The 144179-nt window shown below is 44.3% G+C and overlaps 2 protein-coding genes across 2 annotated transcripts; one reads left to right on the forward strand and one right to left on the reverse strand.

Moving 5' to 3' along the window:
- Positions 1–11893: 11893 nt before the first annotated feature.
- Positions 11894–85970, reverse strand: LOC144889725 (CD151 antigen-like). The gene is made up of 5 exons (XM_078770905.1): positions 85890–85970; positions 61162–61301; positions 59685–59876; positions 25571–25642; positions 11894–12185 (listed from the first exon to the last, which is right to left on the reverse strand). The coding sequence occupies exons 2-5, from the start codon at positions 61255–61257 to the stop codon at positions 12132–12134; spliced, it is 414 nt and encodes a 137-aa protein (XP_078627031.1). The 5' UTR covers positions 61258–61301; positions 85890–85970; the 3' UTR covers positions 11894–12131.
- Positions 85971–88203: 2233 nt separating this feature from the next.
- NDUFAF2 (NADH:ubiquinone oxidoreductase complex assembly factor 2) lies at positions 88204–111878 on the forward strand. The gene is made up of 6 exons (XM_068099451.2): positions 88204–88344; positions 95769–95818; positions 96146–96289; positions 96728–96820; positions 109264–109304; positions 109397–111878. The coding sequence occupies exons 3-6, from the start codon at positions 96157–96159 to the stop codon at positions 109559–109561; spliced, it is 432 nt and encodes a 143-aa protein (XP_067955552.2). The 5' UTR covers positions 88204–88344; positions 95769–95818; positions 96146–96156; the 3' UTR covers positions 109562–111878.
- Positions 111879–144179: the final 32301 nt, after the last annotated feature.

The following is a 144179-nucleotide window of genomic DNA, read 5'->3' on the forward strand; positions in this document are numbered from 1 at the left end:
TTTTTATCCAGCCCAGCGGCCCATTTTTTACCCAGCGGTCCCAGCCCACCGGGCATTGCCCAAATGCCCTATGGCCAGTCCGCCCATGGTTTTGGCGCATTCACAGGCCCAGCCATAACGGGGAGTGTGGTCACCGGTGTTGTGTGGATTCGTCTCTTCACCCCTTAGGACTGTTGTCTTTGACGGTTGTTCTTCGGAGTTTGGATTCGTATGACCATAGGACTCGTGTGAGCGGTAAGTGCGTCACTTTGTGTCGATTGATTCAGAGTTATTAAATTATCCCAGAGATCCGTGGGCTACAGGTGTGTTATTACTGTTCCGATTTATTTTATTTTTACCGGAACGAATGAGGTGAACCGTGTGTTCACTCTTAAAAGTCGCTCCTTTGTGTTCCTCGTCGGCAAAGATGGCGCCATTTTCGGTTGTTGAGTTAGAGGTCTGTGCGGGTTCGTAATGATTGTATAATTACCTTAATCAGATTGCGTAGGAATTGGCAAATCAACCGATAGTAATGTATGGATGCAGCACGGAGACGCATGTTTTAGCCACAATGACAGAAGTTGGATTATTGGCTGCAGTAGTTCGGAGCTATTGATCCTGGTACACACGTTAATGTCTCGTGGAGATCCCTGGTAACAACCTTGGTGATGCTGTATTACAGTTCGGTATGCTTGATGTTATTGGTTAAAGTATTACATGGCTATTATTGTTGATACACATGTTAGTGTATCAAAATATATTGCTTACCAAAGAGGTTAATTGTTATTAATCATTATTTACATGATTATTGTTCCTATTGTATTTACAGAATGTTGCTGCCCCTTTTTCTTATGTTGTGTTCCCTTCAAACCAAAACGTTCATTAAACTAGATGGTATTAATAGAATACTTACCCTGTGCAGTCAACTTGTTATCAGCCAACTCTTCTGTTTTTGAGCATTTTTTTGATCCAATATGGCTGCCAGACCACGTGATTGATGACATCATAAATTTATATTCTCTAATATAATGGAGCACAGATCACGCTCAATACATTTCAAACTGATCAGACTAAGCGTTGTCCCTGTCGAATTATGACGTCATAATTATGGCACCAATGACGTCATCATTAACAAGACATTCCCCATATGGAGTTCTTTACAATGAGCCACGTTTCAATTTTTTCCCATTGAGTGGTTTGGGAGATATAGAGGTGTAACGTTTCTCCAAGATGGCGTCCGTACCACGTGACCTATGACATCATAATTATGAATTAAAAAATTATACCGGCGGAGGCGCTTCTATGGTAACATTTCCTGTCAATCTAACCAAAGGTTACTGAGAAAATGAATTTTTTTAAATACAGACACCTACGACACACGGAACACGGCACACGTACGAAACTGAATGCTTAACCCTGCTTTTCGCTTCGCGAGCACAGGTAATGATTGGAATAAGTCCTCGGGTTGGTGTGCAACTTATAGCGGCTACATAAGGTTATACAGCTTTTTACTATTTCATCGCGAGTTATTCAATAGTTAGGTTTGGTTTTCATGCATTGTGTTTTACATTCGGTTTTGGTATTACATCTGGGTGAAAGGATGAATGTTTTTTGGCAAACTATTTGATTTCTGAACTAAATTTGCTGCGTATATCAAGGAAGCGGAAGATAAGGAAAAGTCACCTTTTAGTGAATGATATTTTGTTTTGTTTTAGGTCTTTGGTGTCATCTCGGCTGTATCTCAAACTTTCTTTTAACTATAAGAAAAACACGTAATAATTGTCATATCCCCCGTGGTTTTTATAATTTTGCTGTACGGCGTTACAGGCCACCAGTCGGCCATCTTTGGTCAGATTACAAAACAAAATCTTCTCCACATGCATACTCTCATGTATTATCTTTGTGCCAAGTTTGAACAAATGCGGTCCATGCATGTCCGAGAAATGGTTGGGGACATATTTAAGTCACAAAATGGCCGCCAGTCGGCCATCTTGGATTTGATATCGAAGGAAAATGACGTGCATATGTAAGTCATCATTCATTTATCCGTTTGCCAAGTTTGAACAAGATCGGTGAATGCATGTTCGAGAAATGGTTGAGGACGTGTTCAACATCGGGTTTTTTTTACAACTAAAATGGCCGCCAGTCATTCAACTGCACGGATGAACGGACGGACAGACGGGACCCAATCCATAAGTAGCTAATAATTGTGGGCTCTTTGCAAAACTCTTGTGTAGTTTTATTGCTGGAGTTTTTACAATTGATCTATAAATTGTGTTTCCCTCAATTTTTTTGTTCCAAATATGAAGTCTTTCTGAAAATTCTCTTTTATGAGTTATAAATACCAATATTTTGTTCGTGCTTGTCTGCATTTGTGGAAACGGCTCTTCATCTCAATAAAAAGGAATGAAACCTCAAAACTCTCTCTCTCTCTCTCAACCTCCATGAATAATTTCTCTCGCAGCTCCTTCATCCCAGAAACTCTCTGATCCACCTCTGTGCTCTTCCACATCACCTTTTACACATGGCTGCTCTAAGAATGCCCCATTTACAGAACCTTGTGCTCTCAGGGCAATGATACCTTGTCTCGATAGCAGTTTGGCATGGTTCATACCGGCTTCAGTGTTCAAATCCGCTTTCATCATTGTGGTTCGATTTTATCACTCGCAGCACTAAATTTTACATCACCCGTTGTGTGCTGGGCCATTTGAGTATCCTGTGTCGGAGTGGTGACCCTTCCAGGAATGGAAGGAAGGAGTGGTGACCCTTCCAGTGGAAAACTGTCTGAAGACGCAAATGGGGGGGGGGGGGGGGGGAGCTCCTCTTCTTCATCTTCTTATTCTACTTCTCATTCGTCTGGGACAGATCCAAAGTAATCATATAAAGATTAACAAATCCAAACTGGCTCAAAACTGGTAAGCTCCAAACCCTTAACAAAAACGACAAATTTAGGCCTTAACAAAATAATGAAATTAGACAACTTTACACACGTGTATAACTCTTTTAAAACAAGAATGTATAAAATAACCTCTTCTGGCAAACAGTGTGCAGATAAGGAAAAGCAATTTAAAAAAATACTGTGGCGGACACAAAAGCCCACTGGCGTGGTGACATCATTCCGCGCACCAAGTGGGCGGTGGCCACGCCCAAGGGGTAGGCGTGGCCTCATGATATACACCGGGCGGGCAGCCCAGAGCGCGCCAGTGTTACAGTGAGCTCCTGAAATAAAGACGCTTATAAGTTACCGCTTGTCCGCATCCTCCTTGCTCGCAAGCAGCGCGCGTAACGCCGCGCTTTACTGGTGACCCCCTTGACGTTGGATCTGCAACGGAGCGATCCTTCCACACGCGACGCCATTGCCATGGCCAACTTCATCAAACTTCCCGAATTTTGGGAGGCTCAGGCCGAAGTCTGGTTCGTCCAGGCCGAAGCCCAATTTCAGCTTCGGCGCCTCACCGGCGATGACACGCGCTATTGCCACGTCGTCGCCTCCCTCGGGCCCGGCACGGCCGCTCGAGTTGTGTCCGTCCTTCGCCACCCACCGGACGGCCACAAGTACGAGGCACTCAAGCGGCTACTCCTAGCCACGTTCGGCCTCACGGACGACGCATGGGCCGACCGCCTCCTGGATCTCCCCGAGCTCGGTGACACGCGCCCGTCGGTCCGAATGGACCATATGCTGTCACTGTTGGGCGACGAAGCCCCCGGTTCTCTATTCCGGGCGCTTTTCCGTCGCCAACTTCCAGCGCAGGTTCGCCTCGCGTTGGCCGGGACCGGGCTAACGGAACCCCGAGCATTGGCAGCCGAGGCGGACAAGTACTTCGCCGCTTCGGACACGCGGGCGAGAGTCGGCGTGGCCGTCACGGCCCTCGTGGCTGATGCTGCTGATGCTGCTGCTGATGCTGCTGATCCACAGCATCAGCTTATACAGCATACGCAGCATGCTGATACGCACCTCGTGACCGCCGCCATGCCCCGCCCACCGCCGCGGCGAAAACCGCCACCGCGGGGAAACCCGCCAACTCCACCGGCCTGGCGGAGCCAGCCGCGCTCCTCCAGCTCCACCACCTGGTGCTGGTTCCACGCCAAGTTCGGCCACGAAGCTCGGCAGTGTCATCCGCCATGCTCCTTCAACAGGTCGGGAAACGCCTGGGCCGGCGCTCAATAGTGGCGATGAGCGCCGGCCGTTCGAGCAGCCTGCTGTTCATAACGGACACCTTCTCCGGGTGCCGTTACCTGTGCGACACGGGAGCGCAGGTGAGTGTCGTTCCCGCCGGCACGTCAGACAAGCACGCCGTGGGTGGGGGCCCCGCGCTGCTTGCCGCGAACGGGACGCCCATCCGTACGTACGGAAAACGCTGCCTCTCTCTGCGGTTCGGAGGGCAGGTTTTCCGATGGACGTTCGTCACCGCCGACGTGCCCATGGCACTGCTTGGCGCGGACTTCCTGTGCGCTAATGGGCTCCTGGTCGACGTCAAGCGCAGACGTCTTGTACAGGCCGAGACGTTCAGCTCGCTCGCTTGTGCGTTGCACAGCTCAACGAGCGGCTTGCCAAGCGGCTTGCCGAACGGTTCGGTTCCGGCCACGTTGGTCTGTACGCTTCCGGCAGCGGACACATTCACCCGCCTCCTCGCCGGCCTCCCGGCCCTCACGCGGCCCACCTTCTCGGCGGGGGCCGTCAAGCACGGGGTGGCCCATCACATCCCCACCGTCGGGCCAGCGGTCTATGCCCGGGCACGCCGCCTCAAGCCGACGAAGCTGGCGGTGGCAAAAGCGGGGTTCGCTACCCTGGAGCGACTCGGCATCGTTCGGCGCTCAGAGAGCGCTTGGGCGTCGCCGCTGCACATCGTGCCGAAGCCCGGTGGGGGATGGCGACCGTGCGGGGACTATCGCCGTCTCAATGACGCCACGACTCCCGACCGCTACCCCGTCCCCCACATTCAGGACTTTTCCGCCCGTTTGGCGGGCATGTCCTTCTTCTCGAAGGTCGACCTCATACGCGGCTACCATCAGGTCCCCGTCAGGCCGGAGGACGTCCCGAAGACGGCGGTCATCACGCCATTCGGACTCTTCGAGTTCCTGCGCATGCCCTTCGGTCTGAAGAATGCGGCTCAGGCGTTCCAGCGACTGATGGACAGCGTCCTGCGTGACTTGGATTTTGTCTACGTCTACCTGGACGATATCCTCGTCGCCAGCGCGTCCCGCGAAGAGCACCTACGCCACCTCTGCACGCTCTTCGAACACCTGGGCCAGCATGGCCTGATTGTGAACCCCGCAAAGTGCCGGTTCGGCACCACCATAATCGATTTTCTGGGGGCACCGTGTCACCAGGCACGGAGCCGTCCCCCTGCCGGCCAAGGTGGAGGTGGTGAAGGGGTTTCCGCGCCCCCGCACGATCAGAGGGCTGCAGGAGTTCCTGGGCATGGTGAACTTTTACCATCGGTTCCTGCCCCGTATCGCCCAGCTCCTGCGCCGCCTGCACGAAGCTCTCCGAGGTAAGCCGGGCAAAGGCGACGTTACCTGGACCGAGCAGATGGACACGGCGTTCACGGGCGCGAAGCTCGCCGTGGCTAACGCCACCATGCTCGCGCACCCGGCGCCCGATGCACCGATCGCCCTCACCACCGATGCCTCGGACTACGCGGTGGGTGCGGTGCATGAGCAATGGGTGCGTGGAGCTTGGCAACCGCTGGCGTTCTTTAGCCGGCAGCTTCGCCCGCCCGAACGCCGTTACAGTACCTTCGACCGCGAGTTGCTCGGGCTTCACTTGGCGGTCAGGCACTTCCGCCATCTGCTCGAGGGCCGTGCGTTCACTGCCTTCGTCGACCACAAGCAGCTGATCTTCGCGATGGGCAAGGTCACCGAGCCGTGGTCGGCCCGGCAGCAGCGTCACCTCTCGGCCGTGTCCGAGTACACGACGGACATCCAGCACGTCACGGGGAAGGACAACCCGGTGGCGGATTGCCTTTCCCGGGCCGTCGCCCACGCAGTCCACCTCGGCATCGACTATGCCCGGATGGCAGCGGACCAGGCCGCTGACCCCGACGTCCAGGCCTTGCGGACCGCCGTCACGGGCCTCCGCGTCACCGAGGTGGCGTTCGACGGCGCGGGTGCGGCCCTCTTGTGCGACGTCTCCCTCGGGCATCCTCGCCCCATCGTGCCCGTGGGCTGGCAGCGCCAGGTGTTTGACGCCATCCACGGCCTGTCCCACCCGGGCGCGAGGGCCTCCCAAAGGCTGATCGCCGACAAGTTCGTCTGGCATGGCCTCCGGAAGGCCGTCCGTGGCTGGGCCAGGACATGCCTCGCGTGCCAGCGCGCCAAGGTGCACCGGCACACCCAGGCCCCGTTGGCCCCGTTCACGGTGCCGGAACGCCGGTTTGACCACGTCCACGTGGACCTGGTGGGACCTCTGCCCCCCTCGCGGGGTTTCACCTACGTCCTCACCATGGTGGACCGCACCACCCGGTGGCCGGAGGCCGTGCCCTTGGCGTCGACAACGGCGGCCGATGTCGCGCAGGCTTTCATCGCCACCTGGGTCGCCCGGTTCGGCGCCCCCTCAGACATCTCGTCCGACCGCGGCCCCCAGTTCACCTCGGAGCTCTGGGGGGCGGTCGCGCAGGGGCTCGGGGTCCGGCTGCACCGAACCACGGCCTACCACCCCCAGGCTAACGGCCTGTGTGAGCGATTTCACCGCTCATTGAAGGCCGCGCTCCGGGCCACCCTCCGCGACGGCGGCTGGGTCGACATGCTCGCCTGGGTCCTGCTGGGCCTCCGGACGGCGCCCAAGGAGGACCTGCGCGCATCCGCGGCGGAGTTGGTCTTCGGGCAACCGCTGCGGGTGCCGGGCGAGTTCCTCCCCGACTCCACGGCACCATGGTCCACGGCACAGCAGCGCTCCGCTCTGCAAGAGACCGCCCAGAGGTTCGCCCCGGTGCCAACGGCATGCCACGGGCACCCACCGACGCACGTCGCCCCGGAGCTTCGCACGGCGGAGTACGTCTTCGTCCGCCACGATGCCCACCGGACACCACTGCGGCCCCCGTACGACGGGCCTTTCCACGTGCTGGAGACCGGGGCGAAGCACTTCACCCTGGACATCGGCGGTACTCCTGACCGCGTTTCGGTAGACCGCCTCAAGCCGGCCCACCTCGACGTGGACCATCCACCGCCAGTGGCCCGACCCCCACGTCGGGGCCACCCCCCTGCGGGCGGACCCCCGGCACCGCCCAGCCCCACCGCCTCGCTGCCCCCCGGTCCTGCACCCATCCCAGGGGCAGCCAGGGGCATCCCACCTGGCATCCCTGCACCCCGGACGCCGCCGATCGCCAGGGGGCGCTTCGGCCGGGTCATTCATCTGCCCCGCAAACTGGCCCTCCAGGTGCGCGGGAATTCTGGGGGGGGCGCGTGTGGCAGACACAAAAGCCCACTGGCGTGGTGACATCATTCCGCGCACCAAGTGGGTGGTGGCCACGCCCGAGGGGTAGGCGTGGCGTCATGATATACACCGGGCGCGCAGCCCGGAGCGCGCCAGTGTTACAGTGAGCTCCTGAAATAAAGACGCTTATAAGTTACCGCTTGTCCGCTTCCTCCTTGCTCGCAAGCAGCGCACGTAACGCCGCGCTTTAATACCATTATTATAACAATATTTCAATTATTGTTACAGTAATCATAGACTTTCTTTATCTTCTTCTTTTTTTAATATTGGCTATTAGTATTGCTATAACGATTGTTCTTATTATTCTCATTATTCAGAGGTGGATCCAGGATTTTTTAAGGGCAGAGGGGGAAAGGTTTTAACCATGTCCATAGTGCTGGGCGAAGGGCGGGCGGGGGACGACTGATGGGGGCTGGTGCCCACTCACTCCTGGAATGAAAGCTTGGTGTCCACTGTCAAAGAAAAATATTTAGAAATAAAACATTTTTTTAACATAAGAAAAGTTTTCTTGAAAAAAAAAACCATAAAAACATTTTTCTTGTGGCCAGAATTTTTTTCTCATATTTGTCTTGTTTCAAGAAAACTCATTTTAAAGAAAATATCTTCTTAGGAAGGAAATTATTATTTTTGGCATTGTGTAAGTAGATGTAGAGGGTGTACTCATAGCATATGAAACGCCATGATTTTGCATCTTTATTCAAAACATCAGAATGACACAATTATAAAACCGGTCCGATTATGCAGAGGAAAGTCGAATGTTTTGCTTCCTTTTCTATTTTTGTCCAACGCCACTTCATCCCCCATAATGTTTTGGTCTGGTGCACTGTCTCCAAACAGGGGGGTGATGGGATCCTTCGTTTTTGGTGCTTACGTCAATGGGAATGACGACTTGGAAATGCTATACAAACAGTTTTTTATTTAGGGCATTGTGACGTCATCGTGGTTTTGATGAGACGCCAATGGTTTCAACACAGCACAGAAAATACCTTGGATTACCTTACCGACTCAGTGACAGGTCATCTCAAACCGTTTTGCCTTGAATAAGGCCTCCTCAACCACCATCAAGCCCAGACCCTTCACCCATGTGACTTCTTATTCCTTGAGGATCAACTCCTCAAGATGTCGACAATGTAAAAACAGCCATCCGGGTTTGCGCACACCATATACTTGACATGCTTAATCGAAATGGTGGTCATATTGAAGATGTCTTTTCATGAAACAAAACTTTAAACTTTACTCTGTGTAGTGTCGAATAGTAACAGTTTATGTTTGTGTCATGGTAGGTTATTAATAAATGTATAAACCATGGCATTTCACCTGGAACACCCAGTAGCTTAAATGTACCGTACTGTGGTTTCCCAAGTTTAAATTCTCATGATTTCAAGGTTTTATTCACCACATGATACGAAAATCTGAAATTTGGTGTCTGCCTGTCTGACCGCGATACATTCGGTCATTACTTATCCAATCTCAACCAAACTTGACAAGATGACTAAGGGTCACACGATGGAGGTTGTAGCGACTTCAAGTGTTCCCTTCCCCAAGGGGGTTTTCTGCCTTGGGGGAAATCCGTGTTGAGGTGTACATCAATGTTAAGATAGCTAATCGTGGCATTTTTCCAAAGCCACTTCTAATAACAAAAGTAATAACATTATTAATAATAGCACATAATTAATGTTATTACAAAACAATATTAATACTATTAATATGTCCTCTCCCCATGGGGAATAAACAGCTTATTGTGGCGTTTTGTGGGGGCAAGCCTACCACAAGTTTAAAAAAAAATACACACCACAAACACCTATGATTACCTTGAGAAACATTTAGTGTTGCTGTTTATTAATGTTAAAATGAAAGACATTTGGAGGAATCCCAACATCCTTGAGGAATTACATGCTTATCCATCCACTACGGAATAACGGACCAGAGCCTAGATCTACTGTAAACTATGTACCCCAGAGAGGATAACATAAGCCTCCCTGAAACTGTGAATAATTATAATATCCTGTCTTGGGCACCATCCCATTTTGGACAACCCTTCCCCTAAACTACATGATACCTGGCATTGGTAGCATGTCTTTATATGGTCACATAAAAAGATCCATGATGATACAAGTACCAATTAAGCAATTATATTTTGGATGATTATCATATGCTGTTGCATCGTTGGACCAAACCCGCTGATGGTGTGATGGCTGTAGCGGCCCCTCAGACAGATGTGGCGGCCCCTCGGATGGATGTGGCGGCCCCTCGGATGGATGTGGCGGCCCCTCGGACAGATGTGGCGGCCCCTCGGACAGATGTGGCGGCCCCTCGGACAGATTTGGCGGCCCCTCAGACGGATGTGGTGGCCCTTCGGACAGATGTGGCGGCCCCTCTGATGGATGTGGTGGCTCCTCGGATAGATCTGGTGGACCTTCGGACGGATGTGGCAGCCCCTCGGACGGATGTGGCGGCCCCTCGGATGGATGTGGCGGCCCCTCGGACGGATGTGGCGGCCCCTTGGATGGATGTGGCGGCCCCTCGGACAGATGTGGCGGCCCCTCAGACAGATGTGGCGGCCCCTCGGACATATGTGGCGGCCCCTCGGACGGATGTGGCAGACCATTGGACAGATGTGGCGGCCCCTCAGACGGATGTGGCAGCCCCTCGGATGGATGTGGCGGCCCCTCGGATGGATGTGGCGGCCCCTCGGATGGATGTGGCGGACCTTCGGATAGATCTGTTGGACCCTCAGATGGATGTCGTGACCCCTCAGGTGGATGTCGCAGCCCCTCAGATGGATGTCACGGCCCCTCAGACGGATGTGGCAGACCCTCGGACGGATACGGCAACCCCTCGGATGGATGCTTTCAAAAGGCAACTGGAAGCAAATGCCATTTGTAAATATTTGCTAAATTATGGTGAAGCAATATTTAAAACTGGAAACATGACCTTCAAAGGTTTTTTGGGCATCCAATGGACCACCCTTGAACCTCAAGCTTTCCACTACCCTTTTCCCCAAACCCAGAATCCACCTATATCCATCATTGTAGTTACTAGTTGAGAGAACATCTCTGTTGGCTGAGAACGGGTGTGCCTAACAGCATTACTCCTCCTATAAACCCTTCTTCTTCCCCCACGAAAAACTGGTTTTTTTTCACTTCCTCATCTGGACACCCCTGCACTCACCTCCATTCTCGCCAATTCCATCATCAATGAATCATTAGTTCATAAATTGATCACAACCGGAAAGATGGCCTAGCATGTGGTTCCCAGCAGTCGGGTATCAGAATTAATGTTTTACCTTTTCAGTCGAGATATAATGTCATAAAGTTGTGGGATGACTTATGCAAGTTATTTGAGAAAGAGCAATTCAATTTAAACAGATGACACATTTTATTACACTGCAAAAGTGAAAATCATTTTGTTCCGACAGAGCAAGCGATGTAATTTTTTTTAAATCTCATGTTATCTCTTACTGAAGGTTCACTCTTCCTAGAGATTCATAAGGTCGATGTGGCCAATGTAGACCATAAAGGGTCCTACAGTCAGTTTTAACAAGGAATTTCGAGCGTGCCTGTGTTCCAGATGTCAACACTAATACACACAGCAAATTCACCAATCATATCCAGGGGTGATAGGAAAATAACCTGGAACCAGGGAGCTCAACAGTAAGGGAATTGCTGGAGAGTGTCGTTTCTATATCCTCATGCGTCTTCCCTGAGGATTTCATGTGGAATTTTTGTGAATTCGTGGGTAGAGGAAATACTGTACAGCGGAATATGCGGATGAATGGATTTAAGCGAACACTGTGTCCAACTGCCACCTGGAGGAAAGGCTGCTCCTTGTAGTTATTAAACTGGTTGACACCCATAAATAAACTTTTATAAGGAATGATATGTAATAAATAGTAATAGTGTACCTATAGATAGAACAAGCAAAGTTAAAAATATATATTGCAGAATGAAGAGTTCTGACCTAAAGTATGGCGATGATCCAATGAGTCGTTTTTCAAAAACCTTGGAGTATTTCTCAAACCATTATTACTTAGTCGTGGAACACTACATGAAGCAAATTGACCGCAAACAACATGTGTACGGTGCATGAAACATTCAGGAAGAGATCAAACTCTCGATCCATTGCTTGATGCTGCAGTTTTAGGTACACCTCCTCAACCCTCAAAGCAGTCTCTTTAGGGTCAGACCCCTTCACCATCCCGAGGTCCAAGCTTTATGCACAAATAACATGTTTTAGGCACCTCCTCAACCCTCAAAGCACTCTCTTTAGGGTCAGGCACCTTCACCATCCCGAGGTCCACGCTTTATGCACAAATAACATGTTTTAGGTACCTCCTCAACCCTCAAAGCAGTCTCTTTAGGGTCAGGCCCCTTCACCATCCCGAGGCCCAAGCTTTATGCACAAATAACATGTTTTAGGTACACCTCCTCAACCCTCAAAGCAGTCTCTTTAGGGTCAAACTCCTTCACCATCCCGAGGTCCACGCTTTAGGCACAAATAACATGTTTTAGGTGCAATGATGTCCAAATTCACTGTAGGTAGTAGGAATTGTCACCAGCCATCGGAAACGCCAATGGAGCGCTGACTAAGGCACGACTTCGATTTCAGCAACTAGGATTCTTCATTTAGCTTTAACAGTGTGATGGAAGTTGCCAGTTTATGCTTTTTGCCAAATGAGCCAAACATCAATGAGGTTTCCTGCTAAAAATGACACCATTCAGGGATGAACTTGCAAAGGCTCAGAATAAGTTCTTAGGTTTGTGCTTGTCATCTGTAGAAGAGAAAACGGTAAGAAAAAAAAATTAACAATTCATAGGATATTCAGGATTCATTTATAGACATAACACATTAACAAGCCACTTGCCCCATTTTCCTATTGGATTCACATTCAATGGCCCATTTTCCCTCTTCCCTGCTCTCCACCTCGCTCCGTCGTCATCTCCCTCCCTTCTTTAATGACCCCATTTATTCCCAATTTTTTGTGGGGTCAGCTGTGGAAATTGTTTGGTCCAAATATTTCACCAACAAACTGGCCAGGCCTGAAGGTGGCAGGAATTTACATAAGTGTAGGCCCTATCTACCAGGCACCCTGATTTCCTACCAGCCGTATGCCAAAATCACTGCTCATTTAAGTTAAACTTAAATGGGACAACATCTGCAGAGTGCACTTTGTCTGTTGTCTAATGCACTTACTCTCATATTTTGGAGACTCACCTTTCCATTCATAAATATATAATTTTCATCAAAACCTGCTGATCCTGCTGATCCATCCTAGTCCAGGAGCCAGAATCTGCTCAAAATGGTTTCGTGCAACACCCACTACACAGTTGGTTTGTCACAGGTGATTGGGTAACATCTATAGAACAAATCCAGCCCTGATGTACAGTTGAATTGTGGCAGCAACAATAAATGGCAACCACTTTTCTATGAGGGGGGTGGTGTCCGAGGCGTAAATCTGAGATTTTGACGGATTTCATTTATTTATTTTTCTAAACTCTCACCTCTGGAGTCTGACCACGAAGAAGCAGACACCAGGCTTCTTCTGCAGGCTCACAATGCGTCATATGACCACCCACAGGTGATCGTGCAATCACCAGATACTGACGTTAGTCATATGCATACTGTTACGGATTCGTCACTTCCGTTGTTGTGGTTTGCATCCACTGTAAACATTGTTGGTTCCATGTACTATTATTGTTGTCGTTTAAGGGAAATAGAGATTACTATATTCAAAAGGTAAAAAAGTTAATGTTTTAAATGAAACGGGAACCGGACGACGACGAAGAGGAAGAGGAGGAAGAGAAGGCGGAGCGAGTGAGTTCAACAAGAAAGCCGAGCTGCTTTGAGGTCTGGAGCAAACGTTGTCGAACAAGGGTCACGAGTGAACTTTGGGTTTCCCGGGAAAGGGATTCCTGTGACAGAGTTGTTATCGCTGTGACAGATCAACCTGCGTGTCAGGTTTTGTGGTTGATTCTGAAGAGAATCATCGAAATGCCGTTACGCCACGAGAACGGGCCGTCGGCCATTTTTACCTCACGCAGGATTTGTGCTTCGCTCAAGGTTTTCCATCTCACTTCAACCATTTTCACCGCATTCAGACGTTAATCTGGTGTGTGTGTGTGTAACGTGGCTTTTGAGTGGGAAATCTGTGGTTCGCCGATTGGGAGCCGTGGAATGTCCATACCCGAGGGTGTGATTTCCCAGTCGCCTTGAGGGCACCTTGGCGCAGCTTCGGCAGCGTGACTGTGACTGTCATCCGAACGGGATTCTGGACTCGATTAGACATCGTTTTGACGATCACTGGAGCGGATCGACTTTGGCTTGATGCCGGAATAGAGACATTGGGAATGTTTTTGTTTCACTCACTTGGAGCACAGTGAGTTATATTGTACGAACTAAAGGTACCATCATAGGAAGTATATATTGGTTGTACAATTGATTACTATTGTTGTTGTACTGTTATTCTTGTGTGATCTTAATACAATACTTGTTTGTTGGTAACAATTGGTGTGGTTTCACCATTGATCTTTGACATACAGATTAACACATCTTTCTGCCATGACTCCTCTCAGGGCTCGGAGGTACACCGTGACCGGGGTTTGGGGAGGAGCACGTAACAGAAATTGGGGGCTCGTCTTTGTTGACAAAATTCCCCAACACTCGTCCAGGATAGAATTCCCCAACACTCTTCCGGGATAGAATTCCCTAACATTCCCAAAATTCCCACATTTGGAATTTTTCTAACATTCCCAAATTTTTCAAAAAAATTTGAAAATTGTTGTGTGAAGGTTAACAGGTGCTAACTAATAGTCACCATGGTGTTTGACGCAGAAAAGTTTGCGGCATCCCCTAATGAGGCACAGTTCCAAGCATTAAAAAGATCGGAACTCTTCATATTGGCCAAATATTTTAACTTGGAGGTCCGAGTTAATATGAAGAAAGCAGAGATGCAGACATTGGTGGTAGAATCTCTGGTGGGACAAGGAACATGGAAAGAGGTAGCCTTGGATTGGTTACCCGAGGAAAAAGAAAATGTGGAGCTCCGGAAAATGGAGATGCAACTACAGAGCCAGGAAAGGTTAAAAGCAGGGGAAAGGAAAGCAGAAAAGGAAAGAGCAGAACAGGAATGAGAACTCGAGGAAAGAAGAGCAGAGGAAAGAGCAGAGGAAAGAGCAGGGGAAAGGAGAGCTGAAAAGGAACTCGAGGAAAGAAGAGCAGAACAGGAACGAGAACTCGAGGAGAGAAGAGCAGAGGAAAGGTGAGCTGAAGAAGAAAGAAGAGCAGAGGAAAGAGCAGAGGAAAGGAGAGCCGAAAGGGAGTTAAAGGAACGGGACATGGAGTATCAGAAGGAACTTAAACTCAAGGAGCTGGAATTACTGGGGGAACGGAGAGAAGTAGTATCCATGCCGGCTAGTTCGACAACTAGTCAGAACACTTGGGATGTTGGTAGGCATGTGAGGCTGGTTCCACCCTTCAATGAAAAGGAGGTAGCCAAGTTCTTTTTACATTTTGAGAAGGTGGCTCAAATGCTAAAATGGCCTGTGGGGTCCTGGACTATGTTAGTGCAAAGTGTTCTGGTGGGTAAAGCTCAAGATATCTATTCGGCTTTACCGATTGACAAATGTGCAGATTATGAGATAGTGAAGAAAACCATCTCAAAGCCTATGAATTGGTCCCTGAAGCTTACCGGCAAAAATTCAGGAATGCCAGGAAGAGGGAGAGTGAGAACCATGTGGAGTTTGCCAGAATGAAGGAAACCATGTTTGATCGGTGGTGTGACTCGAAGGGGATTGGGAAAGACTTCAACCTGTTGCGACAATTGATCTTGGTGGAGGAATTCAAACAGTGTGTCCACGTGGACATTAAAGTACATCTGGATGAAAAGAAAGTACCAGAGCTGTAAGAGGCAGCAACAGTGGCAGATGACTATGCCTTGACACACAGGATGGGGTTCCACAAACCTAACTTCCCACCTAGAGTTAGCCAGGGGAGTTATGGTAAATCAGGGATGGAGAACAAATATTCATGGAGGCAGCCTTGTGATGACTATGGGGACAAATCTGATACCGCGACTTTTAGGGATCAGAAGACTACAGTTCCAAGACAGACTTATCTTCCGGGGGGCCCGAGGCAGACCACGAGTTTTTCCTCCGGGCCTACTTGCGCGTTTTGCAAGAAACCTGGGCATTTGATGTCCCAATGTTACGCCCTGAAAAGGAAAAATCAGGAGCGGAGTTAGACTAGTACAACTCCGAATGCATTGGCCAATGCGAGAAATCGTCCTTGGAGGACAGTGCCTTGTGAAGGTTCCCATGCCAAAGTTACGGCATCACAGAACGACCTTGTTCAAGAGGGTTACAAACCTTTTATTTCAGAGGGATTTGTGTCACTGGATGGAGACTTAACGAACCAGAGACCTGTTAGGGTATTGAGGGACAGAGGAGCACATCAATCTTTGATGCTTGAGGGCATTTTGCCATTGTCAGAGAAGACGGCAACTGGTGTTGGTGTCCTTTTACAGGGGGTTGGTGGCTATGTTAAAGCTCCACTTCATGTCATCCATTTGAAGTCTGATTTGGTGTTAGGACCGGTCACCGTAGGTTTACAAGCCACTCTTCCTGTAGAGGGAATCTCTTTTGTTATCGGGAATGATTTGGCCGGTGGTCGAGTTTCTGGTAATCCGATGTTTGTTGAAAAGCCTAGTATGGAAAATAACACCGCACAGTTAGAGCAGGAGATTCCGGGCATCTTTCCATCCTGTGCCACGACTCATGCTATGGGTAGGAAGCGCGCTGAAGAGAAGGAGAAGGTACTGACATCACGCTTTGCACAGGCACTTCTTGTCGAGTACCCCAAAACTAAGTGTCAGCACACACAAGTCATGGATGGAGGCAATGTTGGCAAGCTCTTTGTAGGTGGACTGAACTTTGACACACGTGAAGATGTTCTGGACTCTATCTTTGGCAAATATGGACCATTCTTGGAAGTGCTGCTGATAAAAGACAGGGAGACGCAAAAGTCGAGAGGGTTTGGCTTTGTCACGTTTGAAAACACAAAGGACGCCAAAGATGCAGAAAAGGATTTGAATGGCAAGGATTTGGATGGTCGGACCATAACAGTAGAGAAGGCAGGCCATGGGCGTCGAGGGGGCTACAGAGGAGGAAAACATGGAGGTAGTTTCAGGGGTGGCTATGGCTCCCGGGGTGGGAGTAGTAGTTTTGGTGGCGGCCGCAGTCGTGATTACTACGGAGGCTCCCAGCAGCAGCAGCGCAGTTTTGGCAACTCTCGATGGGATGACTATTACGGTGGTAGCCGAGATGGGGACCGCTACTCACGTGACGACAGCACCCGACTCTACAACCGTGATTATGATTTTTATGATCAAGAGAAGAGTTGGAAGCACTGAGTGCTCAGGAGCAGCCGAGCCAAGATTCCTACACGGATTAACCCGTGAACTCCACGTTCCTAAATGCGTCCATGCAGTGAATACTTCCAGGCCTAACAACCCAACCACCATGAAACCTGGCTCTCAGCTCGGACTCCTTCAAAAAGTGCTATAGATTTTCTTTGCTTTGCATTCACTGATCACAACCCCTTAACCTTCATTTAAAAAATGAAAAATAAAAATCAGAGGTTGATGAGATGGAGTTTGGCTTTGCAGGAGTTCAACTTGGAAATTGAGCATGTAAAGGGCAGGGACAATGTCGTTGCTGATGCTTTATCCAGAGTGAACTAACTTTGGAAATTCCTGTAGGTTGTTTGGAAGTGTTGTTGCTCTATTTTGGGGAATATTAATTATTGTTGTTCACGTGAATTGATCATTTGGGTGTGAGTTTTACTTTTGTTTGTTAAAAGAGTTTTTGCCTGCAAAGAAAGTTTTCACTATGTTCAAACTTTCTTTCTTGAGGGGGCGAAGTGTTACGGATTCGTCACTTCCTTCCGTTGTTGTGGTTTGCATCCACTGTAAACATTGTTGGTTCCATGTACTATTATTGTTGTCGTTTCAGGGAAATAGAGATTGCTATTTTCAAAAGGTAAAAAAGTTAATGTTTTAAATGAAACCGGACCCGGACGATGACGAAGAGGAAGAGGAAGAAGAGAAGGCGGAGCGAGTGAGTTCGACAAGAAAGCCGAGCTGCTTTGAGGTCTGGAGCAAACGTTGTCGAACAAGGGTCACGAGTGAACTTTGGGTTTCCCAGGAAAGGGATTCCTGCGACAGAGTTGTTATCGCTGTGACAGATCAACCTGCGTGTCAGGTTTTGCGGTTGATTCCGAAGAGAATCATCGAAGTGCCGTTACGCCACGAGAACGGGCCGTCGGCCATTTTTACCTCGTGCAGGATTTGCGCTTCGCTCAAGGTTTTTCATCTCGCTTCAATCATTTTCACCGCATTCAGACGTTAATCTGGTGTGTGTTTTTAACGTGGCTTTTGAGTGGGAAATCTGCGGTTCGCCGATTGGGAGCTGTGGAACGTCCATACCCGAGGGTGTGATTTCCCAGTCGCCTTGAGGGCACCTTTGCGCAGCTTTGGCAGCGTGACTGTGACTGCCATCCGAACGGGATTCTGGACTCGATTAGACATCGTTCTGACGATCACTGGAGCGGATCAACTTTGGCTTGATGCCAGAATAGAGACATTGGGAATGTTCTTGTTTCACTCACTTGGAGCACAGTGAGTTATATTGTACGAAACTGATGGTACCATCATAGGAAGTATATATTGGTTGTACAATTGATTACTATTGTTGTTGTCCTGTTATTCTTGTGTGATCTTAATACAATACTTGTTTGTTGGTAACAATTGGTGTGGTTTCACCATTGATTTTTGACATACAGATTAACACATCTTTCTGCCTTGACTCCTCTTGGGGCTCGGAGGTACACCGTGACCGGGGTTTGGGGAGGACCACGTAACAATACACATGTACGCCACAATGAGATGCCAAAAACTTTGGTTTCGTACTGGAATAAAGCAAAAGTTATGACACATACCAATCCACGAAATCGTCTTGGCCATTGGCCCAGAAGTATGCAAAGTACTCCCATCATTGCATGCACTAACAGGAAGTGACACGACGAGTGCCTTCAGTGGAATTGGTAAGAAGACAGCTTTGAGGAAACTTCAGGACGGTAAAGCCCACCAACAGAAAGTGTCAACTGGGAGATATTATCCCAACGACAGAGGATACTGTCCGTGCTTGTGAACGGTTCACATGCTCCCTGTACACATCAGCTCAGGCAGCAGGTGACACGGCGGACGAAATCAGATATTGGATGTTCTGCCAGAAAAGGCAGAAGAGTGAATGCCTTCCACCAACATCTGACAGTATTAGGCAACACATTTATCGAGCTATCAGTCATTCATCTGGAAGAAGTCATTGCTCCCCAACCAAGCATGACCAAAGCCAGATGGTCATGGATGAAACATCGAAGATGGAACTCTCCAGCCCACCCTCATGACCAAAGACCCTGCTCCAGTTGGACTAGTTGAGTTGACCGCGTGCAAGTGTAAAGTGTCTGCATGTCAACGCAGCCACGTATGTGCCTGCAAGAACAATAACATGCCATGCACAGAAGCCTGCACTTGCATGGGAGGTGAACAATGCAAAAACCCAAACAAAGAACCTACCACAAGCGACTCAGAAGATGATGATGAGGAAGATTAATGGTGACATTTTCGTGATTTTATACCACTTAGAGGATGATTCAGTAGCAAAATATGTTTATTTTAATAATACAACAAATAACAATTATATTGTTACAGACGTGGCTTAGATGTTAGTTTACCGAGCGGTTTTGGTATGACCACGTCTGTACAAGTTACCGATTATACTCGACGTTGACGAAGCCGCGCCACGCTGGCTCAATAAGAAAAAGAAGACACCCGGCTGGGTTATAAAATGACGACACCAGGGATACGGTTCTCAAGACCTCCGGAGGAGATTATATTCGTTACGGAAAAGGTTAGATTACAGGGGCTAGAGGTACAACATAGAAAGACAAGCACTTAGACACAATCTTATATTATTCCCCAACAGACGACAGGCAAACGGGACAACGGCTGACTCACACGGGGGTTGATGGAAAGGACAGGCGGGTAGCGATGGCTCCAGGTGCACCTGTGCTCAAAGGTTAGAATCGACCCGGTCCGGTCCAGAGATGCGGGGAGGTCTCGTCGCAGCGCTCAGAGGTGACGTTCTTTCTCAGGCGGGTTCTCTTCCTCTCAGCGGTCGTAGGCAAGGCAACGTTCTTTCTCCAGCTGGGGGCGCATCTCACGTCACATCCGGCGCGTGGCCGCGTATATCCGGCGGGGAGTGACACGCCCTCGGCTCGTTAGCTCCGCCTCGTGGAATCGGCACGTTGCTTCTCATTGGGTGCGTGCGGGGGGGTTTACCAGGCTCCGCCCTTGACGAGGAGCTGACAAGGAGCCGCTTCGTGGTAACCCCGTGGAGCGCATGGTCTGGAGCGCATCGTCTGGAGCGCATTGTCGATGGCGGCGAACCGAGCCGGTGGGAGGACGCACACTCCCCCCCGCGCAGCGCCGTGCCCCTCTGTTGTTGTAGACGGGGAAGAAGATGGGAGGAGGTATGGGAAAGGTCCTAAACTCACTACTGGTGCCATATAATCACATTCTGGTGCAACGAAGAGTCATAATTAATGGAAACGAGGCCTTAACTGACATAGACTAAGAATAACTAGGAAGATGTCCGAAAGTTGTCTACGTGTGGTGCGGTGGACCTGGGCACGACATTTAAAGGGGGGAATAAGGGGAAGGTCGGCTCTACTGATTGTTATTTACATGCAATGGGACTAGGGAATGGGGGATTGGGGAAAGTTGGGGAGTATTGGAGAAAATAGGGGAATATTTACAAGCGGATATGGAGGCCAAATTCCATATTCGCAACAATATGTTAACATTGTAATGTTCAGTGAATGACTATGGTTATGATACGCAGCCAGATTTGACCTGGTGAGATATTTTTGCTGAGATTACTTGTGGACTTTTGGTCATAACAGGAATGGGGTTGATGATTTAAGGGGAAATGAAATCTATATTTTTCTGACTTTACTTAAGGATTGTCCAATTTTGTTTCTTGAAAAGATCATAAAGATATATCATATTACAACCATAACCGCATTTGAACAACATAAAGATGATATTGCGTAAGTACAGTCGAAAAGCAAAAACTACATATTTCAGCGATTTTGTGTGTTTTGGGTATAATACAAGGTATAATAATAATAAAAAAATTTAAATCATACTTGAACAGCAAAACGAAAATCCCCTCATACTTCCCACTATCCTTTTAATTATAATGTCGAAGAATCCCTATTGGAAGAGCTGAAAAAACAAAAATACAAAAAAAAAATCGTCAATTTCGAGCTTTACGCTACCCCTTAATAGAAAAGTGGCTGCCATTTATTGTTGCTGCCACAATTTAACTGTACATCAGGGCTGGATTTGTTCTACAGATGTATCCCAAGCACCCTGAAATGACAAACCAACTGTGTAGTGGGTGTTGCACGAAACTCATTTTCTAGGCCTCTCTTGAAAACTGGCTCCTGGACTATCCGAAAGATCTGCTTATCCAGTTCCCAAAGAAAACTGCAGCATCCATCATTATCCATCCATATCGTCCTCTTGTCCCTACTATTTTCTCTTCCAGAAAGCTCTTTCTTACCCTCATCACATTTTCCTGTTTATCATTGCTCTCGATGTTGTATAACTCTATTGAATCAGAACTTGAGGATTCCTACAATAAGATCATCATCTGACACACATTTAGAAATAGCTGGACTGGCAGAAGGGGAACTACTCGTGGTACAATTGAACTTCAACAATGACCTCAGCGATGCTCCGGAAACCCATATTTTCCTATTCACAGATGACTCCACCTTGCATAACATATAATTCCACATCTGAACAACAGTCCAACAACAGTAGCTTCCCTCTCTGCTCATCTGGGAAGGATCAGATACTGGTCAAACACTTTGAACACGTCTTTTGATATGGGCACGTCACATTCTCACCCAGTCTCTCTGAAAGGATCGTCAAACTATACCTGCACCATATACCATCTACAAATGGAAGAACGTCAGATTTTCAGACATTTAGGCCGCACCATGGGCTACGATATCTCCGAGACAGACGATATATTAAAGATGGTCTCCAAAGTCAACTGCAGACTAGGCATCTTCCTTCGTGTCCAGTCATTCCTTCCTAAGATTGAACTATTTGCAGACTATGAAACCTTTTCCCATAGCTCAATAGGGTAATACCCTCCACAATGGCCTAGTTAGTGTCTCTGCTTCACACCTGTCTCTCCTGCATACTGTTTAACCCAAAGTTGGCAACATCATTGGCATTTCCCACAAAGAAGCAGAAACAAAGGGCAGCTATTATATCATCAGTCAGAGACAACTTGGTGTTCTCTCTGTTTTCTCCTGCCTCTCTCATCAGGTCTTACATCCCTTGCTTTTTTTTATCCCTCTGCACCTCCACTATCCCTCCAGGTCACACATGTCCTTCCCACAATCCACTCCTTATGAAAGTAACCAATATCCGAGATCAATGCTCACCTTCACTCCTTTGTTCCTCTTTTCTCCCACTTGAAACCTCTTTTTTTCAGTCCATTAAATCCCACTATTCTCTTCAGTGCTTCAAGCTAGTAGTGCATCCCCTCTTCAGGTCATCCTCCATGCCTACCCGTGATTCTTTCTATCCTCATTAACCCATCACAATCCCTCGCCCATGACTTGCCACGCCTCACACAATTTATTTGCAGGTTGCTCTGTTTCCTTCCCTGTTCTATCTGATCTTCCTGTTCATTCATTCATGGCATGAAGACAGGCATGAACAGGCATGAAGAGCCAGTATAACATGTTAGATAGGGTGGTGTAATAGACACTGCGTCAATGGTGGTAAACTTCATGAATTTATTTTTCATATGACCTGTAAAATCTTTATTTTAATTTAATTTAATTTTATACTTCAACACTGCATGGTGTAAGGTGTTATATGAACTCTATAGTTACCCTGCGCTCGCAAAGCGAAAAGCAGGGTTGGCATTCAGTTGCGTATGTGTGGAGTACGTGCGTACATGTGGCATGTCTGCATTTTTAAAATTCATTTTCTCGGCAACCATTCATCCGATTGACAAGAAATTTTACCATAGGAGCGCCTCTGCCTGTTGAAGAGCGCCTCCGCCTGTTAAATTGTTTTTGCATAATTATGACATCATAGGTCACGTGGTATGGACGCCATCTTGAAAAAACGTTGCACCTCGATATCTCCCAAACCGCTCAATGGAACAAAATTGAAACATGGCTCATTGTCAAGTTCTCCCCATGGAGAATAAGATATGTTAATGATGATGTCATCGGTACCTTCATTAAGAATTAAGACGTCATAATTTGACAAGTACAACGCTTGATTCGATCAGTATGAATTTTTTTTTCTGCAATTCTTGATCCGATTGACACGAAATTTTCACCATAGGAGCGCTTCCTCCTGTAGAATATTTTAATGATAATTATGACTTGATAGGTCAGGTGGTACAGAGGCCCTCTTGGAAAAACCGAAAAACGTTGCATCTCTATACATTTCTCCAAAAGCACTCCATGGAAAAAATTGAAACGTGGCTTATTGTACCCTGATCAAAACCCTGAGCTCTTCTACCCCCGTTAATTAACCCCAAATCCACTTTTTTTTTGAAATACCGACTTTTTGCATTCCTGGAAGTTCCAGCAGTGTCCATGTGTTTTATACTTTCCCGAGTTGGCCACTGGAGCTCCCAAATGAGGAGAGAGTGGTGATAGCATCTCGGACAGTCACATGACAGCAGGGCCAAACCAGCATGTCCAAGTAGGGCCTCCTGACATTCCGCAAAAGGAAAGACCACGAAAACCCCAACCTTATTCATCCTGCCTTATTATTTTGTCTGCCCTGTGTCTCTAAACAAGTCTGTGCATGTGAAAAGTTGAATTTAAGGTTTGCTTGTTGTCATATTTCCATATTGTCATATTTCTTCATTATTTCCTTACAGTGTTCCCATCCAGGTTATTACTTATTAAACCTGTTGTGCTTTAAAGCATCAACGCTGTGCATTTTGAGCCGCAGAATCGCCCTCCAGCGTAACCAACTTGCCCTGTAAAACTGAATGCCTGTCCCAAAACCATCATGTGGCCAAAGTAATTAATCGTAATCACATCACACCACAGAGTCGAAATAAGGATGTTTCCGCTCAGCCTCCTTGCGGTTAATCACCGGCAGCTTTGCGCCCCTATACCCCCCCCCCACTCCACCCCCCTCCCGCCCCCCCCCCCACACCCCTCTCTCCCCCACTCATCGTCTCCATTACAATATCTTTAATAGATCAAATCGATCAAAATCGACAACTATGCAGAAAGTGCATTTGCATTTCATAATCGGCACCATTTCAGGAAAAACAGGTACACTCTGCAGGTAGATGCAGGTTGTGGACAAAAAAAATGGAAACACCTAAGTAAAGGTTGTGGACAAAAAAATGGAAACACCTAAGTAAATGAGAGACACCAAGTATATTGAAAGCAACTGCTTCCACACAGGTGTGGCCCATGTGTGAACAAAGCAAATAACATCCCAGCGTGCTTAGGGTCATGTAAAAAAAATGCTGCACAGGCCTGGTTGCCTGTAGTTACGGCTAGCATGGCTGTAAGAGGAGACCACAGTGACTTTGAAAGAGGGATGATTGTTGGGGCGCATTTGGCAGGAGCTTCAGTGACAGACAGCTCAACTTGTTGATGTTTCATGAGCAACGGAGTCTAAGGTGATATCAGCATGGAACTCCAAGGGAAAGATATCATCGGCAAAGGGCAAGAGCGGACGGATGCACATACTCCAGGATCGTCATATCCATGCATTAATTTGAAGTGCAAGGCAAAGCAGGTGAGCAAATGCATATAAATTGACTGTAAATTTCATCCTGTGGCGTAAGCAGCCAGTTTCATCAAAAATGGTCTGTCGAGAAGTCCACAGAGCAGGATACCATAGTCGGGTTGCAGTGCACAAACCACTCATCACTCCTGGCAATGCACGTTTGTGAGTCCAGTGGTGCAAAAAGCACAGGCAATGGCCTACCGAGCAGTGGAGAAATGTGATTCGGACAGCTGAATCATCCCTCACCATGTTCTCGACAAACGGACGAGTGCACGTGTGGCGCCAACCTAAAGAACGCCACAGTCCTGAGTTATTGGTTCCAAGAGTGAAGGGTTCGATTGGTCCAGTAATGTTGCGGAGCGCATTTTCCTGGCATGGTTGCATCGCCCAACGCGTGTGGTCGCCCAATGGTTTGATGAGCATGACACTGTTGTTATCCGTATGTCATGGTCTTCTCCGTCACCTTCTCCGTCACTTGACCCAATCAAGTATTTATGGGATATTCTGCAGGAGTTTGTGTCCCTATAAAATATGTTTGAAATATCAGCCGCAGACACTCTCGAGAAGTTAAGATCACATGAGATGAATCTTTATCTCAAGGTTTAACATTTCTGAGTTATTTAAAGTCTTCTCAGCCCTATGTTTCATCACGGAACAAAGGTGCCAGGTGTCCTGGCAGATAGCACCTCTTCAATGGGCCTCTGAAGGTTTGTTTGCAAATGACTTCTGAGAGATATCATCTCTTTCATAGCACCCTGGCATCCGCTGAGGATCCTGCGGTGGCAACGCTCACTAAGCAGATGATCACCTAACATGCACAAAGGTAAGCAGATGTCATACCTGGGAAACGCACCGAACCTTCTCGTGTGCTGGCACACTTTTCATGCCATAAAGGTTGGAGATGGAAACAACATCACGGTATCTGTCTTTGCAGTAGTTGCCACTGGGCTGTAAGAAAGAAAACCATGGATCTTACAACGTCCTTCGAGGAGGCATTAAGCCTACTGTCCTATCTGCTTGCACTCACTTGCTTACACGAAGGACAAAACGGTATCTCGCATGAGTAGGCTGGTATGGTAAGCACATCCCCAGTATGACCAAGTCAAGGACCATTGCGGCCTATAACCACGTAACCAGGTAAGATTTCTGACAATCAAAATTAAATAATAAATAAATAGATGAAGGTGCAATACCGCACATTGAAATCCAATGAGAGCTCTGCTTGTGTTCATGTTTACCTGTTGCTGACGGTATGCCACGACTCCAGCAATGACCTGCAGCATGAAATGAAAGAGCAACAGGATGCAGTACTGCAAATACACAGAAAGAACGACCTTCTGGATTTTCTGTTTGAAATGACGTCACAAATCACAGCGTGTATATGTGTGTATGTGTATGTGTGTGTGTGTGTGTGTGTGTGTGTGTGTGTGTGTGTGTGTGTGTGTGTGTGTGTGTGTGTGTGTGTGTATATGTGTGTATATGTGTGTATTTGTGTGTGTATATGTGTGTATTTGTGTGTGCATATATATGTGTATGTATATGTATGTATGTGTGTGTATTATGTGTATGTGTATGTGTATGTATATGTCTGTGTGTGTGTGTGTGTGGAGGTGTGCGTGTGTATGTATGTGTATGTATGTGTGTGTATGTATGTGTATGTATGTGTGTGTATGTATGTGTATGTATGTATGTGTATGTATGTATGTATGTATGTGTATGTATGTATGTATGTGTATGTATGTATGTGTGTATGTGTATGTGTATGTATGTATGTGTATGTATGTATGTGTATGTGTATGTATGTATGTGTATGTGTATGTATGTGTATGTATGTGTATGTATGTATGTATGTGTATGTATGTATGTATGTGCGTGTGTGTATGTATGTGTATGTATGTGTGTGTATGTATGTGTATGTATGTATGTGTATGTATGTGTATGTATGTATGTGTATGTATGTATGTGTGTATGTGTATGTGTTGTGTATGTGTATGTATATATATATATATATATATAGCAGCTTGACTCGCCTCGCTGCGCTCGCCTCACCAAGCGTCGTTACTGAGGAACGGGCTTATTTTAGCTGAGGCTAATGACTGTACCTGAGTTGCTGTGTTGTCATGATTTACACCAATCATAACACAAACAATTATTTTGCACAAATGTATTTGTTGTGTTTGTGATATTACATTTTTATAGGAAATTTAGGTTGAAGATTCAGGTTGAATGTTTTTTGTTTTTTTTAAGAAAGAACCCCCCAGCACATACATAGGGGAGGGGTAGGTGCAGACTGGAAGTTCGAGACGATTACACATCACCACCACGTAATTCAAAACACCTCACCACCACGTAATTCAAAACACCTCACCACAACGTAATTCAAAACACCTCAACACCAAGTAATTCAAAACACCTCAACACCAAGTAATTCAAAACACCTCAACACCAAGTAATTCAAAACACCTCACCACCAAGTAATTAAAAACACCTCACCACCACATAATTCAAAACACCTCACCACAAAGTAATTTAAAACACCTCACCACCACGTAATTCAAAACACCTCACCATCACGTAATTCAAAACACCTCACCACAAAGTAATTCAAAACACATCACCACCAAGTAACTTAAAACACCTCACAGCCATAAAACACGTAATAAAAACACCTCACAGCCACGAAATTAAAAACACCTCACCACCACGTCATTTAAAATACCTCACCACCACATGATTTAAAACCACCACATGATTTAAAACCACCACAACGTTATTAAAAACACTCCACAACCACGGAAACAAAAGTTTGAGGGAGTCGTTAAGTGACAACACAGACACTGCCCAGATGTGTAGATACAGTCACGTGAAAAAGTAAGTACACCCCATGTAAAGTTTTGACTTTTTCAACATATTTCAGCCTACAGCTATTTGATCTTCATTTCAACAATATTGATAGATAAAGGTGATATAATATAACAAATATCATGAAACCTTTACATTTTGTAGTCCATTGTATAATTTAAATAAACATAAATGCAAATTTCGCATGTGGAAAAAGTAAGTACACCCTGGGCTCTAATAGGTGGTATTGCCCCCTTTGGCAGAAACAACCTCAAGTAGGCGTTTCTTATAACTGTCTACCAGTCTCTGACATCGACTCGGATAAATTTTTGCCTACTCCTCCATGCAGAATTATTTCAGCTGTGCGATGTTTGAGGGGTTTCTTGCATGCACAGCTCGTTTCAAATCCCCCCACAACATCTCGATGGGATTTAGATCCGGGCTTTGACTTGGCCATTCCAGAACACTCCATTTCTTTCTTTTCAGCCATTCCTTGGTGGATTTACTGGTATGTTTCGGGTCATTGTCATGTTGCAAGGTCCACCTTCGGTTGAGCTTCAACTTTCCGACAGATGGCCTCACATTATCCTCAAGCACCCTCTGGTACAATGAAGAATTCATAGTGGATTCTATGATGGTGAGCTGTCCAGGCCCTGATGCAGCAAAGCTGCCCCAAACCATAATATTTCCACCACCATGCTTTACAGTTGGTATCAGGTTCTTGTGGTCAAATGCTGTCTTTGGTTTTCGCCAAACATGTCTTCTGGTACTGTGGCCAAACAGCTCTACCTTTGACTCATCTGTCCAGAGCACATTGTTCCAGAAGTGCTGGTCTTTGCCTAGGTGTTCATTGGCAAACTTTAGTTTGCCCTGATGTTCTTTCTGGACAGCAAAGGTTGCCTCCTGCCACACCTCCCATGTAGATCAAATTTGTGCAGCCTCTTTCTAATGGTAGACTCGTGCACTTTGACATCAACAGTGGCAAGAGCTACCTGTAGGTCCCGTGATGACATTCTGGGGTTCTTAGAGACTTCTTTCAGCATCTTGCGGTCTGCTCTCGGGCTGAACTTGCTGGAGCGGCCTGGCCTGAACAAGTTGGCAGTTGTTTGGAATCTTCTCCACTTGTCGATGATCTTCCAGACAGTCGAATGATTGACTTCAAATTGTTTGGAGAAATCTTTTTAAATCCCTTCCCAGACTCAAAGACATCTATAACCTTCTTTCTGAAGGCCTCAGAGAGGTCTTTTGATCTAGGCATGGTGACGCCGCACACCTCAACAACAAAGAGCAAACCAAACTAAATGGCTGAGGTTTAAATAAGACAGGTTCCTCCAAGATCCTCTCTAACGATGTTCTAATAATTTGCACCTGAGCTGGTGCACCTGATTCTAATTTTAGGTATTTGAAGTAGTGATAAATGTAGGGGTGTACTTACTTTTTCCACATGCGAAATTTGCATTTATGTTTATTTAAATTATACAATGGACTACAAAATGTCAATCTTTCATGATATTTGTTATATTATATCACCTTTATCTGTCAATATTGTTGAAATGAAGATCAAATAGCTGTATGTTGAAATATGTTGAAAAAGTCAAAACTTTACATGGGGTGCACTTACTTTTTCACTTGACTATATATGTGTGGGTGTGTGGAGGTGTGTGGTGTGTGTATGTGTATGTATGTGTATGTGTATGTATATATATATATATATATATTGTTACGGTCCGCGGTTAAGGATGTTATATTTGCCGAGCGGAGGCCCAGCGACCTAACAGTTTTTCCGGACTCACCCGATTCACCCAGACGTTGGCCGTATCGCGCCACAGCTATTCAATAGGGAAAAGACTAAGACGACGAATGCAAAGAGGAAGAAGAAGACGTACAGAAGAGTAATGGGGTTTATTATTTACACACACATAAGCAAAAAGAGCAGTCACGGTTATTTACAGCGGACATGAAAAAAACAGGTAACACAGTGCAAATTACTAGCTTATACAGACTTAATTACCTACCCAGGACAGAACAAACAAAGACGACTCACACGGGGAATGATGATAGGAATTGGCTGGAAGGAGAGGAAAGTCCAATTGGTTCGGCAGCACATATCGGCGCGTTGGGCAGCCGCCATTCCTCCGCGGCCCTGCTCCAAACCGCCATCCAGGCCCCAAATGGCTGGCGAGCGTTGTGGCTGCTGGGGACGCTGCTGCTGCTGCTGCTGCTGTAGACGCTGCCGCTGGCGAGCAAGGTGACGAATAGCAGGCTTTTGCGCTTCCCTGGATGACCTCTGCTTTTGGACCTCACAACTCAGCTCTTGTCATAACTCATCTCAGATCTCAGCTCATCTCTCGTAAAAGCTCCTCTCCTTTCTCAGCCCATCTCATGTATCCTTCGGGAACGTCCCGCGGCGGGTTATATAGGCCCCGCCCCTCAACCTTTGTGAACCTCCTTGCTGTTCCTTTCCACACCCTCTCCAAGTCCAACCCCTTGTTCGTGGTTGGTTGAGTGGGGCTGACTCACTCCTCCCCTCTATGACGAGGTGGGGACCCACCTTTCTTCCCCAAACCTGCCTCGTGGTCAATGGCGGCTTTGGAGGGGATGTAATTGCCAATCGACGAAAGGGGAAATGGTGGTTTTTGGGAATGGGAATGAAGGGAATCTATCTCTTTTACTTGGTGCAATGAAGTGTCATGTTACTGGAAGACAAGGCCTTACTCTAAAACACATAATAAGATATAAGCTACTGAACAAGGGTCTTATAGTGTCCTGCAATGTGGTGTTTCATGGAATTAACTACCGGGACGCCCTTTTTACCTTTACACAACTCTGGAGGCAGGAGGGGCCATAATCCAACAATGTTACACAGCAATTTCCAATACAATACACACAATCAAAAAAATACAATCCTCATATCCGCAACACTGCACCCTCCTCCTCTTAGGCATGTCCCGGGCCTATAACTTTAATTTAGTGTGACACGTCGGTGTAGTTCCCTCTACTTTTAACCTGACCCTGAGTGCGACAGTTTTAAAACATAGATAAATGTGTCCCGCTGCTCCATTGCACCCTGCCTAACAGACTCACGCCCACAGTTAACCGAATTGCGGAATGGTCTTCAAACTATACACTGACGGTGGGGAGCATTATTTACAATTGATGCTACTTTATTTACAAAACACAACCCAGGACCTGTGATTGTTCTTTCTGGGGGGGAGACAGTCTGCTCTGCATCGACGCACCATGAAAGCACCCCAAAACGCACCAATACACCCTCAAGCACCAATCGGTGCACAGTCATCATTGTTCATCAATGTTCAATAATAAAAATAAAAACAACAACCCCTAACCCTGCAGGTGGTCTCTTGCTCTTCGGCTCCCTCTGCTGGCTATTATTATTTCTTCCAGATGTTGTCTTTCTTTCATTTTCTTACTGGCGGCCTATTTGCAATAAAACTTGCCCAAACGTGTCCCTGTTTATTTATTTTATTTATGGCCCGCAGGGCCGACTAGTGTGGTTCACCTGTGGGGCATCGGTGCCCTGTGGCCAAGGTCCGCCAGCAAGATTTCAGGCCCTCATGGCCGGTTCCAGCAGAGGGGCCACGCCCCAACCCATGGGGTCCATAAGTGGTGCTCGGCCACAGACATGTGGTCCATAATGTGGTGCATCGATGCAGACAGCTGGTTCTGGGAGTTCCGGGCGCACAATGGCGGACTCACGCACGCTCCCCTTGGCGCCCAATGGCGCACAGGTCATGTGGGAGACAAAACGGGGGAAGACAGATGAGCGAGGGGTAAGGTCACAAGGGTACACATCAACAAAGGCAATGCAAGGCGAAATGCGTACAGAGAGCGAAATGAGAAAGCTCGTCCCTACCGTACGTCACCCCCCCCCTCCCCCCTGTCACCTACACTACCCTTGCCCTTACCCCATATTTACAAAAATCTACACATTTACAAATTCGTCACTACTGTCACGTCTTCCCCATATTTCCCCTACACCAAATTCGTCACCACAATCCCTCTACTTCAAAATTTGCCATCACCCAATTCATCATCAATCCTCATAAGGAGGTAAGAGATGGAACAACAAAGCACAATGTCACACCCACGTCATGATGCGTCTCACAATCCAAAACATTTGCACATAAAAAATAATCAAAACAACCTGGCATGGTGTGGAGTACCTCTCACCTCAGGTGAGTGGATGCAGATGGTGCAAGGAGATTTTCATCCTAACTACTTTTTAAATGACATTAACACACTTTACACTACCCGGGGTCTTTCCCTGCCAATCCATTGGCCAACTTACACGATGGGTTCTAAAAACCAATTCCCATTGACCAAACTGTGGTGCTTCTCAAATTTGGGGTCTCACTCCCCCGATTCATCTCCCGGTGCCGTTGCACAATTTCTGGGCTGGGGCGTGTAGCTCTCCCAGCAGGTCTACCCACCTGCACACCTCCACCACTGTAGTTGCCACCCGAGCTTACCTAGCTCCTCACCCTAACCTAACTAACTGGGGAAGGCCCCTCCTGGCTCTGTCACCCCACTCGGTGCCCTCTGGCACTGGGCTACCCGGGTCCGTCCTCCGGATCCTCGGGCCCCATCCACAACTACCGGCTCCCAGAGCCCACCTGCGGCCTCACCTGGCCGACATCCTCACAGTGGTGGAGTGCCCAAACCAACTACACACACTAACAGGCTACACGTCCAGCCATTTCCACAACACTAATGCACCCATCCAAATACCATTCTTCCACCACGCACCACAGATGCCAATATCCAACCACAATTTACCTATACCCTCTACCTAACACTTACACTACCCTCCCCGGGTATTCGTGATGGGGGTCCATCCTTCCCCCACTCACACCTTCGCACCATCCACTCCACTCCATAGTTTCCACCATACTCACTCCACGACCATCCATTCCAATACTCCATATACTCCACACTCCATGTATTCCACATTCCATGTATTTCACACAACCATTTATTCCATACACCTGTTGGTGCACACCTGTGCACTCATACCTGGTGACACCTGCACCCTCCTCCTCTTCCTGGACCAGTTGGTCAACACAACACACATCACCATTACTCACTCAAACACTGCTCCATACCCCTGTTCAGTTGCACAACTGTGCAATCACACCTGTTCACCATACACACGGCATCATCTAATCTACCTGGTGCCCTGCTAACTTAGTGCTCCCCGTCTTCCCTTTAAACTAAGCACATACCACGTCATTATCATCCACACTACCCTCTCTGCGTCCCCACTACATGTGTCATTGTCACTACCTAATCTTAACGTCACCTAAGGTCATCTTCTAGGTCCCTACACATTATCCAAACCCTCCCTCGGCGAACTTACACTGCCATAAACCCCATAAACTAGTGCTCCTTTGCCCCCGTGGTGAGGGATGACAGAGTTGCCATCCCACCACATCGGGGACATCCCACTATCAATTTTGCTTACCAAATTCCAACCAATCAAAAATTTGCCAATCCCTACCCATCATCTGCCAATCATTATGGCCAATCCTTTGCCAATCATCAAATTTTGCTTTTTCCAATTTCGGGTCCAGACCACTATCCTCATCATTACAGTCTACTTACTAATGCCTCTTGGTGCGCCAATTCACGTCTACAGCCCTGCTTCGTAAAGCCGAGCAATGAATGCGGGTGGTTTGGTGCCGGTGGCTGGATGCGTCCGACACTCGGTGAAGGGAAGGAGGTTTACCCGGGCCGAGATCCCACGCACCACCTCGGCACGGAGCCATCCCATAGCCCGATCTCGACCTGCCGGAACGCCTCAACAAAAAGGGGTCGCCATGACGACCCTTCCTGTCGGGCTGCCCGTTCCGCCCAGCGGAGCACGGACGCGGCCGTTCCAAACGTGGCCCAGCGTGGATCACGTACGGCGGTCCTTTCGAACCCGCCGTGGTTCGGATTCCCGCTGGTCCTCGCGGCACGCGAAACCCGGCACGCACCGAGGGCCCGATACGGCTATAAGTCGCTCTAACCGCTAACCCGGTTACCGTCGATGCCTCACCTGCATGCTTACACCCCGCAGCCCGTTCCTTGCTCATACATCCAGCTGTTCCCATCCTCGTCATTGCACCTTCTCTTACACACCCAGGTACACTCATTCCGCTCACAGACTTGGTCACACACCTGACCACCGAACACCTTTGCACACACTCGTCGTTCGCACACCTCACCAAAACACCTCTTCGCGCCCCCTTCTCGGTCACCTCTGTGACAATCACAGGTGTGCTCTCACTCGCACACCCAACCACGTGCCTCACTACTAATTCCAGCGTGCATCCCCATACACGCTCTACCATTCCAGGTGTGCATCCTTCCATTCCAGGTGTACATCCTCTCTCACCTGTCACAACCAACTCACGCTCTGTGTCACTCTCACTACTTTCACCACCACTCTTGACAGCGCACTCACCCTTACTCTCGACAGCGCACTCTTTCCTCATGCACCTGTCCGTTACACCCCTTTCTCGCGCACCCTCTTGCGCACACTCTCCCGTTACATCCTCTGTAACACTCACCACAGGTGTGCATTCTTCCTTACTTTCGACCGCACACTCTTTCCTCATGCACCCGTCCGTTACACACCTTTGTCGCGCATCCTCTTGCGCACACTTTCTCGTTACTTCCTCCGTAACACTCCCCACTCCGCGCTTCCATGTGCCCCCTCGCACACGCGCAACAACCAACTCACTCTCGACGGCACACTCACTCCTCGGCGCGCCTTTTTCCTCACACACCCCAGAGTCGGACATTCTCGCACACCTCCTCTTTCGCACACCGTACCTGTCGCACACTTCACCAACGGCCTCTCACGAACACCCGGGTCCAAAGCAACCCCCAAGCCGACTGAAGCTCCCCTCACATCATATACATTTCCACGTATATCGCCACTCACCTTGGCACCTCGTCTCTGCACCTCCTTCGCCACCTGCAAACTCTTTATTTGGTTAGCGAGCACATCATCACGATTTGAGCACCGACCTTGTACATATTCCATCACCTCCTCCTGTATTTCTCTCTTATTTTCTGTCCGTCTCTTCTTAATTTCACTCACCTCTTCTTCCACTTCCTCTAATTTTTGCTTCACCTCTTTTATTTCCCGGTGCGTCTCCTCTATCTCGTCCTCTAAGGCTAACGTGACCGTCTCTATGTGCATCCTCACTTGCCGGTCCTTTGTCTCCATTACCTCTGTCACCTCTTCCAACCTTGTTGTCAGTCCCTCACATACCATCTGACATTGCCTCTGTGTCGCTATCAAGTCATTTTTAATTTCTTTTTGTGTCGCCTTTAACCCTCCTAGTACCGCAGTGTTCCTTTGAACCTGCTCCACTAACTCCGTCTGTCCCTCCGTCAGCTGTTCCACCTCCTCCGTCAGGTCCTCTATGCCCCCTTGTAACCTAGCCGTTCCATTTCTCACCTCTTTCTCTATACGCTTTTCACCTCGCTTTACCTCCTCGCGTACCCCCGAGACCTCCTCACTTACACCTCGTCGTATCTCCTCCCTCTCTTTTGTAGATGCCACCCTCATCTGTCCCAATTCATCCCTCTGAGCATCCAATTTGGTTTCTACCCCGATTTTCACCTCCTCTATCTGCTGTCCCATTTGTTTAATTTCTCGGGCGGATTGCTCCCCTATCTCCCGCAATTTGCCTTCCATCCTATTTTCTAACCCCATTAACCCATTTTTCACCCCCTCTATCTGATTCTCCTGGGCAGCCATTCTATTTTCCACCCCCGTTAACCCATTCTTTACCTCTTTTATCCCGTTGTCTAACCCCTCACCGGTACTCCTCGCTTCGTCCCTCATTACCCCAAATTGCTCACTCTGAGCCCTCAATTCGTCCCTCATTCGCTCACTATCAGCCCTCAATTCGTCCCTCATTCGCTCACTATCAGCCCTCAATTCGTCCCTCATTTTGTCCATAAGGGCCCCCATTTGTAACATAAAAAGGTTCGAATCCACCAGCGGCGCTGCTGCGGGCGCGGTCGCCGTGGCCATGTGCGAGGCGCCATTTTGCGCGCCCGTAACCTCGTGCGCGAGAGCGCCATTTTGTGCGCCTGATACCCCCTCAACCACCTCCTCCATATACATTACCTCGTGGTCCTGGGTTACTCCTAACCCCTCCTCTAGCTCACCCACCGGCATCCCGTCTCCTTGACCAGCCATGGCGCGATTTCAAAATTCGGGTTTTTTTTTCTTCTTTAAAACAATTTCAGCAGCTTGTAATTTTGAGCGCGTTACGCATGCTTCAGGTCCGAATCCAACACTTCTGACACCAATTGTTATGGTCCGCGGTTAAGGATGTTATATTTGCTGAGCGGAGGCCCCACGACCTAACAGTTTTTCCCGACTCACCCGATTCACCCAGACGTTGGCCGTATCGCGCCACAGCTATTCAATAGGGAAATGACTAAGACGACGAATGCAAAGAGGAAGAAGAAGACGTACAGAAGAGTAACGGGGTTTATTATTTACACACACATAAGCAAAAAGAGCCGTCACGGTTATTTACAGCGGACATGAAAAAAACAGGTAACACAGTGCAAATTACTAGCTTATACAGACTTAATTACCTACCCAGGACAGAACAAACAAAGACGACTCACACGGGGAATGATGATAGGAATTGGCTGGAAGGAGAGGAAAGTCCAATTGGTTCGGCAGCACGAATCGGCGCGTTGGGCAGCCGCCGTTCCTCCGCGGCCCTGCTCCAAACCGCCGTCCAGGCCCCAAATGGCTGGCGAGCGTTGTGGCTGCTGGGGACACTGCTGCTGCTGCTGCTGTAGACGCTGCCGCTGGCGAGCAAGGTGACGAATAGCAGGCTTTTGCGCTTCCCTGGATGACCTCTGCTTTTGGACCTCACAACTCAGCTCTTGTCATAACTCATCTCAGATCTCAGCTCATCTCTCGTAAAAGCTCCTCTCCTTTCTCAGCCCATCTCATGTCTCCTTCGGGAACGTCCCGTGGCGGGTTATATAGGCCCCGCCCCTCAACCTTTGCGAACCTCCTTGCTGTTCCTTTCCACACCCTCTCCAAGTCCAACCCCTTGTTCGTGGTTGGTTGAGTGGGGCTGACTCACTCCTCCCCTCTATGACGAGGTGGGGACCCGCCTTTCTTCCCCAAACCTGCCTCGTGGTCAATGGCGGCTTTGGAGGGGATGTAATTGCCAATCGACGAAAGGGGAAATGGTGGTTTTTGGGAATGGGAATGAAGGGAATCTATCTCTTTTACTTGGTGCAATGAAGTGTCATGTTACTGGAAGACAAGGCCTTACTCTAAAACACATAATAAGATATAAGCTACTGAACAAGGGTCTTATAGTGTCCTGCAATGTGGTGTTTCATGGAATTAACTACTGGGACGCCCTTTTTACCTTTACACAACTCTGGAGGCAGGAGGGGCCATAATCCAACAATGTTACACAGCAATTTCCAATACAATACACACAATCAAAAAAATACAATCCTCATATCCGCAACACTGCACCCTCCTCCTCTTAGGCACGTCCCGGGCCTATAACTTTAATTTAGTGTGACATGTAGTTGTAGTTCCCTCTACTTTTAACCTGACCCTGAGTGTGACAGTTTTAAAACGTAAATAAATATGTCCCGCTGCTCCATTGCACCCTGCCTAACAGACTCACGCCCACAGTTAACCGAATTGCGGAATGGTCTTCAAACTACACACTGATGGTAGCAGCCCACACTTATAAATATGACATTATTAAAGGGTTAAAGGTAGCACCCCCTAGTTAGGCCACACGCAACACGTAGGCCACCATAGGACTTCAGTTATTTCATTAGTATGTGTTTAGAATAAGGCCGTGTTTCCAATAGTTGAATCTGCATTGTGTCAACCAAATAAGAAGTAGGCCCGTTCCATTCATTTTGCAGCCTCCCTCTCCAAGTGACGCCATTACGTGCCCTCCAGTCTGCCCCATGGCCCTCCCAAATTGTTACGCGCCTCGGCCAGCAGCAGCAGCCCTAGCTGCTCGCAACCTCGCTGGGCTTCTGCCCAAACGCCGCCATAAGCCACGAGGTGAGGCCCGAGAAAGGGGGCAGAGCGCCAGGAAGAAGGTGTGGCCACGTCAACCCACCATCAGGGCGTGGCCGGTAAGCAAGCACCAGCCAACCAGGGCTGTAGTAAGATCGCCTGATAGGCGTGGCTTTTGGGCTCGCATAGCGATCGCTGCTTGACTTATAAAAGGGCGAACGCAAAGCCCTTTTACAGGACTTATACGGAGCGCACATTTGTGAAAAGTGCGTGGAGAGGACTGTCGTGATTGCAAGAGTACTGGTTGGGAGAGCGCTCATAAGGGAGGACTGGGAGGACTGCAAGGAAGCGCGCTGATTAAGAGGACATTGGAGAGGGGCGTTTGGCACGAAGAGTACGCATATTACATACGCAGCACACCAGCCTTCCCCCCGCTATATAAATTGTCTGTTCGCGTTCCACTACACGCGGGGCTGCCTGCCGGGTTTCGCCCGCTGGACCGGAGCCTGGACCGGAGCCGGGCTGGAGCCTGGACGCGTTGGTGACCATCAACCATCTACAATCCCCGTGTGAGTGTCTGAGACAGGCCTGTTTGTCTGGGGTATTAAGAATAAGACTGTCTAAGGCTGCCCTGTGTAACTGCTTCTTCCTCTTCCTATCCTGTACATTCCTTTCGTTTCCTCTTTTCTTTCTTTGTACATAATTAATAAACCAATCTTTGTTCTTCCTATTTTCTGGGTTTCCTCTTATCCGATCGCATCCGTCTTTTCTCCTTTGGGTAAACGTGGCACGATTGGAACTGCCATAATCGGGTTTAGTCCCTGTTAACGGCCTGAATCGCGGCTCGCTTCACTCGGCGTGTCCACTAACGCCGTGGTTCGGGCGGGAGTTATTTCCCTGCTTCACGGTTGGGGTTGGTAATTAGGTATTCGGACTAAGTCGACCGATAACCCTACGTAATACCGACCGGAAGGAGCGTATAACTTCCAGAACTCGGCGTCGGCCAGATAAAAGGACAAGGGGATTAACTCCCCCTTGATAAGGGGAGAGCCGACGGCCGAGATCCGCATTTATTTATATATATATATATATATATATATATATTATATATATATATATATATATATATGTGTGTGTGTGTGTGTGTGTGTGTGTGTGTGTGTGTGTGTGTGTGTGTGTGTGTGTGTGTGTGTGTGTGTGTGTGTGTGTGTGTGTGTGTGTGTGTGTGTGTGTGCTGGTGCTATTTATATCCAGTAATCCTTCAGTGTTTTTCAAGTGATGTATTCCCCATGCAGACTATTCATGTCAGGTACAGTAAGTGCGGCAGAAACAGCGTTTTTGAATTGCTGGTGTCGCCAATGCCTTAAGGGACAGGGAAGGTACTGTAATTGGTGTGTGTGCCTGTGTGCGTGTGTGTGTGTTAGTCAGTCAGTGAGACCGCATGCAGACCAACTCCAATATACCAACCTACTTTAATTACATTTCTCTACCAATTAACATTTTTACACCGATGAGTAATTTAACCACAAGTTGATTTTTCTCCATGATGATGGAAAATGTCGAAGTTATCCACATCCTTTCCTGACTGGGTGTTTGTCTACACCGCCCGTGGGTTTGAGGCATGCTATCAGGCCATTGGGTTAGTGTAATGTCCCCGTAACTGACAGTATTTACTCCTTCGAGTTGTGGAAGTGTAACTCAGTGTAACTTATTGATTGGCACTGGTAACTCATTGATTAAAGACTGGTAACGATTTCGTAAATGGATGCCAAGAATGTGCACCAACATGGTAATCTCTTGTCCACCTGGTCACAGCCCCAGGCTGGAGCACCCCCCTATCGTTTGGTAAACGGAACTCGCAGCAGGAGGGGAGCGAGCTGATGCCAGGACTCGGTGCATGCATGACCTCGGGGCATTAGCGGAGAAAGGATTAGCGCGACAAGGCCCATAAAAACCAGGGCAAACGATGAGTCAAGAGACTTGTGACCAGAAGCTCTGACCTACGGAACGGAACGGAACCCTATGAACAGCGCTGAGAGAGGACCGGCCGAAGAAGAAGAACCAACGACTTGAATTAACAATCCGTTTAGCTATTGTAGTCTTTATTGAATTGAAACAAGTGACTTACCAAATGATAATAAATCCTTACTTTATAAAGCTGTTTCAGTCATATTGGAGTCTTGAGTCTCCGACACCATTTCCCCTACAATTTGGAGGCACCGCTGAGATCAATTGGACACATACAAGACCTTTAAAGGTGAGTGTGTCTTGTTTTTGTCCAGTATGATTTACGAACTTGGGAATAGTTATGTTGTATATACATGGAGGATTTGGTGTGTGGGACTTGAGATTGTCCATAGGTAATCCAAGGATGAAACGTTTTAAATGATTCTATTTATTCGTGAGCTTGCGAGGACATTATACGCTGGGTATTAAAAGCCTTGCTCTGGTCTGCAGGCAAATCGGCTCATGAAGTGCACCATGAGGCGATTTGTTTGCCGGTTCGGTAAGGTTCGGTAAGGTCCGTACACGTGTACAATCGTGTACACCCGTTTTAAATAAATAATTTTTTTTCAGTTTTCCCGCCATGTCTAAAACTCATTCGATCAACAAATAAATTCATGACAGACAACGCCACCTCATGCCGGTCCAGAATTATTGTGAAAGATGGTGATTGGATGAAAATTGCATACCAACACTCCCTCACTGTCCCTCATTGTCCCTCATGTCCATTCCGGCACCCTGTCTCTTGCTCCCACTCCTTCTCCCTCCCTTTAGTTCCCATTGGCGGACGCTTTGCGAGGAGCAAAGCGTTTGTGTGAACCCTCAACCTAGGTTGAAGTTGTTACTGCAGGGTTATTGTTTTTTTTGTGTATTTTCTCTGCGCCCCATGCTCGCAGATTTGGTTGGTACAAATATTTTATTGAAAGGTGAAAGATTTATCTGCGATTAAGCTTCAAAAAAAAAAAAAACAAAAAAAAAAAACCCATCCCTACATCTAAGGATCAGGAAGGGAAGGAATGGAAAATTTGAAGTATTAAAGAGTTTTATGGGATTATAAGGTCATATCGCGACATCATGGGAAAGCTAATGTTAATTGTGGGATGCCAGAGGTAATGGTGTAGTTTAATGCTCACACTGTTTTGGAAAATAATGCTCGATGCAACATGATCCTAAAAAGAACCCATCCCTACATGTAAGGATGTAAGGATGTAACGATGTGAGGTAATATTGAGTTATGGAATTAATTGCTTTCAACAATGCAAAGGGTGACAAGAAATGGGATTTTAATGGGATTTTAATGGGATTTTAATGGAATAAATATAGAAGATGTTTGTTTTTGTCAAGAGAAAGTGACAATTGGCGGAGAAGTCACAGAGGCCGGGTTTTGGGCCTTTGACAGCAGAGAAATTGAGTTTTGACAGCAAAAGACTTCCAAATAATGGTTGTGGCAAACAGTGACTTCTGGGATGACAGAGGTGTGGGGTATTTGGCATCGCCAGACTAGCTTATTGGTTTAGGAATGTTTAGAGGTCATTGCAATGTGATAATTACTTGTGATCATTTGTTGTTGGAACGTTTTGGGAACATTCAAATGTTGTGGTTTGCTGACGTTTCCACAACGTCGCCACAACGTTTCACTTTCGTTGTTGCAACGTTTTGCTCCAACGTTTTGGGAACATTTAAATGTTGGGTTTTGCTGACGTTTCCACAACGTCGCCACAACGTTTCACTTTCGTTGTTGCAACGTTTTGCTCCAACGTTTTGGGAACATTCAAATGTTGTGTTTTGCTAACGTTTCCACAACGTCGCTACAACGTTTCACTTTCGTTGTTGCAACGTTTTGCTCCAACGTTTTGGGAACATTCAAATGTTGTGTTTTGCTGACGTTTCCACAACGTCGCTACAACGTTTCACTTTCGTTGTTGCAACGTTTTGCTCCAACGTTTTGGGAACATTCAAATGTTGTGTTTTGCTGACGTTTCCACAACGTCGCTACAACGTTTCACTTTCGTTGTTGCAACGTTTTGCTCCAACGTTTTGGGAACATTCAAATGTTGTGTTTTGCTGACGTTTCCACAACGTCGCTACAACGTTTCACTTTCGTTGTTGCAACGTTTTGCTCCAACGTTTTGGGAACATTCAAATGTTGTGTTTTGCTGACGTTTCCACAACGTCGCTACAACGTTTCACTTTCGTTGTTGCAACGTTTTGCTCCAACGTTTTGGGAACATTCAAATGTTGTGTTTTGCTAACGTTTCCACAACGTCGCTACAACGTTTCACTTTCGTTGTTGCAACGTTTTGCTCCAACGTTTTGGGAACATTCAAATGTTGTGTTTTGCTGACGTTTCCACAACGTCGCTACAACGTTTCACTTTCGTTGTTGCAACGTTTTGCTCCAACGTTTTGGGAACATTCAAATGTTGTGTTTTGCTGACGTTTCCACAACGTCGCTACAACGTTTCACTTTCGTTGTTGCAACGTTTTGCTCCAACGTTTTGGGAACATTCAAATGTTGTGTTTTGCTGACGTTTCCACAACGTCGCTACAACGTTTCACTTTCGTTGTTGCAACGTTTTGCTCCAACGTTTTGGGAACATTCAAATGTTGTGTTTTGCTGACGTTTCCACAACGTCGCTACAACGTTTCACTTTCGTTGTTGCAACGTTTTGCTCCAACGTTTTGGGGACACTCAAATGTTAAGTAAATCGGATAAGAATTCACGAGTTATTTAATTATTAGCGATTAATGAAGTACTTATTTAATTAATTACATTTCTTATTAAATTTCAGTAATTACATTACAGTAATTACCTGAGGTAATTACAGTAATTACAGTTCCGGTAATTACAGTAATTACAGTAATCATTACAGTAATTGCAGTAATCTTATTACAGTAATTACATTACATTAACTCAGGCACCTTTTGAGTAAGGAAGCTGATATTTGGACATGACACTGACCAAGTGATGTGGCTGTCAAGGAAAATTTTGATTTATTGATTAATCATTTAATAAATTAACTCGTTGATTTATAAATGACTTATTTAATTAAAAGTCCTCAGAGATACATCTTCGGATGAAATACTTGCAGATTGGTTATGCTATGAGCCAATTGATTAAGGAAAATATTTTGTGATGGCCATATTGGCAATTTCGTGGCCATATTCGTGGCAACTCAGTTAGTGCCACTGCACCTTTAAAATGCATCCCTGCGTTCATTTTTCGATCGATTGAGTTGAAATTTCGAACAATCGGATCTGGACTGTCGTTATTAACGACTCTAGCATGCACCCGTCCAATCAGGATGGAGCGGTATGGTCCCCGGATTATCACTGCCCGCAGTTTTAATTAGTTTTACTTTTTCTCTTGGTCATATAATTTTGAAGACATGCATGTCATGATATAGGAAATGTTTGTTCTGTTGAACGGAATAAATGTTGTTTATTTGTGTGGGTGTGTATTTTGGATATATTTTCACGACTAATTCCAGTTAACATCCTGCAAAATTTGCTCGTTTGCTGGCCGAGTCGAAATTGCGTTGAGTTCCTATGGCATGCGCCATTAAAAGCGCTGTGTAATGGTTGAGCTCCCTTTATTTCGTTTTGGTCATGCGGATGAGCAGACAAAGTGACGAATGCTGCGGCTGGAGCAGTAGAAGCGATGTTTTTAATTGAAACAATGTAATGAGTAATTAAAAGTGGGAGGGGGCAACACCACGCATACCTCTTTTAAGGTGTGTATAAACCCTGGAATAAACGTGGGAGGGGGCAACACCACGCATACCTCTTTTAAGGTGTGTATAAACCCTGGAATATTTCAGCAATCAATACAATGCTGAAACTATGTAAGTTAAGTTAATGAGTAATTTAATGAGTAACTTAATGAGTAATTTAATAAGTAATTTAATGAGTAATTTAATGAGTAATTTAATGAGTAATTTAATGAGTAATTTAATGAGTAATTTAATGAGTAATTTAATGAGTAACTTAATGAGTAATTTAATGAGTAATTTAATAAGTAATTTAATGAGTAATTTAATGAGTAATTTAATGAGTAATTTAATGAGTAATTTAATGAGTAATTTAATGAGTAATCTAATGAGGAATTTAATGAGGAATTAAAAGTGGGAGGGGGCAACACCACGCATACCTCTTTTAAGGTGTGTATAAACCCTGGAATAAACGTGGGAGGGGGCAACACCACGCATACCTCTTTTAAGGTGTGTATAAACCCTGGAATATTTCAGCAATCGATACGATGCTGAAATGATGTAATTTACTGTGTAAGATGGTCGACCTTGGGTTTGTTTGGGTTTTGTTGTTTATTTTTGTGGGTGTGTATTTTTGTGTATTTTGGATATATTTTCACGACTAATTCCAGTTAACATCCTGCAAAATTTGCTCGTTTTCTGGCCGAGTCGAAATTGCGTTGAGTTCCTATGGCATGCGCCATTAAAAGCGCTGTGTAATGGTTGCGCTCCCTTTATTTCGTTTTGGTCACGCGGATGAGCAGACAAAATGACGAATGCTGCGGCTGGAGCAGTGGAAGCGATTTTTTAATTGTTCAATGATTATTCGATATTGTTATGACTTATTGTCAATAGGTATACTAAGTGGCCATGAGGTAGCCTGTTGCTATGTACAGTTTTATTCTATTGTTGATTATACCACACAGCTGTGGTGATAAAGGAAATGTTCGTTTTAAATAGATGATTATGATAGGACCATGACTATAAAATCATGATGATTATTATGAATGATATCATAGGGTTCAAATGCAGAATGATTGCATGAACTTGGGAAAGAACTTTCAAGCCCTATGGGATAAATTGGGTGTTACAAGCGATGGAGTTTCAAAATTTAGCATGATTGAAGGAATTTTACAGTCTTATTTCAGGAGTTTTACGAAATTTATATTGCCAAGAGATTTGGGTACTATTAAAAGAAAAATGATGAGATATTTTTCCCAAAGAACTTTAATATCTGCCATCCATTTTGGCGGTCTCACGAATGAAGGATGAGTTGCCTTTAGTGGTTGCAAAGAAAATTTGTGAAGACCAGGCAAAATGGAAAAATAGGTCAGATATGACCCTAGGACAGAACAGTGATTCGTCAATTGACATGAGGTATGAACCAGAGGTGACGACCGATGAGCTTCGATCTCAGTCAATAGATGGACCTGTCCTGACATCATTGGGGAAAGGGCTTATGCAAGGAGTCATCCAAAATGATTAATTTGATTTATTGATGAATATTGATAAATTAATTGAAATTGAATAATTGAATTGAACTGAATAAATTTAATTGAATAAATTTAACTGAATAAATTGAACTGAATAAATTGAATTGAATATATTGATTGTTTGATTGATGAAAATGCGGTCTCCAGAAAGAAGCTTTGATATCTTTGTGAGATATTATCAATGTGAAGACAACCTTGGAAAATTGAGCAAGGTGGTGAGTTTATATATAGATATATATGTGCGGTTACCATTGTGTGATTTCCCCTTCAACAGAGCGGACACCTGAGGATTCACCCATTTCATACTGACCCTTTGGCTCATCTGCAAATACTGATCTGTGAGATTGGATTGTGCAAAAGCCACAGGTGAGAGAGATTCTCTGGAAATCACCGTGTGAACAGGTGGAGAGATCCTTCCTGGAAGTACGAGTGAAGCTTTAGAGGAACCTGGAGCAAGCTACAACACATCCAACGCTACTTTGATAAAAGGTGGAACAAACTCCAGTAGATTTTATTTATAGGACATATAGTACAGGTGTGTACAGGTGCATTCCAAAGCGCAGATCCTAGTAATCTACCTGGTACATTGAGTGAATATTGAGTGTTATTCACATACAGGCAAAATGGGAAATGGAGTCTGCAAGGGTAAACAAGGTCAGCTGGACTTGTCCCAAAGAGGTGCTTGCGTCAACCACATGTATCAGCAATATGGTCCACATTCACTTAAAGATTTGGAATCTTGGCATGAATGGACAAAAGGGAGAAAGAAGGAATTCCCCAAGGATGGCACGTTTGACAGGAACACATTGGAAACACTCAGAGAAGAATTAGAAGCAAGAGACAGACAGAAGTTGAAGGTGGATTGGAAACCATTTTATTACTGGGACATCGAGTCTAGAGACAGGGAGACCAAAACGAAAATGGGGGGTGTGAAGAAAGAAATGAAGCAGATACAACATAGGTTGGAAAAGGTATCCACTCAAATGCCTCTTGAAGTTAGCAATGGAAAGCGATCCCAGTCCAGATTGTACCCAGACGCAAGGTCATATGAGATAAATGAACTAGAAGAGGAAACTCCTCCACCCTATCGGCGAAATATTGTATATCAGCCACAGGAAGTACAGGTACCTGTACCTCTACCTGCCGAAGGGCCAGTACAGAGTGAAACGATTGGCTCTAGCCGACAGAAGACAGGTGAAAGCAGTGCCCCAGTTGAGGTAACTACCCCAGAGGGTGCAACTGGAGGACAGGAACCGACTCAAAGTGGGCAAGCAATACAACCAGCTGCAACAACTTCAACATACGTCCCATACCACCATACAAGGAGTAAGGGTTCTGTGATGAATGCCAATCTATCCAACGATCAATATGATCTGCCAATGAACATTCAAAACTTGACTCTCCCACAGGGAGGTTTTGAACAATGTGGCGTTATGAATTTCCCGCAACGGCAATTTCCAGGGGCAAATGAGGAACGCCCAGATTTGATGTATAGACCTTGGCAAATACACCAATTGAAGGCATTACAGAGCGGTATGCCATCAATCAAAACAGATCCACTTCAATTCGCAGAAGAGCTACGATTGATTGTGGAGACGCAATTGCCGACTATAAGAGACATGGAAATACTCTTAAAGTGGGTAATTCCTAATACCACCACTTTGAAGACATTAATGAGTGAGGCAAACTGGGTACATGCAGTAAATGGACAATTAGACATACCCGCGGAGGCTAAAATGGCACAGATAAATAAATTAATAGAGGCCATACAAAAATTGCCGCCCGTGACTGATTGGAATAAAGTGGTTACGTGCAAACAGAAAACAGGAGAGGATGCTAGTGATTATTTAGACAGATTGCGAGATGTTTTTCGACTATATTCGGGAATAGACCGGGCACAAATCGACAATGCCCTAAAACCCCTTTTTATTAATGGTCTGTTGCCAAAATTGAAGAGTGAAGTGGAAAGACAGTGTATTGCTTGGGAAGGCAAGCCGATGCAAGAAATATTGAATTATGCTTTGCATCATCAGCGAATTCAGGCCAGGAACAGTGCTATAAATGCCGAAAAATTGATGCAACTACAGACACAAGCCCTGATGACTACGAACCAACGCAATAGGTTTTCTATGCAACAACGCAACAATGCAACAGACAACAACTATGAGTCAGGAGAAAACCAGAGGTCAAAATGGCAACCCGGAGACCCAGACATGCAACCCAGCAAGACAAGTCAACAAGTGGACATACCAGGTAACGACAGAAACCGGTGTTTCAATTGTGGAAAGAGGGGACATTGGAAAAGGGCATGCCCATACCCCAACAGAAGACAATTTCGACAGGGAAACCAAGGACAGGGATACTACCAACTACCACCACCTCAGCCAACAGATAGGGCTCTATTGAGGAACGCCCCAATTAAGGGAGGACCTCAGCAGAATAAATGGTCTGCAACGCCCTTCTGACTAGATCAGAATGACCAAGTGGCAGCACTTCCTTTAATTTCAAGGTCGGCTGCACAGGAACCAAATGTTAATCTGACAGTAGGCGGATGCAAGGCTCCTTTCTTAGTCGATACGGGGGCCACGCGTTCCACGTTGCGACGAGCAGACTTTCCCAATATACCATTGTCAAAACACTATACGACGGTGGTAGGAGTATCAGGGGTTCCCATACATACGCCTGTCACAAAGGAATTACGTGTCCAACTTGGCCCGTTGACTGCACAACATGCCTTTCTTGTGGCATCTGGCGTTCCAGTAAATTTGATGGGAAGAGATTTATTGTGCAAATTGAACTGTACTGTCATATGTAAGAAAAACGGAGTGTATCTAGAAATGCCAGAACATTCCCACGACTTCGTCATTGATATGCTACAAAGCGCAATAGAACCAAGAACACATCGATGGGAAATCAATGATACACAAATGGCAGAACTTTTGTACGATAGTTTTATGACATTGAAGGTTGCAATGCCCAAAGTACAGGAGTGGGTAGACAGCTACTTGATGGACTCTCTGAAATGGCAGACTGATCTTCACTGTACGACATGTCATGACCCTATAGGGAAGGAGGTGTCCTATGCAGAGAAGGTTTCTAGATACCTGGACACAAGGTATGATGTACATATAACATCACTGTGGGTAGGAGAACAGGGAATTGGCATGTCAGTGTCTTTGATGCCAGATCAACAACTCCTGTGGAATCAACCAGAAACAACAACCCCACACGTCACCTTAGCGGTGGCACAAGGATATGAAGCAAAAGATGTTGGAACAATGATTGCAACTTTGAAAGATTGCAAAAACATGAGATACATGGGAGAAATTCAACAAGCCCCACTTTATGACTTAGATGGAGAAGGATTTTGCTGGCAGCTTGTAGAGCAGGCGCTTTCTTCAACCTTCATCATGATTGATGAACCAATTAACACTAAAAATGTTGGGCTATACCTACTCAGCTCCGACACCAACGGGGATCCGGACCCACTCGATCAAATACCAACATGCTTGTGGACAACGCATCCGAATGATGTGGGACGGATCAAGAGTGTGGCACCGGTAAGGATCACAGTAGATGATTCTAAGCCACTGCCTAGAAAGCGCCAATATCCATTGAGACCAGAGGCAAAAGCTGGTATTGCACCAGTGATTCGATCATTGGCGGATCAGGGAGTTATAGTTCGCACCGTGAGCATGTGCAACACTCCTATTTTACCTGTGAAGAAGCCAGGCAAGACTACCTGGAGATTTGTACAGGATCTTCGAGCAATTAATGATTGTGTCATCCCAGCCTATCCGGTGGTCCCTAATCCCATCACTGTACTGTCAAGTATTCCAAGCAATACAAAGTTCTACTCCGTGGTGGACTTATGTTCGGCGTTCTTTAGTGTACCCATTCATGAGGATTCGCGTTATTTGTTCGCGTTCACGTACGAAGGCTCACAGTTCACTTGGACTGTTCTACCACAGGGTACACAGAGAGCCCAACTTTGTTTTCACATGCTCTACATGAAGACCTCAGCGACATTGAGTTTCCTGGAGGCTCAGTGATGGTACAATATGTTGACGACCTTCTCATATGCTCGACTTCAAAGGAAGCATGTAAACAGGACACTGTTGTGCTACTGACAGCATTAGCAGACAAAGGCCTCGAGAGATAAGTTGCAATTCTGTAAGGAAGAGGTGAAATACTTAGGACATATTCTGAAAGGAGATACGAGACGACTTTGCCCTGAACGTGTAAAGGCGATCAGGGCACTCCCAAAACCTACAACTGTCAAGCAGATGAAATCTTTCCTGGGGACAACAGGGTTTTGCCATCAGTGGATTGCTGATTATGCATCACTGACTCGCCCTCTGCTGGACATCAGCTTACCAAACAGTCCAATTCCTTTGAAATGGACCCCGGAGGCTGAACGAGCTTTTACGACATTGAAAGATACCTTAGCATCAGCTCCTGCTTTAGGACTGCCGGATTATGAAAAAAAATTCTTTCTCTACTCACATGAGAAAGGAGGATTTGCCCAATCGGTGTTGGCGCAAAAACATGGGGGAAAACTGCGCCCTATAGCGTATCACAGCACTCGATTGGATCCAGTAGCACGAGGGTTTCCACAGTGCTTGCGAGCAGTGGCAGCAGCATCGTATGCAGTAGAAGCCACAGCTACAATAGTCCTGGGGTGCCCCTTAATTCTCCTTGTTGAACATGCCGTGGCGACGGTTTTGCTGAAGGCAGGAACACAGCACCTTTCAGCATCAAAGGCTACAACGTATGAACTAGGATTGTTGGCACCGTCAAACCTCACCATTCAGCGTTGCCCAACGCTGAACCCAGCATCTATGTTGCCAACAGAGGAAGATGGTGAGCCCCATGATTGTGCAGAGGTATTGGCACATGCACTAGTGCCTCGCATTGACTTGAAGGACATTCCCATCCCAGACGCAGATCTGGTACTGTATGTTGACGGATCATCATCAAGAGCATTGGACGGTACACTACTGACGGGATATGCAGTATGCACAGATGCTGAGACATGGGAGAGTGGGAAATTACCAAACACTTACTCGGCTCAACAGGCAGAACTGTATGCATTAACTAGAGCCTGTCATTTAGCGGAAAGCCAGAGAGTAACCATTTATACAGACTCCAGGTATGCGCATGGGGTCGTTCATGATTATGGTGCTCTCTGGAAACAGAGAGGATTTTTGACATCTTCGGGAAGCCAAATAAAGAACGGGAGGTTGATTGCTAGCCTCTTGGAAGCAATCCTTCTACCATCGGCCATTGCAGTGGTAAAATGTGAGGCCCATACACAAGGAAGAGATGAGGTCTCACAGGGAAATGCAAGGGCGGATGAAGCAGCGAAGCTTGCGGCACATTTGGAACAAGACCCGGTGATCATACAGGGACCTGTAAGGGTTCCTGAAAATACCCCGACGCTGCAAGACATCAGCGCTATGCAAGAAGTGGTGGAAGACCGGGAAAAAGAGGTGTGGGTACAGACTGGATGCACATTTGACAAAGAATCTAAATTATGGACTACTCCTGATGGACGTGTTGTCGCCCCTCGCCAATTGTTGCCATGGATTGCTCGTCTGGCTCATGGAGTGAGTCATACAGGTAAAGGAGGAATGTGTGCATCAGTGTTAAAACAATGGTATGCACCTGGGTTTACACTTGTGGCAGAGCAATGTTGTGCTACATGTCAGGTGTGTCAGACGTATAATCCAGGCAAAGGTGAAAAGACTACACCAGGAGCTCATCCCGCACCGTCAGGTCCGTTTGTACATTTACAGATGGATTTTATCCAAATGGAAAAGTGCGCTGGATTTCAGTTTGTCTTAGTGATTGTAGACATGTTTACAAAATGGGTAGAAGCTTACCCTTGTCGACATGCAGATGCCAAAACAGTGGTGAAGATTCTGTTGAAGGACTTCATATGTCGCTTTGGAGTTCCTTGCAGGATTTCTTCTGATCAGGGTACGCATTTCACAGCAGATGTTATTAAGGAATTGGGTAAGACAATGCAGATAAACCTTCATCTTCACTGTCCTTATCACCCCCAATCGGCGGGAGCAGTGGAACGACATAACGGAGTAATAAAGAACAAGCTGGCCAAAATCTGTGCGGACACTAACTTGAAATGGCCAGATGCCATTCCACTTGCACTCCTCGCAATGAGGGCTACTCCCAATAGGAGAACGGGATTATCCCCGCATGAAATCTTGATGGGGAGACCAATGCGGGTACCTCATTCACCTCCCCTGATGATCAAGGAGATGGATATTCACCAGATGGATGATTTGATGTACTCTTTCTGTATTGAATTGACCAAAATCGTGAAGATGTTTCATTCCCAGGTGAAGGAAGCTTTACCAGAACCTGCAGAGAATGAGTGTCATTCTTTTCAACCTGGAGATTATGTGTACATCAAAATTTTCAAACGAAAAACTGCGTTGACACCACGATAGTCAGGACCACATCAGGTGCTGTTGACAACGCATACTGCAGTAAAATGCCAAGGCAGACCAAGTTGGATTCATGCCTCTCATTGCAAGCGAGCACATGGTGCTAAAGTGGATGGCCCCACAGAAAATGAGGCTGCACCTAGCAGCCCAGCAGAACATTCAGTGGCGGATAAATGATACTCGTGATTTACATTCATTTGAATTACATTTTAACGCCCCTTGTAGTGATTGATTATTTCATCATGTAGTAGTCCTACTTGAGATAGTGACATTTATTTGCCTACATGACATACAATTACCTACTGATATTAGTACAGCATCAGTGATAATGTAGCACAATTACACTCATGATCAAGGGAGTTAGGTGGACCCCGGGATATAAGGGAATCAGGGAAAGGCAAATAATCAGATTTATGTTAAATAATAAGGAATTTTTAGGGATTTTCTTTCATTAACCTGTTAGGAAGTTTGTTAGTTACGATGTTGAATTTTATTGACATGTAATTATGTTATAGGTACGGACATATACAAGGGGTAGCTCACATGTTTTACAGATGGATACAGGTGGGACAAAGGGAAACACCTTATCAAGACAAGCCGACCAATCAAGGGAAACCAGAGACTTCTACTTCAGATACTCCTTGAAAATGGTGATATTTATCCTAGGAATGGGTTCTCTAGTAGTGGGGACTCTGTGTTGTATGGATTATTTTGGGGTAATGAGGGAACAAAACGCAACACCAGCAAATGATATACAGATATATGATCATGCGGAACGACAAAAGCAGAAGAGAAGTTTGATGAAGGATAAAGACACACCTTTAGAACCCGATGGATTACACGGGATTAATACTTTTTTACATTTAGCCCATACAAGGGCTGCTATAGCAAATGAAAGTAATTGTTGGATATGCACACAAATGCCGCATTCTAGTGAGATCGGAGTACCATTGGAGGCAGTTCCTTTTGGTTGGGCAGAGTTATGTAGCCGTTTCCCAGACACCCTGATAGCAGCAGATTTTGAAGGCTCAATGTCAGGGAAAATAGGATGGCAAAGAGGAGGATATAATTGTTACCAATTTGAGGACAGTTATAGACCTACATATGATAAGAACAAAATGCCCTCTTACATGACTATTCAACAACAAACGAAAGGATTAATGTGTATCACCAGACGCCAAACGCCTAGGCATGACAAGTTTATGGGAACCTCCAAATGCCGCGGTTATGGTCGCGAAGAAGGCTGGATGAGAATGCCTGTCCCACTAGGACCAAATGGCACGAAGGGTTTAACTTTGTATTGGGAAGGCACTTGGGGAATGGATAGCACATGGACATATAATAATACATATTTTATATGTGGACACAAGGCATATCCGTATCTTCCGTCGGGATGGTTTGGAACATGTTTTCTGGGGTTTGTGCTTCCACACATGCGCCTGTTAACAAAGTCACCAACGCATATCCTGCATTCTAGGCAGAAAAGAACTATTAGCATGGGGGAATGGATTGGAATGGTAATATTTCCATTTTATGGAACCTGGAAGGCAGGGCGAGAACTCAGGCACATGGCATTGGCTATGGAGAAGTTGGCAAATAAAACAGCTAGTGGATTGGAAAAACTTACAAGAGAGCTGGCAGCAACAAGAACGATGGCATTACAAAATCGTATGGCATTAGATATGCTGTTAGCAGAAAAAGGAGGTACATGTGCAGTCATTGGTACAGATTGCTGTACGTACATACCTGATGAGTCAGAAGAAATTTATAACATAGCCGATACAATCAGACAAGAGGGAGCAAGATACCACGATTATATAAAAGGGGGTGCCTTTGCATGGTTGGGAAACACATTTGGAGGGGCGGTAGCTAAGATACTCCAATATTTGTTTGTTGGTTTAGTAGTTATATTGGCAATTGTTTTAGTGGTGGCTTGCTTGAAAGCCTTAGTGACGGTGTGTCTGAATAAGGCAACCAACAACACGATGATAACGCATGAAGTGACAAATGAGGAAAGAAATGTGGAACCAGAAAAGGAAGACTTTTATGGCGACATAAATACTGAGATTAAAAGATTAAATCAAGTGATGTTGCAAATGAATACAGTAGAATTAAGATAATGGCATAACGACAATGTTATGAGTTGTGTCAATTACAATATCAGTGAACTCATATCACCACGAGTGACACACTGTTAGGAAAAAAAAAAAAAAAAAAAAGGAAAAAGAAAAGTGGAGAGGAATTATGGTAATAATACATTATGCTTAATTTGTTGGTTTGGGAAAATTGTTGTTGGGAATTAGATATTCCTGTTTGTGATTGTAATCATATACAATTTATTTTCTTAGAGTAGTGCTAAAATACCTGCACAAGTTAATTTTTGAACTATATTAACCTGAAAGCAATTGTGGATGCTATTCTTAGTTTAGTAATAAAATACATACCTGATTGAATATTATTTGTGTGACGCATATAAATGAATATAACTTTTTGTGTTAAGGAAAAACAACAAATTGTTGAATGTGAAACTGTCGGAAGATATACATGATTATGCTGATTTCATGGTAAGATGTACCCTATCTGATTCAGTGTGTGTGGAAAGCAGATTCAGATGTGACTGAGCATAAGGATAAGACGAGATCACATTTTGAAGGGAGTGCTAACGGAATTGGGAAGAAGTTCGAGAAAGAAAATTTGTGACTAAAAAATGAAGTTAATCATGGCATACACCCTCTTTCTCAAAGAATGATGAAGACATTCTCCCGTGTAACTTGGAGATGAATGCTTACCTTCACCAAGGAAATTTATGTGACCATTTGCCTGGATCACACTGCAACATATGAAAGAAAGGCGATCACTTACTCTTGTTCGAAGGCTTCGAACATTCATCACATCAGAAGTTGCAGGACAACGACATTTTACCCGCAACCTCTGTGAAATGCGGGGACATATGTTATTACTTCACCAACTTCCGGGGAGCCAGCATGGAGCTGCAAACCAATGGCTGTGCCTTTTCACAACAGCTGTGCGCGATTCTGCGGGCCACTCCTGGTATGGACCATGGATGACCTGAACACCATGGTCCCAACATCATTGTGGATGCATCCGGCATCCCTGTTCCACATCTTGCTGGCCAATCAACGTCACACCAATACTTGCTGCCCACTCACAATGAGGGAGGAGGCAAGTCGACTACAACTGGGTGAAGGCCTTGTTCAGGAATTACAATGGTTTACAGCAAAAAGTGGCAAGAATGCTACAAGGAGAGCAGGGTCAGTCTATGACTCCGCAATGTTACCACAACAGCGAAATCCTACACGAAGTAGTGCAGGAGCTATGAAGACATTAGGAGAAAATGTTTCATACCTGGATTCAAACATAAGTGATCAGCCCTTCCTTTCAAACAAAGTCAACATTTGTGTGGAGGCAAACGTTTTTTGCCAGATGGTGCAGATGCTTTACAAAACTTGAAAATGAAGTGAAATTGTTGTATCTTGGTGATGGTGAAGTGTTGTTTTGAAAATATATTTGTGATGCAAATGCAATAGATTGAACAATATGGAAGGAGTCAATGACCAACGAAATGTTTTGTGATTCTTGCAGGATGACGGTGTATGCCTAAGGGAATTTGATTACCAAAGTTATGATTATTTACTTATACTTGTAATGATGTTTACTTGCAGTTATGATTATTTACTTATACTTGTAATGATGTTTACTTGCAGTGATTGATTATTTACTTATACTTGTAATGATGTTTACTTGCAGTTATGATTATTTACTTATACTTGTAATGATGTTTACTTGTAGTGATTGACTGTTTACTTATATTGATGTTTAGATTAATGGTTAATATAAACAAAAACAAAAAGATGAGGGAATTGTGGAAGTGTAACTCAGTGTAACTTATTGATTGGCACTGGTAACTCATTGATTAAAGACTGGTAACGATTTCGTAAATGGATGCCAAGAATGTGCACGAACATGGTAATCTCTTGTCCACCTGGTCACAGCCCCAGGCTGGAGCACCCCCCTATCGTTTGGTAAACGGAACTCGCAGCAGGAGGGGAGCGAGCTGATGCCAGGACTCGGTGCATGCATGACCTCGGGGCATTAGCGGAGAAAGGATTAGCGCGACAAGGCCCATAAAAACCAGGGCAAACGATGAGTCAAGAGACTTGTGACCAGAAGCTCTGACCTACGGAACGGAACGGAACCCTATGAACAGCGCTGAGAGAGGACCGGCCGAAGAAGAAGAACCAACGACTTGAATTAACAATCCGTTTAGCTATTGTAGTCTTTATTGAATTGAAACAAGTGACTTACCAAATGATAATAAATCCTTACTTTATAAAGCTGTTTCGGTCATATTGGAGTCTTGAGTCTCCGACACCATTTCCCCTACAGAGTCAATCAACTGATTCACAGACCTACAGTATGTACAGGCCCACTCCTATCTAGATGTGCCTGATAGGTCACTGGCTTTGTCTGCATCGTCACCACAGCCATGGATCACCTTGTCCATGGGTCTTTGCAAAACACCATATATTGGAAAACAAAACCACGATCTGTGACACCATGGTACTTTTTTTGAAGCTGATATTATTGACTTCGGAGCATGTTCACTCTCGGTTGAACCAGATCCAGACGCAATGGTATTTTTCGACTGGAGCCGAAGTGGAGTTATAAATTCCATTACGAGTGCAAAAGACCAAAAATTCAGCAAATGCCATTGTCAGGCACCAGATGTTCCACTAGACTAGACCATTGGTTTTTAAAGCGTGAATCAGACCTCAATTGTAGCTGTTGCGGTAGAAGACGCCATTATATGGACTTCTCCAAATTTTGAAAATTCCTCCGACGCAATAAATATCATTCTGTCCAACAAGGGACTGCATAGTCCACACTGAGCCGTTAACATGGTCTAGCCGGTAACTCCTAAGGGTGCAATGCTGCTACAGGAGGTTCCTGGCATTCATTTGGCAGGAATTGCAACCGGCTGCCATCTTTGAACATCCTGAGTTATGCTGGGCCACCACATATCGCCTATGGCTAAGGCCTTCATATGGACTACCCTGTGTGCGTCTCATGCAATAAATCCAAGATGACCGCATGACCTGGCTTTGAAATCACAACTCGATGGCCCCATAAAGTACAGTCACAGTCCATGCTCAATCCTTCTTTCTGATTGAACAAAAGGTTTCAGTTCCTTGCATGGACAATGGTCAGGCCATGATCCGTTCAGTGTACTAGCTTTTCCATGAGCCTTTACTCAGGCTTACCACAGGGTATCAGGCTTACACAAAAAAGGATCAGGCTTACCCCAATACCCCAGGGTCTTGCCCTTGGCCCCCATCATTCTGCAACTGCTTAATTTTATACCAATTCGATCTCAGCTTCTCCAGCCAGTTCCTGTCCATCAGGCCTGGACCTGTCAAGGTGATCAATTATCTTGTGACAACTTCCCCAAACAAATTCATTGTGTTAGCAGCAGATACAGAGTACGAGGAAATGAGAAAGAAAGATAAATAAATGGGGAGTCAGAAGGAGGAGCGCCCTGCCAATCTTTAGAACCTACCACTGTACATTTTGGAGAAGGGGGTTCCATGTTTGTAGACTTGGAAAGCGATAGCAAGTTGCTTGATAATGGAACAACCCCCATCCTCTCCCTGATCCACACCCACTCCAGAAATGTATCGGGCAGTGGGTAAGTGAGTCCACACTGGTTCTCAGATCTACTGTAATCTATACTCAGGCAGGGCTTCACATTATTAAACGCCCCACCTTGTTTATTTTAAGATGCCACAGTACTTTTGGAAAAGAGTATGCCATTGCGTGCCGGTGTCCTGGCATCCTTACTATAATTCATGGACCGGTGTGTGTTTGTTTGTTTGTTTGTTTACTTGCAAATCGAAGATTTTAAAAGTATATTGGTTGGTCTTGTGCGTTATTCTGTATGTCTGTTTGCTTGTCGGTCAATTGCCTACAGGTCACAATTTTAAACCAATCTTCACGAAACTTCACCAGATGGTAGAGTTGGTCATAAGTAAGAAGCCTATGGATTTTGAGGTCGAAGGTCAAATGTCATCTTGAGGTCAAATTTCTACAATTGTCATTTTTCATCTGTTTGACTTGAAAATTGAACAACATTTGCATATTGAGTCACAAAATTGGGAAAACAACTATGTTTGAGGTCAAACGGTCAAAGGTCAACTCAGGGTCAAACTTCCAAAACCATCAATTTTCATTTGTAAAATCATCATTTTACATCTGATTGACTAGAAAATTGAACAACATTTGCATATTGAGTCACAAAATTGGGAAAACAACTATGTTTGAGGTCAAACGGTCAAAGGTCAACTCAGGGTCAAACTTCCAAAACCATCAATTTTCATTTGTAAAATCATCATTTTACATCTGATTGACTAGAAAATTAAACAGCAATCGCATAGTGCCTCACTGAATTGAGAAAGCAACTATTTTTGAGGTAAAAGGTCAAAGGTCAACTCAAGGTCAAATCGTTGATAAAATCATTATGTTGCAGACGTTCATAAAATCATCAATTTTCATCTGAAAATCATCACTTTTCATCCTATTAACTTGAAAATTAAACAGCAATTACATAGTGCATCACTGAATTGGGAAAGCAACTATTTTTGAGGTAAAAAGGTCAAAGGGCAATTTAAGGTCCAACTTCTATCAATTTTCATGTAAAATCAGCAATTTTAATCCAATTGACCCAAACTTTGATTAAGATCGTCAATTATAATGTTAATGAAACGGATAATTTGATGTATCCATGGCAACTTTTTATTTTGGCGAGGGGTGGATTTTGTAAGTATCGTGCTCTGCACGACATCTTGTTTGTTTGTTTGTTTGTTGATCTACTACTCCTACACTTCTGGGCTGATTACATCCAAACTTTCTACATGGGATCAGCATGACCCCAATTTGTGTATAGGGGTGTTTTTATTTATTTATCAATTCTCCATGTAAATGTGTATCATGTAGCACTGCCTCCAGGTGGGAGAGGGTATTACCACCTTTTACAGTACAGTGTTTTACAGTAGAGAGGGTATTACCTTGTCCTCACATTTACCAGTCCAGTGGGATGTTGTGAATTATAAGCAGTAGGCATTTATTTGATTCATGCACGTAATCTGGGTTTTTTTTTTTTTCAGGAGAGATTGATGCACTTGCCAGTTGCCTATACACCGCCAAAATAAAGATCTGTGTCAGAATTAACGTGTTGCATGCTTAGAACAAGATCACCCATTGGGCAGGTACTCTGCTAGTGTTGATAATTTCCCACCTTGGTAAAAGTTGGTTCAGCAGCACCCTGTGGCGGAGGGGCGGCCCATTTAGAAAACCGTTCATGAGCTGTTGTCGGCACCACTGATGCCCCAGTAATGTGGAGCAAGATGTCCTGGCAGAAAATGTGGGGAACGGTGCCCATCCCATTTGGATGATCTGTGCTACTATAATTCAATATGGCGCCTCGAAGGAAACAGCTACAATGAAGATTATAATGTGCTTAATCGTTGATGCACCAATCTTGTGAGGTCAGACACCTCTTCTTCATACAGTATTGCTTTGTGAGCAAGATCAAGGATAGTCGATTAACCTCCTCGGACATTTTGTTCAGTATATTGAAAACTTTACAGTATAAATTGCTGCCGCTACACCACCGAAGCGAGAGCTCTATGTTGTAGACATTCGGGTTGTCGAATATGTAACCAACACCATGGAGGTTCTACGGGAGTTGTAGAGGTTCTACGGGAGTTGTGGAGGTTCTACGGGAGTTATGGAGGTTCTACGGGAGTTGTGGAGGTTCTACGGGAGTTGTGAAGGTTCTACGGGAGTTGTGGAGGTTCTACGGGAGTTGTGGAGGTTCTACGGGAGTTGTGGAGGTTCTACGGGAGCTGTGGAGGTTCTACGGGAGTTGTGGAGGTTCTACGGGAGTTGTGGTAGTTCTACGGGAGTTGTGGAGGTTCTACAGGAGTTGTGGAGGTTCTACGGGAGTTGTGGAGGTTCTACTGGAGTTCTGGAGGTTCTACGGGAGTTGTGGAGGTTCTACGGGAGTTGTGGAGGTTCTACGGGAGTTCTGGAGGTTCTACGGGAGTTCTGGAGGTTCTACGGGAGTCCTGGAGGTTCTACGAGAGTTCTGGAGGTTCTACCGGAGTTGTGGAGGTTCTACGGGAGTTGTGGAGGTTCTACGGGAGTTGTGGAGGTTCTACAGGAGTTCTGGAGGTTCTACGGGAGTTGTGGAGGTTCTACAGGAGTTCTGAAGGTTCTACAGGAGTTGTGGAGGTTCTACGGGAGTTGTGGTGTTAGAGTGGAGGAGTAGAGGAGATATCCTGCCCCACCTTCTCTAACAAGGGGCTTCTTCCCCCACCTTATTCTAAGTGCCCTTTCTCCATGAATTACAAGCACCTATATATACGGGTCAAGAAGACAATAAACAAATCAACATAGCATATGCGATTTATAATCGGGATGGCATAATTATAAGATAAATGCTCAGTTGGGAATGGAGGTCTCGGTGGGGCAAAATGTGAAAAGCAAGGTCCTCTGAAACATGCATGGAATCTCCTGCAGATGTACTGTTATGACGTCATACCATGCAGACCATTCTGCAGTCTATTTAATGATGTCATGCTATGATTGTGTCATACAGTTACAGGTGGGAAAGGGGCCCGGGGGACATCGTAGCGTAAGATCCGCTTCACATAAAGACAAAGGTCTCACCACAGACAGGCAGTCGTAGCGATGGCGAATGACAACACTACAACCAAGGAGACCCGTGAACAACACCAAGCAGCTGGATAGCATCACGGTCGTGACTGCCATTACAAATGGCCCCGAACCGACTAGGCCCAGGTACTGGCGTTTTCTCAACAGCACCCAAATTCCCATGTAAAGCGTGACGCAGCCAGCCACCTGTGACGATATAACCACAGGCGAAGTGATCTCAAAGCAGAAAATGGTGTCAGGAATGCAATCGAAAGAGAAATCATACATAATGTGCATTATTCACAGTACACTGCAGGAACTAGGAAGGTGTAGCCACATCCAATTACATTTCTTGTTATTATACCCTCAGTTTATTGTAGACAGTGTCCATCATCTAGTTCCTTGGCTTTTTATCCTAAATATATACTTTTTTATATTAAACAATGAATATAAAGGATAATTTGGGGGGAGAGGGGTGTTCTATTCCCTGTTCAGTTTCTGACTCCCCAATAAACTGTCGTCAAGGTCATTTGCAGGTGGAATATCAAAAAACTCCACAGTGCCTTTTGAAGAGAGTCGGCCATTCTGTGGCAGAGTATTGTTAAATTTCTGAATTGAGAGCTGCTTCGTCACCAGCACCCTGCAATGGAGTCCTGCCCAGGATATAATTCCTGTCTATGGACCGAATCGTACACAACCAAACCCCTCGGCCTCAAATAAGGGGGAATGGCAGCTCCAAGCTGAGGATAGTTCGAAAAGTGGGCGGAGGTTATGTGGGTCACTGTCTGTTTGTTCGTCTGTCTGTTTGTCTGTGACCAGGCTATCTCAAAAGTTAAGGACGGACTCGGACAAAACTTGGTGGAGAGGTTGGGCGAGTGACAAGGACGAAACGATTGGATTTTGGTGAAGATCAGAATCCGAATCCAGATAAAAAAAAATCATTGATTCTTCACCATACATAGCAGGAGATCTCAAAAAGTTGTGGACGGGTTATGACAGAACTTGGTGGATGAATTGGTTGGATGACAACAACGAGCCGATTCGACTTTGGTTCAGGTCCAAATCCAGATCCGGCCTATCAGTGGGATACACAACGTAAACTGTTCGGCCTGGTGGAGGTATGCGCTCTACCGCGTACCGTTCTAGTTGAAAATGTGTCTATAGTATACTGTGCTAATCGACCTTCAAGATGCTTTGAAAAAAATGCTAGCTGATATTGGAGCCCCTTTTATAGTGAGGGGTCAGGGGGGCATAAACTGACACGGCTCTCTGTCTTCACAGGGGTCTAGCAGAGGCCCTACCTATGTATATGTATGTGCAAGTGTAGTTATCAATATTAAAAGTCCACGTTATGGTTGAACCCCCCACATATTAAATAATTACATTGTGCCCAAAAATAAATACATATTGGGTAACCTCGAAAGCTTATATGGAGCACTGGAATCTCTTTCCGCACAAGCAGCAGCCATTTTCAAACGCCTCTCCAACATACCGAAATGATGGCATTAACGGCAATGAACATGTTTTTCAGGAATGTGGTCTCAGGAGTCACCCTGGACTTCATACGTAGTTTGGCAGCAACAACCATTATGTCGTTGCTTCCAAGTTCCAAGTGACGCTTTCCAGCAGGTTCTGCAAAACAGATCAGCATAATTCTGGTTTAGGTGAAGGTATAATTTTAGGCCGTGTTTAAAAACAAACACATTTAGGCGCCTTCCGCAACCTTACTCAGAAGCCTGGTGTTGGCTTAAGATCTTAGGGTCATGAGTTGTTACTAACTTGTGCTGTTGTCATGTTGTTAATAACACCAGGTAGGTTGAGTTAGCCTATCATTCTTCCGAGCTCACCAAAGTGAGTACCAGCTTCCTGGTAACAGGTGCACTGCATCATCTGCAGAGGTGCACTTCCAGAAAATGATGCAACCAGCAGCCACAGGCTGCACACCAAACAACAACAACACCATCCAGCTATCATTTGAATTTAATCCCCTTCTCCATGAAGTGGAGTGTGAGTGTGATTGAACAGCCTCAGGAGAGTTCCACAAACGGGAGAAAACAGGAACAAGGCAGTGGAGGTGTTGGAGGGGGATAAGCCTGGATTTATTTAGCCAGAATGGGGTAACTGGAATAACACTTGCATCATGGAGTTGCAGGGAAGGTGTTCGAAGAGCTGAGAGAGCAGAGGGACAACTGACGCACCTGCAATGTGAGAGCGCAACACTCCTTGTGCTTCGGCCTCTTCGAGAGAGATTCCAAAAATGTTAAAAGCTTTAGATTCCACAGAATACAGGAGATACAAATGTGATATTTGTGTGCCAGCCCATAAGGGAGAGATATACTCCCTTGAACTGTAAGTGTTTCTGTTGTTTCAAGGAATGATGGAGGATGCTGAGTCTGCCACTGGCTTTAGAGGCCTGTCTCTTCCCAAACTTTCTCCACTTTCTCTACCCACTCCTCCCACAATCCCTTTCCCCTCCTTCACTATCTCTTATCATCCTCTGGTTTTATTTCACCCCTCCATCAACTCCGAAGCCTACGTAATATATAGATGTCTCCATAATGCTTCTATTCATGTACCAATGTGACACACATGCAATAAATCATTTCAACACAACCTTTTTTGGCCATTATCCCTACTCTTTTTGTATCATTTGTGGCTGTGAAATATCACTTTATTCAAAATGGTCAAATTGATATATCTCACTTCTGTTGGCACTTTTTGTTAAAAGTCAGTATTTGGTGATTTGGTCAAAGTGACAAGAAATCTATAGTATTGCTTTCTTTCAATGTTAATCAGAAATGGGAGATTTCACAAAGGAAAGTGTAGGTGATCCAAAATTTCAAACTATGGACCACTTAGCAACAGATGATTGAGACCATGATAAGTTCCATCCGAGCAAATCGAGATGTCAACGTGAAGCTTCGTGCGGATACCTTTGCTGACATGCTGCATTGGATAATCATCTAGGAGCACGCAAACCATGCAAAATGGGGGCCTAGTGTATGTACCACAACTGGACAAGAGGTCACCAGAAATGATCCAGCTCGCGACAAATATCAGCTGATATGTCCAGGTTCTTTTGACTTGACGATGACTTTGAAGAAGAGCATATTTCGACGCAGATAAATGATCTCCTATCTTACCTCTCTCAAGGTGGAAATGCAGTGAAGAAATTGCTTTCACATTTTGATCGAGCTTTCGTATGTTGCAGGTCAAAGTGCTTCCAGATCATGAAGACACTGATGATGAAGAGGTCTCAGAGAATGATACCGATTGGTGTGTCCACCAGTGATGTAATGACTGACGAGGACAGCCATGTGCATGGGCAGTGCAAAGGATAAAGTGGCAGCCCTTGTGGAGGACTTTATGGAGAGGTTCCAAAACTGTACCATTCTTTACTGCATTACCACAGACCAACTCAAGGACATACATTGCATTGCATCATTGCATCATTGTACATTGCATTGCAACTCAAGGACATACATTGCATCATTGTAGGTGACCGTAATGTGTTGCACAGCAAATGATGCCAGGAAATTAAAAGCAGTTAGAAAACTTCTGCGACAACTTTTCAATGACTCTCCCTCTACAATGTTCAAGTAAATAATTCAATTGAAATAAAATAGACTTTGAAGATCGTAGAAAAACAATCCGGAAGTTTACCGCCGTAGATGGAGCATCTTATACACCACCTTATTTAACACGTTACATTAGTTATTGATGCCTGTTGTTTGTGTCCTTTATAACATCCTTGAAACAGTAAGTTTCCTGGTGGGAATGATTTTTAAATTTAGTTTGACTGCCAGACATTCGTGTTCAAAATATAACATTCAATAATTGAAATTAAGTTTATCCTCAATCATAAACTGACATTTGTGGACAGACGGATGAACAGACTGAAGTGAACCAACCGCTTAACCTCGCTTTTCGCTTCGTATGCACGGGGTCAAAATTTGAGGGATTGGGGGGGGGGGGGTGTACGGAGGCGACTTGGGCGATTTTTGCCCAATCTACACTAATATATTCACAAATTTACCCCTGAAAATGAAAACATCCACCTTTTGCAAACCATAAATGTTGCTGATGAAATATGAAATGTCATATTTGCATAACCTTCATTCATTAATTGACTATTTACATGACGTTCATGCATTAATTTACTATTTACATGACGTTCATACATGTATTTTCTATGTATATAACGTTCTCCCATTAATTTACTATTTACATAACATTCATCCATTAATTTACTATTTACATAACGTTCATGTATTAATTTACTATTTACATAACGTTCATGCATTAATTTACTATTTACATAACGTTCATGCATTAATTTACTATTTACATAAAGTTCATCCATTCATTTACTATTTCCATAACGTTCGTCCATTCTTTTACTATTTACATAATGTTCATGCATTAATTTACTATTTACATAACGTTCATCCATTCATTTACTATTTACATACCATTCATTTACTATTTACATAACGTTCTCCCATTAATTTACTATTTACATAAAGTTCATGCATTAATTTACTATTTACATAACGTTCATGCATTCATTTACTATTTACATAACGTTCATGCATTAATTTACTATTTACATAAAGTTCATCCATTCATTTACTATTTCCATAACGTTCATTCATTCATTTACTATTTACATAATGTTCAAGCATTAATTTACTATTTACATAACGTTCATCCATTCATTTACTATTTACATACCGTTCATCCATTCATTTACTATTTACATACCGTTCATCCATTCATTTACTATTTACATAACGTTCATGCATTAATTTACTATTTACATAACGTTCATCCATTCATTCACTATTTACATGACGAGAATCCATTCATTTACTGATTACATAACGTTCATGCATTAATTTGCTATTTACATAACCTTCATCAATTTATTTACAATTTACATAACGTTCTTCCATTCATTTAATATTTACATAACGTTCATCCATTCATTTATGATTTACATAATGTTTTTTTTTTTTTTGTTTGTTTTTTTTTTTTTGTATACAAGATCGAGGCTCGTGAAAGAGCGAACATTTATCACACAGAAAGACAAACCGACACATAAAACATATAACATAGGGAGCGGTAGACAAGATGGGGAGAGAGGGGGAAGGACACAAACACAACATTTGAGAGCAGGGACCGAGAGACATGGAGACATCGAGAGATCTGAGAGAGGGCGAGGGCTTTGGGGGGGGGGGGGGCGTGGGAAGGGGGCAGTGGGAGAGGTATAAAACATATGGACACTGCCAGGACTTCCAGGAAAGAAGTTGGAATTTCAAACAAGGTGGATCTGGGGTGACTTAGCGGGGGTAGAAAAGATCAAGGTTTTGGATGGGGGAAGATAAGAGATGGTGGTGAACAGCTGTTTTAAAGACCTGGAGGGAGGAGTGGGATTGAAGGGAGTGAGGGAGTTTGTTCCAGAGGCGGGAGAAAAGAGGAATGAAAGAGTGAAGGTGAGCGGAGAGCCGAGATTTCGGCAGTTTAACCATCAGAGGGTTGCTGGCAGATCTTGTGCGACCTGTAGGAATATTTGGGGGACAGAGCACAGAGAGAGCTGGGGGTGCAAGGCCGGAGAGGAGTCGGTAGAAGACAGAAAGACCACCTACCTGCCTGCGGTGAGTGAGTGAAAGGCCCTCAGAGATAGCTTCATCGCGGGAGATTCCAATAATTCTGAAAGCTTTGGTTTCAACAGCGTGAAGCCGAGCTAGGTGTGAGGCAGGAGCACCGGCCCATAGGGGACAACAGTATTCCATTGAGCTGCGGATGAAAGCCTTGTATGTGGTGAGGAGCTCAGGTGTGCCGAGGAAGGACTTCGCACGACGGAGGATGCCCAGTCGGCGACTGGCTTTGGAGGCCAGCTTGGAAATGTGGTTTTCCCAAGAAAGATCATGGCAGATAGTGAGACCCAAAATCTTGAGCGACAGAACTTCTTGGAGAGGATTGTTGAGAAAGTAGATGGGAGGGTTGTCCAGTCGATCTTTTCGGAGAGACATAGTAAGAGTGTGAGATTTGTCAGGATTGAAAGACATGTTCCACTTGTTTGACCAGTCTGTGATTTTGTCCAGGTCTTCAGAGAGTGAGGAGGCAGCAGACTGCCGATCTGAGGGAAGAGGAATGGAGCGGCAGAGAGTGGAGTCATCAGCAAAGAGATAGAGAGGATTTTCGAGAGAGTCAGAGAGATCATTGATGAAGACCAGAAAAAGCACGGGGCCCAGAACACTGCCTTGGGGAACTCCAGCTTGAACAGGAAGAGGAGATGAGAGAAACCCATTCAGGGCCACACGTTGACGACGACTAGAGAGGAAGTCCGCCAGCCATGCGTGGAGATTTCCATGGATACCAAAGGAGGAGAGTTTGGTGAGCAGAGCGGGGTGCCAGACCGTGTCGAAGGCACGTGATATGTCGAGGGAGACAGCTCTAATTTCCTGTTTGGCATTGAGGACCTCCATCCATTGTTGAGACAGCAGAAGCAGCATGTCCAGAGTAGAGTGACCTGGTCTGAAACCAAATTGATGATCAGAGATCAAGCCATTGGAGAAGAGGAAAGATTTCATATCAGAAGCAATGATGGATTCCATGACTTTGCTGATAATTGGGAGAAGGCTGATTGGTCTGTAGTTGCTAGGATCTGTTTTTGCACCTTTTTTGTGCAAAGCGGTGATGTTGGCTGATTTCCAAGCAGATGGCAGTTGACCTTGAGCAAAAGAGAGGGTGAAGAGAACAGAGAGAGGGTGAGATAGAGCAGCAGAGCAGGATTTTAGGACCCGTGGGCTGATGCCGTCGGGTCCAGTTGCAGAATCAGAGTCGAGGGTTGACAGATACTTTTCCACCTTGTCAGGAGGAAAGGACACGGAGTCCAGGAGCAGCAGGGTACGACTGGGTATGGTGGGTACAGAGAGGGATGGGTTTGGGACACAAGATTTAGAGGCAAACACAGAGTTGAGGCATTCAGCTTTTTCACGTGCGGAGTCAGCTGTGTAGCCGTTTGAGGTAAGGGAGGGGATGGAGGGGGAACAAACACCAGAAACGGATTTGACCAGACGCCACCAGGATTTGGAAGAGGGAGACAGATAAGAGAGTTCGGTCTTGAGAACGGAGAGATATTGTTTCCTGGCTCTCCTGAGGGTGGACACACACTTGTTTCGGGCTTTGTGAAAGGAAATGAGATTTCCTTCCGTTGGATTTGCTTTCCAGGAGACGAAGGCAAGTTGTTTCTGGGCAACCATGTTCATCCATTTATTTACTATTTACATAACGTTCATCAATTTATTTACAATTTACATAACGTTCTTCTATTCATTTAATATTTACATAACATTCATCAATTCATTTAATATTTACCTAACGTTCATCCATTCATTTACGATTTACATAATGTTCATCCATTTATTTACTATTTACATAACGTTCATCAATTTATTTAATATTTACATAACATTCATCCATTCATTTCATATTTGCATAACGTTCATCCATTCATTTACTATTTACATAAAGTTCATCCATTCATTTACTATTTACATAACATTCATCCATTCATTTACTATTTACATAACATTCATCCATTCATTGAATGTTTACATAACGTTCATCCATTAATTTACTATTTACATAACATTCATCCATTCATTTACTATTTACATAACGTTCATCCATTAATTTACTATTTAAATAACGTTCATCCATTCATTTACTGATTACATAACGTTCATGCATTCATTTACTATTTGCAAAACGTTCATCCATCCATTTACTATTTACATAATGTTCATCCACCAATTTACTATTTACATAACGTTCATCCATTCATTTACTGATTACATAACATTCATGCATTCATTTACTATTTACATAACATTCATCCATTCATTTAATATTTGCATAGCGTTCATCCATTCATTTCCTATTTACATAAAGTTCATCCATTCATTTACTGATTACATAACATTCATGCATTCATTTACTATTTACATAACATTCATCCATTCATTTAATATTTGCATAACGTTCATCCATTCATTTACTATTTACATAACGTTCATCCATTCATTTACTGATTACATAACATTCATGCATTCATTTACTATTTACATAACATTCATCCATTCATTTAATATTTGCATAACGTTCATCCATCCATTTACTATTTACATAATGTTCATCCACCAATTTACTATTTACATAACGTTCATCCATTCATTTACTGATTACATAACATTCATGCATTCATTTAATATTTACATAACATTCATCCATTCATTTAATATTTGCATAACGTTCATCCATTCATTTACTATTCACATAAAGTTCATCCATTCATTTACTATTTACATAACATTCATCTATTCATTTACTATTTACATAACATTCATCCATTCATTTAATGTTTACATAACGTTCATCCATTAATTTACTATTTACATAACATTCATCCATTCATTTACTATTTACATAACGTTCATCCATTAATTTACTATTTAAATAACGTTCATCCATTCATTTACTATTTACATAACGTTCATCCATTCATTTACTGATTACATAACGTTCATGCATTCATTTACTGTTTGCAAAACGTTCATCCATCCATTTACTATTTACATAATGTTCATCCACCAATTTACTATTTACATAACGTTCATCCATTCATTTACTGATTACATAACGTTCATCCATTCATTTACTATTTACATAACATTCATGCATTCATTTACAATTTGCAAAACGTTCATCCGTCCATTTACTATTTACATAATGTTCATCCATCCATTTACTATTTACATAACGTTCATCCATCCATTTACTATTTACATAATGTTCATCCATCCATTTACTATTTACATAACGTTCATCCATTCATTTACTGATTACATAACGTTCATCCATTCATTTACTATTTACATAACATTCATGCATTCATTTACTATTTGCAAAACGTTCATCCATCCATTTACTGTTTACATAATGTTCATCCACCAATTTACTATTTACATAACGTTCATCCATTCATTTACTGATTACATAACGTTCATCCATTCATTTACTATTTACATAACATTCATGCATTCATTTACAATTTGCAAAACGTTCATCCATCCATTTACTATTTACATAATGTTCATCCATCCATTTACTATTTACATAACGTTCATGCATTCATTTACTATTTACATAACGTTCATGCATTCATTTACTGATTACATAACATTCATGCATTCATTTACTATTTGCAAAACGTTCATCCATCCATTTACTATTTACATAATGTTCATCCACCAATTTACTATTTACATAACGTTCATCCATTCATTTACTGATTACATAACGTTCATCCATTCATTTACTATTTACATAACATTCATGCATTCATTTACAATTTACAAAACGTTCATCCATCCATTTACTATTTACATAATGTTCATCCATCCATTTACTATTTACATAACGTTCATGCATTCATTTACAATTTGCAAAACGTTCATCCATCCATTTACTATTTACATAATGTTCATCCATCCATTTACTATTTACATAACGTTCATGCATTCATTTACAATTTGCAAAACGTTCATCCATCCATTTACTATTTACATAATGTTCATCCATCCATTTACTATTTACATAACGTTCATGCATTCATTTACAATTTGCAAAACGTTCATCCATCCATTTACTATTTACATAATGTTCATCCATCCATTTACTATTTACATAACGTTCATGCATTCATTTACAATTTGCAAAACGTTCATCCATCCATTTACTATTTACATAACGTTCATCCATTCATTTACTATTTACATAATGTTCATCCATCCATTTAATATTTGCAAAACGTTCATCAATCAATTTACTATTTACATAACGTTCATCCATCCATTTACTATTTACATAACGTTCATGCATTCATTTAATATTTGCAAAACGTTCATCAATCCATTTACTATTTACATAACGTTCATCCATCCATTTACTATTTACATAATGTTCATCCATCCATTTACTATTTACATAACGTTCATCCATTCATTTACTATTTACATAATGTTCATCCATCCATTTAATATTTGCAAAACGTTCATCAATCCATTTACTATTTACATAACGTTCATCCATCCATTTACTATTTACATAATGTTCATCCATCCATTTACTATTTACATAACGTTCATCCATTCATTTACTATTTACATAATGTTCATCCATCCATTTAATATTTGCAAAACGTTCATCCATCCATTTAATATTTGCATAACGTTCACCCATCCATTACTGATTACATAACGTTCATCCATTCATTTACTATTTGCATAACGTTCACCCATCCATTACTGATTACATAACGTTCATCCATTCATTTACTATTTGCATAACGTTCACCCATCCATTACTGATTACATAACGTTCATCCATTCATTTACTATTTGCATAACGTTCACCCATCCATTACTGATTACATAACGTTCATCCATCCATTTAATATTTGCATAACGTTCACCCATCCATTACTGATTACATAACGTTCATCCATCCATTTAATATTTGCATAACGTTCACCCATCCATTACTGATTACATAACGTTCATCCATTCATTTACTATTTACATATTTTCCATTCACTCTAAATTTGCTTATTCACATTTTCTCTTCTTATATGGTTTAACATGTACATGTATATATATATATTGTCCGTGTATAAATAGTTGTTCGAATCCTAATGTCTGTTACCATTCTTACCATGCACAGAAAAGTAGGTTTGAAAATCACTAGATTTAAATTTTACATTGAAAAGGATCGATCATGTGAAAAAAACGTTGATTGATTTTGGAAACTTGTTATTCGTGTTAAAGATACAGATTATAAATCTGCCATTCAGATCAAAATAATGATTGTTTGTTGTTCCATGTGATTTCACATTAAAGTGTACAAGTTACTTGTTGAAAATCACCAATCTAATCATTTTAACTTATTTGACCAAAATGTGTTAAATTCCTTATTATTATATGAGGGAAAATTGATCGTGACTTTTCTCTCCTTCATTGTTGCACTTAACTATGTTTTATGTATTTAATTAATTGAGTTTCATGTTATGTTACTGTTCACATACTCACAAAATTAAGTTCACACATCATTTATCCCAACTTTTGATTGAAAATTGTTGGTTTTGAGTAAAACGATTATTTGTTTGGTAATTCCTTGCCATTTGTATAAAAAAATGAATTATAAACCAGCCATTTATACCTAAGTAAGTGTTATTTCTTGTCCAATTTGATTTTATACCAAAGTATACATATTACTCATTCAAAATCACAGATAATTATTTTAACCATATTTGGCCATAATTGTGCTATAATTCCTTATTTGGGCATATTTGTTTCACCAGGATCTTGAAGAGTACCCCAATATAAATGCTTTAAGACCAAATTCCGAGTTTTAACAAAAAGTGCAGACACCTCCGAATTTCAGCATAATTTTAGACTACTATTCTGTGCCGATACCGCATAAACTAAAATAAACACAGCATTCACGATATCGCTCATGTGCTGAAGATCCTCCATATTGCTGTTGATACCACGACCGTGAAAGATTTTGATACCAGGATGGCAAATGTAACCAAAATGTGCAGCACCAAGCAAGGTATCGATGGAATCCTTCAATTATGGAATGACCTTCGAATGTCAGAGCAAGACAGACACTGGAAACTTTGATCCTCTTTCTGTTTTCCTAATCTCGTTTCAGAAAAACATTAACACTGCCCTATATGAAGGAACCACCTTTGGAGGCCATTTTTCCCCGCAGAACAGGGGTTGGCCTTTTTCGGGCACCTTGGTCCCCTTTTTGAGGCAATGTTTTATGGCCGGATGCCCTTCCTGCCGCCAACCCTGTTAGTCGCCTTTTGCGACACACAGGGAATTACCAGTGAACTGGTACTCAATTTGCCGACCTCGGAAGGATATGACAGGCTGAGTCAACCCCCCTGGTGTTAATTCAGCGATCGACCGAGATTCGAACCAAGGATCCTAGGGATCCCAACCCAGCACCCAAACCGCTAAGCCAACACCAGTCCTAACACTGCCCTATATGGAACTTTGGAATTGCAATTTTTTGTCTCCTTTAGAATTTAATTATCCAATTTTTGTGTTGAACTGGAGGCTATATTTATATTACATACGCACAGCGGAGAGGGGGCAATGGAGTGGTCATACAGGAGACTGTTTGGGGAAGGGGATGTGTAAATTGGAAAACGTTCATTCAATACTTGTTGATATTATGAATAGAGGGCCCATAAATTGATGTGAAATGATATTCTTGCAACGATTTCTGACAATATCGAAAAAATAATCAAAAATAGAATTTTTTAAAAAGTCTCCTATGTCACTTATGATAAATAGGATTGTGTATTTATTTAGCACCATCTTACTATAAAATTCACAAAATGTCTGTCTGTCTGTCTGTCTGTTCCCAGGTACCGTAAAAACGGCTGAACCGATCGCAACAAAATTTTGGGTGGGTTAATCCTGGGACCCCCTGGAGTAAAATAGGCTATATTGTTTTTCCAATTTTTTCCCAATTTTCCAGTTGTTCCAAACACGGAATAATATTTACCGATATGAACAGTGATGTGGCTTTTATTGAAATTCTACAAATACTGTTTAGATTTTGATGATTTGCGTGTGATATGATTCAACGAATGATTATATAAATCTATTAAAATAAAAAACCTTCAATTTCTGATATTTTACCTTTTTATTTGGGCCTCCCAATTGGAGCCCCGCCCATTGGGCGAGTACCGTTGCTAGTAATATATAATTTGCAAAATTTTACTTATGCCATAAACCCTAAAATATACCCATTTGCTAACAGCAAACAAAAACTTCCCAGCAAGTAATGAGCTAATCCAGACTCGTATCATTACTAAAACTATCGAGGTACCCGTGATACGCACGGGTTGGAGGCCGCATACAAACAGACAATGCGGAAACAGTGAATGTCAAACTTTCCACATTGTCAAACCAATAAATTCCACACTCCTGTGCCACCTTCAGTCGAACGTCAGGCATGAACAGCCGGCTCATGAAGGACTTGGGCAACTTCAACTCCAACTTGGGCAACAACAACACCACCATCTCTTATCTTCTCCCATCCAAAACCTTGATCCTTTCTACCCCCTCTAATTTTACCCCAATTCCACTTTTCGAAATACCAACTTCTGTCCTGGAAGTCCTTGGTGTCCTTGTGCTTTATACTTCTCCCTCCCCCCCCCCCCCCCCTTCCCATGCCTCCTCCCCCCGGGCCCTCTCCCTTCCACACATCTCCCTGCTCTCGGATGTTGTGTTTGTGTGCTTCCCCATTTCTCCCTATCTTGTCTTCCGCTCCCTCTTTTTACCTTCGCAAAAGCGGAAGGTTATGTTTTGATCGCTGTGTATTTATTTGTATGTCTGTGTGTGTGTGTGTATGTTATTCGCATAACTCAAAAAGTATTCAACCGAATTGCATGAAATTTGGTGGGATGATTGGTTATTATACGGGACACATTTGATTAGATTTTGGGAGCAATCGGGTCAAAGGTCAAGGTCAAGGTCACGAAAAGGTCAAAATCGTATTTTTGTTGTTCTGTTCCCTACACTCCCATGCCAAGTACAGAACAGTAGCTGCGGCGAAGGTATGCGCTCTACCGAGTGCCCGTTCTAGTTGTGTATTTTGTTTGTCTGGTCGATTTGTTTGTGAAGTAAATGTTAGCTCTTTCACGAGCCTCGATTCAGAATACAAAAAAAAAAAAAAAAAAAAAAAACACTTACTGCAGCTGAATGTTTCTACACGCTGTCAATGGCGAAAATGCAAATGGCGAATACGCGAATGTCACGAGTGGAAACACTCACGTGAAGTCAAAACACCTTTAAACTCAATATCCCTATACTTGTATTTCCATTCCAGACAGCATATTTCCAGTCATGTTAATTGTGACAGCATAATTTTGATTAATCACATTAGTCACAATCACATTACTACTACACCATTAATATAACAAAATACAATGTTACAAACACTCGTGAGGTAAACGAATATTTAAATCCATTCTAACATTATAACCAATACAGACTACTCTGCCAGCAAGCAAGGGCAGATACGTAACACCTCGTATGGGTGGAAAATCAGTCATAATTGTTTTGAGAAATTTATGAATTTCTTATGACGCCCACATTATGACACCTGATGGGACCCCAAAGGGTTCCAAAGAAAGTTTGGCGGGACTAGCCCCAAAACTGAGGGAGTCGTTTGGGTACTGACAACAGACAGTCCTGCTTTATAATATATAGTTGGTGGAGTGGTAGGATGTCTGGAGGTACACACACTCGCTTCTGAGATGTCTAGCCTGGGTTCCAATCTCGACTCAGCTATAAACCGTCACCCTGGTGTTTCTCAGGCTGGGCGAGGCAGCAATCTGTGTGCCATTCAACAAAAGGACGATATGCTGGAGGACCCTTCTGTAGCACTGTTTATTGGTGGACTTCACGGATACTACATTGTTTCTTAAAGAGTTGGGGGTATATTGCTGGCAATTATTATTAAACTAGTATGAAGCCCGTCAAAAATGACGGCTTGGAACAGTTTATTTGATGGTTCAGCCACATGAGCATCAGCCTCATGTCAGGTGTTCTTATATCTTCTTTATTTATTAGACATCCTACAGACGTAAATGAACACTAAGTTTACTGTGCTTAAATTGCACATCATGTGCAGCGAATTTCACCTCCCTGTGTCTTGTATTTATTATGATTTTTTAAAACCTCTTCTGTACACCGACTTGGAGGCTCGGTTTGCAAGCCACCAAGTACAATTCCAATGTAAGATACATAATTACCCTTATTTTGGGTCCTCAGAGTCCTCGGGGTCTTTTGGGTCCTCTGGGTCATTTCGGTATTTTGGGTGCTCAGGGTCTTTTGCATCCTCGTGATCTTTTGGGTCCTCGTGGTTTTTTGTGTCCTCTGGGTCATTTGGGTCCTCAGTGTTTTGGGGTGTTTTGGGTCTTCGGGGTTTTCATGGTCTTTTGGGTCTTCTGATTCCTCAGGGTCTTTTGGTTCATTTAAGTCTTTTGGGTCCTCTTCATATTTGGGGTCCTCAGGTCTTTTCAGTCCTCTGGGTCTTTTAGGTATTAAAGGGTCTTTGGGGTATTTTGGGTATTAGGGGTAATTTGGGTCTTTGGGTCCACTGGGTCCTCAGGGTATTTAAGGGTATTTGGGGTATTTTTGGTGTTTGGGATTATTTGGATCATTTGGGGTCTTTAAGGGTATTCAGGGTATTTTGGGTCTTCCGGGTCTTTTAGGTCTTTGGGCTATTTTGGGTTGTCAGGGTCTTTTGGGTCGTTTCTGTCTTCTGAGTCTTTTCAATCTTCAGGGTGTTTTGGTCTTCTGGGTCGTTTGGATCCTCTGGGTCATTTGCGTCTTTTGGATCCTCTGGGTCATTTGCGTGTTTTGGATCCTTGGGGTATTTTGGGTCGTCGTCGTAGTAGTCGTAGTAGTAGTAGTAGTAGTAGATGACCTTTATTAAAATGAAACTTGTATATTTTCTCTTTTTTGGTATCAAAATCAACATTTTCAAAACCACATCACCATTGATCACCTATTTTTGGGTGTAAGTCTGTGGCACTGGTCCGTGGATATTGCGGTCTCTCTCAAAATACAAACATTAGCATTTCCCTTTGTCCTTTGTTTAAAAAAAAAGTTCAGATCAAATCATCATCATCATCATCATTCAACGTCATCATCAACTTCGAGTGCAGCCTTCAACTTCTGGTTTGCATCATTGCTGGGAGACGGAGGTGCCGCTAATGCAGTGCCCCCTGCTGGTGAGGGCAGGAATTTATATGACTGGTGATGGCTCGCCTCCTCTTGGCGAAAGACACCATGAGATCTTTAACATCCACCAACGAATGTCGGTAGATGGAACATCAGTTTAACGTCCATCCGAGGGACGACACACATGAATCACGCTGCCTGTGAAACACCAGGATGACAGTTTATAGCTGTGTCGGAATTCGAACCCAGGCTAGACAACTTAAAATGGCAGCTCATTCGCATGACGAGAGTTCCAAAGAAATCCTTTTTTTAAGGATTGTACATAATTACTTGCCCAAGTGGAATAATAAAGGAAGAACAGCAATGAATGCGGTACAACATAACTTAAGAGTTAAGAGTTCGATATTTAAGGTAAATGTCGTCATAAAACAGAAATGAAATAAGATGTCAAAAAGAATAGTCCGTGTTGCCAAAAATGGCGGGAATTTCTCGCCCGTACCTGGATCGATTCACTTGTTCCGCTGATCCTTTACTCCTCCGTTTGAATAGTAGGATCTAACCGAGTCTCTGACTCTCTGTATGTCCTTACAGTAAGTTATTATTCCAGCTCAATGTGGCAATTACTTTGTGATAGGCTCTAGTGAGACCGTGTAAACTGCTGCAGCATTTGCCATAAATTGCTTAATTATACACAGTATTACACATTCTGCACGAATTAGCATAAACTTGGCAGCCTTTTTTGAACTGTGATCTGAGCATCGTGGAGGAGCTTACACATACATCAAAAGGGCACGAAGTCATTCATGGGGGGTGGGGAGGACAAAACATTAATGTACATTTAGAAGAATACAAGGACAGGAGCCCCCCTCCGCCAGCGCATCCCTCAGTTCTGATAGATATGTCTTCCAGATTATTCCGAGGGAACACACACACACACACACACACACACACACACACACACACACACACACACACACACACACACACACACACACTGATGCATCACCCTGCCTGAGAAACACCATGATGGAGGTTTACAGCTGGGTCGAGATTCGAATCCAGACTAGACAGCTTAAATGTCCCACATTATTACATCATTATAATACTTGTACCAAGTTTGAATTAGATCACTTCAGCCGTTCTCAAGTTATAGACCTATAACAGACTTTCACCTTTGACCTTTGCCCCAAAATATAATGAGTTAATCGATACATCAATATACATACCTGTACCAAATTTTAATTAGATCACTTCAGTCGTTCTCAAGTTATAGATCTATTACAGACTTTGATCTTTGAACTTTGACCCCAAAATAATCAATACATCATTGTAAATACCTGAACCAAGTTTGAATCAGATCACTTTACCCTTTCTCAAGTTATAGACATATTACAGACTTTTACCTTTGACCTCTTGACCCCAAAATATAATCAGTTCATCTTTACATCATTCTAAATGATTGTACCAAATTTGGTCAGAATCCCATCACTGGTTCACAAGTTATTGCGGTAACAGGATTTTAACTAACATGACCTCTGACCTTTAACATTTGACCCCAAATCTAATCGGTTCATCTTTACCCCATTATACATACTTGCACCAAGTTTGACTGAGATCCCTTTAGCCGTTCTCAAGTTATAGACATATTACAGACTTTGACCTTTGACCTCTTGACCCCAAAATCGAATCAGTTCATGTTTACATAATTCGACATAAGTGCACCAAATTTGGACCGAATCCCGTCACTGGTTCACATGTTATCGTGGTAACCGGATTTTTACCTAACATGACCCCTGACCTTTGGCTTTTGATCTCGTGACCCCAAATCGAATCAGGTCATCTCTACCTCATTATAGTTATACATAGCTGCACCAAGTTTGACCAAGATCCCTTCAGCCGTTCTCAAGTTATCGCGGAAACGAAAACCTATCACGGACAGAAGGACAGACAACTTGAAAACATAATGCCTCCGGCGACATCGTCACAGAGGCATAAAAAGGAATTTGGGGTTTTCGTATACTGGTGAGGTACCTGTGCTACGCACGGGTGGGAGGCCAGAAGCGAACAGGCAATGCAGATTCGGCGAATGCTAAAGCATGAAACCAATAAATTCCACATTCCTGCAGCACCTTCAGTCGCACGTCAGACATGGACAGCAAGTTCGTGAAGGACTTCCATGAAAAACATACCCGTTCACAAACAAACGGATACGTTCACATATAGAAACATCGATCGTGGGTCCGTGGCAAATCTGCATATGGCGATCCGCGAAGTTCACGTTCATAAAGTAGAAACCATCACGGCATGTCGTCATTCACTTGAACTCGATATCTCTTTTTTCACTCCAATCAACATAACTCCAATCACAAATTAATCACAAAATAAATAGGTGTTACGTTTAGGTGTTTGAGCCGATTGGTGTTACGACCTCGGCAAGATCGATGGAGACAGCGATCTGTTAGCGTATGCACCGCCTATATAGCTATGTGGAATTCTCTCATGTAGAGATTAAACGCACGTCGTTTGAACTTTGGCAGAGGTCATTATTTACTTTTAATGATGTTTATATACGAATCAAAAATAAGATAATTGGTTTTCGGTCGTCCTTTCCACATATCTCGTGGGATTGTGAGTTGGAGAGACGACCGTGATGTCGGGGAGTGGGTTGGCATTCTCTCTGGCAGGGATTCTGTAAAGTATCTCGACAAACTGCGATCAATTGTCGTACGCGTTTATTCACTCTGCCGATCAAGGCCCGATTCACAGCAGCGCCATCCGAGCTCTGGCGTAGGGATACAACCCGGTCCCGGTGTAGGGATACAACGGTGAATATTTGCACTGCATACATGACATCCTCCCCTTTAAGTCCAAAATTACCACGAGCAATACGTGCTAGATTTCCAGAATTGACATTTCAAAAGCAACATTTCCAAAACATGTGAAAATATGTGTGCAAACGGTTATGAGAATAATGAAAATACGTGAAAATAGAACATGTGTCAACGTGAAAAAAAACATCTTCAAAGATTCAACCGGTCGGGTGCTTTTCTCTCACGCATTGAGCGTCGCGGTGTACCAGTGGATACAGAGTCCGAGGTGATTCCTTTGGGTCGCGGTGTACCAGTGGATACAGAGTCCGAGGTGATTCCTTTGGTCTCCACGAAGGGTGTAGCGTTTGCAGAGGTTTTCGGGGCATCCGAGCCGGCTGGAGCGGCCACGACGATCTCCGGCAGTGGCGGGTCGAACTGTTGTCCTGACTGTGACGATGCTACAGGCTCCATCGACTCACAGTGACGGTAGGTTATGTGGTCCTGATGTCGACGAATTTCGCGGCCGTCCTGCAGGCGAATCACACTGGACAGTGGACCTGGCTTCTCGATGATGTCTCCCGGTAGCCACGTCGCACCTGCACCAAAATTTCGGGCAAACACTGGATCTCCAATGTTGATACATCGACTGTTGGACGTCTTATCGTGCACCAACTTTTGATTAAGCTGGCTTTGATAAACATTTGATGATATGTCTGGTTTGAGATTGTCAAGTGTCGATCTCAAGTGTCGTTTCATCAATAACTCAGACGGAGCTGCACCGGTTGTTGATTGTGGCGTGATGCGGTATTTGAACAGGAGACGAGACAGCTTTGTTTCCAGGGTTCCCTCCTGAAGTTTCTGCAATCCGGATTTGATGATTCCCACGGATCGTTCGGCCAAGCCATTTGAAGCCTGGTGATGTGGGCTGACAAACTTATGTTTGATGCCGTTCCGACGTGTGAACTTGGCAAACTCGGTACTGGAAAAACACGAACCGTTATCACTCACGATCATCCTGGGCAGACCATGAGTGGCGAAACAGCGTCTGAGTCTTTCGATGACAATGGCTGACGTAGTACCACGCGTCACATAGGCATCAATCCATTTTGTGTGCGCGTCCGTAATTATTAGAATCATGCTGCCGTTAATAGGCCCGGCATAATCGAGATGTAGGCGATGCCACGGTTCGCTGGGCCATTCCCAGGGATGCAGTGGCGCTTTCGCAGGTGTATTCCGGGTGCTCTGGCAGGGGTAACAATGTCGAACATGATGTTCGATATCAGCATCAAGATTCGGCCACCACACATAGTTTCTGGCGAGTGACTTCATCTTCACAATCCCGGGGTGACAGTCATGGATTTCATCCATGACCCTGGAACGCAGATTTTTCGGGATCACGACACGACATCCCCAGAGTAGGCAACCATTTTCCACGCTGAGTTCGTTTTTACCTGCTTTAAAAGCCGCAAAATCTGGGTCACCCTCAGGTAGCAAATGCCATCCAAGCTGTACAGCCTGGACAGTTCTGGACAGAACGGGGTCTCGTCGAGTATGAGTGCGGATCTGGCCAGAATCGACAGCACAATCTTCCAGATGATCCATCAGTGCGATAATGGATCCTGGTGTAGGCGAATCATCAACGGATTCTGGAAGGGGTAACCGACTCATGGCATCTGCATTTGTGATAGACGAACCGGGCTTATAACATATGGTGTAGTCATAAGCAGCGAGAAACAGGGACCAGCGGATGATCCTGGGCGGTAGTGTGTCAGATGTCGCCTTAGTTGGACCAAACAGACTGATCAGCGGCTTGTGATCAGTGCGAATCGTGAAATGATGTCCAAGAAGGTACTGGCGAAATTTGCCAACGCCGAAAACGATTCCCAATCCTTCCTTGTCAAGTTGGGAATAGTTTTTCTCTGCCGGGGTCAACGTTCTGGATGCAAATGCAACCGGTCTTTCTGTACCATCAGGCATCACGTGCGATAATACACTCCCCACTCCATACCGACAGGCATCGCATGTCAGCACAAGATCCTTCTCTGGATCAAAATGAACGAGAACATTGGACGATTTGAGCAGATCCTTAGAGGTCTGGAATGCTGATTGTTCACGAGACCCCCAGCTCCAGGAGACTCCTTTCCTCAAAAGCCGATAAAGGGGGCCCAAAACGTCGGTCACATTCGGGATGTAACGACCATAGAACTGAAGCAAACCGAGGTATGACTTCAATTCGGTCACATCTCGTGGAGAAGGAGCATCCTTGATAGCTCGGACTTTCTCATCTGTCGGGTGTAGACCCTCGGCATCAATCGTATGACCCAGGTACGTGACTGATGGCACCATAAACTTGCACTTGTCTCGACGCAAACGTAGGCCGGAGTCCGAAATCTTCTTCAGAACTCTCTCCAGGTTCTGTAGATGTTCCGCGTCCGTACGACCAGTAACCAGAATATCATCCTGGTAACAAACGACGTTGCGTTCGGCGGCAAACAAACTGTCCATGACACGCTGATAAATTCCAGGTGCAGATTTCACTCCAAAACTAAGTCGGTGGTACCTATACAACCCACGATGCGTGTTGATGGTAAGATACTGTTTCGAATTCTCGTCCAAGCAGAGCTGTAGATAGGCGGATTTGAGATCGAGTTTCGTAAAAGTCTTGCCTCCCGTGAGACGAGCATAGAGGTCTTCGATCCTCGGGATTGGATATTTATCCAATGAAGAACACCTGTTCACGGTCATTTTATAATCTCCACATATGCGGATGGACTGGTCCGATTTTATGACTGGAACGATGGGCGCCGCCCATTCGGCATACTGGATTTGCTCGATGATCCCCAGATTTTCAAGATGATCCAGTTCCTTGTCAATCCGCTCACGCAGGGCGAAAGGGACTGGGCGAGCCCTGCAAAATATAGGATTGGCATCCCGGTCAACCCTGAGTTTAGCCGTATGTCCTTTCAAGGTTCCAAGCTCATCCTTGAAGACATCCGGGTACGTATCCAGCACATTTTTGAGTGTGTATGCTGCGGTAGGAGAAACATTGGCTGCCCGGAGTTGATGAATGCTTTCCCACTTCAGTCGAATTATGCTCAACCAGTTCCTGCCGAGTAAGGAAGGGCCCTTTCCAGGAATGACGATCAGGGGTAGGTGAAACTCACGGTTATCGTAGCCCACCGTGACATCACATGTACCGCAGGGAACAATCTTCTCACCTGTATAGGTGGAGAGTCCATAGGTAGTAGGTTTCAGATGGGGTCGGTCAGCATCACTCCACAGGTTTGTGAAAACAGCATGGCTGATGAGCGAGACGGCCGCACCAGTGTCGACCTCCATTTGCAATGGTCGATTGTTGACGACAACATTGGCAAGAAGAGGGTCCCGCCTATGGTGAGAATCAATATGAAGCAGGTCATACGATTCTGAGTTGTCGGAAACAGAGCTCACCTGGTCAAGCTCGGGTTCCTCCGAACCGATAAACTGATGAATCTTGTCAGCAGCTTTTCCTTTTCCCGATTTGCGAGTGATGCAAGCTGGAGCAATATGGCCAGTTTTCGAACAGAAATGGCAGGTGGCATCTTTGAACCGACACGTCTCCGGAGGGTGCTTTCCGTTGCACCGAAAACAGTTGTTGTGGGTTTGAGACTGCACTGGCTTCTGACGAGAAGCCTTGTTCCAACGTTGTGGCTGAACATGATCCAACCGATTCACAGCAGGGCTGGTACCAGATGAGCGAGTGGCACCGATGCTTGTAGCGTTGCGTTCAGCACTTTCCATGGAAATTGCGGTGTCTCTGGCATTTTGGAACGTCAGTCTTCTCTCAGCAAGCAGGCGTCTACGAGTGCGGTCATCGGACATGCCAACCACCAGCAAATCACGAAGCATGTCATCAATCGTGTCCCCAAACTCACACAGATGTGACAGTTTTTTGAGGTGTGCAATGAAGTCTGCGATCGACTGACCTTGCTGCTGTCTGCACATGTAAAAATTAAACCGACACAGGATGACTGAAGGAGATGGGTTGCAATGTTCCTTCAAAGCGGCCTTGAGCTCTGCATACGTGAGCTCCTGGATTGTCCGAGGCCGAATCAGGTTTTTAACGAGTGTGAACGTCTCACCTCCGCAAACGGACAGGAAGACGGCCTTCATCAGGCCTTCGGTCGCAATGCCGTTCGCCTCGAAGTAGAAAGACAAACGCTCAGAATACGTGTCAAAATCCCCCTCATGAGGGTCGAATTCATCGATATGGCCGAAAGATGTCATGGTCTAGATGTTTACCTTCGTCGCCATGTAAAGTATCTCGACAAACTGCGATCAATTGTCGTACGCGTTTATTCACTCTGCCGATCAAGGCCCGATTCACAGCAGCGCCATCCGAGCTCTGGCGTAGGGATACAACCCGGTCCCGGTGTAGGGATACAACGGTGAACATTTGCACTGCATACATGACAGATTCAACCCATGTCCTTATAAACGGTCTTTGTCCCAGGTCACCGAGTCCGATCGGTGCAGCTGTGCAGCCGATTTGTGCAGCTGTGCAGCGATCAGTGCAGCCGTTTGTGCGGCACCCGGGAAAATACCGTTATGCGGGAGTCCAAACCTGAAAATGCTGGAGGCCAAAGCTGAAATAGGAAAAACAATATAGCCTATTTTACTCCAGGAGATCCCAGGATTACCCACCCAAAATATCGTTGCGATCGGTTCAGCCGTTTTTGCGGTACCTTCGAACGGACGGACAGACAGATGGACGGGCATTTGGTGTACCGTACAGTACCGTACATCTAGTAAGATGGCGTACCGTACAGGACGAAAATAAAAACACATTACATGACATGACGGGGTGAAGCCGAACATGGGGTCGCAGATAGTCAAAGGAGAGAAATATGCAACACATTTGTGGAATAAAAAGCAAGAACATACATGAATGAAAGCACAAACACATTCACACAGAAGACACACACACTCACAAAGACCCACACACATTCACATACACACATTTACATAGAACACACACACTCACAGAACACACACTCACTCACACAGAACACACACACACATTAACATACACACATTCACACAGAACACACACACCCATTCACATACACACATTCACACAGAACACACACACAGAACACAACAAACACACACACAACAAACACACACACACACACACACACACAACAAATACACACACACACACACACACACACACACACATACATACACACACACACACACACACACACACACACACACACACACACACTCCCACAGACCACAACACACAAAAAAACACACAGTATACAACACACAGAATACAACACACAGACTCACACAGAACACAACACACAGACACACACACACACACACACACACACACACACACACACACACACAAACACACACATACACACACCTACACAACACACACTCACACAACACACACACACACACACACACACACACACACACACACACACACATCATGTCTGTTCCTCAATTTCTACAGTATTAACTATTCCTGAAACATTATTTTACAATCTGCACCGCCGCCACCAAAGGTGGATATCCATGGAGGTTATGTTTTCACCCCTGTCTGTTTGTCTGTTTGTTATGACAAAAATTGAAAACTTTCGGCATTTGTCGGTTTGTAATAATTACAAACCGACAAATGCCGAAAATTTTCAATTTTTGAAAAATTTTCAATAATAATAATAATTATTATTATCTGTATGTTGATCACTCCGGTTTGTGTGTGTATGTTTATGTGTTTGTGTGTCCACTCACTTATACTTGCCTACAGGTCACAATTTTAAACTGATCTTCACAAAACTTCACCAAATGGTAGAATAGGTGGTCCAACAGAATCCTATTTTTCTTGTTGTCAAAATGTCAACATAGGCCAAAGGTCAACCACTGTCATTCATATTTCTAAAATCCTCAATTTTCATCCGATTGACTTGAAATTTTCCATATCTGGTCGCTGAATTCAACCACCAATTATATTGTAGATCCCAAAAGGTCGACATAGACCAAATTTCTAAAATCCTCAATTTTCATCTGATTGACTTGAAATCTGAATAGGATTTGCACATAGAGTGCATTCAGAAAGTATTCAGTCCCCTTCAATTTTCATGTTGCAGCCTTATGCTGAAATCGTTTAAATTCATTTTTTCCCTCATCAATCTACACTCAATATCCCAGAATGACAAAGCGAAAACAGGATTTTAGAAAGTTTTGCAAATTTATTAAAAAGAAAAACTGAAATATCACATTGACATAAGTATTCAGACCCTTTGCTATGACACTTGAAATTTAGCTCAGGTGCCTCCCATTTCTCTTGATCATCTTTGAGATGTGTCTACACCTTGATTCGAGTCCACCTATGGTAAATTCAATTGTTTGGACATGATTTGTAAAGGCACATACCTGTCTATATAAGGTCTCACAGCTGACAATGCATATCAGAGCAAAAACCAAGCCATGAGGTCGAAGGAACTGCCTGCAGAGCTCAGAGACAGGATTGTGTCGAGGCACAGATTTGGGGAAGCCTACAACAAAATCTCTGCTGCATTGAAGGTTCCCAAGAGCACAGTGGCCTCCATAATTCTTAAATGGAAGAAGTTTGGAACAACCAGGACTCTTCCTAGAGCTGGCCACCCGGCCAAACTGAGCAATCGAGGTTAGAGGGCCTTGGTAATAGAGGTGTCCAAGAACCCGATGGTCACTCTGGCTGAGCTCCAGATATCCGGTGTGGAGATGGGAGAAACATCCACAAGGACAACCATCACTGCAACACTCCACCGATCTGGGCTTTATGGCAGAGTGGCCAGACGGAAGCCTCTCCTCAGTGAAAGACACATGAAAGCCCACAGAATCTTGTTTCTCACAGTCTGAGAGTCCTTTAGGTGCTTTTTTGCAAAGTCTAAGTGGGCAAATTGGTACGTACCCAACCCTTGTGGGGTATAATCTAGATTACAGTAGATCTTCCCTCAGTTCTGTAAGTAAAATTTACCTCATGGATGCTGGGATTCCTCCAAATTTCTTTGTTTAATGTTATAAGGAGCATTAGTGACTTTGAAAAGCTAATCATGTGTGTTTGTCTTTTAGAATATTGTTGCGGATCTCGACGGCGGCCTTCTCCCCTTACCAAGGGGGGGGGGGGGGATTAGTCCCCTTGTCTTTGACTGGCCTGGCGGGACCCGGGACCTATGACGTCCTTCCCGGACAGCGCGAAATAGGGTATTAGGATGAGAATCGCTATTACCTAATTACTCACGCTGCCCTGAAACGAGGAAATAAGCCCCACATGAACCACACGTGTTGAGACGCCGAGCGGTGCGTACACGCGATCCGTGCCGTTTATATGGTGAACCCGGTTCTAGCGATCTTATTCGTGCCACGCTTAGTCAATGGATAAATCACAAAAGCGGTCGAATTGGAAAAAGGAATAACAGGTTTTATTTACACTATTCACAATGGTTCAGAGAAAAAGAGCACACAGTGCAGCCTTAAAACAGTCTTAACTTAATACCCAGGACAAACGGGCCCGTCACACACACACTCACACGGGGCTTGCAGCTGCAGGGTGGTGGTCCGCGTCCAAGGATGGCTCTCGTGCAGCTCCCTCCGGTCTCCGGCTCGTCCCCTGCAGATGGAAAGTAGAGAAGGCAGGAGCTCTCCACATGTCGTTTGGCACACAAGGGTTAATACGGGGCGATTTGGTAGGGAGCGGACTTCGGCGGTTAATCACTGGCAGGTATTACCGCGTTTACTCGCGTGGCTGAAGTAGGCGCTATTCGCCACCACCGCGTCTGGCTGCAGCCATGCACTCAACGCCTCTTCTTCCTCTCCTCTGGCGTGTACGTTATACGATGGCGAGTTACAGTTCAATGCCTCAAAGCGAGTGATGCGAGTCAAGGGCTTTCTCTCTCTCCACTTGCGAGTCAGTCCTCTCGATCAATCCCTCTCCCAACAAGTCCTCCAAGTCCTCCAGCGCTAGTCCTCCTCTCTGCGAGTCCTGTTCAAGGGCTTTGTGCATCGACTTATAAAGGCATGCCCCGCGAACCTTCTAGAACTCACCAGACGCGCCTATCCACGCCCTCTCATGCCATGCCGCTAGAGCCCTGATTGGCTGGTGGCTCTTACCGTCATCACCTCTGATGCTCTGCCTTGACGCCGCCCCCACCCCGACACCGCGCTCCTCCTTCTTAGGCCTACCTCGTGTTACTTGACTAGTGAGCGAGCAAAGGGCAGCAAAATGCTGTGGCAGCCAAAGCGCAACAACTGAGTGGGTCAGCCAAATGGGGCGCGGGATCAATTATTCCCACAGAGGTGGAATTGGAGGGTGGACGCAAAAATGACCGGGACCTAAACTCATGTCTTTACACAACGCAGATATTACTAGGGGAAATGGCCTATACTTACACATACTATGACATAACTAATACTACAAGTGGCCTACGTGTTGCTCGTGGAACTAACTATGGCAGGCAACCCTTTAACCTTTAATGATCAATATGTGCAAATCTCAAAACCGTAGCAATATTTTACAAGCCCAGCTACGCCGCTGTTAGACTTTCGGTCTTGTTTTTGTTTGTTTTTACGGATGCGTTTACGTTTTTTAAAAGTAAATTTTCATTTACGGACTCATTTTTTTCATTTACGGACATCACTGTCAAGTTTATTCCACAGTTTATAGACATAGAATTTTCAATTTTAAATTGCTAGATATTGATTAAGGTCTTATCTTGTCTTTACTTGTCTCTCGTAACTGTTCTAATTCTCTCCCACAACTGACAGTTCATCTGTGGCCCCTTGTATTCATGATTAAGGTCAGATAGTTGGTAAAAAATTGTGCAATTTGCATTTCACATGTGAAGTATCAATGCTAGAAATTGGAATCGATTGCTTTCAGTTGCAAACGTACGGATTCAATGAGAAAACTAGAACTGCCACTTTATAACTGCTGGCTGTGATGACCAGGTAACAAGACCTAAAAAGAATTTCTCGCATGAATATTGTGCTAAATAAAGAGATTTGTGTTCAGTGTTTTGTAAAAGCGTATTGTTATGTCTGTGGGGTAGAGTGATATATAGAGCCAGAGGCGACCCGGCAATGCCGCGCTGTAGGATATTTAATTATTTGGCATGGGGGCGCCGTACTTTGAGGGTATCTGTACTTGTATGTTCTATGTGTTTGCTCTTATACGAGCCTCGACTTCGTCTACAAAAACCACCTTCGGGGGCGGAGGCATAAAAAAGAACCAGGGGTGTGTTCAGTTTACAGGTTTCTTGTGGAGTGCTCGTTAAGTGGCTTAAGCACCCAGGCAAGCATACCCTTCAAAGCCTTTGATAAGGAACGGCTGACTTGGCAAACGGTAAGCAAGCTGATTGCTGACGGAACAAACCCCCTGCTTCGATTCACGACCCGATTCTATAAACATTCCGATATTGTTAAAAAAAAGGATTTTTTAAATTCCACTAAATCAGGGAAAATGCGTATAACTTATGTCTGATTGAGTATATTACTATGGTGTCGCAACCACAGAGCCACAATCTGGCTGTCTTTGGAAACCATCGAGTGTCTTGTCTACACACGACGAATATTAACAATAAATGAATAATATACGTGCAGCATTTGATGTTGTTTTTTTTGTCTCAAAATTGGCTATTCAGATATTTTTATGATATTATATGTTTCTTCCTTTCTGACTGTGACGCATGTCGAGATAATTCTTCCTATTCGGTAGTTTATTCATCTAGCTCTTTATGCAATGCATGTGGGCCTCAGCGGCACAGTTCGCATCATATCTACATTGTTGATGTGAGTCATTTTGTGATGTCGTTAAGATAAGTAATCTAGGAAAAGGTAAAGACACTTAATTGTAATAAAATTAAAAGATAACTTTGCTTCATGTCACCGAACCTTTGACCCTTTTTTAATTTAATTTCTACCGGTTCATCGTTTTACCTCTTGTGTCAGATATCTTTAGTTTTTCATCATCATCATCATCAAGTATCGGTAAGTAGGTGATGTTCTTTAGTTCCAGATTTTATATATATGCTAAATTAAGCGCAACGTTTTAACGTGCCAATACGGCACCTTATTATTCTCATTGTTTTAAATTGGAAGAAGAAGAAGAAAAGCATTATGTATGTTTCTTTTCATTTTTTAAATTTTTATTTTATATCGGTCAAGGTCCTTGTTAAATTAATCGATGAGCCCTCATGTTTGTATTTTCAATGTATATTTTCGGTTTTTTTACTTTTAAATGGCGAGATGTAAAAAAACGAGTGTTTATACTTTATACAGTCGTTGATGCAAGCCAAGTTAAACGTCATCATTATGACGTAGCAAATATGGACGAAATTTGGAACCCTCAACCTCAACCTCGCCCTCGTGATGTGCGGACTCGAAACAGCGATTCGAGTCGTGTATCAAAGTGTCCAGGTCACGTGGTTGCAGGAAATGAAGCTTCATTACGTCATGCATACGCTAGGGGGTCGACCCCAAAGTGAACCCTTGTCAAATGTTCGGCAACTACTGATCTCGAATCCGTTTTTATAACTTAAGCTCATACGAACTGACTGATTCAAACGAGTTTGGATTGATCCACAGTCAGTGATTCCAGGTTACCTGCAGATCACCTGATGTGCCACACCCAGCAAATATTTACAATAAAGATGAACGAAAATTAAGAAAGAGAAAGAAAGAGAAAAAAAGAGAAAGAAAAAAATAAAAATAAATAGAGATATAGAGATATTCAGAGATTCCGTGGATTTGGAGAAATTGAGGGAGCAAGGAAGAGACCAAGGTCTGTTGTGTGGGAGCATTTTCAGGTTGTTTAACACAATCTTGTAAAATGCACGATTTGTGAGCAACATCTGTCCTACTGCAATAACACCTCATAAATGTTGAGACACCTTCGTTCTAAGCAACCTGATCATTCGTCTGATGGGGAATCTGGAACCTCAGGTGTGCCTCGACAAGGTATGTATTGTTTCATTTGTTAATCTGTGTGTTTAATTTATCTAGGCATATTAATTTAGCATATTTTTGTTATTGAAAATCCTCTAGGCTACTATTAGCCTTTCACTATGCCTATATAAATAAATCATGAATCTAAACCAAATCAGCTTTATTCAGAGATAATATGCATTTAATAATGTCTTAGTAGGGAATACAATTAATTTGTTAGTCTGTTTATTTCAATAGGAAGACAATGACCTTGATGAGGCTATGGTGGACATCATTATCAAGGATTCACAGCCATTTTCAGTTGTGGAAGACGAGTGATTCCGGGCCTTTGTTCAGAAGCTTGACCCTAACTAGGTGCTTCCTCCCAGGCATGCACTGAAGGAAATGGTTGGCGTAAGGTACCAGCAAACCAGGGAAAAGGTGATAGCTGAGGTGCCACGCTGTTGAAACCAAAGCTTTCAGAATCATTGGAATCTCCCGCGATGAAGCTAACTCTAAGGGCCTTTTACTCACTCACCGCAGGCAGGTTGGTGGTCTTTCTGTCTTCTACCTACTCCTCTCCGGCCTTGCTCCCCCAGCTCTCTCTGTGCTTTGTCCCCCAAATATTCCTACAGGTCGCACAAGATCTGCCAGCAACCCTCTTATGGTTAAACTGCCAAAATCTAGGCTCTCTGCCCACCTTCACTCTTTCATTCCTCTTTTCTCCCGCCTCTGGAGCAAACTCCCCCACTCCCTTCAATCCCACTCCTCACTCCAGGTCTTTAAAGCAGCTGTTCACCACCATCTCTTATCTTCCCCCATTCAAAACCTTGATCTTTTCTACCCCCGCTAATTCACCCCAGATCCACTTTTTTCTTTAATTCCAACTTCTTTCCTGGAAGTCCTTGCAGTGTCCATATGTTTTATACCTCTCCCACCTCCCCCCAAGCCCTCTACCTCCCACAGATCTCTCGATGTCCCTGCTCTCAAATGTTGTGTTTGTGTCCTTCCCCCTCTCTCCCCATCTTGTCTACCGCTCCACTTATATGTTTTATGTGTCGGTTTGACTTTTTGTGTGATTAATGTTAGCTCTTTCACGAGCCTCGATCTTGTATACAAAAAAAAAAAAAAGAGAGCTAGCTCTGTGAATTTAACATGTGACATGTGGACCTCTATGAATATGGAGAGGCATATCTTGCTGTAACTTGCCATTACATCAGTAATGATACCAAGCTGTCTACTGTTGTGCTGGGGTTTTTTTAAGTTTCCTGAAACACACAGCTGAGCACATTAAAAAGGCCAATAATATTTTTGCTGGAGTCGTGGGGAATAAGGGATGAAGTTACCTGTCTCATTACAGACCATGCTTCAAACATGACTGTGTGCTAATCTTCTTCAGATGCAACACATCCCATGCTTTCCCCACACCTTAAATCTGGTGGTGAAAAAAGCACTTTCTCAAACCATGGAGTTGAATGAGATTCGAGGCCAGTCTCGCAGACTTGTTGCTTTTTTTCAGGTCAAGCACAAATTCCACAGAGAAGCTGTCCACGATCCAGCAACAGATGGGAAAGCCCAAAATGAAGCTCATTCAAGAGGTGGACACAATATGGAACAGCACATTGTTCATGCTTCAACGGCTGTATGAGCAGCGTGAAGCAGTAGGAGCTGCTCTAGCCTCACTGAACACCAGCATAACCCCCCTGACTAGTGGACAGCTTAAAGCAATCAGCCAGTGCCTCCAGGCTCTTTCTCCATTTAATCATGTCACAGTTGAACTGTCGGCAGAAAAAGTGGGCACAGCCTCAAAGATCATGCCCATAGTCAGGATGATTTTCCATAAGCTAAATGAGATGGCTCACAGATTGATGTCCCCAACAGCAACTAAATTAATCAACAACCTTGTTACAAACCTCAAGCAACACTTTGGAGAAGTGGAGTCTAAGGACACTGGAAAAGGCAACAGTATTAGACCTAAGATTTGAGGTCTTGGCATTTGGCAGTGCCTCCAATGCTGACACTGCTGTCAAGGACTTGATTGCTGAATGCAGTGCTCAGATCTGTTCAGCATCCACACCACCACCACCTCATTCATGTCAGCCATCTACATCAACAGCAGCAGCAGCAGTAGAACAGACAGGTGAGGAAAATGACAACCTCTGGGACCTTTTTTACAACAAAGTTGGAGAAACTCAGAAGGTCCCGAGTGCCACTGCTGATGCCACAGTGGAGGTTCAGTGGTATGTGTCTGCACCATACCTGAGCAGAAAAAATGACCCTCTGGAGTACTGAGTCAGACACCAGGCCATCTGCCCTCCTCTCTTCTATTTGGCTAATAAATATCTGTCCATTCCAGCAACGTCTGTGCCCTGTGAGAGAATATTCTCCAAAGCAGAAGTCCTTAGCAAAAAAAGAAATCGTTTAAATCCCAAAACACTTGAACAAATTGTTTTCTTCAATAAAAATTGCTGATAACACTCCTTCCCTCATCCCCAGTCACACAAGCACTCCCCATCAGAATTTCCTATTCCATACATGACTGTCATACACAAATGAAGGTATAAGCATATAAATGCCTTCTTATATATGAAAGTCTACAAATAGAACATAAATATTGCATATAAGCAATATTATTGTCACACATACTTTATTTATACACAAATGATGTAATGAAAATGATTAAAATATAACTTTATAAAGGCCTACTTATATATGAAGGCCTACATATTCTACATAAATGTAGGTCTGTTTATTTCAGGATATTGTAGACTATTCTTAAATGAAAATATATGCAAGTAACTTCCAAATCGTTGAATCATTACTCCTGCCAGGGAGTAATGCATTCGATTGTTCGTGTGTGTGTGTGTGTGTGTGTGTGTGTGTGTGTGTGTGTGTGTGTGTGTGTGTGTGTGTGTTCGTATGTTCGTGTGTTTGTGAACAAGATATCTGGAAAAGTTCTGAACGAATTTGGATGAAAGTTGGTAGGATGATTGCCCTTGGGATAAGGAAGAATTGATTAGTTTTTGGTGAAGCTCAGGATATTATTCCCGATCCAGGAATTTTTTGAAGCTTTTTTTACCATTGGAAAATAGGGCTCATTTTTTTTAACATTATCTTCTATATTTAACATTGTGATATGAAAATAGTTTTCATATTTGTTGTGAATGTAGTTTAAACTCGTGGTTATGCATTAGAGCGGTGTATTTTTTTTTAGCAGCGTCGTCTCCAATGTTCATTTTTTTTTTTTAATAAAGACATATTCTGTCATTTTAAAACCACCAAAGTGTGTATTAGGTTTCCCCGTTTCATAAAATGTATCGTTTGATACGTATAATGCTTTAAAACTGTTTTTTTTTTTGTTTGTTTTTTTTACCCTCAGAAGATATATCAACATTTAGCTCAGCGAATGTCAATCGCGGTGTCAGTATTTGATGAATTTATAAAGACTTAGTTCCAGATTTGTCAATGGCTGAGGTATATTAACAAACGAATAAAACAGATTTGGCAAAATTCCAACTTTTTTTTAAAAGATCGCATATTCACCCAGGGTTGTGAGCGCTGAAGAAGAAGAAACCTCGCATGGGCTGCCCAGACCAAATAAATAATTCTGGTTCTGGCTCTGCGATTTTCAGGTTTATTACTCCCACCAGGGAGTAACGCATTCGATCGTGTGTGTGTGTGTGTGTGTGTGTTCGTATGTTTGTGTGTTTGTGAACAAGATATCTGGAAAAGTTCTGAACGGATTTGGATGAAAGTTGGTGGGATGATTGCCCTTGGGATAAGGAAGAATTGATTAGTTTTTGGTGAAGCTCAGGATATTATTCCGGATCCAGGAAAATTTTTTGGGAAAGATTTTTTCTGTTTTACTGCATTAAAGCTTTTATTCTTAAATGATGTTTTTCTCCTCTAATTCCGAGATATAGCAAAATAAATTATCTGACAGTTAGGGCTTACTTTCTTTTTCATTTATTGTTTTGGGGAGAGGGGATGTTAAACAAAACTTATTATTCCAACTAAACCCACGGCGGGAGTATGCGCTCTACTGAGTGGCGTTCTAGTTTTCCCCTCTTTTTATACTAGTATTGTTTTTGCGAGCCAACCCCATGCCCCATTCCCTTCACTGTACAAGGTATGGAGTGGAAGTTTGTTTCTAGACTTATTTCCGCACCGCCACATGATGGGGTGACGGGAAGGTCGATACAAAGCTGTACAACCAATGCTGATACATCAAATGTGCAAGTTGAATTGCCAAGAGATGGAAATGTTAATTACCTCCGCCACAAAAGGTGGATAGAGGTTGTGTTTTCACCCCTGTTTGTCTGTCCGTTTGTTAACAAGATATCTTAAAAAGTTGTGGACGGATTTTGACAAAATTTGGCAGAGATGTGGCGTATCTGACAAGGACAAAATGATTAGATTTTGGTGAAGATCCGGATTCGGATCCGGATAGTTGAATTTTTCACGTGATTCTTCACAATTGGGAGATAGGGCCAAAAACGATACATAGCAGGATATCTCAAAAAGTTGTGGGTGGATTTGGACGAAACTTGGTGGACCGCTTGGGTGTCTGACATGGACAAATAGATTCGATTTTGGTGAAGATCTGAATATGGATTCGGATATGAGGATTATTTAATTTTTTAAGTCATTCTTCTCCATTGAGAGATAGCGCTAAAACTATACATATAGCATATAGCATATAGATATCTCAAAAAGTTATGGATGGATTTGGACATAACTTGTTGGACAGGTTGTGTGTGTGACAAGGAAGAATGGAATCGATTTTGGTGAAGATCCTGATCCGGGTTCAGCTAGTATAATTTTTTTAAGTGATTCTTCACTATCGAGTGATATGGCCAAAAGTAATATATAGCAGGATATCTCAAAAAGTTGTGGGTGGATTTGGACGAAACTTGGTGGACCGCTTGGGTGTCTGACATGGACAAATAGATTCGATTTTGGTGAAGATCTGAATATGGATTCGGATATGAGGATTATTTAATTTTTTAAGTCATTCTTCTCCATTGAGAGATAGCGCTAAAACTATACATATAGCATATAGCATATAGATATCTCAAAAAGTTATGGATGGATTTGGACATAACTTGTTGGACAGGTTGTGTGTGTGACAAGGAAGAATGGAATCGATTTTGGTGAAGATCCTGATCCGGGTTCAGCTAGTATAATTTTTTAAAGTGATTCTTCACTATCGAGTGATATGGCCAAAAGTAATATATAGCAGGATATCTCAAAAAGTTGTGGGTGGATTTGGGCGAAACTTGGTGGACCGGTTGGGTGTCTGACATGGACAAATAGATTCGATTTTGGTGAAGATCTGAATATGGATTCGGATATGAGGATTATTTAATTTTTTAAGTCATTCTTCTCCATTGAGAGATGGCGCTAAAACTATACATATAGCATATAGCATATAGATATCTCAAAAAGTTATGGATGGATTTGGACATAACTTGTTGGACAGGTTGTGTGTGTGACAAGGAAGAATGGAATCGATTTTGGTGAAGATCCTGATCCGGGTTCAGCTAGTATAATTTTTTTAAGTGATTCTTCACCATTGAGAGATCGGGTGATTAGGCAAAAGGTGCTATATACAATTCTAGGCCTCAACATCAGCCATGACCTCTCTTCAGTAAACGACACATTTCTAAGTTGGCCTCCAAAGTCGGCCGCAGACTGGGCATACTCCATGGATCAAAGTCTACCCATGGAAAATCAGAGCCTCTCAGTCTACTCAATCTTTGTTTGTAGCTCAAATGAGTACTGCTCTCCGTTATGGGCTGGCATCTCAGCATGACATCTGTCTTTCATGGATTGTGTGGAATCTAAAGCCATCAACATTATTGCAATCTCCTGCAACAAGGCCGAAGCGCAATGCTTGTTGCTTTCACACCCCAGGCAGGTCAGTGGTCTATCTGTTTTCTACTGGCTCTTCACCAATATTTCTCCTTCTGCTCTCTGAGTCCTCCGACCCTCTCCAGCAACTCCAGGATGTATGAGTTCATCCATTAACCTTCTTCTCATTAAACTTCCCAATATTGGCTGACTGCACACCTCAACTCCCTTGTCCCTCGCTTGCCCGGATGGGAAATCACCTTTCTGGGGCCATTCTTTCCCACTCTTCCCTCCAGCGCTTCAAGCTGGCAGTGCATCGCCACTTTCTGTCATTCCCCATCCTGACAGCCATGATCTTCATTCGTTCCACTAAACCTTCCTAACCCACCCCTCTTGCTGATTTCAATGTATCCACCCTCCCTCTTTTTCCTCTCTTTTCTGTTAGTTTTTCCCCTTGATGCTTGTACCCAATTGTTGGCCTGCTACCGTACTGTCAATTTAACCTTGATATTCCATGAGCTTTGATCTTGTAGAGAGGAAAAAAAGAAAAATCTAGCATGTGCAATCCTTCTTTACCCCTCCCCCTCTCTCCATCCTCACTGACAAAACGTTTTCCTCTTTTTTGCTCTCCGCAGATTATGAAAGGATAGAGAGAAACCATCTCCCCTTCATTACATCAGTCTTGGTGAGAGTCTAATCGATCTTATAATAAGTGGGCATTGTGCCCTGAAGTTTCAATTGAAGTCTTTTGAAAAATATTTTCAGTAAGATATATTTATCAATACTGTACATTGGTTTTTCATATTACATGTGTATGTAGATTGAAAGTGGTCCCTTTATATCTTAGTTGTGCTTTAACAATAACCTGAAAGTAGGTCTGTGAAGATTGGTGTATATTATTATCAAGGCAGAATGTTTTGAGATTTTTTGCTCACACATAGCTGTGACTGTACATGAGTTTGGTGTAACCTGACAACCTGACAACCTCACTTGACTGTCGTTCACTTTATAGCCTCAGTTGCAATGAAGCGTCTTTGGCTGGGAATCACCTCTTGGCTTCCATCCAGCAGACGCATCACCCAGAGGCTTGTGGGGGAAGATCCAGCTGGAAACAAGTACTACCTTGTGGAAACTGAAATCAAATGGGAGAACTTTGGTACACATTTTGCCATCGATACCTGCCCACTAGCGTATAGCCACTCGCAAAGATATGGTCACCAAATCATAATCGGCAGACCACAAGTCGCTGTGTATGAGGTCCTTGAGCATGTGTGCCTCATTTTGAGCCACCACTGGAGTCCTTTATCATCCAGACACAAGTATAGAATCTCAAATGTCTCAATATGAAAACCAAATTGGATAATATTTCAGAATTTGGTCTCTTTCCGCTCTGACCCTCAAAATTTATTGCGATAAAGTTGCCTTAATGTGACTTCTCTTTAGTTCATTCATCGCCACTGGAGCATCATCCAAGCACAAATCAAATTAATTTGCCACTTTTGTAATGCTCTTGTGCTGACTTGAAAAAGCATGCAGTTTGCAGTGTGGTAGCTGTGGATATTTGTCGTATAACAAGATAAATATGAGTGTGCAGAAACGAAGAAGAAAGTTCGCAGGATCATGGTGCCATCTGGGAGCTGCAGTGAAGAGGATTACACACCAGAGAGCATCGCGCCAGAATGGGATGGTAAGGAAGTAAGGGATTGGGGCATGACAAAGTATGTATTTTTGGTTGTAGTGATGTTGCAACTACCCCAAGGATACACACAACAACAACAACAACAACATGCATTTTAAGGCCATTTTCCCTGCTAGAGCGGGGGTTACCCCAAGGATATACAACAACAACAACATCAACAACATGCATTTTAAGGCCATTTTCCCTGCTAGAGCGGGGGTTAGCCTTGCGGTCCCCATGACGATCTTCTCCATCTTGCCCTATTTTCTGCATCTCTCCTTGTTAACCCCCTTGCCCGCATTTCTTCTTCCACCATCTTTAGCCAAGTCTTTCTCGGTCTTCCCCGTCCTCTACTTCCTTCGACATTCATTTCCATCACTCTTCTAAACCAGTCACTTTCATCCTTCCTCAACACATGACCAAACCATCTCAACCTGTTCCTCTTCACAGCATCAATCACAGGCTCTATTCCCATCATTTTTCGCAATTCATCATTTGTCTTCCTCTCTCTCAACGATACTCGGCACATCCATCGAACCATTCGCATTTCCACCCTTTCCAACCTTCGTTGCTGCTCTACGTTCATTACCCATGTCTCGCTCCCATAAATCATAACACTTCTCACACATGCAGCATACACCTTTCCCTTCAGCTTCAACGACACTCCCCTCCTCATCAGCACGCCACTCAGTTCCCGAAACTTCTTCCATGCACATCTCACTCTTGCAACCGTTGCCGAGTCTGATCCACCTTCTCCATTCAGCATGTCTCCGAGGTAGCAAAATGTTTTCACACCTTCCAGCTTCACGCTGTCTCCAAGATCCAACTCAACATTTCCTCCATCTGCAGCTCCCTCTGTGCACACCTTACATTTGAATGTAGCTGCCACACTGGTTAATGACCCTCTCAGACCACTACCTTTTTGATGAACCCACTCAGCGCACATTGTACATTGAATGGAGTTCACTCCGACACCCTTCCTGCACACAGCACAGGGCCACTTCCCAGTTCTTTCCACCTCACCACATGCTTTACCACTTGCCATCACCTTCGTCTTTCCGATATTCACCTTCAGACCTTTTGTCTCCATACATTCCTTCCACTTGGGTGGAAGGACATACAGGGTCACCTTTCCCCTTGCATAGAGGGACGAGGGTACTCGCTTCCCAATCCACTGGAATGCGGCCTTCTTTCACCACCAGATTACAGATCTCTGTCATTCTCTTCACACCCCAACTTCCTGCTGCCTTCAACATATCTCCCACAACTCCCATCGGCCCTCCCGCTTTTCTACTCTTCATTGCTTTTATCGCTTCCTCAACTTCCTTCTCAGGAAGCGATCCGGAGGATATAGCTAACGGAAAATGCGGGCAAGGAAACCCCAAGGATATAGCTAATCTAATATAATTATTATTGGTCAAGTCCACCGATTCAGAAATTCATGTTTGGTTTCATTAATAGACATGGCTTCACTTAACACTTTTAAAATCGTTTTTTTTTTTCTGGAATAAATATTTCGAAATGAAGATTTTAATGTTTTTTTGGGTCCTTGTGCCTTGTGCCATTGGCCTCATTCCCCCCCCCCCCCCCCCAAAAAAAAAACGGCGAAGTGATTGTCATTTATCACGTGACCCACCACATCATCTCAAGGATACTTTTGCATCGGGGCTTGCTAACATGCGGCGTACATACTCTCTGAATGCTCAAAAAGTACTGAGAATGCCAGCTAGATGCATATTTGCTGGTTGTAGCAATACTGTACAACCACAAATGGTATAAGTATGCATGTTTTTCCAAAATATCCAGCTGAAGGAAAATTTGGACAGCCTAAGTAAAACTGATCAGAGGAAAGTGGCATGGCCCAACTGCTTAAAGTGTCATTTGCAGCGGCCATTTTGAAGATAATTTTTTGACACCGGCCTGTATTCCCAGTTTGGGATGAGTAAATTGAAGCGATTAAAATTAGCTGAAGCGATCCCCACGAAGATTAATTATCAACAAGCATTCTGAGTATTGCGCTGCAATACATGTCCCCTACCAAAGTTCAAAGTGCCATAACTTTGTCAAAAATGATCGAATATGCAAATTTATGCACGGTTGATGCTGGTTTTCAAACTTGATCTGAGGTATGCTGAGACACGTGTTTCACGCCTCGCCTCGTTGATAAGCCCGCAAGGTCGCTCCGTGGAGCGGCCTGCACGTATTGCACTGTGTGAATTATATAAATATTACCAACTCACGGTCTGAGGTACTAGCGATTCAAGAGATATACATTTTTTTTTAACATTTTCGTTTAATCAACGGTATCTGCCAAACCACGTGACCTATCGCAAATTCCAAAAGGATATTTTAGTAGACTGACATGCTGAACAGATTTGTGAAGTTTCCCTTCGATTGGATCAAAAATGAGGGAGGGGCTCGGTTTTAAAGGTTCATGCTTAAAAACGTCATAACTCTGAAACCATGTGACGCATGACGTCATGCTCGCTGACTTTTTTGTTCGTCATGGGTATGCGATTCTGCCTGCAAAGTTTGGCCTCGATCTGTTCAGCCGTTGCAGAGAAAAGGGGATTTCGTGTTTTCACTAAAAACAATATGGCGGCCGAACCACGTGACCTGTGACGTCATAATTACCATTACAATATTCTCCAGACCGAGTCCCTCCTACGGTGAAAATTTGATCTCAATCGGTCCAATTATTGCAGAGAAAATCTTTTTTAAAGGAAATTAAAACTTAAAATGGCACTGAGTTAAGGATCATCAGAATTATCAGAATTTCCAAAGTTCAAAGTGCCATAACTTTGTCAAAAATGATCGAAACTTCGTGAAGTTCGAACTTGATCTGTAACCTATCATGAGGAAACCATGTGCCAAGTTTGAAATCATTAGCATTAAGAGTTTAGAAAAAAACTCCGGAAAACTGTTCTTTGTGTGACGGACTGACAGACTGACGGACTGACGGACTGACGGACTGACTGACGGACGGAGGGACGGCGTGCAAACCTAAAGTCCCCTCCGGTGTACACCGGTAGGGGACTAATAATTATAATCTAATATAAAACAAGCATTCTGAGTATTGCGCTGCAACACATGTCCCCTACCGGCAATCTGTCGTCCGAAAAACTGTTGGGGAAATTACCAAGGGTTATTTACCCACAGGTTCTGAATCGTTCCCAATCGCTAATTACCTCAGGACGGGCTCACCTGTGATTCGCACTCGGGACTTCGATTTATACACCTTGCAGACAGGTCAGCAGAAGCACGACAAAATAAGTTGTTGATAAAGAACCTTTCGAGTCGCTAAATATCAGTAATTTATTATATTTTCCGGTTTACGATCAATGATCGATGTGTATATTATATATGTTGTTCGGCTTGGCTCCGCCCCTCCGGAAAGTGCGCGCTGTGTCGTGCTGTTGACGTTCGCGAGAAGAGGCTGAGGGCGCTCGTTGCGGCTTGAGGAGAACTCTAGAATAAACAAGCATTCTGAGTATTGCGCTGCAATACATGTCCCCTACTAAAGTTCAAAGTGCCATAACTTTGTCAAAAATGATCGAATATGCAAATTTATGCACGGTTGATGCTGGTTTTCAAACTTGATCTGAGGTATGCTGAGACACCTGTGTCACGCCTCGCCTCGATACGCCCGCAAGGTCGCTCCGTGGAGCGGCCTGCACTTATTGCACTGTGTGAATTATATAAATTATTACCAACTCATGGTCTGAGGTACTAGCGATTCAAGAGATATCCATTTTTTAAAGGTATTTTGGAGAAGCCAATGCGAGGTTTCTTCTTCCTCAGCTTGTCACAACTCTGTCAAATGCGATCGAGTTAAAAAAGTCAGAATTTGACCAAATCTGTTTTATTCGTTTGTTAATATACCTCAGCTATTGACAAATCTGAAATTAGAATTTTATTTGAGGTTAAAATGACCGTGACAGGTCGTGTCCAACGATGCTTTCAGTCTGTACATGTGATAAATAATTAAATCCGCACACTTGATGCCTCTTCTTCTTCATGCAATAACAACTTCTAGCTTCCAAACCGTACATCCAATCATCTTTAAATTTTGCACACTTGTTACTCTTCATGACTTCTACTATAGTATGAAGTTTCACGTCGATCAATAAAGCGATTCAAGAGATATCCATTTTTAAAATATTTTCGTTTAATTAACGATATCTGCCAAACCACATGAGCTATCGCAAATTCCAAAAGGACATTTTAGTAGACTGACATGGGGAACAGATCTGTGAAGTTTCCCCTCGATTGGATCAAAAATGAGGGAGGGGCTCGGTTTTAAAGGTTCATGCTTAAAAACGCCATAACTCTGAAACCATGTGACGCATGACGTCATGCTCGCTGACTTTTTTGTTCGTCATGGGTATGCGATTCTGCCTGCAAAGTTTGGCCTCGACCTGTTCAGCCGTTGCAGAGAAAAAGGGGTTTTCGTGTTTTCACGAAAAACAATATGGCGCCAGAACCACGTGACCTGTGACGTCATAATTACCATTAAAATATTCTACACACCGAGTCCCTCCTATGGTGAAAATTTGATCTCAATCGGTCCTATTATTGCAGAGAAAATCTTTTTTAAAGGAAATCAAAACTTAAAATGGCACTTAGTTAAGGATCATCAGAATTATCAGAATTCCCAAAGTTCAAAATGCCGTAACCTGGTCAAAAATGATCGAAACTTCGTGAAGTTCGAACTTGATCTGTAACTTATCATGAGGAAACCATGTGCCAAGTTTGAAATCATTAGCATTAAGCGTTTAGAAAAAAAGTCGGAAAACTGTTCTTTGCGTGACGGACTGACGGACTGACAGACTGACTGACGGACTGACGGACGGAGGGACGGCGTGCAAACCTATAGTCCCCTCCGGTGTACACCGGTAGGGGACTAATAAACAAAGTGCCATAACTTTGTCAAATTGATTGAATATGCAAATTTATGCTCGGTTGATGCTGGTTTTCAAACTTGATCTGAGGTATGCTGAGACACGTGTGTCACGCCTCGCCTCGTTGATAAGCCCGCAAGGTCGCTCCGTGGAGCAGCCTGCACGTATTGCACTGTGTGAATTATATAATTTATTACCAACTCACGGTCTGAGGTACTGGCGATTCAAGAGATATCCTTTTTTTTTTTATATTATCGTTTAATTAACGATATCTGCCAAACCACGTGCCCTATCGCGAATTCCAAAAGGACATTTTAGTAGACTGACATGCTGAACAGATCTGTGAAGTTTCCCCTCGATTGGATCAAAAATGAGGGAGGAGCTCGGTTTTAAAGGTTCATGCTTAAAAACGTCATAACTCTGAAACCATTTGACCTATGCGATTCTGCCTGCAAAGTTTGGCCTCGATCTGTTCAGCCATTGCAGAGAAAAAGGGGTTTTCATGTTTTCACGAAAAACAATATGGCGGCCGAACCACGTGACCTGTGACGTCATAATTACCATTAAAATATTCTACAGACTGAGTCCCCCCTACGGTGAAAATTTGATCTCAATCCGTCCAATTATTGCAGAGAAATTGGTTTTTAAAGGAAATTAAAACTTAAAATGGCACTGAGTTAAGGATCATCAGAATTATCAGAATTACCAAAGTTCAAAGTGCCATAACTTTGTCAAAAATGATTGAAACGTCGTGAAGTTTGAACTCGATCTGTAAGCTGTCATGAGGAAACCATGTGCCAAGTTTGAAATCATTAGCATCAAGCGTTTAGAAAAAAAGTCTGGAAAACTGTTCTTTGCGTGACGGACTGACGGACGGACGGACGGCGTGCAAACCTATCGTCCCCTCCGGTGTACACCGGTAGGGGACTAATAAGAAAATGGACTGAAAAGGGGCAATTTAAAAATTACGTAATGCATTGGCGGATAGGGAGGTGTACTTCTAAGCGTTATGGAGTGTTACAGGGGGAGGGATGTATGTCCAAGTGTTGTAGAGTGTTGCAGGGAGCCCTGAAAGGTGGTGCATGTCCAAGCATTATAAGGAGTTGTTAAAGGGGGGGGGAAGGTGTCCAAGCGTTATATGGGATGTTACAGGGGCTGGGGTGTATGTGCAAGTGTTACATGGGCTGTTACAGGGACTGGGGTGTATGTGCAAGCATTACATGGGCTGTTACAGGGGTGTGGGGTGTATGTGCAAGCAATACACGGGCTGTTACAGGGGCTGGGGTGCATGTCCAAGCATTACATGGGCTGTTACAGGGGCTGGGGTGTATGTGCAAGCATTACATGGGCTGTTACAGGGGCTGGGGTGTATGTCCAAGCATTATACGGGCTGTTACAGGGGCTGGGGTGTATGTGCAAGCATTACACGGGCTGTTACAGGGGGGTGGGTGTATGTGCAAGCATTATACGGGCTATTCCAGGGGGTGGGGTGTATGGCCAATCGTTACAGTTGCTGGGGTGTATGTGCAAGCATTACACGGGCTGTTCGAGGGAGTGGGGTGTATGGCCTAGCATTATACGGGCTGTTACAGGGGGCGGGGTGTATGGCCAAGCATTATACGGGCTGCTGCAGGGGGTGGGGTGCATGGCGAAGCATTATACGGTCTGTTACAGGGGGCGGGATGTATGGCCAAGCATTATACGGGCTGTTACAGTGGGCCGGGTGTATGGCCAAGCATTATACGGGCTGTTACAGAGGGTGGGGTGTATGGCCAAGCATTATACGGGCTGTTACAGTGGGCAGGGTGTATGGCCAAGCATTATACGGGCTGTTACAGAGGGCGGGGTGTATGGCCAAGCATTACACGGGCTGTTACAGGGGGTGGGGTGTATGGCCTAGCATTATACGGGCTGTTACAGTGGGCGGGGTGTATGGCCAAGCATTATACGGACTGCTGCAGGGGGTGGGGTACATGGCGAAGCATTATACGGTCTGTTACAGGGGAGTGGGGTGTATGTGCAAGCATTATATGGGCTGTTACAGGGGCTGGGGTGTATGTGCAAGCATTATACGGGCTGTTCTAGGGGGTGGGGTGGATGCCCAAGCATTACATTGGCTGTTACAGGGGTGTGGGGTGCATGTGCAAGCAATATACAGGCTGTTACAGGTGCTGGGGTGTATGTGCAAGCATTACACGGGCTCTTCCAGGGGCTGGGGTGTATGTGCAAGCATTACATGGGCTGTTACAGGGGCTGGGGTGTATGTGCAAGCATTATACGGGCTGTTATAGGGGGTGGATGTATGTCCATCTATTATACGGGCTGTTACAGGGGCTGGGGTGTATGTGCAAGCATTACACGGGCTGTTACAGGGGCTGGGGTGTATGTGCAAGCATTACATGGGCTGTTGCAGGGGCTGGGGTGTATGTCCAAGCATTACATGGGCTGTTACAGGGGTGTGGGGTGTATGTGCAAGCATTACATGGGCTGTTACAGGGGTGTGGGGTGTATGTGCAAGCAATACACGGGCTGTTACAGGGGCTGGGGTGCATGTCCAAGCATTACAGGGGCTGGGGTGTATGTGCAAGCATTATACGGGCTGCAAAAGGGGGTGGGTTTATGTCCAAGCATTATACGGGCTGTTACAGGGGCTGGGGTGTATGTGCAAGCATTATACAGGCTGTTATAGGGGGTGGGTGTATGTGCAAGCATTATACAGGCTGTTCCAGGGGGTGGGGTGTATGGCCAATCATTACAGTGGCTGTTACAGGGGTGTGGGGTGTATGTGCAAGCATTTCATGGGCTGTTACAGGGGCTGGGGTGTATGTGCAAGCATTACATGGGCTGTTACAGGGGCTGGGGTGTATGTCCAAGCATTATACGGGCTGTTCCAGGGGGTGGGGTGTATGGCCAATCATTACAGTGGCTGGTACAGGGGCTGGGGTGCATGTCCAAGCATTTCATGGGCTGTTACAGGGGCTGGGGTGTATGTGCAAGCGTTACATGGGCTGTTACAGGGGCTGGGGTGTATGTCCAAGCATTATACGGGCTGTTACAGGGGCTGGGGTGTATGTGCAAGCATTACACGGGCTGTTTGAGGGAGTGGGGTGTATGGCCTAGCATTATACGGGCTGTTACAGGGGGCGGGGTGTATGGCCAAGCATTATACGGGCTGCTGCAGGGGGTGGGGTGCATGGCGAAGCATTATACGGTCTGTTACAGGGGGCGGGGTGTATGGCCAAGCATTATACGGGCTGTTACAGTGGGCGGGGTGTATGGCCAAGCATTATACGGGCTGTTACAGAGGGTGGGGTGTACGTGCAAGCATTATACGGGCTGTTACAGGGGGGTGGGGTGTATGTGCAAGCATTATTTGGGCTGTTACAGGGGCTGGGGTGTATGTGCAAGCATTATATGGGCTGTTATAGGGGGTGGGGTGTATGCCCAAGCATTACATTGGCTGTTACAGGGGTGTGGGGTGTATGTGCAAGCAATATACGGGCTGTTACAGGTGCTGGGGTGTATGTGCAAGCATTACACGGGCTTTTTCAGGGGCTGGGGTGTACGTGCAACCATTACATGGGCTGTTACAGGGGCTGGGGTGTATGTGCCAGCATTATACGGGCTGTTATAGGGGGTGGATGTATGTCCAACTATTATACAGGCTGTTACAGGGGCTGGGGTGTATGTCCAAGCATTATACGGGCTGTTATAGGGGGTGGGGTGTATGTCCAAGCATTATACGGGCTGTTATAGGGGGTGGGTGTATGTCCAAGCATTATACGGGCTGTTATAGGGGGTGGGGTGTATGTCCAAGCATTATACGGGCTGTTATAGGGGGTGGGGTGTATGTCCAAGCATTACACGGGCTGTTACAGGGGGTGGGGTGCATGGCCAAGCATTACACGGGCTGTTACAGGGGGTGGGGTGTATGGCCAATCGTTACACGAGCTGTTACAGGGGCTGGGGTGTATGTGCAAGCATTACACGGGCTGTTACAGCGGGGTGGGTGTATGTGCAAGCATTATACGGCCTGTTACAGGGGGGTGGGGTGTATGGCCAATCGTTACACGAGCTGTTACAGGGGCTGGGGTGTATGTGCAAGCATTACACGGGCTGTTACAGCGGGGTGGGTGTATGTGCAAGCATTATACGGCCTGTTACAGGGGGGTGGGGTGTATGGCCAATCATTACACGAGCTGTTACAGGGGCTGGGGTGTATGTGCAAGCATTACACGGGCTGTTACAGCGGGGTGGGTGTATGTGCAAGCATTATACGGGCTGTTACAGGGGGTGGGGTGTATGTGCAAGCATTACACGGGCTGTTACAGGGGGTGGGGTGCATGTGCAAGCATTACACGGGCTGTTACAGGGGGTGGGGTGTATGGCCAAGCATTATACGGGCTGTTACAGGGGGCGGGGTGCATGGCCAAGCATTATATGGGCTGTTACAGGGGGCGGGGTGTATGGCCAAGCATTATATGGGCTGTTACAGGGGGCGGGGTGTATGGCCAAGCATTATATGGGCTGTTACAGGGGGTGGGGTGCATGGCCAAGCATTATACGGGCTGTTACAGGGGGCGGGGTGTCTGGCCAAGCATTACATGGGCTGTTACAGGGGGTGGGGTGCATGTGCAAGCATTATATGGGCTGTTACAGGGGCTGGGGTGTATGTGCAAGCATTATACGGGCTGTTACAGGGGGCGGGGTGTATGGCCAAGCATTACATGGGCTGTTACAGGGGGTGGGGTGCATGTGCAAGCATTATATGGGCTGTTACAGGGGCTGGGGTGTATGTGCAAGCATTATATGGGCTGTTACAGGGGGTGGGGTGCATGTGCAAGCATTACATGGGCTGTTACAGGGGCTGGGGTGTATGTGCAAGCATTATATGGGCTGTTACAGGGGGCGGGGTGTATGTGCAAGCATTATATGGGCTGTTACAGGGGCTGGGGTGCATGTGCAAGCATTATACGGGCTGTTACAGGGGGCGGGGTGTATGTGCAAGCATTATATGGGCTGTTACAGGGGCTGGGGTGTATGTGCAAGCATTATATGGGCTGTTACAGGGGGTGGGGTGCATGGCCAAGCATTATACGGGCTGTTACAGGGGGCGGGGTGTATGTGCAAGCATTATATGGGCTGTTACAGGGGCTGGGGTGTATGTGCAAGCATTATATGGGCTGTTACAGGGGGTGGGGTGCATGGCCAAGCATTATACGGGCTGTTACAGGGGGTGGGGTGCATGTGCAAGCATTACATGGGCTGTTACAGGGGGTGGGGTGCATGTGCAAGCATTACATGGGCTGTTACAGGGGCTGGGGTGTATGTGCAAGCATTATACGGGCTGTTACAGGGGGCGGGGTGTATGGCCAAGCATTATACGGGCTGTTACAGTGGACGGGTTACATCATGGCAGGCAGTGGGTTACATCAAAATACCACTAAACTCAAAAAATTATTGGAATAAAAAGACACATTCAGTTCTTTATTACTAAAAATCAATATCACCATATGAAAAAAAATCTCATTCTGTGGTCATTTAAGTTAAAATGCATTAAAATGTTTCTGCAACGGAGCCGGAAGTTGCATATTTTAACATGTACCTATATAATCAATCACATGCAGGACAAGGATGTTTGTTGGTGGAGAATGGAAAAATCAACATAGGATACAGACGAAGTGTTTTAATAGGAACATATTCAGATGAGAACGTCACGAAATGTGCTTTGATTGGAATGGCAAACAGGCCAAGCTAAAAGACTGTCATGAATCTTATTATCACGTTGTTGGTGATTATGGTTCCCATAGGGAGCCATGAAGTGCTTACTTAACCTTGGTATCCATGTTTTCCCACTTCTTGAAGAAGAATTTTTCCGTTGTTTTAATTAAATTTTTCAATCATTTAATTTTTTTCAATTTTTCCCATTTTCAATTATTGAAATATTTTTCAATTTGGAATTATTAAAATTTTCCATTTATTTTTTCAATTATTTAATTTCCCCATTATTAAAGTTTATAATTATTTCTTTTTCCCTTTATTAGTAAAATTTTTAACTATTACATTTTTCCATCATTTTCATTATGAGGCAGAATTGTAAGTACTTTTTTTTTCTTTTTTTTTTTTTTTTTGTATACAAGATCGAGGCTCGTGAAAGAGCGAACATTAATCACACAAAAAGACAAACCGACACATAAAACATATAACATCGGGAGCGGTAGACAAGATGGGGAGAGAGGGGGAAGGACACAAACACAACATTTGAGAGCAGGGACCGAGAGACATGGAGACATCGAGAGATCTGAGAGAGGGCGAGGGCTTTGGGGGGGGGGGGGGCATGGGAAGGGGGCGGTGGGAGAGGTATAAAACATATGGACACTGCCAGGACTTCCAGGAAAGAAGTTGGAATTTCAAACAAGGTGGATCTGGGGTGAATTAGCGGGGGTAGAAAAGATCAAGGTTTTGGATGGGGGAAGATAAGAGATGGTGGTGAACAGCTGTTTTAAAGACCTGGAGGGAGGAGTGGGATTGAAGGGAGTGAGGGAGTTTGTTCCAGAGGTGGGAGAAAAGAGGAATGAAAGAGTGAAGGTGAGCAGAGAGCCGAGATTCCGGCAGTTTAACCATCAGAGGGTTGCTGGCAGATCTTGTGCGACCTGTAGGAATATTTGGGGGACAGAGCACAGAGAGAGCTGGGGGTGCAAGGCCGGAGAGGAGTCGGTAGAAGACAGAAAGACCACCTACCTGCCTGCGGTGAGTGAGTGAAAGGCCCTCAGAGATAGCTTCATCGCGGGAGATTCCAATAATTCTGAAAGCTTTGGTTTCAACAGCGTGAAGCCGAGCTAGGTGTGAGGCGGGAGCACCGGCCCATAGGGGAGAACAGTATTCCATTGAGCTGCGGATGAAAGCCTTGTATGTGGTGAGGAGCTCAGGTGTGCCGAGGAAAGACTTCGCACGACGGAGGATGCCCAGTCGGCGACTGGCTTTGGAGGCCAGCTTGGAAATGTGGTTTTCCCAAGAAAGATCATGGCAGATAGTGAGACCCAAAAGCTTGAGCGACAGAACTTCTTGGAGAGGATTGTTGAGAAAGTAGATGGGAGGGTTGTCCAGTCGTTCTTTTCGGAGAGACATCGTAAGAGTGTGAGATTTGTCAGGATTGAAAGACATGTTCCACTTGTTTGCCCAGTCTGTGATTTTGTCCAGGTCTGCAGAGAGTGAGGAGGCTGCAGACTGCCGATCTGAGGGAAGAGGAATGGAGCGGCAGAGAGTGGAGTCATCAGCAAAGAGATAGAGAGGATTTTCAAGAGAGTCAGAGAGATCATTGATGAGTACTACCAATTGGGTAATATTACGAGTTGGCTTTACCGAGAACCATCAGCGATTGCAGCCCACTAATTCAAATACGAGGCTTACTTGTGGAAAAAAAAAATCTATTGAACGACGTTTTAACCTTTTCTTGATTGAGAGACATTAAGTTACTGAGATTTTTTTTATTGTGTTCCCATTTTAATTACATTGATTCAAATTCATGTTCCCTCTTCTGCAATTCCGCAGCTTGGATCCGAGGACGCAGGAATGAACCCCCGAAACTTCAGGTTTTTTTTCTTGCCTTTTCTCACATGTTTCTTGCTGTCACCCAAGTTACAGCTTTGAAAAAAAAATAATGAACTGATTGCTTTTCCTGCAGGAAGTACAGCAAGGTGCAGCAAGGCAACAGCTGTTTTGGAAGCGTGGTCAGGATGCGAATGAGAGGGAGCAAGAGCGTAGTGAGAGGGAGTTCCAAGAGGGTCTCATTAGCAGACAGAGACCTGGTGCCTTTGAGCCAGAGGCCTGGAAGCCAAAGGGAAAATAACAAGGAAGCAAGAAGATATGGGGAGCCAAACATGATGGACAAAAGAAGATGATGAAGATTTTTTTCAATTCAGTAGAAAATAAATTAACATTGTCCCTCCATGGAGTTTATTTCTGTGTCCATTTTGTCCACCCCATGCATGTTTTGCATTCTGTTTTTGTCTCTTACGTCCTGATCCATTCACTGTACTAGCTCTTCCGTGGATTATTGTAATCGGCTCCATCTGTCTGTCCGTCCATCACACTATCTCCTCCAAAACAGTTGCGCAGAAATCCACCAAACTTGGTAGTTATGATCACCACATGGCAAGGTGTGAGAGCAGTATCATTTTTGGTCCCAGCCTCTAGTGTCAGGTCAAAAGGTCAAATACCAAAAAATGCAATTGCGGGTACATTTTTAAATGAAACTTTGTATATGTAATCAACATTGGGGATGCATGAAATATGGAACGATTTTTTGGATTTGACACCAGATTCATACTACGCCATGGGGTAGACTTAAGGTCACTGTGGTCAAAAAAATGTTCAACTCAAAATTTTATATTGGCTCATTCGTGGTGGAACCTTTTGCCATCTTTTAATTTTGTTTTAGGTGGGAAGCATGTGGATTTGCAATGGCGCTCCATCGACTTCGCTCTACTTTGCATTTTTAAATCATGGTATTTGTGACGTAGTGAATGTTTTTGATCTTTGTAAATATTACCAATCAAACAGCTGGTGTTGGGCTAGCGGCTAGGGTGCCGGCTTAGGATCCTAGGATCCTGGGTTCGCAATCCCGGTCGATCGCTGAATTAACGTCAGGGGGGTTGACTCAGCCTGTCATCCTTCCGAGGTCGGCTAATTGAGTACCAGTTCACTAGTAATTCCCTGTTTGTCGTTAAAGGCGGCAAAAAGGGTTGGTGTCAGGAAGGGCATCCGGCCGTAAAACATTGCTTCAAAAAGGGGACCGAAAAAACAACAACAACCACGGTTCCCGAAAAAGGCCAACCCTCGCTTTGCGGGGGAAAATGGCCTCTAAAGGTGGTTATTTTTTTATTTTTTTAACAGCTGCCTCTTGCTGCTTCTTTCTCACAGCAGAGGCTTAGCCCAGAAAAATTACTCCCGCACACAAAGTGCAAAGCGGAGTTAAGCAATAATTGGTTCACTCTGTCTACAGATGTCAGTCTATGATTGAGGGACTCCTTAATTTCAATCGATTTTTATATTTTGAACATTGCAGAACACGAGTCGGAACATGAATCGGAACACGAACCTGCAGTTTACCAGTACTTTGGCTCTGAAATTGGCAAATTGTATGAAATCTCATCCGTCAAATAAAATTGAAAATCACATTACTGTGTTTAGAGACGTCATAAAGGACACAAACAACAAGCATGAATAACTATTTTAATGTGTTAAATAAGGTGATGTAAAAGAAGATGTATTAACCGGTAATATTCCTAAAAAGGTTTTTATTGCAATTTAATTATATACTTGAACAGTGTAGAACACAAGTCGTCTTTATAGCACTTACAAAAAGCTCCAGATTTGCAGTACTTGGACAAAATATTACGCCATCTCGACCAATCATATTCGCCGCCCATGCTGTCAGCTTTGGGGAATATCGAGATTCAAGACAATATCATGGCTCGTATGAAATATAGATCGTGCTCGGAAAAGCAAAGCAAGATTTGAAAAGACCCTTGCTATGTCTTTTTTCTCAAGACTGCACGTGGTAAAGTGTTCGATGAACTCTCTTACTCGAGATACCCCACGCACAAAAAGCAGGGTTAAGCAGTTGGTTCATGTCCGTCCATCTGTCTTATCAGTTTATGATCGAGGAACAACGTATTTAAATTGAATGTTATATTTTGAACACAAATCGGAACATAAATAAGAAGACCAGTCTGTCGTTTCATCATACCTTTGCTTAAAATTAATTCTGTCCGCACATGCACAGATGAGTGAGACAATATTTTTTACTCTGTCTGCCTGGCAGTCAAACAAAATTGAAAATCATTCCAAACAGGAAACTTACTGTTTTTAATGGCATCATAATGGACACAAATAAGAGGCACAAATAACTACGGTAACATGTTAAATATAGGGTGATATAATAGCCGCTGGATAAAATAGCGGTAGAACCCGGAATGTTTTTTATTTATACGCATTTAAACCTTTACTATAATTGAATTATATACCGTATTTGGACACTGTATAACATTCGAGCAATGCGACTGTGTTGCCAATATGCCTCCGCGAAGTCCCTGCCCATGAAAATGGGTAGATGCCCTCGTTCACTGTCCTAAAAATAAACGAGTTTGGTTTAAATCCCTTCAGCTGTTTTGAAGTATCACATTTTTTCCACAGGACAGGTTTCACATCGATCGGTGTAGCGTTTTCGGAGAAGGGTTTTTTATATATCTGCTTTCTAGCTAATATGGCTGCCAAACCACGTGACATATGACATCAAAAATGTACACTCTTGGAGATGTATGGGTAGGGGATCACGTTTGTGAAGTTTTGTGTTGATCGGATAAGGTTTGTTTTTCTATCCCATATGGCTGCCAAACCACGTGACCTACGACGTCATCATTTCCAAACTATATGCAACATTGGTGCTCGATGACACTTGGAAAATTTCGCATCGATAGGGTAAGTGATTTCAGAGATATAATTATTTAATATTTTCCTTCAATCCAATGTGGCTGCCAAACCATGTGATCTATGATGTCATAAATTTTATATTTCAATACAACTGGGTCAGAGATCATGTGCATGCAATTTTAGAATTATAGGATAAGGTATTCGATTAAAACATCTATGCCTGGTATACCAACCACTTCACTGATGATGTCATCATTATCATGCTTTTGTTCCCCATTGGGAGTACTTGACAATGTGCCAAGTTTAAATTTTGTCCATTCAGCGGTTTCCGAGAAATATATTTTGTTAATGATTTGCGTTTAATCCAAGATGGCTGCCATACCACGTGACCTATGACGTCACAATTATAAAATATTCTGCATGGGTGTCACTCCTACCCTGAAAGTTTGGGCTCAATTAGTCATGTGGTTGCTGAGAAAAACAAGGTTTAGCCCGTACGGACAGCACAACCCAAAAACATAATGCTCCGGCTACTTTCGGGGGCGGAGGCATAACAATATTGCAAGGCCATAAAACTGCTGCCAATGGGAGAGGACGAGTCTCAGTGCTTCAGGGACAATACATGAATAAATCTATATATATAAAACACAGTGTGTGTGTGTGTGTGTGTGTGTTTGTGTGTGTGTGTGTGTGTGTGTGTGTGTGTGTGTGTGTGTGTGTGTGTGTGTGTGTGTGTGTGTGTGTGTGATGTTACCGATAGACTCCTAAACGGAGAGGCTCACGTACTTGATATTTGGCACAGACATGGCCATTGAGCCTGGGAAGAACATGGCCGACCTAAAAAAAATTATGCATATTTTTACCTCAGCGCATTTCAGCAAGGAATATTATGCATGGAATCTGACCGGTGGCAGAGCAGCGCGCTGATTCGCTCAGAGCGATCACTGATGTTCCTTGCCGCCATTAACTCAGTTACGTGTTCGCACGTATTTCAGAGCGAAAAGCGATTGCGTTTTTTCACATTTCAGCGAGGAACATTGCCATTCACACCACATAGGTTTTTTTTTCCTTTCATCTTTAGATCCATATTTTATTTCATCGAGGAATATTATACACGGAATCTGAATCCGTGGCAGAGCAGCGTGCTGATTCGCTCATTCGCGCTCATTGATGACGATCACGTGATGACGTGATCACGAATGATGTTCGTGACGCGATCACGTGATGTTCCTTGCCGCCATAAACTCACAGCAAGTAGCATAGATTTTAGCATTTAGCATGATTTAGCATAGATAGTAGCATGTTTCACATAGATTTTTTTTCAGCGAGGAATATTATACACGGATTCTGACCGGTGGCAGAGCAGCGCGCTGATTCGCTCAGAGCGATCACGTGATGTTCCGAAGAAGCACAATCAATTGAGTGTGCCGCATGAGTCTGCGATAAGTGTTTAAAGTAAAGTAAAAAAAAAAAAAAATGTTAACGTGCCGCGTTGTTAGCCTATTCATGTATAGTTTGTGTTGTATTTAGCTGTGGCTGAGCTAAGATGTAGCTGAACTTCAGAGTCATTGACTCTGGTATCCTTTGACCTCTTAATCACCTTGCTCCATTGGGACAAATCCAAGTAATAAGCGCATCGGCAGGTAAATCCACCGGAGCGAGGTGAAACACCTCTCAGGTTGAAATAATGTGAGTTATTCCATCCCCGCCGCCAGTTGGCTTCACTTTTCACGGAGTATGAGCGTTCTATATATTTTCAATTCAGTGCGCCCGACTCGCTCATGTATGAAGGAGCTGGGGCTCCCACGTCGATCGGAAGAATGGACGCGACAAAAAGCTGGAATTCATCCGAGTTGCTTTAATCAAACCAAACACTCAGGCACTCTGAAAAGCCCGTTTATCGGGCAGCAATATATATACATATTATCCCGGAGCGTTTGCCCAGGAAAGGCGAGAGGGGGCGTGGCCCAGCGTCCTGGCTGCGGCCTGGCAAGTTGAGGGCGAGCCTGCCCGGGCATGCGGGCGTCCCGACCGAGGTCTGGCAAGTTGAGCGCGGGCCTGCCCGGGCGTCCTGGACGAGCCCGGCATGGTGATCGCTCCGCGTCCTTGATAGGTGCAAGGCGATTGTGAAAACCCAGCGGTAGCCGCTACACACGTCCCCCCAGAATCGACTTGCACCGGCAGGGTAAATTTGAGGGGGGTCCTGATGACCCGGCCGAAGCGAGCCCTGGCGGGTCGTGGGAGGGGGTCCGGTGTGGTGGTGGGCGGTCGAGTGGGGGGCACCGTGGACGGGGGGCGGCCTCGCCGCGGCGGAAGGGCCACCCGTGGTCGGTGGTCGACGTCCACGTGCGCCGGCTTGAGGCGGTCCACCGCAATCCGGTCCGACCTGCCGCCGATGTCGATGACGAACGACTTGTCGTCCCGTCGCAGCACCCGGAAGGGCCCGTCGTACGGCGGCCGGAGTGGCCCCCGATGTGCGTCGTGACGTACAAAAACATACTCCGCTGTGCGAAGTGCTGGGGGGATGTAGGACTGGGGGTCACCGTGGTGGGATGTTGGCACGGGGGCAAACCGTCGGGCGGCCTCCTGGAGGTCCGAGCGCTGGTGAGCTGCGGACCAGGGACTGGTAGCGTCGGGCACGAATTCGCCCGGGACGCGTAGCGCCTGGCCATAGACAAGCTCGGCGGTGGATGCCTGGAGGTCCTCCTTGGGGGCCGTGCGGAGGCCCAAAAGGACCCACGGCAGCCGGTCGGCCCAACCGCCATCTTGAAGGCCGGCCATGAGCGCGGCCTTCATGGAGCGGTGGAATCGCTCGCACAACCCGTTTGCTTGGGGGTGGTAGGCCGTAGTACGGTGGAGCTTGACCCCCAGGTTGCGGGCGACCGCGCCCCACAGCTCGGAGGTGAACTGTGGTCCGCGGTCTGACGAGATGTCCGCCGGTGCGCCGAAGCGGGCGACCCAGGTGGCGATGAAAGCCTGCGCCATGTCGGCGGTGGTGGTGGAGACGAGGGGAACGGCCTCCGGCCACCTGGTGGTCCTGTCCACCATGGTGAGCAGGTGTGTGAACCCCCGTGACGGGGGGAGGGGGCCCACCAGATCCACGTTGACGTGGTCGAAACCTCATTCGGGCACGGTGAAAGGTGCCAGCGGGGCCTGGGTGTGTCGGTGGACCTTGGCCCGTTGGCAGGCCGTGCAGGTGCTGGTCCAATCGCGGACGTCCCGACGAAGGCCGTGCCAGACGAATCGCGCCGACACCAGCTTCTGGGAAGCTTTCCGGCCCGGGTGGGAAAGGCCGTGGAGGGAGGCGAAGATGCGGCGTTGCCAGGTGACGGGCACGATGGGGCGAGGCTGGCCTTGGGAGACGTCGCAGAGCAGGACAGTGTCCGCGAAGGGGATGTCGGCCAGGCGGAGGCCCGTGTCCGCCGCCCGGAGGGCTTGCACCGTGGTGTCGGTGGTTTGGTCCGCCGCCATAAGCGCAAAGTCCACGCCCAGGTGGACCGCGTTCGCGCTGGCCCGGGAAAGACAGTCGGCCACGGCGTTGTTTTTGCCGGCGACGTGCCGGATGTCCGTGGTAAACTCCGACACGGCGGAGAGGTGGCGCTGTTGGCGGGCCGACCACGGCTCCGTGACCTTGGCCATGGCGTAAACCAACGGCTTGTGGTCGACGAACGCCGTGAAAGGTAGGCCCTCCAGGAGGTGGCGGAAATGGCGGACGGCCAGGTGTAGACCGAGGAGCTCCCGGTCAAACGTGCTGTATTTGAGCTCGTTCGGCCGGAGCTGCTGGCTGAAAAAAGCGAGTGGCTGCCAAACCCCGTTCACCCATTGCTCATGTACGGCGCCCACCGCGTAGTCGGACGCATCCGTGGTGAGGGCGATGGGAGCGTTGAGCACCGGGTGAGCGAGCAGTGTTGCGTTGGCGAGGGCCCGCTTTGAGCTTTGGAAGGCCGCATCCATTGCTGTGGACCAGGCGATGTCGTGCTTGGCAGGCTTGCCCCGGAGGGCTTCGTAGAGGGGCCGCATGAGTTGAGCCGCGCGGGGCACGAAGCGGTGATAAAAATTCACCATTCCCAGGAATTCCTGCAGGGCCTTTATGGTGCGGGGACGCGGGAACGTGGTGATGGCCTCGACCTTGGTTGGCAGCGGCACGGCCCCGTTCTTGGTGATGTGGTGGCCCAAAAAATCAACGGCCGTCGTGCCGAAGTGGCATTTGGCCGGGTTGACGATGAGGCCGTGCTCGCTGAGGCGCCCGAACAGTGTTCGGAGGTGGAGGAGGTGCTCGGCCCGGGACGTGCTGGCGACGAGGATGTCGTCCAGGTAAACGAAAAGGAACGGCAGGTCACGCAGCATGCCGTCCATCAAGCGCTGGAACGCCTGAGCCGCGTTCTTGAGACCAAATGGCATCCGCAAGAATTTGAATAAGCCGAATGGCGTGATGACTGCCGTTTTAGGGACGTCGGCCGCCTTGACAGGTACCTGGTGATATCCCCGTATGAGATCAATTTTCGAAAAAATGACCCGTCCCGCCAGACGGGCGGAGAAGTCTTGGATATGCGGGATCGGGTACCTGTCGGGGGTGGTAGCGTCATTGAGACGGCGGTAGTCGCCACATGGGTGCCATCCACCCCCCGGCTTTGGCACAATGTGCAGTGGCGAGGCCCACGCGCTATCGGAGCGCCGCACGATGCCGAGGTGCTCCAACGCGTCGAATTCGGCCTTTGCCACGGCGAGCTTGGCTGGGTTGAGGCGGCGGGCCCGTGGTTGGTATGTGGTGCTCGATCCCATGCCGTACTGCGACGGCCGAAAACGTCGGCCGCGTGAGGGCCGGGAACTCCGTGAGCAGGCGAGCAAACTCGTTCGCCGCCGGGACGGCGCATGCCAGCTCGGTCGGCGCGGAGCTGCTCAATGTGCATACCAGGGAGCTGAAGGTTTCGGCGTTGATTAAACGACGCCGTTGGACGTCCACCAGCAGTCCGTGTGCGCAGAGGAAGTCGGCGCCTAGCAGAGCCATGGGCACGTTTGCGGTTACAAACGTCCAAGCAAAGCGTTGGCCGCCGAAGCAGAGGGTGACGTTGCGCGGGCCGAAGGTGCGGATGGTCGATCCGTTGGCCGCAACCAAGGAGGGGCCGCAAACCGCGGATTGCCTGTCCTGGTCAGAGGCGGGTATGACGCTCAGTTGGGCGCCGGTGTCGCACAGGAAGCGCCGTCCGGACGCTTTATCCGTGATGAACAGTAAGTTGCCCGTGTGGCCGGCGCTCATGGCTGGTAATGAACGCCGGCCCGGCCGTTTCCCGGCCTGCCGAAGGTGCACGGGGGTCGGCATGTCCGGGCCTTCTGTCCGAACCTGGCATGATAGTAACACCACGCTTGGTCAGGTGGAGGCCCCGGTCGTCGTGCTGGAGGTGGTCGGCTCGGTGTAGCGGCCGCCAATTGCGTCGGCAGTTCAGTCGTCGACCGTGCCGGGTGCTCGGGCGCCATGGGTGTTGCGTCGGACGGCGGTGGGTCCCATGTCGCCGCTGCGATGCGCTGTCCTGCGGCGGAGATCTTGTCGGCTTCTCTGGCAAGGGCCCGGGGATCTGTGATCGTCGTGCTTGCCAGGGCGAGACGTACCGGGTTAGGCAGCTGACGGAGGAAGAGCTCCCGGAACAGGAATGCCGGAGAGTGCTCGCCGAGCAGTGAAAGCATGTAGTCCATTCGCTCGGAAGGGCGCGTGTCGCCGAGCTCGGGCAGGTCGAGCAGGCGCCGTGCGCGCTCCGCCGATGGGAGGGCGAAAGCGTCGAGGAGAAGCTTCTTAATCGCGCCGTATTTGTCAGCGGCTGGCGGGCTCTCGAGGAGGCTCAGGGCGCGGGCCGCGGTGGCCGAACCGAGCGCTGCTACCACATGGTGGAAGCGGGTGTCGTCGGCCGTGATGCCTCGCAGGGCGAACAGGGAATCCGCCTGTGCGAACCAAACCGCCGCGTGAGCCTCCCAGAAGGTAGGTAGTTTAAGGGCGACTGCCGTGTCCATGTCGGTAGGTCACCAATGAAGGAGCTGGGGCTCCCACGTCGATCGGAAGAATGGACGCGACAAAAAGCTGGAATTCATCCGAGTTGCTTTAATCAAACCAAACACTCAGGCACTCTGAAAAGCCCGTTTATCGGGCAGCAATATATATACATATTATCCCGGAGCGTTTGCCCAGGAAAGGCGAGAGGGGGCGTGGCCCAGCGTCCTGGCTGCGGCCTGGCAAGTTGAGGGCAAGCCTGCCCGGGCATGCCCGGGCATCCCGACCGAGGCCTGGCAAGTTGAGCGCGGGCCTGCCCGGGCGTCCTGGACGAGCCCGGCATGGTGATCGCTCCGCGTCCTTGATAGGTGCAAGGCGATTGTGAAAACCCAGCGGTATCCGCTACATGTACTTGATTTGTGGCATAGACATGGCCATTGGGCCTTCACGGTGTAATTTGTGCGAGGCTTTTGTCCGAGTGAGCTTGAGTCGAGAGGGCGAATGTACGGGTTGGGAATGTACGGGTCTCCCTTCCCCCACCCGGCAACGCCGGTACTGGAGGGCGTCACAGGATCGGTGAGTCTCCAAAATACGCTTGCTTCGTGCTGTTGCGAAGATTCAGGACAATGTCGCGATTGTTGTGCTGCTCTCCGACCATGAGAACTGCAACATCATTGTTGACTGGCCCTCCCCTTCCCTCCCCCTTCCCCCTCCCCCCTCCGTCCTCCCCTCCCCCTCCACCCTACCCCTCCCCTTCTCCCCTCCCCCTCCCCCTCCCTTTTCCTCTCCCCCTCCCTTTTCCCCTCCCCCTCCCTTTTCCCCTCCCCCTCCCTTTCCCCCCCCTTCCCCCCCTCCCTTTTCCCCCTCCCTTTTCCCCCTCCCTTTTGCCCCTCCCTCTTCCCCCTCCCCCTTCCCCTCCCCCCTACCCCCTCCCCTCCCCCATCCCCCCTCCCCTCCCCCATCCCCCCTCACCTCCCTCCCTCCCCCTCCCCCTTCCCCTTCCCCTCCCCCTCCCACCCCTCTCCTCTCCCATCCCTCCCCCTCTCCTCCCCTCCCCCCCGTTCCCCTCCCCTCCTCTTCCCCCTCCCCTCCCCTCCCCCACCCGGCAATGCCGGGTACTTCTGCTGGTATAAAATAAATATAATACATGAATATGTTATTTGTTCCTCGCTGAGAGAAGACCGAGTCCTTCATGGACACAGTTCCACTTTTTGGAGTAGACGGCAGAGAGTAGACATCCAAGTTGAGTCGACATCCTGTAAGAGTGTAAGATGACTGCTTTATTCGTCATGCAGTCGCTGCGTTGCTTTCGCCAAATCTCACGTGATCCAGGTCGAGTCACAAAAACAGTCATAAGTATTTCACAAAACACGAACATGGAGCAGGAATAGCATCACATTACATCTCTCCGACAGAGTGAAAATCAAATCAAAGATTATTAGTCCTTGAGCCAGACCAAAAGTAATGCTCCGGCTGGGGGAGTAATTCTCATTATAATTTTCCATTAGACCAATGTATCTGACCAATGACCAATTAGACCAATTCTCCGATATCCGAAAAGCTCGCCAGCTTACATAGACATACTCATCCAAGTCAGTGAACATGTTAGATGGCGCCACAATACAACTCTATAATAGAGTTGTATGTGGCGCCATCTAACATGTTCACTTTTAGTTCTTAAGCCCCACCCCCCCCCCCCCCCCCCCCCCTCAGAAATTAATCAGGTCACCGCAACAAATCTCAGACTGAGATATAGAATATAGATATAGAATAGACTGACGTCACTTTCGGCACTGGGTTCTGTGGGTTGATTATCGGCGGGAAATTCCAACTGACATAGTTTCGGTTTGTGGAAAGTGCATGCCTTTTCATATATTTTTTGTGTACACTCGTGGTGGATGATATGTTTTAGTTTTTTAGTTATTTTTATAGACAGATAAACGGTGTAGCACAATGCATAATTTGGAAAATCATACCAGTGTTGTTTCACTAAAAAAAGTACAAGTCTAATAATAAAATATTGAAAAATATATGATTTTTTTTCGATAATTGATTTTTATAATAATTAATCTAAAACAAAATGCTTCATATTATTTTTTATTTAGACGGTACACATCGGACGTATATTTAGTCGTCAACCGCACATCGATAGCTAGTATAGAAGTCCAGATACACGTGCAACAATGTACCCCACCAAATGGGCATTTTCGAGCTGGGTGGTTTCAAAGATGGCGTCCATCCGGGCACTAAGCTACCGTTCTCAGATGTCCATCACACCTTTTCTGACACTTGAGACATTGGTCTAATGGAAAATCATAATGAGAATTACTCCCCCCGCCGGAGCATTCACTTCAAAAAATGGCCGGTTGGCTCAAGGACTATATGTTTGTCCGAACGTTTCACAACATGGCCTGAGCGAGTAGTATTAGTGGAACTGTTCATCAGACTAAACAGTGGGAGGTAAAGGAGAAACCTAGGTGACTCGTGTTTTTGTCGGATCTCCCCAGGAACCCATTTGCTTGTGTCTGGCAGTGGTTCCATGTGGACCTGCTGACCCTGAACTAAAGATGGCCGCTCTCGCACTAGGTGACTCGTGTTTTTGTCGGATCTCCCCAGGAACCCATTTGCTCGTGTCTGGCAGTGGTTCCATGTGGACCTGCTGACCCTGAACTAAAGATGGCCACTCTCGCACTACCTGATCATGATAGAACTTCTGCTTGGTCTTCTCCATGTCAAAATGTCGTTTAACATCATGAAAGCTATAGAATTTTGGTACAAGTAAGCTACGCTTTGCAGACAGCTTGTTACGTGGTCTTCTTGCCATCAACAACTGTGCAGGGGACAAGTTTAGTCCTTCTATGGGAGTGGTGTGATAGTCTAACAAAGCCAGATGGTTGTCCTCCGCTTGCACAATTCTTATTGCAGTCTGCACTTGTCTTTCAGCATCACCGTTAACACGAGCAAATCGAGGGCTGCAGGTAGTTTGGTTAATGCAGTAATCAAAACAGAACAATTTGAACTCTCTGACACGAACAAGGACGCATTGTCGCTCTGAGGACCCTCAGGTATACCATGTCTACTAAAAATGGACTTTAGAGCATCAATCGTCGTGTGGCTTCTTATATCATTGAGCTCGCATATAGTCAGGTTCACTATGTTTTTTCGTTTAAATTTTTTGGAGATTAGCAAAACTATACATTTTTGGAATATTCAGAGCATGAGGAATCCATAAATTAATGTTGCCATTTCCGTAGACACCTTTGCGAAATTGACACTCAGGACAGTGATGAAGATCTGTAAAAGCATATTCCTGAACGGTATATACCTCGTAGATCCTGTGTATAGGACTTATAGTTCAATCTGATACTAACAAGGCTGCTTTCTTGCTTTATAAACCCATACCTATAACTTCAAAGGACTTGCAATATCATGTATTATGTAATACAGTTATATCACAAATATAAAGACAATGGTTTTCAATTACCTTTGTTTGTTGCTTTTATATAATCCTGAGCACTATTTTGAGGCCTTTATTGGATTCCTTGACCCAGAAAATATGGGATTAGCATATTTAATTAAGTTTCTAGGTTGACTAGAAGCCGAGATAGCGCCAAATATGTATTTTATGGCGGCCATTTTGAAAATCCAAAATCTGTCTGTGCAAATACCAACATTGATTTTCGGATGCCAACAAAATGTACATTTTGACTGACTTTTGACAAAATGTACAATCTGGCCTCCAAAGCCAGTCGCCGACTCCGTCGTGCGAAGTCCTTCCTTGGCACACCGGAGCTCCTCACCACATACAAGGCTTTCATCCGCAGCTCAATGGAATACTGCTCTCCCCTCTGGGCTGGTGCTCCTGCCTCACACCTAGCTCGTCTTCACGCTGTTGAAACCAAAGCGTTCAGAATCATTGCAATCTCCCGCGATGAAGCTAACTCCAAGGGCCTCTCACTCACTCACCGCAGGCAGGTTGGTGGTCTTTCCGTCTTCTACCGACACCTCTCCGGCCTTGCTCCCCCAGCTCTCTCTGGGCTGTCCCCCTAATATTCCTACAGGTTGCACAAGATCTGTCTGCAACCCTCTTATGGTTAAACTGCCAAAATCAAGACTTTCTGCTCACCTTCACTCCTTCATTCCTCTTTTCTCCCACCTCTGGAACAAACTCCCTCAATCTCTTCAATCTATACAAAACTATACATTTTACTAAAAATGTGCAGGGGACATTTTTGCGATGCGAAATGTCATCGCAAAATGACATTTTTTTGTCATTCACAAAATGAATGTGAAGCATACCTTGACAGGAAGTGTGTTCTCCTGCTCAGTGCTCTCCCTCCCACCCCCGCCATGGCGGTTCGCTGCACCCCCCTGGCTCGGTGGCTCTCTTGCCCATCTTCCGCCGACGGTTTCCTGGCCCTTTCTCATCTTTACCACCCCTGCCCCCTGTCCCTGCTGGCTATCTTGCCTCCCGCACTGGCAGTTCTCCTACCCCCCCCCCCGTCCCCCCCCAATCTTCTCAGTTTTTCCCCTGCCATCTCTCTGCTCCAGTGGTCCTCCTGCCCCCCTCCCCAGTTCTCCTGCCCCCCGCCAATCTTCTCAGTTTTTCCCCTGCCCTCTCTCCGCTCCAGTGGTCCTCCTGCCCCCCCCCCCCAATCTTAAAGACCCTCCAGGTCTTTAAAACAGCTGTTCACCACCATCTCTTATCTTCCCCAATCCAAAACCTTGATCTTTTCTACCCCCGCTAATTTCACCCCAAATCCACTTTTTTGAGGTGACTTTTGACTTCTTTCCTGGAAGTCCTTGGTCTCCTTGCGTTTTATACCTATCCTGCCTCCCCCCAGGCCCTCTGCCTCCCACACATCTCCCGATGTCCCTGCTCTCAAATGTTGTGTATGTGCTTCCTCCCCTTCTCTCCCCATCTTGTCGACCGCTCCCCTTTTTATATACTTTGCTTGCTTGTTTTTTTGATTTGTTTGCTTGATAAATGTTAGCTCTTTCACGAGCCTCGACGCTGTATCCAAAAAAAAACAAAAAAAACTCGAATAGGTCTATGGCTACCTGGTTGAAAGGTAAATCTGGAATCTTTGTCGGTATGAGCGGATCCGGAGGAAGCTTTTGTGGTAATCTGCACATGTAGTGCAGTTTTTACCAATACAGCACTTCTCCAGCCTTGACAGGAGGATTAAGGGTCACATGATGGAGGTTGTAGCGATTTCATTTTCTCCCCTCCCGAAGGGGGTTTTCCTCCTTGGGTGAAATCCTTGTTGAGGTGTATATCTGTGTTGATAGCTTATCATCGCATTTTTCCAAGGCCGCTTCTTATAACAAAAGTAATAACAACACGTGCTAGAACGGCACTCAGTAGAAAGCATACCTCCACCAGGTGAACAGTTTACCTTTTCTATCATAGAGTAGACCAGAAAATCACAACACAGAATCACATTTAATCAAAATCATCCGTCCACAACTTTTTGAGATATCCTGCTTTGTATCGTTTTTTGGCCCAATCTCCCGATGGTGAAGAATCACTTAAAAAATTCTAGTATCCGGATCCGAATCCGAATCTTCACCAACATCGAATCATTTCGTCCTTGTCACATATGCTACATCTCTGCCAAATTTCGTCCGAATCCGTCCACAAATTTTTGAGATATCTTGTTCACAGACAGACAAACGGACAGACAGGGGTGAAAACAAAACCCCCATCCACCTTTGGTGGCGGAGGCAATGACAATAGCAGAATATTAATGTTATTACAAAACAATATTAATACAAATAATATTTCCCTCTCCCCAATAGGTTTTATTCAGACAAACGCCGTGTTAATGTTTATGAATAGCTTATCGTGACATTTCGTGGGGCACCCCACAAAAAATACCAGAAGTATTTTCTCCCCAAGCCCTCTCCCTCCCACAGATCTCCCGTTGTCCCTGTGCTCTACTCTTGTGCTTGTGTGCTTCCCTCTCTCTCTCTCCCCATCTTGTCTCCTGCTCCCTTTATTGTATGTTTTGTGTCCGGTTTTTTTTGTGATCGATGTTAGCTCTTACACGAGCATTGATCTTGTGTACAAAAAAAAAGAAGTAATAAAAATATACCAGAAGTAAACAAATATATATTAAATCTCAAACATGTATTATTACCTTTTTTTAAACAGTCGCTACTGCTGTTTAATACTAAAGTGAAAGAAATTTTGAGGAATCACAACATCCTTGAGGCATTATAAATGCTCACGCCTTCTCGAGGCCCAAACCTAGATCTACTGTAATCTATATATCCCAGAGAGGATATATATGACCCAGAGATATACATGACCCCTCCTGCCACGTCCCGGAGGAAATTGGGCATACAGTTTATACGACATCACTGCAGTACAACCTATATTCTAGTGAGCCATAAAAGGAGTAGGATTTGTTTTGTCAGCTTTCACAAAGTTGGAAGAGCTTATCCCCTCTCCTGTCCCTTTTATAATCTACTTATTCATGTTAACCCAACTCAGACACACAATTACACACTTCTGATTAATTATATTAATTAATTGATTGATCACACACTTCTGATTTTACAAAACTTTCAATTTTTTATTTTGGCGGGGGGGGGGGGGGGGTTGGGGGGAGGAGTTGGGGGTGGGAAGTGGTGGGGGAGGGTTATATAATATAGATTTTTTTTTTTTTTTTTTTTTTTTATTGTATGTATTTATATTTGTTTTTATTTTAAGTGCTCGCAAAAAGATTGCAAAAATTGTGATATACCCCATATGGCAGCGAATATTAAGTTTAATCACGCCAGCCCACCTCCCCTCCCCACTAACCTCACGAAGTGATGTTTCTGGCAAGAATCATGAAGCTTCTGATTTGATAACCATAAGATCAAACGATTTAATTATTTTTCTGCAATTTATATGGCTCATAGAAGAGCTGACACACACACACACACACACACACACACACACACACACACACACACACACACACACACACACGGCTTTACGGAGATGGATACTTTAAGACCTGGCAACCCTCCCTGTTCCACCTCCAGAAACCCACCCACGTGAGGAGATAGCAGCCAACAACAGCAACTTGCACGCACACACGCATATATGCATGTACACACTGAGGCGGTTACTTTGAGACCTGGGGGAGCTCCATTCCACCTTCTTAAATCTGCACATGGAGATAGCAACCAACGACACACGTGACAACACAGGTATTGACTTCAGACAAGCATTGCCATTGATCTTGAGGAAAGCAACTTCCTGGGACAATGAGTGCCGGCAGTGCCATCTCGTGCCAGCTCTTCTTTGCAGTTAACAGAGCATTCTTAACCCTCCTCTTCCCCACCCTCCATGTCAACCCACGAAGTGTGTCCTTGCCCTATCCTCTAAATGCCAAGTGTCAAGCAGGGAGGCAGCACGTACCATTTTAAAGTCTTCGGTTTGACTCTGCCAGGGTCGGAAAATAAATTGCTGACCTCCCAGAATATTTGTCAAACTCTAAAGTTCATCAACCACAAAAGTATAATTTAAATAATTCCCCAATTGTGGCTCACATCGGATATCCCACTCTACTGCAAATTTGTCGCTGTTCATGGACATACACATGGGGGCTTCAAAAGTTATCAACAATGTAGACAGGAAACATGCTTATCTTAAGACATACAAAACTGAACTGGCAGTAACAATGAAAATGGTGCTCTAATTATGTACATTGTTACATAATGCTATTTCTTCTCAAAGTTGTTTTTATATAGACGAGCGTGGATCGGATCGCTACGCTCCCTTCACCGCACGTCGTCACCGCAGAGGGACGGGCTTGTTTTAACTGAGGATAATGACCTATCGAAACTTTAGTTCCTGTGTGGTACAGATTTACACCAATCATAATACAAACATTTGTTTTGTACAAATGTATTTGTAATATTGCTGATATTATTTATTACCTTTTTCTCCCATCTCTGGAACAAACTCCCTCATCCTCTTCAATCCCACTCCTCCCTCCAGGTCTTTAAAACAGCTGTTCACCCCCATCTCTTATCTTCTCCCATCCAAAACCGTGATCTCTTCTACCCGCATTAATCCACCCCAAATTCGCCTCCTTCAAATTCCGTTTTCTTTCCTGCAAGTCCTTGTAGTGTCCATCTTGTTTGTCCTGTGTGCCCCCCCCCCCCCCAACCAACTCATCCACCAAGTTTTGTCTGAATCCGTTCACAACTTTTTGATATATTATGCGATATACCGGTGTCGCTTTTGGCCTCATCACTCATTGTTGAAGAATTACTTGAAATTTGAAAAAAATTCTCATAACCGGATCCTTATTCGGATATTCACAAAAATCGAATAAATTATTCCTTGTCAACCACCCAACCTGTCCACCAAGTTTGGTCCGAATCCATCCATAACCTTTTGAGATATCCTGCTCACAGAGACAGACAGAGGTGAAAACATAATGTCCATCCACCTTCGATGTCCGAGGTAATAACTTGGGAGAAACATGGAAGTGTTTTTTTTGAACATGGAGGTGTTTTTGGAGGTGAACAGATTTTTCAGCTTGATTTGAATACTCGACTATTAACCCATTGACGAAGGATCAACATCCAGAACCTCCGCTTCTTTCTTATTATGATCAGATCATTGGATCTGTGATGCATTCGATAAGACGCTTTAGACTCTCGGTCTGGCAGGACCAAGCCAAAATATAATGCGTTTATTTGGGGTTTGGATGTATGAGCAGCAAAAATAGAGGCGAAGTAGACCAGGAATTGTGTTTCTCACTTTTCTAATGAAGAAATCAAACGAATGAACAAAACCCTTTTGTTCGACAATATTTGCATTTGTCAAACTTTTGTGAATCTCAAGTAAATACTAATCAAACTAATTCATCACCGAAAACACTCGTAATGCGCAGCACCGATCATAAAGAAACACATCTTAACTATGAGCAACTCATATCTCATCGTAACAAACTCACACATTACCAAACTCACAACTTACCAAACTCACATCTTAACAAACGCACACGTCGTAACAACCACACATCTTAACAAACACACACACCTTAACAAACTCACACCTTACCAAACTCACATCTTACCAAACTCACATCTTACCAAACTCACATCTTAACAAACGCACACGTCGTAACAACCACACATCTTAACAAACACACACACCTTAACAAACTCACACCTTACCAAACTCACACCTTACCAAACTCACATCTTACCAAACTCACATCTTACCAAACTCACAACTTACCAAACTCACAACTTACCAAACTCACATCTTAAATAACACATCCTAACAAACACACACACCTTAACAAACTCACACCTTACCAAACTCACATTTTACCAAACTCACACCTTACCAAACACAAATCTTAACAAAAGCATACGTCGTAACAACCACACATCTTAACAAACACACACACCTTAACAAACTCACACCTTACCAAACTCACATCTTACCAAACTCACATCTTACCAAACTCACAACCTACCAAACTCACATCTTAACAAACGCACACGTCTTAACAAATTCACATCTTAAATAACACATCCTAACAAACACACACACCTTAACAAACTCACACCTTAACAAACTCACACCTTACCAAACTCACATCTTACCAAACTCACAACTTACCAAACTCACATCTTAACAAACGCACACGTCGTAACAACCACACATCTTAACAAACACACACACCTTAACAAACTCACACCTTACCAAACTCACATCTTACCAAACTCACATCTTACCAAACTCACATCTTACCAAACTCACATCTTAACAAACTCACACCTTACCAAACTCACACCTTAACAAACTCACACCTTAACAAACTCACACCTTACCAAACTCACATCTTACCAAACTCACACCTTAACAAACTCACACCTTACCAAACTCACATCTTACCAAACTCACACCTTAACAAACTCACACCTTACCAAACACATCTTGCCAAACTCACATCTTAACAAACACATCCTAACAAACACACACATTAACAAACTCACACCTTAACAAACTCACACCTTAACAAACTCACATCTTACCAAACTCACATCTTAACAAACTCACACCTTACCAAACTCACACCTTAACAAACTCTCACCTTAACAAACTCACACCTTACCAAACTCACATCTTACCAAACTCACACCTTAACAAACTCACACCTTACCAAACTCACATCTTACCAAACTCACACCTTAACAAACTCACACCTTACCAAACTCACATCTTACCAAACTCACAACTTACCAAACTCACATCTTAACAAACGCACACGTCTTAACAAACTCACATCTTAAATAACACATCCTAACAAACACACACACCTTAACAAACTCACACCTTACCAAACTCACATCTTACCAAACTCACAACTTACCAAACTCACATCTTAACAAACTCACATCTTAACAAACACACACATCTAAACAAACTCACATCTTAACAAACTCACATCTTAACAAACTCACATCTTAACAAACTCACATCTTACCAAACTAACATCTTAACAAACTCACACCTTATCAAACACACACACCTTAACAAACACACCTTAACAAACTCACACCTTAACAAACTCACATCTTACCAAACTCACATCTTACCAAACTCACATCTTACCAAACTAACATCTTAACAAACTCACACCTTATCAAACACACACACCTTAACAAACACACCTTAACAAACTCACACCTTAACAAACTCACATCTTACCAAACTCACATCTTAACAAACTCACACCTTACCAAACTCACACCTTAACAAACTCACACCTTACCAAACTCACATCTTACCAAACTCACACCTTAACAAACTCACACCTTACCAAACTCACATCTTACCAAACTCACATCTTACCAAACTCACAACTTACCAAACTCACATCTTAACAAACGCACACGTCTTAACAAACTCACATCTTAAATAACGCATCCTAACAAACACACACACCTTAACAAACTCACACCTTAACAAACTCACACCTTACCAAACTCACATCTTACCAAACTCACAACTTACCAAACTCACATCTTAACAAACGCACACGTCGTAACAAACACACATCTTAACAAACACATCCTAACAAACACACACACCTTAACAAACTCACACCTTACCAAACTCACATCTTACCAAACTCACATCTTACCAAACTCACATCTTAACAAACTCACATCTTAAATAACACATCCTAACAAACACACACACCTTAACAAACTCACATCTTACCAAACTCACACCTTAACAAACTCACACCTTAACAAACTCACACCTTAACAAACTCACACCTTAACAAACTCACACCTTACCAAACTCACATCTTACCAAACTCACAACTTACCAAACTCACATCTTAACAAACACATCCTAACAAACACACACACCTTAACAAACTCACACCTTAACAAACTCACACCTTAACAAACTCACACCTTAACAAACTCACACCTTACCAAACTCACATCTTAACAAACTCACATCTTAACAAACTTACATCTTAACAAACACACACATCTAAACAAACTCACATCTTAACAAACTCACATCTTAACAAACACACACATCTAAACAAACTCACATCTTAACAAACTCACATCTTAACAAACTCACATCTTAACAAACTCACATCTTAACAAACTCACATCTTAACAAACTCACATCTTAACAAACTCACATCTTAACAAACTCACATCTTAACAAACTCACATCTTAACAAACTCACATCTTAACAAACTCACATCTTAACAACCACACATCTTAACAAACACACACACCTTAACAAACTCACACCTTAACAAACTCACACCTTAACAAACTCACACCTTAACAAACTCACACCTTACCAAACTCACATCTTAACAAACTCACATCTTAACAAACTCACATCTTAACAAACTCACATCTTAACAAACTCACACCTTAACAAACTCACACCTTAACAAACTCACATCTTAACAAACTCACATCTTAACAAACTCACATCTTAACAAACTCACATCTTAACAAACTCACATCTTAACAAACACACATCTTAACAAACACACACATCTAAACAAACTCACATCTTAACAAACACACATCTTAACAAACACACACATCTAAACAAACTCACATCTTAACAAACTCACACCTTAACAAACTCACATCTTAACAAACACACACATCTAAACAAACTCACATCTTAACAAACTCACACCTTAACAAACTCACATCTTAACAAACACACACATCTAAACAAACTCACACCTTAACAAACTCACACCTTAACAAACTCACATCTTAACAAACTCACATCTAAACAAACTCACATCTTAACAAACTCACATCTTAACAAACACACACATCTAAACAAACTCACATCTTAACAAACTCACACATTAACAAACTCACATCTTAACAAACACACACATCTAAACAAACTCACATCTTAACAAACTCACACATTAACAAACTCACATCTTAACAAACTTGCACCTTAACAAACGCATCTGAAACTCACATCTTAAACTCACACATAAACAAACTCACATCTTACCAAACTCACATCTTACCAAACTCACATCTTACCAAACTCACATCTTAACAAACTCACACCTTATCAAACACACACACCTTAACAAACACACCTTAACAAACACACCTTAACAAACTCACACCTTAACAAACTCACATCTTACCAAACTCACATCTTACCAAACTCACATCTTACCAAACTCACATCTTAACAAACTCACACCTTAACAAACACACACACCTTAACAAACACACCTTAACAAACACACCTTAACAAACTCACACCTTACCAAACTCACATCTTACCAAACTCACATCTTAACAAACTCACACCTAAACAAACTCACATCTTAACAAACTCACATCTTAACAAACTCACACCTAAACAAACTCACATCTTAACAAACTCACATCTTAACAAACTCACATATTAAACTCACACATTAACAAACTCAAATCTTAAACTCACACCTTAACAAACTCACATCTCAACAAACTCACATCTTAAACTCACACCTTAACAAACTCACATCTCAACAAACTCACATCTTACACTCACATCTTAAACTCACATCTTAAACTCACATCTTAACAAACTCACACCTGAACAAACTCACACCTTAAACTCGCATCTTAAACTCACATCTTAAACTCACATCTTAAACTCACACCTGAACAAACTCACATCTTAAACTCCCATCTTAAACTCACACCTTAACAAACTCACATCTTAAACTCGCATCTTAAACTCACACCTTAACAAACTCACATCTTAAACTCACATCTTAAACTCACACCTTAACAAACTCACATCTTCAACTCACATCTTCAACTCACATCTGAACAAACTCACATCTTAAACTCCTATCTTAAACTCACACCTTAACAAACTCACATCTTAAACTCGCATCTTAAACTCACACCTTAACAAACGCACATCTTAAACTCGCATCTTAAACTCACATCTTCAACTCACATCTTAAACTCACATCTTAAACTCACATCTTAAACTCACATCTTAACAAACTCATATCTCAACAAACTCATATCTCAACAAACTCATATCTCAACAAACTCATAACTCAACAAACTCATATCTCAACAAACTCATATCTCAACAAACTCATATCTTAACAAACTCACATCTTAACAAACTCACATCTTTAACTCGCATCTTAAACTCACATCTTAAACTCACATCTTAACAAACTCACATCTTAACAAACTCACATCTTAAACTCACATCTTAAACTCACATCTTAAACTCACATCTTCAACTCACATCTTTAACTCGCATCTTAAACTCACATCTCAAACTCACATCTTCACAAACTCACATCTTAAACTCACATCTTCAACTCACATCTTTAACTCGCATCTTAAACTCACATCTCAAACTCACATCTTCACAAACTCACATCTTAAACTCACATCTTAAACTCACATCTTAAACTCACATCTTCAACTCACATCTTAAACTCACATCTTAAACTCACATCTTCAACTCACATCTTTAACTCGCATCTTAAACTCACATCTCAAACTCACATCTTCACAAACGCACATCTTAAACTCGCATCTTAAACTCACATCTTCAACTCACATCTTTAACTCGCATCTTAAACTCACATCTCAAACTCACATCTTCAACTCACATCTTTAACTCGCATCTTAAACTCACATCTTAAACTCACATCTTCACAAACGCACATCTTAAACTCGCATCTTAAACTCACATCTTCAACTCACATCTTCAACTCACATCTTTAACTCGCATCTTAAACTCACATCTCAAATTCACATCTTCACAAACGCACATCTTAAACCCGCATCTTAAACTCACATCTTCAACTCACATCTTAAACTCACATCTTAAACTCACATCTTAAACTCACATCTTAACAAACTCACATCTTAACAAACTCACATCTTAAACTCACATCTTAAACTCACATCTTAAACTCACATCTTCAACTCACATCTTTAACTCGCATCTTAAACTCACATCTCAAACTCACATCTTCACAAACTCACATCTTAAACTCACATCTTCAACTCACATCTTTAACTCGCATCTTAAACTCACATCTCAAACTCACATCTTCACAAACTCACATCTTAAACTCACATCTTCAACTCACATCTTTAACTCGCATCTTAAACTCACATCTCAAACTCACATCTTCACAAACTCGCACCGAAACAAACTCGCACCGAAACAACCTCGCATCTTAACAAGCTCACATCTTAACAAACTCATATGTCAACAAACTCATATGTCAACAAACTCACATCTCAACAAACTCATATGTCAACAAACGAATATCTCAAAAAACTCATATCTCGACAAACGAATATCTCAACAAACTCATAACTCAACAAACTCATATCTCAGCAAACTCATATCTCAACAAACTCATAACTCAACAAACTCATATCTCAACAAACTCATATCTCAACAAACTCATAACTCAACAAACTCATATCTCAACAAACTCATATCTCAACAAACTCATATCTCAACAAACTCATATCTCAACAAACACAAATCTCCACAAACTCATATCTCAACAAACTCGTATCTCAACAAACTCGTATCTCCACAAACTCATATCTCAACAAACTCATATCTCAACAAACTCATATCTCAACAAACTCATATCTCAACAAACTCATATCTCAACAAACTCGTATCTCAACAAACTCGTATCTCCACAAACTCATATCTCAACAAACTCATATCTCAACAAACTCATATCTCAACAAACTCATATCTCAACAAAGTCATATCTGCACAAACTCATATCTCAACAAACTCGTATCTCAACAAAGTCATATCTGCACAAACTCATATCTCAACAAACTCGTATCTCAACAAACTCGTATCTCAACAAAGTCATATCAGCACAAACTCATATCTCAACAAACTCGTATCTCAACAAAGTCATATCTGCACAAACTCATATCTCAAGAAACTCATATCTCAACAAACTCATATCTCAACAAACTCATATCTCAACAAACTCATATCTCAACAAACTCATATCTCAACAAACTCATATCTCCACAAACTCAAATCTCAACAAACTCATATCTCAACAAACTCATATCTCCACAAACTCATATCTCAACAAAGTCATATCTCAACAAACTCATATCTCAACAAACTCATATCTCAACAAACTCAAATCTCAACAAAGTCATATCTCCACAAACTCATATCTCAACAAACTCATATCTCCACAAACTTGTATCTCAACAAACTCAAATCTCAACAAACTCATATCTCCACAAACTTGTATCTCAACAAACTCAAATCTCAACAAACTCATATCTCAACAAAATCATATCTCAACAAACTCGTATCTCAACAAACTCGTATCTCAACAAACTCGTATCTCAACAAACTCATATCTCAACAAACTCGTTTCTCAACAAACTCGTATCTCAACAAACTCGTATCTCAACAAAATCGTATCTCAACAAACTCGTATCTCAACAAACTCATATCTCAACAAACTCGTATCTCAACAAACTCGTATCTCAACAAACTCGTATCTCAACAAACTTGTATCTCAACAAACTCATATCTCAACAAACTCGTATCTCAACAAACTCGTATCTCAACAAACTCATATCTCAACAAACTCGTATCTCAACAAACTCGTATCTCAACAAACTTGTATCTCAACAAACTCATATCTCAACAAACTCGTATCTCAACAAACTCGTATCTCAACAAACTCATATCTCAACAAACTCGTATCTCAACAAACTCGTATCTCAACAAACTCGTATCTCAACAAACTTGTATCTCAACAAACTCATATCTCAACAAACTCATATCTCCACAAACTTGTATCTCAACAAACTCAAATCTCAACAAACTCATATCTCAACAAACTCATATCTCAACAAACTCGTATCTCAACAAACTCGTATCTCAACAAACTCGTATCTCAACAAACTCATATCTCAACAAACTCGTATCTCAACAAACTCGTATCTCAACAAACTTGTATCTCAACAAACTCATATCTCAACAAACTCGTATCTCAACAAACTCGTATCTCAACAAACTCATATCTCAACAAACTCGTATCTCAACAAACTCGTATCTCAACAAACTCGTATCTCAACAAACTTGTATCTCAACAAACTCATATCTCAACAAACTCATATCTCCACAAACTTGTATCTCAACAAACTCAAATCTCAACAAACTCATATCTCAACAAACTCATATCTCAACAAACTCGTATCTCAACAAACTCGTATCTCAACAAACTCGTATCTCAACAAACTTGTATCTCAACAAACTCATATCTCAACAAACTCATATCTCCACAAACTTGTATCTCAACAAACTCAAATCTCAACAAACTCATATCTCAACAAACTCGTATCTCAACAAACTCGTATCTCAACAAACTCGTATCTCAACAAACTCATATCTCAACAAACTCGTATCTCAACAAACTCGTATCTCAACAAACTCGTATCTCAACAAACTCATATCTCAACAAACTCGTTTCTCAACAAACTCGTATCTCAACAAACTCGTTTCTCAACAAACTCGTATCTCAACAAACTCGTATCTCAACAAAATCGTATCTCAACAAACTCGTATCTCAACAAACTCATATCTCAACAAACTCATATCTCAACAAACTCATATCTCAACAAACTCGTATCTCAACAAACTTGTATCTCAACAAACTCGTATCTCAACAAACTCGTATCTCAACAAACTCGTATCTCAACAAACTCATATCTCAACAAACTCGTATCTCAACAAACTCGTTTCTCAACAAACTCGTATCTCAACAAACTCGTATCTCAACAAAATCGTATCTCAACAAACTCGTATCTCAACAAACTCATATCTCAACAAACTCGTATCTCAACAAACTCGTATCTCAACAAACTCGTATCTCAACAAACTCGTATCTCAACAAACTCATATCTCAACAAACTCGTATCTCAACAAACTCGTATCTCAACAAACTCACACCTTAACAAACTCACATCTTAAACTCACATCTTAAACTCACATCTTAAACTCGCACCTTAATAAACTCACATCTTAAACTCACACCTTAACAAACTCACATCTTAAACTCACATCTTAAACTCACACCTTAACAAACTCACATCTTAAACTCACACCTTAACAAACTCACATCTTAAACTCACACCTTAACAAACGCACATCTTAAACTCGCATCTTAAACTCACATCTTCAACTCACATCTTAAACTCACATCTTAAACTCACATCTTAAACTCACATCTTAACAAACTCACATCTTAACAAACTCACATCTTAAACTCACATCTTAAACTCACATCTTCAACTCACATCTTTAACTCGCATCTTAAACTCACATCTCAAACTCACATCTTCACAAACTCACATCTTAAACTCACATCTTAAACTCACATCTTCAACTCACATCTTAAACTCACATCTTCAACTCACATCTTTAACTCGCATCTTAAACTCACATCTCAAACTCACATCTTCACAAACGCACATCTTAAACTCGCATCTTAAACTTACATCTTCAACTCACATCTTTAACTCGCATCTTAAACTCACATCTCAAACTCACATCTTCAACTCACATCTTTAACTCGCATCTTAAACTCACATCTTAAACTCACATCTTCAACTCACATCTTTAACTCGCATCTTAAACTCACATCTCAAACTCACATCTTCACAAACGCACATCTTAAACTCGCATCTTAAACTCACATCTTCAACTCACATCTTAAACTCACATCTTAAACTCACATCTTAAACTCACATCTTAACAAACTCACATCTTAACAAACTCACATCTTAAACTCACATCTTAAACTCACATCTTAAACTCACATCTTCAACTCACATCTTTAACTCGCATCTTAATCTCACATCTCAAACTCACATCTTCACAAACTCACATCTTAAACTCACATCTTCAACTCACATCTTTAACTCGCATCTTAAACTCACATCTCAAACTCACATCTTCACAAACTCACATCTTAAACTCACATCTTCAACTCACATCTTCAACTCACATCTTTAACTCGCATCTTAAACTCACATCTCAAACTCACATCTTCACAAACTCGCACCGAAACAAACTCGCACCGAAACAACCTCGCATCTTAACAAGCTCACATCTTAACAAACTCATATGTCAACAAACTCATATGTCAACAAACTCACATCTCAACAAACTCATATGTCAACAAACGAATATCTCAAAAAACTCATATCTCGACAAACGAATATCTCAACAAACTCATAACTCAACAAACTCATATCTCAACAAACTCATATCTCAACAAACTCATAACTCAACAAACTCATAACTCAACAAACTCATATCTCAACAAACTCATATCTCAACAAACTCATAACTCAACAAACTCATATCTCAACAAACTCATATCTCAACAAACTCATAACTCAACAAACTCATATCTCAACAAACTCATATCTCAACAAACTCATAACTCAACAAACTCATATCTCAACAAACTCATATCTCAACAAACTCATATCTCAACAAACTCATATCTCAACAAACACAAATCTCCACAAACTCATATCTCAACAAACTCGTATCTCAACAAACTCGTATCTCCACAAACTCATATCTCAACAAACTCATATCTCAACAAACTCATATCTCAACAAACGCATATCTCAACAAACTCATATCTCAACAAACTCGTATCTCAACAAACTCGTATCTCCACAAACTCATATCTCAACAAACTCATATCTCAACAAACTCATATCTCAACAAACTCATATCTCAACAAAGTCATATCTGCACAAACTCATATCTCAACAAACTCGTGTCTCAACAAAGTCATATCTGCACAAACTCATATCTCAACAAACTCGTATCTCAACAAACTCGTATCTCAACAAAGTCATATCAGCACAAACTCATATCTCAACAAACTCGTATCTCAACAAAGTCATATCTGCACAAACTCATATCTCAAGAAACTCATATCTCAACAAACTCATATCTCAACAAACTCATATCTCAACAAACTCATATCTCAACAAACTCATATCTCAACAAACTCATATCTCAACAAACTCATATCTCAACAAACTCATATCTCAACAAACTCATATCTCAACAAACACAAATCTCCACAAACTCATATCTCAACAAACTCGTATCTCAACAAACTCGTATCTCCACAAACTCATATCTCAACAAACTCATATCTCAACAAACTCATATCTCAACAAACTCATATCTCAACAAACTCATATCTCAACAAACTCGTATCTCAACAAACTCGTATCTCCACAAACTCATATCTCAACAAACTCATATCTCAACAAACTCATATCTCAACAAACTCATATCTCAACAAACTCATATCTGCACAAACTCATATCTCAACAAACTCGTATCTCAACAAAGTCATATCTGCACAAACTCATATCTCAACAAACTCGTATCTCAACAAACTCGTATCTCAACAAAGTCATATCAGCACAAACTCATATCTCAACAAACTCGTATCTCAACAAAGTCATATCTGCACAAACTCATATCTCAAGAAACTCATATCTCAACAAACTCATATCTCAACAAACTCATATCTCAACAAACTCATATCTCAACAAACTCATATCTCAACAAACTCATATCTCAACAAACTCATATCTCCACAAACTCAAATCTCAACAAACTCATATCTCAACAAATTCATATCTCCACAAACTCATATCTCAACAAAGTCATATCTCAACAAACTCATATCTCAACAAACTCATATCTCAACAAACTCAAATCTCAACAAAGTCATATCTCCACAAACTCATATCTCAACAAACTCATATCTCAACAAACTCATATCTCAACAAACTCATATCTCAACAAACTCATATCTCAACAAACTCATATCTCAACAAACTCATATCTCCACAAACTTGTGACGAGAATAGAACCATGTTCCACACCTTGAGTTCAAGAGATAACAAGATTTAATGATGAACCAATATCACAGCGCTGTGGAGGGTGTAAGAGTCATACCATTCACAAATGAACAGCATGGCCACATACACTCCCGAGTTCCTTACAGAAAGAACTTCCTTATATACTTGCAGAGTGTGATAAAAATCTCCGCTAATTTTGGCAAGTTTCAGCAGTATAATACACAATGGGGGAAACATTGACCAGTACCCCCACCCTTGTCCTATCTTATTTGGCATGAGCAAAGGGCAAGATGCGGGAGGGAGAAAGAGCACCGTGACATTCTCAAAACTTATCTTCCATGTTGGCTTTTGGTCAAGGACAGACAGACGCGTTTTCACTAGGGGGTCTAACGGAGCAAGTGGTTTCACTATCTTTCTACATTTTTTGGCACAGTTGGAAAATATAGCATAGTTAAAAAGCAAGAGGGAACATAGTAAGCTTAATCCTTTTCACAAAGCAACCATTATTAAATGCAAACCACAATTACATAAGGCACAATAAAAGGCATGATCTCGACATTCCCCCATTTGGTCTCTACGAGACTACGTATCACAGAGACCAGGCCACATCGGCTTTATTTGCAAAGCAAAAGAGTATAGTGTTATATGTGGCCACATCGGGCTTTATTGAGTGTTGTATGTGTGTCCTCCAAGGGCATGCCACGCACATAAAGTACCTTGCATGCATGTTTGAAAGGTGTCATGTTGTGCGTGTTTGGAACATGAAGGCTCAGAACATGAAAGTCCATTAACGTTTCGGATCCACAACGAAGGCGTCTGGTCCAGATGAGGTTCTGCTCCGCCAGAGGGCCAGCAACCTCCCCTGCGGAACTTGCTCCCCCCACCCTTTGCAGATGCGGTCCTTGCAAATCTTCGAAGTTAATCAACGATCATGCCCATGAGATCTCTCACGTGCTGCTGTTCTGGGGAATACATAATGTTGTCAGTATCTTGTGTCTCATGTTCCTGGTCAGGGTACAGAGCGTTAAAATCCGAATCACTTGAAGCAAAGAGATCCGAAGCATTTGAAGCAAAGAGAGGGACTTCCTTTATGTCAAAGTCTCCCATGGACGCCTGGTCGGCTTGCGGGTCTAGGATATCCATGTCGGGTCCCTCGACTGCCAGACCCAGCGTCGCAATCAGATCCATAGTTGGGTCGGAAGGGGGTGTACAGCTGTGAGCTTGTAATACATAAGAGGCGTTAGCCAGTACACGCAAGGGGTTTACCACACAAGTATCACAGTCATCACAAAAATCAATACAATCTTCTGAAGCGCCGGTCACATCTGCCTTGTTGTAGGACCCATTCAGGTCGACGGCCTCTGTGGTCAAGATCATGGTCTTCCGACGGCGGTTTCTTCATCGTCCATCCTGAAAAATACTTTCTTACACACACCATGATCAAATTCCTAGCCCCCCATCCCACCAATTGGCATTTAGTTACCTTATCTCTCAGATGGTTGGCTTATTCATAGCCGCATTTCCTGTGTCATGTCTGGAAATTCAAATGCCATATTTACTTTCACCAATTTCCGAAAATACCTTCCTTTTAATCATCTTCCCTACATCTAATAATACATGATTTACCAACCATTTCCCCCCCCAACCATAATCGGTCAATGGAAATAATCGGTATTCTCCCCTTCAAAATTTCACTGTTATCCTATCAATACCTGGACATTTTTTCCCTTCTTTCCTAGATACGCGAATTTCACACCAGTATATACCCACTGGAAAAATTATCTGAAAAATAACGAAATCGTCTCCAAGTTCTCTAGCTAATCTCCATCCGCAATCACCAACTTTACCCTCCTATGCATTTTGCCTTAGGTTTTAGAACCTAGAGTCTACCAAAACAACAACAACTAGCCTCCCAAAGCCATTTCCCTGCCAGAGCGGGGGTTAGCCTTGCGGTCCCCATGACAATTTTCTTCATTTTGCTCTATCACCTCCCTTTGAGCAATAATTCAATTGATGTGATTCCCACATACCTGGTGGAGTTCTGTTCACCTGGTCTGCAGAGCCGTGATCCAATCTTCACCAGCCCCAATCACCTCCTCGATTGGGGTCATTCTGCATGTAGCAATCTAACACAACGTTTTTAAACTTTACATTCATTGGTCCCCCCAGTGCAAGCCAACCCCTTGTATCACCTTCTTATCACAAAAACAACAGTCCATAACTAACCACTTTCCTTTATTTCCTGCCTTTTCCATTAACTTTTTACAACCTTTTCCTCTACTTCCTCAACAATTCCTGCAGTCACCTGTCATTGACAAATAATCCATCTGAGTCGACTTTCCAATCCAATCATCTTTGCACTTTCCACGACCTTCTTCACACTTCCTCCCAAACCTTTCCTTCAGACACAACCCACATGAGTTATGAATACAATTTCCCCTTTCAGGCGCGTGTCTAGCCACTCACAAAGTGTCCACAAGACAAAATCATCATATTTCACACCTCAGCTCTCGAGACCACCCAGGGGTCCCTTGAGAGATGCATCCTAATGTTAATCAGCTCTCGAGAGCTCAATTTTGAACAGGGGTAAAACCAGCAATACTCAATTCTGCCAAGCAAGAGGCCAGAGCAGTATCACCCCTCTTCCCTCTGCCCACCATAACTGGCAGACAGACAATGGCGAGCCACAAGCCCCAACCCTACAAGGCTCCAGCTCCCATCCAAAGGACACAAACTCCCTCAGACTGGCATAATCTCTTTGCCAGCTTATGTACGAACCAAGATTGCAAACAAATAGTTTTCCAAACAAAACTCAGTTGTCACCCTATTGCACCATATTGGCAGAATTCACTTCAGCTCTCTACCACTCTTGTGTCGAGTGGTGCCCAAAATGACATTGCACGAACCCTTTCAATACCTGTTTAAACCTACTGCCATTTAACGACGCTTCCCAGACGACGGTTCCCCATACACTATTCTGGCACAAAATTGTTGCATCCCACAGATGCCACGATTATTTGAACAAACTCATTTTCCTAATCCACCTTTTCAATTTTCATTTCAATTTAAAGTTAATCCAATGTCCTCTAATACCTCTCTTAGCATCCCATGCACCTGTTGCAGACACCTGTTTTAGCCTCTGGCCCAATAGCTGCCCAATAAACAAATAATAAAAAGAAAATAACCTGATCTATTTATTGAAATAGACCTAATTCTCATGTTGGTCAATTTTTTCACCAACTGTGACTCTCGTGTCAATCCTGCCATTCCCAACCACATTTCCAGCGAGGATGACGTCACTATTTCACACCTTTCCTCCCTTGAACAGCGGGAGTCCTCCAAGAGATGCATTCCGATGTAAATCACTTCAAAGTACCCGAATAGCCCTCCCTGGAATCGCACCTTTAACATTACCGGCACCGCCCTTTCTTGGTTCAAATCTTACCTCTGACAAACACAAATCCACTGCTCAACTCTATCCTGACGGACTGCATCACTGAAATAAATCCTGGCTTCAAATCAACTTTCTCAAACTTAACTATGATAAATCTGAAATAATCGCATCATCTTCCTTCGAACTCAGAGCACACCGACCAGTATACATCAAACATTGGATTCATATTTCCACAGACCTCCACCACTCTGTTAAATCCTAAACATGCCCAATGGGCAATCCCCTCTGCTCAGGGCTGCAAAATGCTGGATTCTAACCTTCCCAAACACAGCTCTTGTCCGCCAGGCTGCAAATTCAAAGCATTTTCAGTCCCCCTTTTTCCCATACACTAGCCAGTGTAAGTCAGCCAAACATAAACAAAGAGGTTCCAGCGAGCTGTGACCTCCATAACTCTAAACAACTCCACTGGCACTTTTTAAAACAAACTTTCCCAGTCACTTACTAAAATAAAGTGCAGCTCTTGTCCGTAGATATACGTTAACCAAGATTACATGAGACTTGACAACAATAGTACTGCCCCGTGGAGCAAGGCATCAGAGACAACTCCCCTCCACCTTGACTTACCCCAGGTAGAATTTGGCTACCTACAGAGAAAGTACCTGCGCAACACATTTACAAACCAATTCGTCCCCTCGTATTAGGGGACATCACAAATGTTCCACCACAATTCACAGCAGGTGACCACCCACCTGCCTTCTGTCGAAGTCCAGTTCAATTTTCTGAGTTTCCATTCACAGACAGACAGACAGACGAACCCCCAACGTACTAACAGGATGGTCTCACAGAGGCCATTCCATTCAAATCTGTAGGCTGCCACGATTCTTCCCGCCAGGGCACACCATCATAGTCACCATAGTCACACGACATGTCAGCAGACACAGTGAATGACATTCGATACCATAACAGACACCGCAGACACTGCTCCTCCTTGATCCATATCTGCAGACGCAGTCAGACACACCCAGTCGGACAGACAGACTGGCTCCACATTACAACTGCAAACATCCGAAATGACAACAGCTAATACCAAATATTTATTGTCCCCCTTTCAGGGAAGTCAAATCAACCACCATTAAAGCACAAAACAGAAAACGACCATATACTCAGAGTATATACCATATACTCAGAGTGAGACCCGAAAATCAAGCAGACAGACCGACAATCGAACCTGTCTTTCGACACTGCCGAACGACAAGTCTGCAGACACTGAGGGAGTGACTTTCGACCCCCAGTAAACACCGCGGACACCGCTTTGGTCCGCACCTGCAACTCCATCACGCGCCTCCAACTTCTTTTTCGGCGCATCGATCAACACAAATGTACCGACGCATCTTATATTCTACACATTGCTATCCAACCTTTCGCCACAGTCCCATCACAAACAATGTATCTCTCGCGGCATGCATGGCAGGAATCACACTCGCATTGCACCAACATGGAATTCGAGCACATTCCATAGTTGCGAAAATATTGTGCTGGACAAGACATTATTATCATCGACTTGCGCTTTCACACGCATGGCAAAGTCCACGGATGTACAAAGTCGAAGTGCCCTCTCCCTTAATTGATCCACACTGCACCTCGGCACACATCCTCAGATAATTAAATACATGTTTTAATCCAAGCGTGCATCCTCACACCGCTCCACCATCACCTTCCAACCACCGCAGGTGCACCTGAACTCCATGGCACACCCGCAACTCCCTCAAAATCAGTGTTCAAAGACATGACTCCATGGACAGCCAGAAAGCCAGACAAATACGGACACATACACACAGAGATAGACACAGGTGGGTTATCGCCTGCATTCTGTACAAATTCCAAAGTACTCATCCGGATTGCCCAACGCCTGCAGGCAATTTGGGGAACCCCTTGTCAATCAATGACACACATCAATGACACACACACAATAAACACAAATTCACGCTGCTATGACAGATCATTCATTCCCTTATACACACATACCATGTGACTGACCCTTCATTCTCCATACAATACAGTATAAATTCATGCACACTCATGCACACTCCAATCCTACCTACCTGTGAACTTACCTGGCCCCTTGCTGTGATGTGAGCCTATCCATCCCTTGGTTT

The sequence above is a fragment of the Myxine glutinosa genome, chromosome 1, assembly GCF_964187855.1.
Source record: "Myxine glutinosa chromosome 1, kmMyxGlut1.1, whole genome shotgun sequence".
NCBI classification, from domain to species: Eukaryota; Metazoa; Chordata; class Myxini; order Myxiniformes; family Myxinidae; genus Myxine; species Myxine glutinosa.

Coding starts and splice junctions, on each gene's coding strand:
- NDUFAF2 (XM_068099451.2), top strand. CDS start 96,157: ATGAAGCGTCTTTGGCTGGGAATCACCTCTTGGCTTCCATCCAGCAGA. Junction 96,290..96,727: donor AATCAAATGGGAGAACTTTG/GTACACATTTTG, acceptor ATGAGTGTGCAG/AAACGAAGAAGAAAGTTCGC. Junction 96,821..109,263: donor CATCGCGCCAGAATGGGATG/GTAAGGAAGTAA, acceptor GCAATTCCGCAG/CTTGGATCCGAGGACGCAGG.
- LOC144889725 (XM_078770905.1), bottom strand. CDS start 61,257: ATGGTTGTTGCTGCCAAACTACGTATGAAGTCCAGGGTGACTCCTGAG. Junction 59,877..61,161: donor CCGTTAATGCCATCATTTCG/GTATGTTGGAGA, acceptor ATATCGTCACAG/GTGGCTGGCTGCGTCACGCT. Junction 12,186..25,570: donor TGGCATACCGTCAGCAACAG/GTAAACATGAAC, acceptor TCTCTTCTACAG/ATGACAAGCACAAACCTAAG.